This window comes from Clavelina lepadiformis, chromosome 9, assembly GCF_947623445.1.
Source record: "Clavelina lepadiformis chromosome 9, kaClaLepa1.1, whole genome shotgun sequence".
NCBI classification, from domain to species: Eukaryota; Metazoa; Chordata; class Ascidiacea; order Aplousobranchia; family Clavelinidae; genus Clavelina; species Clavelina lepadiformis.
In genome coordinates this window covers 6,277,821-6,421,999 of record NC_135248.1, presented here as the reverse complement: position 1 = coordinate 6,421,999, position 144,179 = coordinate 6,277,821, and the positions used below count along the sequence as shown (strand labels likewise).

Here is a 144,179-nt window from a genome sequence, read left to right as displayed (position 1 = left end):
TAAAAGTATAACAGTTAACCAATAAAAGGTTTGTCTCTTATCGTTAAAAGAACTTAACTATAACATATGCACTATACATTAGTTATATTGGTCCTAAAAAGAGCCTTGTGAACTATACGGTGCAAAATGTTTAATTCATATTCCAAAAAGTTCTAACGCGTCTCAAAATTTTTATTAGAGTCTAATAAGTAAATAATAAAAGTATAACAGTTAACCAATAAAAGGTTTTTCTGTTATCGTTAAAAGAACTTAACTATAACATATGCACTATACATTAGTTATATAGGTCCTAAAAAGTGCCTTGTGAACTATATGGTGCAAAATGTTTAATTCATATTCCAAAAAGTTCTAACGCGTCTCAAAATTTTTATTAGAGTCTAGTAAGTAAATAATAAAAGTATAACAGTTAACCAATAAAAGGTTTGTCTGTTATCGTTAAAAGAACTTAACTACAACATATGCACTATACATTAGTTATATAGGTCCTAAAAGGTGCCTTGTGAACTATATGGTGCAAAATGTTTAATTCACATTCCCAAAAGTTCTAACGCGTCTCAAAATTTTTATTAGAGTCTAATAAGTAAATAATAAAAGTATAACAGTTAACCAATAAACAGTTTTTCTGTTATCGTTAAAAGAACTTAACTATAACATATGCACTATACATTAGTTATATAGGTCCTAAAAAGAGCCTTGTGAACTATATGGTGCAAAATGTTTAATTCATATTCCAAAAAGTTCTAACGAGTCTCAAAATTTTTATTAGAGTCTAGTAAGTAAATAATAAAAGTATAACAGTTAACCAATAAAAGGTTTGTCTGTTATCGTTAAAAGAACTTAACTACAACATATGCACTATACATTAGTTATATAGGTCCTAAAAGGTGCCTTGTGAACTATATGGTGCAAAATGTTTAATTCACATTCCCAAAAGTTCTAACGCGTCTCAAAATTTTTATTAGAGTCTAATAAGTAAATAATAAAAGAATAACAGTTAACCAATAAAAGGTTTGTCTGTTATCGTTAAAAGAACTTAATTATAACATATGCACTATACATTGGTTATATAGGACCTAAAAAGAGCCTTGTGAACTATACGGTGAAAAATGTTTAATTCACATTCCCAAAAGTTCTAACGAGACTCAAAATTTTTATTAGAGTCTAATAAGTAAATAATAAAAGTATAACAGTTAACCAATAAAAGGTTTGTTTGTTCTCGTTAAAAGAACTTAACTATAACATATGTATTATACATTAGTTACATATTTCCTAAAAGGTCCCTTGTGAACTATATGGTGCAAAATGTTTAATTCACATTCCTAAACGTTCTAACGCGTCTCAAAATGTTTATTAGAGTCTAATAAGTAAATAATAAAAGTATAACAGTTAACCAATAAAAGGTTTGTCTCTTATCTTAAAAAGAACTTAACTACAAAATTTGCACTATACATTAGTTATATAGGTTCCATAAAGTGCCTTGTGATCTATATGGTGCAAAATGTTTAATTCACATTCCCAAAAGTTCTAACGAGTCTCAAAATTTTCATTAGAGTATATAAAGTAAATAATAAAAGTTTAACAGTTAACCAATAAAAGGTTTGTCTGTTATCGTTAAAAGAACTTAACTACAACATATGTACTATACATTGGTTATATAGGACCTAAAAAGTGCCTTGTGAACTATATGGTGCAAAATGTTTAATTCAAATTCCTAAAAGTTCTAATGCGTCTCAAAATGTTTATTAGAGTATAATAAGTAAATAATAAAAGTATAACAGTTAACCAATAAAAGGTTTGTCTCTTATCGTTAAAAGAACTTAACTATAACATATGTACTATACATTAGTTATATAGGAACTAAAAAGAGCTTTGTGAAATATAGGGTGCAAAATGTTTAATTCACATTCCCAAAAGTTCTAACGCGTCTCAAAATTTTTATTAGAGTATAATAAGTAAATAATAAAAGTATAACAGTTAACCAATAAAAGGTTTGTCTGTTATCGTTAAAAGAACTTAACTATAACATATGCACTATACATTAGTTATATAGGTCCTAAAAGGTGCCTTGTGAACTATATGGTGCAAAATGTTTAATTCACATTCCCAAAATTTCTAACGAGTCTCAAAATTTTATTAGAGTCTAATAAGTAAATAATAAAATTATAACAGTTAACCAATAAAAGGTTTGTCTCTTATCGTTAAAAGAACTTAACTACAACATATGCACTATACATTGGTTATATAGGACCTAAAAAGAGCCTTGTGAACTATACGGTGCAAAATGTTTAATTCACATTCCAAAAAGTTCTAACGTGTCTCAAAGTTTTATTAGAGTCTAATAAGTAAATAATAAAAGTATAACAGTTAACCAATAAAAGGTTTGTCTTTTATCGTTAAAAGAACTTAACTACAACATATGTACTATACATTGGTTACATAGGACCTAAAAAGTGGCTTGTGAACTATACGGTGCAAAATGTTTAATTCATATTCCTAAAAGTTCTAATGCGTCTCAAAATGTTTATTAGAGTATAATAAGTAAAAAATAAAAGCATAACAGTTAACCATTAAAAGGTTTGTCTGTTATCGTTAAAAGAACTTAACTATAACATATGTACTATACATTGGTTATATAGGACCTAAAAAGAGCCTTGTGAACTATACGGTGCAAAATGTTTAATTCACATTCCCAAAAGTTCTAACGCGTCTCAAAATTTTTATTAGAGTCTAATAAGTAAATAATAAAAGTATAACAGTTAACCAATTAAAGTTTTGTCTGTTATCGTTAAAAGAACTTAACTATAACATATGCACTATACATTAGTTAAATAGGTTCTAAAAAGAGCCTTGTGAACTATATGGTGCAAAATGTTTAATTCACATTCCCAAAAGTTCTAATGCGTCTCAAATATTTTATTAGAGTCTCATAAGTAAATAATAAAAGTATATCGGTTAACCAATAAAAGTTTTGTCTGTTATCGTTAAAAGAACTTAACTACAACATATGTACTATACATTGGTTATATAGGACCTAAAAAGTGCCTTGTGAACTATACGGTGCAAAATGTTTAATTCACATTCCAAAAAGTTCTAACGTGTCTCAAAGTTTTATTAGAGTCTAATAAGTAAATAATAAAAGTATAACAGTTAACCAATAAAAGGTTTGTCTTTTATCGTTAAAAGAACTTAACTACAACATATGTACTATACTTTGGTTATATAGGACCTAAAAAGTGCTTTGTGAACTATATGGTGCAAAATGTTTAATTCATATTCCTAAAAGTTCTTATGCGTCTCAAAATGTTTATTAGAGTCTAATAAGTAAATAATAAAAGCATAACAGTTAACCAATAAAGGGTTTGTCTGTTATCGTTAAAAGAACTTAACTATAACATATGCACTATACATTAGTTATATAGGACCTAAAAAGAGCATTGTGAACTATATGGTGCAAAATGTTTAATTCACATTCCCAAAAGTTCTAACGCGTCTCAAAATTTTTATTAGAGTATAATAAGTAAATAATAAAAGTATAACAGTTAACCAATAAAGGGTTTGTCTGTTATCGTTAAAACAACTTAACTATAACATATGCACTATACATTAGTTATATAGGACCTAAAAAGAGCCTTGTGAACTATATGGTGCAAAATGTTTAATTCACATTCCTAAACGTTCTAACGCGTCTCAAAATGTTTATTAGAGTACAATAAGTAAATAATAAAATTATAACAGTTAACCAATAAAAGGTTTGTCTGTTATCGTTAAAACAACTTAACTATAACATATGCACTATACATTGGTTATATAGGACCTAAAAAGAGCCTTGTGAACTATATGGTGCAAAATGTTTAATTCACATTCCTAAACGTTCTAACGCGTCTCAAAATGTTTATAAGAGTATAATAAGTAAATAATAAAAGCATAACAGTTAACCATTAAAAGGTTTGTCTGTTATCGTTAAAAGAACTTAACTATAACATATGCACTATACATTGGTTATATAGGACCTAAAAAGAGCCTTGTGAACTATATGGTGCAAAATGTTTAATTCATATTCTAAAAAGTTCTAACGCGTCTCAAAATGTTTATTAGAGTCTAATAAGTAAATATTAAAGTATAACAGTTAACCAATAAAAGGTTTGTCTGTTATCGTTAAAAGAACTTAACTATAACATATGCACTATACATTAGTTATATAGGTCCTAAAAAGAACATTGTGAACTATACGGTGCAAAATGTTTAATTCACATTCCAAAAAGTTCTAACGCGTCTCAAAATTTTTATTAGAGTATAATAAGTAAATAATAAAAGTATAACAGTTAACCAATAAAAGGTTTGTCTGTTATCGTTAAAAGAACTTAATTATAACATATGCACTATACATTAGTTATATAGGACCTAAAAAGAGCCTTGTGAACTATACGGTGCAAAATGTTTAATTCACATTCCTAAAAGTTCTAACGAGTCTCAAAATTTTTATTAGAGTCTAATAAGTAAATAATAAAAGTATAACAGTTAACCAATAAAAGGTTTGTCTTTTATCGTTAAAAGAACTTAACTACAACATATGTACTATACATTGGTTATATAGGACCTAAAAAAAGCCTTGTGAACTATATGGTGCAAAATGTTTAATTCAAATTCCAAAAAGTTCTAATGCGTCTCAAAATGTTTATTAGAGTATAATAAGTAAATAATAAAAGCATAACAGTTAACCATTAAAAGGTTTGTCAGTTATCGTTAAAAGAACTTAACTATAACATATGCACTATACATTAGTTATATAGGACCTAAAAAGAGCTTTGTGAACTATACGGTGCAAAATGTTTAATTCACATTCCTAAAAGTTCTAACGAGTCTCAAAATGTTTATTAGAGTCTCATAAGTAAATAATAAAAGTATAACGGTTAACCAATTAAAGGTTTGTCTGTTATCGTTAAAAGAACTTAACTGTAACATATGCACTATACATTAGTTATATAGGACCTAAAAAGAGCCTTGTGAACTATATGGTGCAAAATGTTTAATTCACATTCCAAAAAGTTCTAACGAGTCTCAAAATTTTTATTAGAGTATAATAAGTAAATAATAAAAGTATAACAGTTAACCAATAAAAGGTTTGTCTGTTATCGTTAAAAGAACTTAACTACAACAAATGTACTATACATTGGTTATATAGGACCTAAAAAGTGCCTTGTGAACTATATGGTGCAAAATGTTTAATTCATATTCCTAAACGTTCTAACGCGTCTCAAAATGTTTATTAGAGTATAATAAGTAAATAATAAAAGTATAACAGTTAACCAATAAAAGGTTTGTCTGTTATCGTTAAAAGAACTTAACTATAACATATGCACTATACATTGATTATATGGGACCTAAAAAATGCCTTGTGAACTATATGGTGCAAAATGTTTAATTCACATTCCCAAAAGTTCTAACGCGTCTCATAATGTTTATTAGAGTCTAATAAGTAAATAATAAAAGTATAACAGTTAACCAATAAAAGGTTTGTCTGGTATCGTTAAAAGAACTTAACTACAAGATATGTACTATACATTGGTTATATAGGACCTAAAAAGAGCCTTGTGAACTATACGGTGCAAAATGTTTAATTCACATTTCCAAAAGTTCTAACGAGACTCAAAATTTTTATAAGAGTCTAATAAGTAAATAATAAAAGCATAACAGTTAACCAATAAAAGGTTTGTCTGTTATCGTTAAAAGAACTTAACTATAACATATGCACTATACATTAGTTATATAGGACCTAAAAAGTGCCTTGTGATGTATATGGTGCAAAATGTTTAATTCACATTCCTAAACGTTCTAACGCGTCTCAAAATTTTTATTAGAGTCTAATAAGTAAATAATAAAAGCATAACAGTTAACCATTAAAAGATTTGTCTCTTATCGTTAAAAGAACTTAACTATAACATATGCACTATACATTAGTTATATAGGACCTAAAAAGAGCCTTGTGAACTATACGGTGCAAAATGTTTAATTCACATTCCAAAAAGTTCTAACGCGTCTCAAAATTTTTATTATAGTCTCATAAGTAAATAATAAAAGTACAACAGTTAACCAATACAAGGTTTGTCTGTTATCGTTAAAAGAACTTAACTATAACATATGCAGTATACATTGGTTATATAGGACCTAAAAGATGCCTTGTGAACTATATGGTGCAAAATGTTTAATTCACATTCCCAAAAGTTCTAACGCGTCTCAAAATTTTTATTAGAGTCTAATAAGTAAATAATAAAAGTATAACAGTTAACCAATAAAAGGTTTGTCTCTTATCTTTAAAAGAACTTAACTATAACATATGCACTATACATTAGTTATATAAGTCCTAAAAGGTGCCTTGTGAACTATACGGTGCGAAATGTTTAATTCACATTCCCAAAAGTTCTAACGCGTCTCAAAATTTTTATTAGAGTCTAATAAGTAAATAATAAAAGTATAACAGTTAACCAATAAAAGGTTTGTCTCTTATCGTTAAAAGAACTTAACTATAACATATGCACTATACATTAGTTATATTGGTCCTAAAAAGAGCCTTGTGAACTATACGGTGCAAAATGTTTAATTCATATTCCAAAAAGTTCTAACGCGTCTCAAAATTTTTATTAGAGTCTAATAAGTAAATAATAAAAGTATAACAGTTAACCAATAAAAGGTTTTTCTGTTATCGTTAAAAGAACTTAACTATAACATATGCACTATACATTAGTTATATAGGTCCTAAAAAGTGCCTTGTGAACTATATGGTGCAAAATGTTTAATTCATATTCCAAAAAGTTCTAACGCGTCTCAAAATTTTTATTAGAGTCTAGTAAGTAAATAATAAAAGTATAACAGTTAACCAATAAAAGGTTTGTCTGTTATCGTTAAAAGAACTTAACTACAACATATGCACTATACATTAGTTATATAGGTCCTAAAAGGTGCCTTGTGAACTATATGGTGCAAAATGTTTAATTCACATTCCCAAAAGTTCTAACGCGTCTCAAAATTTTTATTAGAGTCTAATAAGTAAATAATAAAAGTATAACAGTTAACCAATAAACAGTTTTTCTGTTATCGTTAAAAGAACTTAACTATAACATATGCACTATACATTAGTTATATAGGTCCTAAAAAGAGCCTTGTGAACTATATGGTGCAAAATGTTTAATTCACATTCCTAAAAGTTCTAACGAGTCTCAAAATATTTATTAGAGTCTAGTAAGTAAATAATAAAAGTATAACAGTTAACCAATAAAAGGTTTGTCTGTTATCGTTAAAAGAACTTAACTACAACATATGCACTATACATTAGTTATATAGGTCCTAAAAGGTGCCTTGTGAACTATATGGTGCAAAATGTTTAATTCACATTCCCAAAAGTTCTAACGCGTCTCAAAATTTTTATTAGAGTCTAATAAGTAAATAATAAAAGAATAACAGTTAACCAATAAAAGGTTTGTCTGTTATCGTTAAAAGAACTTAATTATAACATATGCACTATACATTGGTTATATAGGACCTAAAAAGAGCCTTGTGAACTATACGGTGAAAAATGTTTAATTCACATTCCCAAAAGTTCTAACGAGACTCAAAATTTTTATTAGAGTCTAATAAGTAAATAATAAAAGTATAACAGTTAACCAATAAAAGGTTTGTTTGTTCTCGTTAAAAGAACTTAACTATAACATATGTATTATACATTAGTTACATATTTCCTAAAAGGTCCCTTGTGAACTATATGGTGCAAAATGTTTAATTCACATTCCTAAACGTTCTAACGCGTCTCAAAATGTTTATTAGAGTCTAATAAGTAAATAATAAAAGTATAACAGTTAACCAATAAAAGGTTTGTCTGTTATCTTAAAAAGAACTTAACTACAAAATTTGCACTATACATTAGTTATATAGGTTCCATAAAGTGCCTTGTGATCTATATGGTGCAAAATGTTTAATTCACATTCCCAAAAGTTCTAACGAGTCTCAAAATTTTCATTAGAGTATATAAAGTAAATAATAAAAGTTTAACAGTTAACCAATAAAAGGTTTGTCTGTTATCGTTAAAAGAACTTAACTACAACATATGTACTATACATTGGTTATATAGGACCTAAAAAGTGCCTTGTGAACTATATGGTGCAAAATGTTTAATTCAAATTCCTAAAAGTTCTAATGCGTCTCAAAATGTTTATTAGAGTATAATAAGTAAATAATAAAAGCATAACAGTTAACCAATAAAAGGTTTGTCTGTTATCGTTAAAAGAACTTAACTATAACATATGCACTATACATTAGTTATATAGGACCTAAAAAGAGCCTTGTGAACTATACGGTGCAAAATGTTTAATTCACATTCCCAAAAGTTCTAACGCGTCTCAAAATGTTTATTAGAGTATAATAAGTAAATAATAAAAGTATAACAGTTAACCAATAAAAGGTTTGTCTGTTATTGTTAAAAGAACTTAACTACAACATATGTACTATACATTGGTTATATAGGACCTAAAAAGTGCCTTGTGAACTATATAGTGCAAAATGTTTAATTCATATTCCAAAAAGTTCTAACGCGTCTCAAAATGTTTATTAGAGTATAATAAGTAAATAATAAAAGTATAACAGTTAACCAATAAAAGGTTTGTCTGTTATCGTTAAAAGAACTTAACTATAACATATGCACTATACATTAGTTAAATAGGTCCTAAAAAGAGCCTTGTGAACTATATGGTGCGAAATGTTTAATTCATATTCCAAAAAGTTCTAACGCGTCTCAAAATGTTTATTAGAGTATAATAAGTAAATAATAAAAGTATAACGGTTAACCAATAAAAGGTTTGTCTCTTATCGTTAAAAGAACTTAACTACAACATATGTACTATACATTGATTATATAGGACCTAAAAAGTGCCTTGTGATGTATATGGTGCAAAATGTTTAATTCATATTTCTAAACGTTCTAACGCGTCTCAAAATTTTTATTAGAGTCTAATAAGTAAATAACAAAAGTATAACAGTTAACCAATAAAAGGTTTGTCTGTTATCGTTAAAAGAACTTAACTATAACATATGTACTATACATTGGTTATATAGGACCTAAAAAGTGCCTTGTGAACTGTATGGTGCAAAATGTTTAATTCATATTCCTAAACGTTCTAATGAGTCTCAAAATTTTTATTAGAGTCTAATAAGTAAATAATAAAAGTATAACAGTTAACCAATAAAAGGTTTGTCTGTTATCGTTAAAAGAACTTAACTATAACATATGCACTATACATTAGTTATATAGGACCTAAAAAGAGCCTTGTGAACTATACGGTGCAAAATGTTTAATTCACATTCCAAAAAGTTCTAATGTGTCTCAAAATTTTTATTAGAGTATAATAAGTAAATAATAAAAATATAACGGTTAACCAATAAAAGGTTTGTCTGTTGTCGCTAAAAGAACTTAACTACAACATATGCACTATACATTGGTTATATAGGACCTAAAAAGTGCCTTGTGAACTATATGGTGCAAAATGTTTAATTCAAATTCCTAAAAGTTCTAATGCGTCTCAAAATGTTTATTAGAGTATAATAAGTAAATAATGAAAGCATAACAGTTAACCAATAAAAGGTTTGTCTGTTATCGTTAAAAGAACTTAACTATAACATATGCACTATACATTAGTTATATAGGACCTAAAAAGAGCCTTGTGAAATATACGGTGCAAAATGTTTAATTCACATTCCAAAAAGTTCTAACGAATCTCAAAATTTTTATTAGAGTATAATAAGTAAATAATAAAAGTATAACAGTTAACCAATAAAAGGTTTGTCTGTTATTGTTAAAAGAACTTAACTACAACATATGTACTATACATTGGTTATATAGGACCTAAAAAGTGCCTTGTGAACTATATAGTGCAAAATGTTTAATTCATATTCCTAAAAGTTCTAACGCGTCTCAAAATGTTTATTAGAGTCTAATAAGTAAATAATAAAAGTATAACAGTTAACCAATAAAAGGTTTGTCTGTTATCGTTAAAAGAACTTAACTATAACATATGCACTATACATTAGTTATATAGTTACTAAAAGGTCCCTTGTGAACTATATGGTGCAAAATGTTTAATTCACATTCTTAAACGTTCTAACGCGTCTCAAAATTTTTATTAGAGTCTAATAAGTAAATAATAAAACTATAACAGTTAACCAATAAAAGGTTTGTCTGTTATCGTTAAAAGAACTTAATTATAACATATGCACTATACATTAGTTATATAGGACCTAAAAAGAGCCTTGTGAACTATACGGTGCAAAATGTTTAATTCACATTCCTAAAAGTTCTAACGAGTCTCAAAATTTTTATTAGAGTCTAATAAGTAAATAATAAAAGTATAACAGTTAACCAATAAAAGGTTTGTCTTTTATCGTTAAAAGAACTTAACTACAACATATGTACTATACATTGGTTATATAGGACCTAAAAAGTGCCTTGTGAACTATATGGTGCAAAATGTTTAATTCAAATTCCAAAAAGTTCTAATGCGTCTCAAAATGTTTATTAGAGTATAATAAGTAAATAATAAAAGCATAACAGTTAACCAATAAAAGGTTTGTCAGTTATCGTTAAAAGAACTTAACTATAACATATGCACTATACATTAGTTATATAGGACCTAAAAAGAGCCTTGTGAACTATACGGTGCAAAATGTTTAATTCACATTCCAAAAAGTTCTAACGAGTCTCAAAATGTTTATTAGAGTCTCATAAGTAAATAATAAAAGTATAACGGTTAACCAATTAAAGGTTTGTCTGTTATCGTTAAAAGAACTTAACTATAACATATGCACTATACATTAGTTATATAGGACCTAAAAAGAGCCTTGTGAACTATACGGTGCAAAATGTTTAATTCACATTCCAAAAAGTTCTAACGAGTCTCAAAATTTTTATTAGAGTATAATAAGTAAATAATAAAAGTATAACAGTTAACCAATAAAAGGTTTGTCTGTTATCGTTAAAAGAACTTAACTACAACATATGCACCATACATTAGTTATATAGGTCCTAAAAGGTGCCTTGTGAACTATACGGTGCAAAATGTTTAATTCACATTCCCAAAAGTTCTAACGCGTCTCAAAATGTTTATTAGAGTATAATAAGTAAATAATAAAAGTATAACAGTTAACCAATAAAAGGTTTCTCTCTTATCGTTAAAAGAACTTAACTACAACATATGCACTATACATTAGTTATATAGGACCTAAAAAGTGCCTTGTGAACTATATGGTGCAAAATGTTTAATTCATATTCCTAAAAGTTCTAACGCGTCTCAAAATGTTTATTAGAGTATAATAAGTAAATAATAAAAGTATAACAGTTAACCAATAAAAGGTTTGTCTCTTATCGTTAAAAGAACTTAACTACAACATATGTACTATACATTGGTTATATAGGACCTAAAAAGTGCCTTGTGATGTATATGGTGCAAAATGTTTAATTCACATTCCCAAAAGTTCTAACGAGTTTCAAAATTTTTATTAGAGTATAATAAGTAAATAATAAAAGTATAACAGTTAACCAATAAAAGGTTTGTCTGTTATCGTTAAAAGAACTTAACTATAACATATGCACTATACATTAGTTAAATAGGTCCTAAAAAGAGCCTTGTGAACTATATGGTGCAAAATGTTTAATTCATATTCCAAAAAGTTCTAACGCGTCTCAAAATGTTTATTAGAGTCTAATAAGTAAATAATAAAAGTATAACGGTTAACCAATAAAAGGTTTGTCTGTTATCGTTAAAAGAACTTTACTATAACATATGTACTATACATTAGTTACATAGTTACTAAAAGGTCCCTTGTGAACTATATGGTGCAAAATGTTTAATTCACATTCTTAAACGTTCTAACGCGTCTCAAAATGTTTATTAGAGTCTAATACGTAAATACTAAAATTATAACAGTTAACCAATAAAAGGTTTGTCTCTTATCTTAAAAAGAACTTAACTACAAAATTTGCACTATACATTAGTTATATAGGTTCCATAAAGTGCCTTGTGATCTATATGGTGCAAAATGTTTAATTCACATTCCCAAAAGTTCTAACGAGTCTCAAAATTTTCATTAGAGTATATAAAGTAAATAATAAAAGTTTAACAGTTAACCAATAAAAGGTTTGTCTGTTATCGTTAAAAGAACTTAACTACAACATATGTACTATACATTGGTTATATAGGACCTAAAAAGTGCCTTGTGAACTATATGGTGCAAAATGTTTAATTCAAATTCCTAAAAGTTCTAATGCGTCTCAAAATGTTTATTAGAGTATAATAAGTAAATAATAAAAGTATAACAGTTAACCAATAAAAGGTTTGTCTCTTATCGTTAAAAGAACTTAACTATAACATATGTACTATACATTAGTTATATAGGAACTAAAAAGAGCTTTGTGAAATATAGGGTGCAAAATGTTTAATTCACATTCCCAAAAGTTCTAACGCGTCTCAAAATTTTTATTAGAGTATAATAAGTAAATAATAAAAGTATAACAGTTAACCAATAAAAGGTTTGTCTGTTATCGTTAAAAGAACTTAACTATAACATATGCACTATACATTAGTTATATAGGTCCTAAAAGGTGCCTTGTGAACTATATGGTGCAAAATGTTTAATTCACATTCCCAAAATTTCTAACGAGTCTCAAAATTTTATTAGAGTCTAATAAGTAAATAATAAAAGTATAACAGTTAACCAATAAAAGGTTTGTCTCTTATCGTTAAAAGAACTTAACTACAACATATGCACTATACATTGGTTATATAGGACCTAAAAAGAGCCTTGTGAACTATACGGTGCAAAATGTTTAATTCACATTCCAAAAAGTTCTAACGTGTCTCAAAGTTTTATTAGAGTCTAATAAGTAAATAATAAAAGTATAACAGTTAACCAATAAAAGGTTTGTCTGTTATCGTTAAAAGAACTTAACTACAACAAATGTACTATACATTGGTTATATAGGACCTAAAAAGTGCCTTGTGAACTATATGGTGCAAAATGTTTAATTCATATTCCTAAACGTTCTAACGCGTCTCAAAATGTTTATTAGAGTATAATAAGTAAATAATAAAAGTATAACAGTTAACCAATAAAAGGTTTGTCTGTTATCGTTAAAAGAACTTAACTATAACATATGCACTATACATTGATTATATGGGACCTAAAAAATGCCTTGTGAACTATATGGTGCAAAATGTTTAATTCACATTCCCAAAAGTTCTAACGCGTCTCATAATGTTTATTAGAGTCTAATAAGTAAATAATAAAAGTATAACAGTTAACCAATAAAAGGTTTGTCTGGTATCGTTAAAAGAACTTAACTACAAGATATGTACTATACATTGGTTATATAGGACCTAAAAAGAGCCTTGTGAACTATACGGTGCAAAATGTTTAATTCACATTTCCAAAAGTTCTAACGAGACTCAAAATTTTTATAAGAGTCTAATAAGTAAATAATAAAAGCATAACAGTTAACCAATAAAAGGTTTGTCTGTTATCGTTAAAAGAACTTAACTATAACATATGCACTATACATTAGTTATATAGGACCTAAAAAGTGCCTTGTGATGTATATGGTGCAAAATGTTTAATTCACATTCCTAAACGTTCTAACGCGTCTCAAAATTTTTATTAGAGTCTAATAAGTAAATAATAAAAGCATAACAGTTAACCATTAAAAGATTTGTCTCTTATCGTTAAAAGAACTTAACTATAACATATGCACTATACATTAGTTATATAGGACCTAAAAAGAGCCTTGTGAACTATACGGTGCAAAATGTTTAATTCACATTCCAAAAAGTTCTAACGCGTCTCAAAATTTTTATTATAGTCTCATAAGTAAATAATAAAAGTACAACAGTTAACCAATACAAGGTTTGTCTGTTATCGTTAAAAGAACTTAACTATAACATATGCAGTATACATTGGTTATATAGGACCTAAAAGATGCCTTGTGAACTATATGGTGCAAAATGTTTAATTCACATTCCCAAAAGTTCTAACGCGTCTCAAAATTTTTATTAGAGTCTAATAAGTAAATAATAAAAGTATAACAGTTAACCAATAAAAGGTTTGTCTCTTATCTTTAAAAGAACTTAACTATAACATATGCACTATACATTAGTTATATAAGTCCTAAAAGGTGCCTTGTGAACTATACGGTGCGAAATGTTTAATTCACATTCCCAAAAGTTCTAACGCGTCTCAAAATTTTTATTAGAGTCTAATAAGTAAATAATAAAAGTATAACAGTTAACCAATAAAAGGTTTGTCTCTTATCGTTAAAAGAACTTAACTATAACATATGCACTATACATTAGTTATATTGGTCCTAAAAAGAGCCTTGTGAACTATACGGTGCAAAATGTTTAATTCATATTCCAAAAAGTTCTAACGCGTCTCAAAATTTTTATTAGAGTCTAATAAGTAAATAATAAAAGTATAACAGTTAACCAATAAAAGGTTTTTCTGTTATCGTTAAAAGAACTTAACTATAACATATGCACTATACATTAGTTATATAGGTCCTAAAAAGTGCCTTGTGAACTATATGGTGCAAAATGTTTAATTCATATTCCAAAAAGTTCTAACGCGTCTCAAAATTTTTATTAGAGTCTAGTAAGTAAATAATAAAAGTATAACAGTTAACCAATAAAAGGTTTGTCTGTTATCGTTAAAAGAACTTAACTACAACATATGCACTATACATTAGTTATATAGGTCCTAAAAGGTGCCTTGTGAACTATATGGTGCAAAATGTTTAATTCACATTCCCAAAAGTTCTAACGCGTCTCAAAATTTTTATTAGAGTCTAATAAGTAAATAATAAAAGTATAACAGTTAACCAATAAACAGTTTTTCTGTTATCGTTAAAAGAACTTAACTATAACATATGCACTATACATTAGTTATATAGGTCCTAAAAAGAGCCTTGTGAACTATATGGTGCAAAATGTTTAATTCACATTCCTAAAAGTTCTAACGAGTCTCAAAATGTTTATTAGAGTCTAGTAAGTAAATAATAAAAGTATAACAGTTAACCAATAAAAGGTTTGTCTGTTATCGTTAAAAGAACTTAACTACAACATATGCACTATACATTAGTTATATAGGTCCTAAAAGGTGCCTTGTGAACTATATGGTGCAAAATGTTTAATTCACATTCCCAAAAGTTCTAACGCGTCTCAAAATTTTTATTAGAGTCTAATAAGTAAATAATAAAAGAATAACAGTTAACCAATAAAAGGTTTGTCTGTTATCGTTAAAAGAACTTAATTATAACATATGCACTATACATTGGTTATATAGGACCTAAAAAGAGCCTTGTGAACTATACGGTGAAAAATGTTTAATTCACATTCCCAAAAGTTCTAACGAGACTCAAAATTTTTATTAGAGTCTAATAAGTAAATAATAAAAGTATAACAGTTAACCAATAAAAGGTTTGTTTGTTCTCGTTAAAAGAACTTAACTATAACATATGTATTATACATTAGTTACATATTTCCTAAAAGGTCCCTTGTGAACTATATGGTGCAAAATGTTTAATTCACATTCCTAAACGTTCTAACGCGTCTCAAAATGTTTATTAGAGTCTAATAAGTAAATAATAAAAGTATAACAGTTAACCAATAAAAGGTTTGTCTCTTATCTTAAAAAGAACTTAACTACAAAATTTGCACTATACATTAGTTATATAGGTTCCATAAAGTGCCTTGTGATCTATATGGTGCAAAATGTTTAATTCACATTCCCAAAAGTTCTAACGAGTCTCAAAATTTTCATTAGAGTATATAAAGTAAATAATAAAAGTTTAACAGTTAACCAATAAAAGGTTTGTCTGTTATCGTTAAAAGAACTTAACTACAACATATGTACTATACATTGGTTATATAGGACCTAAAAAGTGCCTTGTGAACTATATGGTGCAAAATGTTTAATTCAAATTCCTAAAAGTTCTAATGCGTCTCAAAATGTTTATTAGAGTATAATAAGTAAATAATAAAAGCATAACAGTTAACCAATAAAAGGTTTGTCTGTTATCGTTAAAAGAACTTAACTATAACATATGCACTATACATTAGTTATATAGGACCTAAAAAGAGCCTTGTGAACTATACGGTGCAAAATGTTTAATTCACATTCCCAAAAGTTCTAACGAATCTCAAAATGTTTATTAGAGTATAATAAGTAAATAATAAAAGTATAACAGTTAACCAATAAAAGGTTTGTCTGTTATTGTTAAAAGAACTTAACTACAACATATGTACTATACATTGGTTATATAGGACCTAAAAAGTGCCTTGTGAACTATATAGTGCAAAATGTTTAATTCATATTCCAAAAAGTTCTAACGCGTCTCAAAATGTTTATTAGAGTATAATAAGTAAATAATAAAAGTATAACAGTTAACCAATAAAAGGTTTGTCTGTTATCGTTAAAAGAACTTAACTATAACATATGCACTATACATTAGTTAAATAGGTCCTAAAAAGAGCCTTGTGAACTATATGGTGCGAAATGTTTAATTCATATTCCAAAAAGTTCTAACGCGTCTCAAAATGTTTATTAGAGTATAATAAGTAAATAATAAAAGTATAACGGTTAACCAATAAAAGGTTTGTCTCTTATCGTTAAAAGAACTTAACTACAACATATGTACTATACATTGATTATATAGGACCTAAAAAGTGCCTTGTGATGTATATGGTGCAAAATGTTTAATTCATATTCCTAAACGTTCTAACGCGTCTCAAAATTTTTATTAGAGTCTAATAAGTAAATAACAAAAGTATAACAGTTAACCAATAAAAGGTTTGTCTGTTATCGTTAAAAGAACTTAACTATAACATATGTACTATACATTGGTTATATAGGACCTAAAAAGTGCCTTGTGAACTGTATGGTGCAAAATGTTTAATTCATATTCCTAAACGTTCTAATGAGTCTCAAAATTTTTATTAGAGTCTAATAAGTAAATAATAAAAGTATAACAGTTAACCAATAAAAGGTTTGTCTGTTATCGTTAAAAGAACTTAACTATAACATATGCACTATACATTAGTTATATAGGACCTAAAAAGAGCCTTGTGAACTATACGGTGCAAAATGTTTAATTCACATTCCAAAAAGTTCTAATGTGTCTCAAAATTTTTATTAGAGTATAATAAGTAAATAATAAAAATATAACGGTTAACCAATAAAAGGTTTGTCTGTTGTCGCTAAAAGAACTTAACTACAACATATGCACTATACATTGGTTATATAGGACCTAAAAAGTGCCTTGTGAACTATATGGTGCAAAATGTTTAATTCAAATTCCTAAAAGTTCTAATGCGTCTCAAAATGTTTATTAGAGTATAATAAGTAAATAATGAAAGCATAACAGTTAACCAATAAAAGGTTTGTCTGTTATCGTTAAAAGAACTTAACTATAACATATGCACTATACATTAGTTATATAGGACCTAAAAAGAGCCTTGTGAAATATACGGTGCAAAATGTTTAATTCACATTCCAAAAAGTTCTAACGAATCTCAAAATTTTTATTAGAGTATAATAAGTAAATAATAAAAGTATAACAGTTAACCAATAAAAGGTTTGTCTGTTATTGTTAAAAGAACTTAACTACAACATATGTACTATACATTGGTTATATAGGACCTAAAAAGTGCCTTGTGAACTATATAGTGCAAAATGTTTAATTCATATTCCTAAAAGTTCTAACGCGTCTCAAAATGTTTATTAGAGTCTAATAAGTAAATAATAAAAGTATAACAGTTAACCAATAAAAGGTTTGTCTGTTATCGTTAAAAGAACTTAACTATAACATATGCACTATACATTAGTTATATAGTTACTAAAAGGTCCCTTGTGAACTATATGGTGCAAAATGTTTAATTCACATTCTTAAACGTTCTAACGCGTCTCAAAATTTTTATTAGAGTCTAATAAGTAAATAATAAAACTATAACAGTTAACCAATAAAAGGTTTGTCTGTTATCGTTAAAAGAACTTAATTATAACATATGCACTATACATTAGTTATATAGGACCTAAAAAGAGCCTTGTGAACTATACGGTGCAAAATGTTTAATTCACATTCCTAAAAGTTCTAACGAGTCTCAAAATTTTTATTAGAGTCTAATAAGTAAATAATAAAAGTATAACAGTTAACCAATAAAAGGTTTGTCTTTTATCGTTAAAAGAACTTAACTACAACATATGTACTATACATTGGTTATATAGGACCTAAAAAGTGCCTTGTGAACTATATGGTGCAAAATGTTTAATTCAAATTCCAAAAAGTTCTAATGCGTCTCAAAATGTTTATTAGAGTATAATAAGTAAATAATAAAAGCATAACAGTTAACCAATAAAAGGTTTGTCAGTTATCGTTAAAAGAACTTAACTATAACATATGCACTATACATTAGTTATATAGGACCTAAAAAGAGCCTTGTGAACTATACGGTGCAAAATGTTTAATTCACATTCCAAAAAGTTCTAACGAGTCTCAAAATGTTTATTAGAGTCTCATAAGTAAATAATAAAAGTATAACGGTTAACCAATTAAAGGTTTGTCTGTTATCGTTAAAAGAACTTAACTATAACATATGCACTATACATTAGTTATATAGGACCTAAAAAGAGCCTTGTGAACTATACGGTGCAAAATGTTTAATTCACATTCCAAAAAGTTCTAACGAGTCTCAAAATTTTTATTAGAGTATAATAAGTAAATAATAAAAGTATAACAGTTAACCAATAAAAGGTTTGTCTGTTATCGTTAAAAGAACTTAACTACAACAAATGTACTATACATTGGTTATATAGGACCTAAAAAGTGCCTTGTGAACTATATGGTGCAAAATGTTTAATTCATATTCCTAAAAGTTCTAACGCGTCTCAAAATGTTTATTAGAGTATAATAAGTAAATAATAAAAGTATAACAGTTAACCAATAAAAGGTTTGTCTGTTATCGTTAAAAGAACTTAACTATAACATATGCACTATACATTGATTATATAGGGCCTAAAAAGTGCCTTGTGAACTATATGGTGCAAAATGTTTAATTCACATTCCCAAAAGTTCTAACGCGTCTCATAATGTTTATTAGAGTCTAATAAGTAAATAATAAAACTATAACAGTTAACCAATAAAAGGTTTGTCTGTTATCGTTAAAAGAACTTAACTATAACATATGCACTATACATTAGTTATATAGGTCCTAAAAAGTGCCTTGTGAACTATATGGTGCAAAATGTTTAATTCACATTCCAAAAAGTTCTAACGCGTCTCAAAATGTTTATTAGAGTATAATAAGTAAATAATAAAAGTATAACAGTTAACCAATAAAAGGTTTCTCTCTTATCGTTAAAAGAACTTAACTACAACATATGCACTATACATTAGTTATATAGGTCCTAAAAGGTGCCTTGTGAACTATACGGTGCAAAATGTTTAATTCACATTCCCAAAAGTTCTAACGAGACTCAAAATTTTTATAAGAGTCTAATAAGTAAATAATAAAAGTATAACAGTTAACCAATAAAATGTTTGTCTGTTATCGTTAAAAGAACTTAACTACAACAAATGTACTATACATTGGTTATATAGGACCTAAAAAGTGCCTTGTGAACTATATGGTGCAAAATGTTTAATTCATATTCCTAAAAGTTCTAACGCGTCTCAAAATGTTTATTAGAGTATAATAAGTAAATAATAAAAGTATAACAGTTAACCAATAAAAGGTTTGTCTCTTATCGTTAAAAGAACTTAACTACAACATATGTACTATACATTGGTTATATAGGACCTAAAAAGTGCCTTGTGATGTATATGGTGCAAAATGTTTAATTCACATTCCCAAAAGTTCTAACGAGTTTCAAAATTTTTATTAGAGTATAATAAGTAAATAATAAAAGTATAACAGTTAACCAATAAAAGGTTTGTCTGTTATCGTTAAAAGAACTTAACTATAACATATGCACTATACATTAGTTAAATAGGTCCTAAAAAGAGCCTTGTGAACTATATGGTGCAAAATGTTTAATTCATATTACAAAAAGTTCTAACGCGTCTCAAAATGTTTATTAGAGTCTAATAAGTAAATAATAAAAGTATAACGGTTAACCAATAAAAGGTTTGTCTGTTATCGTTAAAAGAACTTTACTATAACATATGTACTATACATTAGTTACATAGTTACTAAAAGGTCCCTTGTGAACTATATGGTGCAAAATGTTTAATTCACATTCTTAAACGTTCTAACGCGTCTCAAAATGTTTATTAGAGTCTAATACGTAAATACTAAAATTATAACAGTTAACCAATAAAAGGTTTGTCTCTTATCGTTAAAAGAACTTAACTACAACATATGTACTATACATTAGTTATATAGGACCTAAAAAATGCCTTGTGAACTATACGGTGCAAAATGTTTAATTCACATTCCAAAAAGTTCTAACGTGTCTCAAAGTTTTATTAGAGTCTAATAAGTAAATAATAAAAGTATAACAGTTAACCAATAAAAGGTTTGTCTTTTATCGTTAAAAGAACTTAACTACAACATATGTACTATACATTGGTTATATAGGACCTAAAAAGTGCCTTGTGAACTATATGGTGCAAAATGTTTAATTCATATTCCTAAAAGTTCTAATGCGTCTCAAAATGTTTATTAGAGTCTAATAAGTAAATAATAAAAGCATAACAGTTAACCATTAAAAGGTTTGTCTGTTATCGTTAAAAGAACTTAACTATAACATATGCACTATACATTAGTTATATAGGACCTAAAAAGAGCCTTGTGAACTATAAGGTGCAAAATGTTTAATTCACATTCCAAAAAGTTCTAACGTGTCTCAAAATTTTATTAGAGTCTCATAAGTAAATAATAAAAGCATAACAGTTAACCATTAAAAGGTTTGTCTGTTATATTTAAAAGAACTTAACTATAACATATGCACTATACATTGGTTATATAGGACCTAAAAAGAGCCTTGTGAACTATACGGTGCAAAATGTTTAATTCACATTCCAAAAAGTTCTAACGAGTCTCAAAATTTTTATTAGAGTATAATAAGTAAATAATAAAAGTATAACAGTTAACCAATAAAAGGTTTGTCTCTTATCGTTAAAAGAACTTAACTATAACATATGTACTATACATTAGTTATATAGGAACTAAAAAGAGCTTTGTGAAATATACGGTGCAAAATGTTTAATTCACATTCCCAAAAGTTCTAACGCGTCTCAAAATTTTTATTAGAGTATAATAAGTAAATAATAAAAGTATAACAGTTAACCAATAAAAGGTTTGTCTGTTATCGTTAAAAGAACTTAACTATAACATATGCACTATACATTAGTTATATAGGTCCTAAAAGGTGCCTTGTGAACTATATGGTGCAAAATGTTTAATTCACATTCCCAAAATTTCTAACGAGTCTCAAAATTTTATTAGAGTCTAATAAGTAAATAATAAAATTATAACAGTTAACCAATAAAAGGTTTGTCTCTTATCGTTAAAAGAACTTAACTACAACATATGCACTATACATTGGTTATATAGGACCTAAAAAGAGCCTTGTGAACTATACGGTGCAAAATGTTTAATTCACATTCCAAAAAGTTCTAACGTGTCTCAAAGTTTTATTAGAGTCTAATAAGTAAATAATAAAAGTATAACAGTTAACCAATAAAAGGTTTGTCTTTTATCGTTAAAAGAACTTAACTACAACATATGTACTATACATTGGTTACATAGGACCTAAAAAGTGCCTTGTGAACTATACGGTGCAAAATGTTTAATTCATATTCCTAAAAGTTCTAATGCGTCTCAAAATGTTTATTAGAGTATAATAAGTAAAAAATAAAAGCATAACAGTTAACCATTAAAAGGTTTGTCTGTTATCGTTAAAAGAACTTAACTATAACATATGTACTATACATTGGTTATATAGGACCTAAAAAGAGCCTTGTGAACTATACGGTGCAAAATGTTTAATTCACATTCCCAAAAGTTCTAACGCGTCTCAAAATTTTTATTAGAGTCTAATAAGTAAATAATAAAAGTATAACAGTTAACCAATTAAAGTTTTGTCTGTTATCGTTAAAAGAACTTAACTATAACATATGCACTATACATTAGTTAAATAGGTTCTAAAAAGAGCCTTGTGAACTATATGGTGCAAAATGTTTAATTCACATTCCCAAAAGTTCTAATGCGTCTCAAATATTTTATTAGAGTCTCATAAGTAAATAATAAAAGTATATCGGTTAACCAATAAAAGTTTTGTCTGTTATCGTTAAAAGAACTTAACTACAACATATGTACTATACATTGGTTATATAGGACCTAAAAAGTGCCTTGTGAACTATACGGTGCAAAATGTTTAATTCACATTCCAAAAAGTTCTAACGTGTCTCAAAGTTTTATTAGAGTCTAATAAGTAAATAATAAAATTATAACATTTAACCAATAAAAGGTTTGTCTTTTATCGTTAAAAGAACTTAACTACAACATATGTACTATACTTTGGTTATATAGGACCTAAAAAGTGCTTTGTGAACTATATGGTGCAAAATGTTTAATTCATATTCCTAAAAGTTCTTATGCGTCTCAAAATGTTTATTAGAGTCTAATAAGTAAATAATAAAAGCATAACAGTTAACCATTAAAACGTTTGTCTGTTATCGTTAAAAGAACTTAACTATAACATATGCACTATACATTAGTTATATAGGACCTAAAAAGAGCATTGTGAACTATACGGTGCAAAATGTTTAATTCACATTCCCAAAAGTTCTAACGCGTCTCAAAATTTTTATTAGAGTATAATAAGTAAATAATAAAAGTATAACAGTTAACCAATAAAGGGTTTGTCTGTTATCGTTAAAACAACTTAACTATAACATATGCACTATACATTAGTTATATAGGACCTAAAAAGAGCCTTGTGAACTATATGGTGCAAAATGTTTAATTCACATTCCTAAACGTTCTAACGCGTCTCAAAATGTTTATTAGAGTATAATAAGTAAATAATAAAATTATAACAGTTAACCAATAAAAGGTTTGTCTGTTATCGTTAAAAGAACTTAACTATAACATATGCACTATACATTGGTTATATAGGACCTAAAAAGAGCCTTGTGAACTATATGGTGCAAAATGTTTAATTCACATTCCTAAACGTTCTAACGCGTCTCAAAATGTTTATTAGAGTATAATAAGTAAATAATAAAAGCATAACAGTTAACCATTAAAAGGTTTGTCTGTTATCGTTAAAAGAACTTAACTATAACATATGCACTATACATTGGTTATATAGGACCTAAAAAGAGCCTTGTGAACTATATGGTGCAAAATGTTTAATTCATATTCTAAAAAGTTCTAACGCGTCTCAAAATGTTTATTAGAGTCTAATAAGTAAATATTAAAGTATAACAGTTAACCAATAAAAGGTTTGTCTGTTATCGTTAAAAGAACTTAACTATAACATATGCACTATACATTAGTTATATAGGTCCTAAAAAGAACATTGTGAACTATACGGTGCAAAATGTTTAATTCACATTCCAAAAAGTTCTAACGCGTCTCAAAATTTTTATTAGAGTATAATAAGTAAATAATAAAAGTATAACAGTTAACCAATAAAAGGTTTGTCTGTTATCGTTAAAAGAACTTAATTATAACATATGCACTATACATTAGTTATATAGGACCTAAAAAGAGCCTTGTGAACTATACGGTGCAAAATGTTTAATTCACATTCCTAAAAGTTCTAACGAGTCTCAAAATTTTTATTAGAGTCTAATAAGTAAATAATAAAAGTATAACAGTTAACCAATAAAAGGTTTGTCTTTTATCGTTAAAAGAACTTAACTACAACATATGTACTATACATTGGTTATATAGGACCTAAAAAAAGCCTTGTGAACTATATGGTGCAAAATGTTTAATTCAAATTCCAAAAAGTTCTAATGCGTCTCAAAATGTTTATTAGAGTATAATAAGTAAATAATAAAAGCATAACAGTTAACCATTAAAAGGTTTGTCAGTTATCGTTAAAAGAACTTAACTATAACATATGCACTATACATTAGTTATATAGGACCTAAAAAGAGCTTTGTGAACTATACGGTGCAAAATGTTTAATTCACATTCCTAAAAGTTCTAACGAGTCTCAAAATGTTTATTAGAGTCTCATAAGTAAATAATAAAAGTATAACGGTTAACCAATTAAAGGTTTGTCTGTTATCGTTAAAAGAACTTAACTATAACATATGCACTATACATTAGTTATATAGGACCTAAAAAGAGCCTTGTGAACTATATGGTGCAAAATGTTTAATTCACATTCCAAAAAGTTCTAACGAGTCTCAAAATTTTTATTAGAGTATAATAAGTAAATAATAAAAGTATAACAGTTAACCAATAAAAGGTTTGTCTGTTATCGTTAAAAGAACTTAACTACAACAAATGTACTATACATTGGTTATATAGGACCTAAAAAGTGCCTTGTGAACTATATGGTGCAAAATGTTTAATTCATATTCCTAAACGTTCTAACGCGTCTCAAAATGTTTATTAGAGTATAATAAGTAAATAATAAAAGTATAACAGTTAACCAATAAAAGGTTTGTCTGTTATCGTTAAAAGAACTTAACTATAACATATGCACTATACATTGATTATTTAGGACCTAAAAAATGCCTTGTGAACTATATGGTGCAAAATGTTTAATTCACATTCCCAAAAGTTCTAACGCGTCTCATAATGTTTATTAGAGTCTAATAAGTAAATAATAAAAGTATAACAGTTAACCAATAAAAGGTTTGTCTGGTATCGTTAAAAGAACTTAACTACAAGATATGTACTATACATTGGTTATATAGGACCTAAAAAGAGCCTTGTGAACTATACGGTGCAAAATGTTTAATTCACATTTCCAAAAGTTCTAACGAGACTCAAAATTTTTATAAGAGTCTAATAAGTAAATAATAAAAGCATAACAGTTAACCAATAAAAGGTTTGTATTTTATCGTTAAAAGAACTTAACTATAACATATGCACTATACATTAGTTATATAGGACCTAAAAAGTGCCTTGTGATGTATATGGTGCAAAATGTTTAATTCACATTCCTAAACGTTCTAACGCGTCTCAAAATTTTTATTAGAGTCTAATAAGTAAATAATAAAAGCATAACAGTTAACCATTAAAAGATTTGTCTCTTATCGTTAAAAGAACTTAACTATAACATATGCACTATACATTAGTTATATAGGACCTAAAAAGAGCCTTGTGAACTATACGGTGCAAAATGTTTAATTCACATTCCAAAAAGTTCTAACGCGTCTCAAAATTTTTATTATAGTCTCATAAGTAAATAATAAAAGTACAACAGTTAACCAATACAAGGTTTGTCTGTTATCGTTAAAAGAACTTAACTATAACATATGCAGTATACATTGGTTATATAGGACCTAAAAGATGCCTTGTGAACTATATGGTGCAAAATGTTTAATTCACATTCCCAAAAGTTCTAACGCGTCTCAAAATTTTTATTAGAGTCTAATAAGTAAATAATAAAAGCATAACAGTTAACCATTAAAACGTTTGTCTGTTATCGTTAAAAGAACTTAACTATAACATATGCACTATACATTAGTTATATAGGACCTAAAAAGAGCATTGTGAACTATACGGTGCAAAATGTTTAATTCACATTCCCAAAAGTTCTAACGCGTCTCAAAATTTTTATTAGAGTATAATAAGTAAATAATAAAAGTATAACAGTTAACCAATAAAGGGTTTGTCTGTTATCGTTAAAACAACTTAACTATAACATATGCACTATACATTAGTTATATAGGACCTAAAAAGAGCCTTGTGAACTATATGGTGCAAAATGTTTAATTCACATTCCTAAACGTTCTAACGCGTCTCAAAATGTTTATTAGAGTATAATAAGTAAATAATAAAATTATAACAGTTAACCAATAAAAGGTTTGTCTGTTATCGTTAAAAGAACTTAACTATAACATATGCACTATACATTGGTTATATAGGACCTAAAAAGAGCCTTGTGAACTATATGGTGCAAAATGTTTAATTCACATTCCTAAACGTTCTAACGCGTCTCAAAATGTTTATTAGAGTATAATAAGTAAATAATAAAAGCATAACAGTTAACCATTAAAAGGTTTGTCTGTTATCGTTAAAAGAACTTAACTATAACATATGCACTATACATTGGTTATATAGGACCTAAAAAGAGCCTTGTGAACTATATGGTGCAAAATGTTTAATTCATATTCTAAAAAGTTCTAACGCGTCTCAAAATGTTTATTAGAGTCTAATAAGTAAATATTAAAGTATAACAGTTAACCAATAAAAGGTTTGTCTGTTATCGTTAAAAGAACTTAACTATAACATATGCACTATACATTAGTTATATAGGTCCTAAAAAGAACATTGTGAACTATACGGTGCAAAATGTTTAATTCACATTCCAAAAAGTTCTAACGCGTCTCAAAATTTTTATTAGAGTATAATAAGTAAATAATAAAAGTATAACAGTTAACCAATAAAAGGTTTGTCTGTTATCGTTAAAAGAACTTAATTATAACATATGCACTATACATTAGTTATATAGGACCTAAAAAGAGCCTTGTGAACTATACGGTGCAAAATGTTTAATTCACATTCCTAAAAGTTCTAACGAGTCTCAAAATTTTTATTAGAGTCTAATAAGTAAATAATAAAAGTATAACAGTTAACCAATAAAAGGTTTGTCTTTTATCGTTAAAAGAACTTAACTACAACATATGTACTATACATTGGTTATATAGGACCTAAAAAAAGCCTTGTGAACTATATGGTGCAAAATGTTTAATTCAAATTCCAAAAAGTTCTAATGCGTCTCAAAATGTTTATTAGAGTATAATAAGTAAATAATAAAAGCATAACAGTTAACCATTAAAAGGTTTGTCAGTTATCGTTAAAAGAACTTAACTATAACATATGCACTATACATTAGTTATATAGGACCTAAAAAGAGCTTTGTGAACTATACGGTGCAAAATGTTTAATTCACATTCCTAAAAGTTCTAACGAGTCTCAAAATGTTTATTAGAGTCTCATAAGTAAATAATAAAAGTATAACGGTTAACCAATTAAAGGTTTGTCTGTTATCGTTAAAAGAACTTAACTATAACATATGCACTATACATTAGTTATATAGGACCTAAAAAGAGCCTTGTGAACTATATGGTGCAAAATGTTTAATTCACATTCCAAAAAGTTCTAACGAGTCTCAAAATTTTTATTAGAGTATAATAAGTAAATAATAAAAGTATAACAGTTAACCAATAAAAGGTTTGTCTGTTATCGTTAAAAGAACTTAACTACAACAAATGTACTATACATTGGTTATATAGGACCTAAAAAGTGCCTTGTGAACTATATGGTGCAAAATGTTTAATTCATATTCCTAAACGTTCTAACGCGTCTCAAAATGTTTATTAGAGTATAATAAGTAAATAATAAAAGTATAACAGTTAACCAATAAAAGGTTTGTCTGTTATCGTTAAAAGAACTTAACTATAACATATGCACTATACATTGATTATTTAGGACCTAAAAAATGCCTTGTGAACTATATGGTGCAAAATGTTTAATTCACATTCCCAAAAGTTCTAACGCGTCTCATAATGTTTATTAGAGTCTAATAAGTAAATAATAAAAGTATAACAGTTAACCAATAAAAGGTTTGTCTGGTATCGTTAAAAGAACTTAACTACAAGATATGTACTATACATTGGTTATATAGGACCTAAAAAGAGCCTTGTGAACTATACGGTGCAAAATGTTTAATTCACATTTCCAAAAGTTCTAACGAGACTCAAAATTTTTATAAGAGTCTAATAAGTAAATAATAAAAGCATAACAGTTAACCAATAAAAGGTTTGTATTTTATCGTTAAAAGAACTTAACTATAACATATGCACTATACATTAGTTATATAGGACCTAAAAAGTGCCTTGTGATGTATATGGTGCAAAATGTTTAATTCACATTCCTAAACGTTCTAACGCGTCTCAAAATTTTTATTAGAGTCTAATAAGTAAATAATAAAAGCATAACAGTTAACCATTAAAAGATTTGTCTCTTATCGTTAAAAGAACTTAACTATAACATATGCACTATACATTAGTTATATAGGACCTAAAAAGAGCCTTGTGAACTATACGGTGCAAAATGTTTAATTCACATTCCAAAAAGTTCTAACGCGTCTCAAAATTTTTATTATAGTCTCATAAGTAAATAATAAAAGTACAACAGTTAACCAATACAAGGTTTGTCTGTTATCGTTAAAAGAACTTAACTATAACATATGCAGTATACATTGGTTATATAGGACCTAAAAGATGCCTTGTGAACTATATGGTGCAAAATGTTTAATTCACATTCCCAAAAGTTCTAACGCGTCTCAAAATTTTTATTAGAGTCTAATAAGTAAATAATAAAAGTATAACAGTTAACCAATAAAAGGTTTGTCTCTTATCGTTAAAAGAACTTAACTATAACATATGCACTATACATTAGTTATATAGGACCTAAAAAGAGCCTTGTGAACTATACGGTGCAAAATGTTTAATTCACATTCCAAAAAGTTCTAACGCGTCTCAAAATTTTTATTATAGTCTCATAAGTAAATAATAAAAGTACAACAGTTAACCAATACAAGGTTTGTCTGTTATCGTTAAAAGAACTTAACTATAACATATGCAGTATACATTGGTTATATAGGACCTAAAAGATGCCTTGTGAACTATATGGTGCAAAATGTTTAATTCACATTCCCAAAAGTTCTAACGCGTCTCAAAATTTTTATTAGAGTCTAATAAGTAAATAATAAAAGTATAACAGTTAACCAATAAAAGGTTTGTCTCTTATCGTTAAAAGAACTTAACTATAACATATGCACTATACATTAGTTATATAAGTCCTAAAAGGTGCCTTGTGAACTATACCGTGCGAAATGTTTAATTCACATTCCCAAAAGTTCTAACGCGTCTCAAAATTTTTATTAGAGTCTAATAAGTAAATAATAAAAGTATAACAGTTAACCAATAAAAGGTTTGTCTCTTATCGTTAAAAGAACTTAACTATAACATATGCACTATACATTAGTTATATTGGTCCTAAAAAGAGCCTTGTGAACTATACGGTGCAAAATGTTTAATTCACATTCCAAAAAGTTCTAACGCGTCTCAAAATTTTTATTAGAGTCTAATAAGTAAATAATAAAAGTATAACAGTTAACCAATAAAAGGTTTTTCTGTTATCGTTAAAAGAACTTAACTATAACATATGCACTATACATTAGTTATATAGGTCCTAAAAAGTGCCTTGTGAACTATATGGTGCAAAATGTTTAATTCATATTCCAAAAAGTTCTAACGCGTCTCAAAATTTTTATTAGAGTCTAATAAGTAAATAATAAAAGTATAACAGTTAACCAATAAAAGGTTTGTCTCTTATCGTTAAAAGAACTTAACTATAACATATGCACTATACATTAGTTATATAAGTCCTAAAAGGTGCCTTGTGAACTATACGGTGCGAAATGTTTAATTCACATTCCCAAAAGTTCTAACGCGTCTCAAAATTTTTATTAGAGTCTAATAAGTAAATAATAAAAGTATAACAGTTAACCAATAAAAGGTTTGTCTCTTATCGTTAAAAGAACTTAACTATAACATATGCACTATACATTAGTTATATTGGTCCTAAAAAGAGCCTTGTGAACTATACGGTGCAAAATGTTTAATTCACATTCCAAAAAGTTCTAACGCGTCTCAAAATTTTTATTAGAGTCTAATAAGTAAATAATAAAAGTATAACAGTTAACCAATAAAAGGTTTTTCTGTTATCGTTAAAAGAACTTAACTATAACATATGCACTATACATTAGTTATATAGGTCCTAAAAAGTGCCTTGTGAACTATATGGTGCAAAATGTTTAATTCATATTCCAAAAAGTTCTAACGCGTCTCAAAATTTTTATTAGAGTCTAGTAAGTAAATAATAAAAGTATAACAGTTAACCAATAAAAGGTTTGTCTGTTATCGTTAAAAGAACTTAACTACAACATATGCACTATACATTAGTTATATAGGTCCTAAAAGGTGCCTTGTGAACTATATGGTGCAAAATGTTTAATTCACATTCCCAAAAGTTCTAACGCGTCTCAAAATTTTTATTAGAGTCTAATAAGTAAATAATAAAAGTATAACAGTTAACCAATAAAAGGTTTTTCTGTTATCGTTAAAAGAACTTAACTATAACATATGCACTATACATTAGTTATATAGGTCCTAAAAAGAGCCTTGTGAACTATATGGTGCAAAATGTTTAATTCATATTCCAAAAAGTTCTAACGAGTCTCAAAATTTTTATTAGAGTCTAGTAAGTAAATAATAAAAGTATAACAGTTAACCAATAAAAGGTTTGTCTGTTATCGTTAAAAGAACTTAACTACAACATATGCACTATACATTAGTTATATAGGTCCTAAAAGGTGCCTTGTGAACTATATGGTGCAAAATGTTTAATTCACATTCCCAAAAGTTCTAACGCGTCTCAAAACTTTTATTAGAGTCTAATAAGTAAATAATAAAAGAATAACAGTTAACCAATAAAAGGTTTGTCTGTTATCGTTAAAAGAACTTAATTATAACATATGCACTATACATTGGTTATATAGGACCTAAAAAGAGCCTTGTGAACTATACGGTGAAAAATGTTTAATTCACATTCCCAAAAGTTCTAACGAGACTCAAAATTTTTATTAGAGTCTAATAAGTAAATAATAAAAGTATAACAGTTAACCAATAAAAGGTTTGTTTGTTCTCGTTAAAAGAACTTAACTATAACATATGTATTATACATTAGTTACATATTTCCTAAAAGGTCCCTTGTGAACTATATGGTGCAAAATGTTTAATTCACATTCCTAAACGTTCTAACGCGTCTCAAAATGTTTATTAGAGTCTAATAAGTAAATAATAAAAGTATAACAGTTAACCAATAAAAGGTTTGTCTCTTATCTTAAAAAGAACTTAACTACAAAATTTGCACTATACATTAGTTATATAGGTTCCATAAAGTGCCTTGTGATCTATATGGTGCAAAATGTTTAATTCACATTCCCAAAAGTTCTAACGAGTCTCAAAATTTTCATTAGAGTATATAAAGTAAATAATAAAAGTTTAACAGTTAACCAATAAAAGGTTTGTCTGTTATCGTTAAAAGAACTTAACTACAACATATGTACTATACATTGGTTATATAGGACCTAAAAAGTGCCTTGTGAACTATATGGTGCAAAATGTTTAATTCAAATTCCTAAAAGTTCTAATGCGTCTCAAAATGTTTATTAGAGTATAATAAGTAAATAATAAAAGCATAACAGTTAACCAATAAAAGGTTTGTCTGTTATCGTTAAAAGAACTTAACTATAACATATGCACTATACATTAGTTATATAGGACCTAAAAAGAGCCTTGTGAACTATACGGTGCAAAATGTTTAATTCACATTCCCAAAAGTTCTAACGAATCTCAAAATGTTTATTAGAGTATAATAAGTAAATAATAAAAGTATAACAGTTAACCAATAAAAGGTTTGTCTGTTATTGTTAAAAGAACTTAACTACAACATATGTACTATACATTGGTTATATAGGACCTAAAAAGAGCCTTGTGATGTATATGGTGCAAAATGTTTAATTCATATTCCTAAACGTTCTAACGCGTCTCAAAATTTTTATTAGAGTCTAATAAGTAAATAACAAAAGTATAACAGTTAACCAATAAAAGGTTTGTCTGTTATCGTTAAAAGAACTTAACTATAACATATGCACTATACATTAGTTAAATAGGTCCTAAAAAGAGCCTTGTGAACTATATGGTGCGAAATGTTTAATTCATATTCCAAAAAGTTCTAACGCGTCTCAAAATGTTTATTAGAGTATAATAAGTAAATAATAAAAGTATAACAGTTAACCAATAAAAGGTTTGTCTGTTATTGTTAAAAGAACTTAACTATAACATATGTACTATACATTGGTTATATAGGACCTAAAAAGTGCCTTGTGAACTATATAGTGCAAAATGTTTAATTCATATTCCAAAAAGTTCTAACGCGTCTCAAAATGTTTATTAGAGTATAATAAGTAAATAATAAAAGTATAACAGTTAACCAATAAAAGGTTTGTCTGTTATCGTTAAAAGAACTTAACTACAACATATGCACTATACATTAGTTAAATAGGTCCTAAAAAGAGCCTTGTGAACTATATGGTGCGAAATGTTTAATTCATATTCCAAAAAGTTCTAACGAGTCTCAAAATTTTTATTAGAGTCTAATAAGTAAATAATAAAAGTATAACGGTTAACCAATAAAAGGTTTGTCTGTTATCGTTAAAAGAACTTAACTATAACATATGCACTATACATTAGTTATATAGGACCTAAAAAGAGCCTTGTGAACTATATGGTGCAAAATGTTTAATTCACATTCCTAAACGTTCTAACGCGTCTCAAAATTTTTATTAGAGTCTAATAAGTAAATAACAAAAGTATAACAGTTAACCAATAAAAGGTTTGTCTGTTATCGTTAAAAGAACTTAACTATAACATATGTACTATACATTGGTTATATAGGACCTAAAAAGTGCCTTGTGAACTGTATGGTGCAAAATGTTTAATTCATATTCCTAAACGTTCTAATGAGTCTCAAAATTTTTATTAGAGTCTAATAAGTAAATAATAAAAGTATAACAGTTAACCAATAAAAGGTTTGTCTGTTATCGTTAAAAGAACTTAACTATAACATATGCACTATACATTAGTTATATAGGACCTAAAAAGAGCCTTGTGAACTATATGGTGCAAAATGTTTAATTCACATTCCAAAAAGTTCTAATGTGTCTCAAAATTTTTATTAGAGTATAATAAGTAAATAATAAAAATATAACGGTTAACCAATAAAAGGTTTGTCTGTTGTCGCTAAAAGAACTTAACTACAACATATGCACTATACATTGGTTATATAGGACCTAAAAAGTGCCTTGTGAACTATATGGTGCAAAATGTTTAATTCAAATTCCTAAAAGTTCTAATGCGTCTCAAAATGTTTATTAGAGTATAATAAGTAAATAATGAAAGCATAACAGTTAACCAATAAAAGGTTTGTCTGTTATCGTTAAAAGAACTTAACTATAACATATGCACTATACATTAGTTATATAGGACCTAAAAAGAGCCTTGTGAAATATACGGTGCAAAATGTTTAATTCACATTCCAAAAAGTTCTAACGAATCTCAAAATTTTTATTAGAGTATAATAAGTAAATAATAAAAGTATAACAGTTAACCAATAAAAGGTTTGTCTGTTATTGTTAAAAGAACTTAACTACAACATATGTACTATACATTGGTTATATAGGACCTAAAAAGTGCCTTGTGAACTATATAGTGCAAAATGTTTAATTCATATTCCTAAAAGTTCTAACGCGTCTCAAAATGTTTATTAGAGTCTAATAAGTAAATAATAAAAGTATAACAGTTAACCAATAAAAGGTTTGTCTGTTATCGTTAAAAGAACTTAACTATAACATATGCACTATACATTAGTTATATAGGACCTAAAAAGAGCCTTGTGAACTATACGGTGCAAAATGTTTAATTCACATTCCAAAAAGTTCTAATGTGTCTCAAAATTTTTATTAGAGTATAATAAGTAAATAATAAAAATATAACGGTTAACCAATAAAAGGTTTGTCTGTTGTCGCTAAAAGAACTTAACTACAACATACGCACTATACATTGGTTATATAGGACCTAAAAAGTGCCTTGTGAACTATATGGTGCAAAATGTTTAATTCAAATTCCTAAAAGTTCTAATGCGTCTCAAAATGTTTATTAGAGTATAATAAGTAAATAATGAAAGCATAACAGTTAACCAATAAAAGGTTTGTCTGTTATCGTTAAAAGAACTTAACTATAACATATGCACTATACATTAGTTATATAGGACCTAAAAAGAGCCTTGTGAAATATACGGTGCAAAATGTTTAATTCACATTCCAAAAAGTTCTAACGAATCTCAAAATTTTTATTAGAGTATAATAAGTAAATAATAAAAGTATAACAGTTAACCAATATAAGGTTTGTCTGTTATTGTTAAAAGAACTTAACTACAACATATGTACTATACATTGGTTATATAGGACCTAAAAAGTGCCTTGTGAACTATATAGTGCAAAATGTTTAATTCATATTCCTAAAAGTTCTAACGCGTCTCAAAATGTTTATTAGAGTATAATAAGTAAATAATAAAAGTATAACAGTTAACCAATAAAAGGTTTGTCTGTTATCGTTAAAAGAACTTAACTATAACATATGCACTATACATTAGTTAAATAGGTCCTAGAAAGAGCCTTGTGAACTATATGGTGCGAAATGTTTAATTCATATTCCAAAACGTTCTAACGCGTCTCAAAATTTTTATTAGAGTATAGTAAGTAAATAATAAAAGTATAACAGTTAACCAATAAAAGGTTTGTCTCTTATCGTTAAAAGAACTTAACTACAACATATGTACTATACATTGGTTATATAGGACCTAAAAAGTGCCTTGTGAACTATATGGTGCAAAATGTTTAATTCATATTCCTAAACGTTCTAACGTGTCTCAAAATGTTTATTAGAGTATAATAAGTAAATAATAAAAGTATAACAGTTAACCAATAAAATGTTTGTCTGTTATCGTTAAAAGAACTTAACTATAACATATGCACTATACATTAGTTAAATAGGTCCTAAAAAGAGCCTTGTGAACTATATGGTGCGAAATGTTTAATTCATATTCCAAAAAGTTCTAACGCGTCTCAAAATGTTTATTAGAGTATAATAAGTAAATAATAAAAGTATAACAGTTAACCAATAAAAGGTTTGTCTCTTATCGTTAAAAGAACTTAACTACAACATATGTACTATACATTGATTATATAGGACCTAAAAAGTGCCTTGTGATGTATATGGTGCAAAATGTTTAATTCATATTCCAAAAAGTTCTAACGCGTCTCAAAATGTTTATTAGAGTCTAATAAGTAAATAACAAAAGTATAACAGTTAACCAATAAAAGGTTTGTCTGTTATCGTTAAAAGAACTTAACTATAACATATGTACTATACATTGGTTATATAGGACCTAAAAAGTGCCTTGTGAACTGTATGGTGCAAAATGTTTAATTCACATTCCTAAACGTTCTAATGAGTCTCAAAATTTTTATTAGAGTCTAATAAGTAAATAATAAAAGTATAACAGTTAACCAATAAAAGGTTTGTCTGTTATCGTTAAAAGAACTTAACTATAACATATGCACTATACATTAGTTATATAGGACCTAAAAAGAGCCTTGTGAACTATACGGTGCAAAATGTTTAATTCACATTCCAAAACGTTCTAACGTGTCTCAAAATTTTTATTAGAGTATAATAAGTAAATAATAAAAGCATAACAGTTAACCAATAAAAGGTTTGTCTGTTATCGTTAAAAGAACTTAACTATAACATATGCACTATACATTAGTTATATAGGACCTAAAAAGAGCCTTGTGAACTATACGGTGCAAAATGTTTAATTCACATTCCAAAAAGTTCTAACGAATCTCAAAATTTTTATTAGAGTATAATAAGTAAATAATAAAAGTATAACAGTTAACCAATAAAAGGTTTGTCTGTTATTGTTAAAAGAACTTAACTACAACATATGTACTATACATTGGTTATATAGGACCTAAAAAGTGCCTTGTGAACTATATAGTGCAAAATGTTTAATTCATATTCCTAAAAGTTCTAACGCGTCTCAAAATGTTTATTAGAGTATAATAAGTAAATAATAAAAGTATAACAGTTAACCAATAAAAGGTTTGTCTGTTATCGTTAAAAGAACTTAACTATAACATATGCACTATACATTAGTTAAATAGGTCCTAAAAAGAGCCTTGTGAACTATATGGTGCGAAATGTTTAATTCATATTCCAAAACGTTCTAACGCGTCTCAAAATTTTTATTAGAGTATAGTAAGTAAATAATAAAAGTATAACAGTTAACCAATAAAAGGTTTGTCTCTTATCGTTAAAAGAACTTAACTACAACATATGTACTATACATTGGTTATATAGGATCTAAAAAGTGCCTTGTGAACTATATGGTGCAAAATGTTTAATTCATATTCCTAAACGTTCTAACGTGTCTCAAAATTTGTATTAGAGTCTAATAAGTAAATAATAAAAGTATAACAGTTAACCAATAAAAGGTTTGTCTGTTATCGTTAAAAGAACTTAACTATAACATATGCACTATACATTAGTTATATAGGACCTAAAAAGAGCCTTGTGAACTATACGGTGCAAAATGTTTAATTCACATTCCAAAAAGTTCTAACGTGTCTCAAAATTTTTATTAGAGTATAATAAGTAAATAATAAAAATATAACGGTTAACCAATTAAAGGTTTGTCTGTTGTCGCTAAAAGAACTTAACTACAACATATGCACTATACATTAGTTATATAGGTCCTAAAAAGAGCCTTGCCGAAGTGGTTGGTGGCGTAGGAAATGCAAGGACCGGCACCAAAGTGTTTTTCCAAAAAGCAGAAATTGTTTTTGTACCGGACCAAAAACCGTTCATCGTCAATAAACCCGATCGATGCGCCGGGCCATGAATTAACGAAGAGCCTTGTTGACCTAGTATGATAAGCGGTAGTTGTGGTTGGAGAGACAACTTTGGAAACGGCGAATCGGGTCGCGGGAGATCAACAAAGGTATTTGACGTCGATACGACAGCCAGAGTATCAGAAGTAGTATCGTCAATTTGAACGCCAAGAGAATATTCAGGAAATATCGACATGCTGAAGCTGTGTTGGCAGCAACTGTAGTGACGACAAAATCCGTGGAGAAACTAGAACGGTTGAAGGTGGTTTAAGCGAACTGCATCTTCTAATGAGATGAGTTGGAACGGCGAAAATCATACAACTTAATAATGGACAAGCAATAAATCGGGAAGATTAAAAACGATGCAAACAGAAAAGCTATGCAGCTAGGGAAATGGAAATAAGCATGCAATTATATAAGTAAGAAAGGATTTTATAAAATTTAAGAAGACAATGAAAAATAGAGGAAAACAGCAAGATGGTACATGCACAATACATTAACGGTACATAAAAAATGATACAAATAGTGAAACTTAAACTGTGTGGGTGTCTGGGAAATCAACACGAGAAGATGAAGCAGGTGGCGCGTCATCAGAAGATCTAGAAGAAGACAGTTAGTCACGAGAACGTCGAAGCAAAGGCGACGGTTGAGTTTGCTGTGGATGTGCAACTGCTGCTTGATGTTGGTGTCGCAAAGCGCGAATACGGCAACTGGCATACTGAAAATTGTTCGGAGATGATCGGATAAACCCGATAGTGTGGAAGAGAGCCTACATCATTGCAAGGAGTTGCAGGATGATTATAAGGGCTGAGAGGAATGGATTCGTAATCTGCGACAGTGCGAGGAGTAACGTTTCTTTCGCGGCGTGCGCGAATGTGTCTGCGACGTAGGGGCAGTTTACCATAGTTTCATCGGCCGTAGTAAGGTTTGTTAAGACATGTCCCATTTGCTCCTTAAGATGGTTGACTTCAGACATAGAGCTGAGCAGTGATTGAAAATCAGTAAACGAGTCAGAGTCAGGGAGCTGGTTGAGAATTTTCTCGTAGGTAGGTGCACTGTAGTTGATGTGTATAGGCGACAAAGGTAAGTTCAGTTGATTCATCTGCACATGCTCGTGCGATAAAATATAGTTGTGATAAAGGACGGTGTGTCCCAGAACTCGGAAGACAAATCTTCTTGTTGGTCGATAAGATTCCAGTAGATGTACTCCCGATAAGACAATGTTGTCTGAAATAAGCTGGCCGTATTGACTGTGGCCGTTCTTATCGCTATACTTAATGAGAGGACGTTGGGTAAATGCGTTTTTGTACGCTAATGACGGTAAGACGGTACTGTTGATAGAATGGCATGCTGCTCTGGACATAAAATCTCCAAGCCTAAAATCTGTGGTTTAATGTCCAAGTTTGGTGGTGAGTATCTCAGTAGGGAAGATGTTTGCAACTGCTTTGTAGAGTGTGCCAATCAGCTTTGTGAGCGTTGCGCGTCAATCAATCCTGTTGCGTGTCAAAGGTTGTAAGAAGTTGCGAGAATTAAGAGTGTGGCGTTTGAGAAGATACCACACGCTACCACACGCCTTGGCAGGTTAGGACAGAAACGAGCGAGTTTGTCGAGCTCTGTACATTGGTGGTAGCGAAAGATAAAGTTGTTGTTGTCGCAGTGAATATGATTGTCATAGCAGTTTGTCGTACTTGTGGAGCATTTCCTCCAGTGATGCACCGAAATGCCGAGATCAGGTAAGGAAACTCTATATAAAGACGTAGAGTTATAATGGAATAACATCTTATGCGACCCAAGAGGCTTGGTTGGAGGGCAGTTGATATGTGAAGGTACTCGCCATATAAACATAAGATTGCCCGTTAAACAGTATCCACGCTTGATTGAGCACGATGCAAGAGATCCAAAAGAAGACGAACGTTGACGTTGTGGAGATGGCGATGTGGATTGTTTTTAGGTTGGCCTAAAGCCAAAGACTGTTAGTCTTTCTTTTAGAACTCCTAGACAATTGTGTCTTTGACTCCGTTGCGCCTGCTTTCTCTATAATGTTTCTTTAAAATCAACACCAGATTCATAAAGTCTAATTGTTATATTGTCCGAAATATAGTCACATCAGAAACATTTTCATCATCCTTCCACATTCAAATAAGCTATAACTTCAATTCAGTAATGACTTCAACTCCGAATCTCTCAGTAATAACTTCGATTCAGCAGAAAAGAAGAAGAAGAGAGAAGAAGAGAGAAGAAGAGAACGATTTTGACCAAACTTAGTTTTTATATCCGCCGTATTCAACCAATGAGCGAACGCCATGCTAGATTTTACTATGACACGTATAACACGTGTCCATGTTGTACAAGCTTTTTCACAGAGAACTATCGATTTGCACCGGGAAACACAAAAAACCACTTAACACACTTCACTACGTCACACGTCGATTTGGAAGTATTTTTGAATAACGGCTTACTACGAAAAATACACTTCAAATATCAAATTGAATTGAATCTGGCTAGAGAAACACAAATCGCTTAACAAATTCCAATTATAGAACTTCTTTAAATTGATTATCACGACCGCCACAATAATTCCCCCAACTCATAAAAGCTTCGAGGTAGGAATGTTGGCGTTGGCAGCTTGCAAGTCTTGCTTGTTGGCAGCTTGCAAGTCTGAGAATACAGAATTTGTGTTCTCTCCAGCCCGATTCATGCAGTCATCGAACGGTAAACGAATTGAAACATGCAAAGAAAAAATAGCAGTAAACATTCTTCGCTAATACTATGTTGTATAGAAGGGTTTTTAAATATTTTGATATTTTTTTATAGCTTTTACTTATACCACAACCAAAGTAAAATAAAAGTACGTTATACCATAAATGCACACAAAACATAATACAAATAAATTGAATGAGATTATAGCCATTATAACTAAATGCATTTCAATATTTTGACACAAACTGATATCGGACAACGCGTTTGTTTTGCCGAATGTTTATCGCAAGATAATGTAAGTATAAGGGTGGGTTAGGGTAAAAGGATTTGCATAATGCAAAAGAAGAAAATAAAAGTTCGATCAGTCTGAATAAAAAGTTTAAATCGCGATTCGCCTCCATTCGTTTTCTCCTTGCATTTGTTGTATGCAAGTTTATGCGGTACCCTATTTGTAAATCGAGGCTATCGGACAGTCATAAATTAACAGATTCTGACTTATACAGGATGGCAGCTTGCAACCTGGTATATTATGACAAACAAGGCAAAATAATCGTACGGCGTGTGATAACGCTTGTACTTAATGTAAGTCATTTATGAAAGCAATAAAGGTGGGTTAATATAAAACGTAGCTAAAAGTGCTTAGCGTAAGAAAAGACTAAAAGAATGCTTTGTAGGTAGATAATGGGGAGTAAGTGACCGATGAGATAAGTATTTGGCTTTGTTAGCCTGTGTCCATGTAAAATAAAATAAAAAATCATCTACCTCAAAACATAATATTGAAATATAAGTATAGATAGAAGTCGATAGGGGGATAAGGAATACATTAACTTTTAGTTCAAATTTAAGTTCTCGTTTATGATGGTATGATGCGTGGATTACGCATAGCCTAACAAATATAAGGTATAACTACAGCATGAATTTACGTGCGCGTTGTCCTTGGGGACATAAAACTTATAAGTTAAAATCAGCTTAAGAAACGTATTTAATATTTTTGTGATTATATTATCATGAAACATGTGCGCTGATACATAGGCCTACTAACACCAAGAATTAAGCTACGATTTATTCAGAAATGAGTAATGCTGATAGATTCCCTCCTCCAGTCTTTAGTGGTTTTACATTTTCTGAAGATGAGGAAAATGAATCGGAAAGGGAAGAGGTTATGGAAATGGAGTATAAATGAACAGATACAGCATCTGAACACTCTTCTTGTGAAACCAGAGTAGCTGTTCAGCAGTTTAATCAATCAGAACTGAATGACTTAGTACGTGATTTAGATTTTCCCAAGCAAGCAGCTGACTTCTTAGCCCCCAGACTTAAGGAAAAACAGGTTCTAGATCAATCTGTAAAGGTATCCTTTTTTCGAAAAAGAGAAGAACTCTTTCTTCCCTATTTTTCAGAGGAAAATAAGCTGGTATATTGCAACGATATACCTGGTCTTCTCGGACAATTGGGTATCTCCTCGTATGATCCAGGAGAATGTCGATTGTTTTTGGACAGTTCCAAGCGCAGCCTCAAGTGTGTCCTTTTACACAATGGAAATATTTATGGAGCTGTTCCAGTTGGTCACTCCACTGCCTTGAAGGAACGGCATGATGACATTAAAATTGTTATAGATTTGCTCAGATATCATGAGCACAACTGGATCATTTGTGTTGACCTCAAAATGGTTAGTTTTCTGCTAGGTCAGCAAAGAGGATACACTAAATTTCCATGTTATCTATGCATGTGGGACAGCAGAACACGTGAAAGACATTGGACACAGACGGAGTGGCCCCTACGTGAAACATTTCAAGCTGGCATGCCTAATGTAACACACAACCCAATCGTAAGCAGAGACAAAATTGTTTTTCCGCCCCTGCACATCAAACTAGGTCTCATGACACAGTTTGTTAAAGCTCTAAATCCTGACAATGAATCCTTTCATCATCATCTTTATACTTTCCCTGCTTTGTCATATGATAAAATTAAAGCAGGAGTGTTTGATGGACCACAGATACGTACACTTATTCGTGACAAAAAATTCATTCAGAAAATGACTGTCAAGGAGAAAGCTGCATGGCTATCTTTTGTAGATGTTATAAAGAACTTCCTTGGTACCAGAAAGGCTCCAAACTATGAAACACTTATATCCAAGATGCTCTCAGGGTTTCGTGATTTAGGATTCAATATGAGCATAAAAGTACATTTCCTGTACAGCCACCTGGACAAATTCCCTGAAAACCTTGGGGCTGTCAGTGATGAACAGGGAGAGCATTTCCACCAGGATCTCATGACAGTGGAAGAACGCTACCAAGGTAGGTGGGATCGACATAAGATGGTGGATTATTGTTGGGGCATCAAACGTGACTGTCCTCAAAAAGCGTACAAACGCAGAAGTTATAAGAAGAATTTTTTGCATCTTTTCATCGATAGCTTTAAGTTAATACTGTGGATTGCCATCATTCTTTTCAATGTCATTTTTCAAAAAAAAACTCGCTTATTACATGTATTTTACCAGCAAAAATGTTCTTTGTTACATTTTTTCAAACATTTGGTGCCTAATTGTCTGTAAATACAATTGCTAGTGGTAACACAATAATTTCTGGGAACCTATTTTTGTTTTGAGGTTGGTTATTCGACTATAAGCAAGAACGTCATTTGACAAATCATGTAATTTTTCAGAAAATTTGAATTTAGTAAAGATAAAATAAAAAATCTCAATTTTCAAAAAATCTAGACCTTGCAGAAAAAAACTAAGGTCAGATTCGGATTCAGCGCCCCCAAATTAGGTGAGAACAAGTGTTGGTATAAATGCAACAAAAATTTTGTTGACCAGTGATAGAACTTCTTTAAATTGATTATCACGACCGCCACAACGTAATAGAAACTGTTGTGCGTCCAGATGAAGATTCACCTGATCGGTTAATGCAAACACAACAAAACACGTAAGCAGCAAACAACAGCACATTTTGTGTTTGTAATCAGAGAAACGTTTCGGTGAAGTGATTTTGAAACCAGTACAGGAACTCCTGAATGTGGCAGAAGAGGTTGTGTCGTCGTCATCATCGTCGTCTTCGTCATCTCCATCGGAAACTGAACTACTCTGAGCTGGAGCCAATCCAGTCGTTGATGTTAAGTCAACTATTTTACAATAATAGAGTTAACAGTACCGGCCACATTGAAACACGTCGGGTGTTTTCACCAGAATGAAGAACTGGCAGTAAATGCCACAAGGAGTGAATCACGTCGGGTTTGTCACCAAAATACTGAGACTTCACTTATGTTATGTTAACTTCATTTCTTAACTGTTGAATTATCTGACTCCATTGTTGCGTGCGGTTAGAATACTCTAGCTTCTTGTCAGCCGAAAAGTTTTAATACTTCACAAATAATAGTGTACAAGAAAAGGTTTTTTATTGTAGGTGCTGTACAATTTGTCAATATTACGCATAATCAAGAACATAGTAATGTCACTGCTTATAAGATGTCTATTGAGTTGCAATCACTATGACTAGCGTAGAAAGCTCATCTGCTCGTTTCGGTGATTTTCTTTATCTGCCCCTCTGCTCGCTGGTAGAAGTGCGAACTTGTAAAACGTGAAGCGATGGGAGCGAAAATGTTCGAAAAAAAAAAACGAAAAATTTCACAACATGTGCAGCGAGGAAAACAATGTGTTGGCAATGGGAGATACGTGTAGTTAAAGTTGACACGAAGATTAATCAGTAGCCTATAAAGTTAAGAAGCGGCATAACTAGAAAACACTTTTCCAAGGAATGATGAAATGGTATTAAAGACGCCACCCAGGCCGCTACACCTATATAACTGTTGTATAGTGCATATGTTGTACACGTCTCTCTTTGACATAGTATGTGTGACTTAATAATGCAGGCAAATTGTTAATGGCTACAAAGGAAATATATTGTGACACATCGATATGTAACGTAGAACTGGTGGATTTAGCTGATTGGCTATGGCAAAATCGATAAATAGAAATGACTTTGGGCTAATTGCTTTTCTAAAATCTCTCTTTGAAAAGTATGTTTTGAAATGGTCATGCATTCTTTCTGGTGTAATTAAAGACGGCTACATTTTAGAATATAAGAGTTTGGACTTTATGACTGTCGTTCTGACTAAGAAACAATAAAAGATAGCATAAGCAACGGAATCAAAATTTAAATAGGCAAAAGGAGTTTTAAATGAACAATTATAGCCTTAGGCTGTGTGATTTATGCTTTATAGCCACACGCCATCGCTAAACCCATATTCCGTGACGCGACACCTGATCGAAAGACACTTTATCGAACGACACTTAATCGAACGACAGTTTATCGGACGACACTTAATCGAACGACAGCTGATCGAAACGACAGCTGATCGAAACGACAGCTGATCGAAACGACAGTTTATCGAACGACACTTTATCGAACCGACAGTTGATCAAACGACACTTTATCGAACCGACAGCTGATCAAAGCGACAGTTGATCGAATCGACTGTTGCTTCTCCCGCACACAGTCATAGCAAAACGTGGCGTACAGTTGCATTGTTTGCTGTAGAAAATTAAAATTTGGTGACTTTTCATAAAAAATGTTCAGCTATCTGTCCATGTTTGTTTGATAAAGTTGGATTTTGTAATTTTTGAGATATTGTGATATTTATATAATTTTGCTCTCTCCGCATTGAAGCGTAACGTTTTCGTTTACTCATTTACGCACCAATAACTTGACTAACTATTCTCTTTCGTTCTCTTCTCATAACGGGGGCGCGGCGTAACAAGAAGAATTTCTAGAAATGTGTCACTTTTAGAAATACCTAATTTACACTAAATTCACTTTCTTTAGTTTTACAATTATGATGTATACAGGAAGCCAGATGATGTTTCTACTAACCTGTAAAAATCTCATCAGTCTACGACGCATAGTTTTCTAGTAATTAACGATTGCAAATGTGTGTGCGGGGTTGGCCACACCTAGTTTTTTTAGTAAACTCGCGAGCCTGGTTAGGATAGGGTTAAAAGATCCACAATTTATCGAAACAACTGACGATGTGCACTGTTAAAAGCACGACAACTGACGAAGTGCACATTTCAATCGTATTCATTTAATTACAAGTTGTGTGCAATTGCTCGAAGATAACTTTTTATGTCAATATTCGTTGAGTCATAATTTTCGACTATGCTCTTCAGCCGTTGGTTGACAGCGTCGTAGCGCTTCTTCCGAGGTGGGCCATCAATTCCAGCACTCAATTGCTCAATTAACATTTCGTTGGAACCTTGTTCCCGCTTAATTTTTTTGACGAGTCTGCGAAGCGTCGGATGGGATATTGAGACACGCTTGCTGAACGCATTGTGCCATCCTTCAATACTATTATTCGTTCGTGGAAGGTCATCTTGAAACCGGTGGAAGACATTCCAACACCGGATAGGAAATAAAGGTTGACGACGATTCCTGCGACACAATCGTCCAATCCAAGTAGTTTCGAAATAGTCAATGTATTCAGACTAGGGTTGGATTATCCGGATAACGGTTAACCGGTTAACCGATTAACCGCAGTTTTTTTTTCTATCTGATATCCGGATATAATTCTGTCGGTTAACCGGCTAAAAGAGTATCGTTGCTAATGCGTTTTACACTTTTTAGTAAGTTTGAACATTCTTTGTTACGTAGAGGCTGACTCCCGCTAAGCGCAATTAAACCTTTGTTCACACTTCTATTGTCTTATAGACTTATACTTTCAACTACGGTACTCGTAAAATTTACTACGGTACTCGTGAAATTTACACGTCACAAAGAAAGCATAATGAATGATTCTTTTAATAGAAGACTGCATTCTCATGGCAAGGTAAAGTCTGTGAAGTGTCAGTTGAAAAGCTTTGGCTACAACCTAGTTTGAACTGATTAAATTTAAGAGATGGCATTTAAACGTTTCAAAAGTGATAATCCAGTTTGGGGCTACTTTCTACGATCAAGAAATGGTGAGAGGGCAAAATGTGAAACCTGTGAAAACACGATTTCTTATAAAGGTGGATCTACAGGAGCAATGAGAAACCACCTTGGTTTAAAACATAAGGTCCCGTCTACAGGATTCCACAATTGATGCATTGTGCTTTATAAGGAGGGCGTTGCAGAAGCAGTGAACATTAAATTTGTGTGATTTTTCTCGTATTCGCTCGTACTGCGCGTGTACGTAGATCTACAATAAAACTGTGTAATGATTTTACAATCCATTTTTCATGCAAACCTCGTGAAATCGATTGTCTCACTTAGCAGTTATTATCCGGTTAACCGGTTAGATCAGGGGTGGGCAAACTTTTTGTACTGAGGGCCGCATTAGAAAAAATGTTGCAGCCGGCGGGCCGCACACTCTCATTACAAAGTAGGAAAATTTACCCGGTGTGTAAATAAACGCATATTCATATTAAACACAATTTTTGCATTTCACACTCAGTTACGTTTAAAGCTACGCAATCTTCATCACAAAGGCCTACGGTAGCCGCTACCGTATTTGTATTTTATGATCAAACAATTGAATCAAACAATGCGTGAGAAGTGTACGGCTAGTTGCTGAAAGCATGTTGCAATACATGCGCGACTGACGTGTGTGTGTTTACGCACTGAAAGTGAAGAGAAAAACACACTCGTAAAGGGAATAATATTTTGTCATGTAACCTGTTTAATTAAAACAATAAGTGATGAGTAGGAGTTTCTGCAAGTGCCGGCGGGCCGCATAAAATGGGACCCGCATGCGGCCCGCGGGCCGTAGTTTGCCCACCCCTGGGTTAGATAAATTCCAAATATACGGATATATCCGTTATCCGGATAGTAAAAATTATTGATATCCGAACTAACCCTAATTCAGACAAGTGCTGCTCATCGTCGTCACTGAACGTGGCCAGGAAGTCCTCGAACCGTTGTACAACGTCTTCAGGCGGAACGAATGCCAGTGCCTGGAAGCATTTTATGCGAAGTTCTCGGTAACGGTGTATACGAGTGGCACCGTGCGATTTTCATCGACCAGCGCGTGTATCGTGTACAGCTGGTATCCAAGGGGGGACAACATCAAATGTACCGTCACAAAACCAATTAGCGCAGTTGTTCAGTATATCCAGATTCTTTTGAGACGCAAACATATAGAATTCGTTCTCATCGTCTTCCTCGACAACGAAGGCTTCTCCCCTCGGTGTCACGCGGAGTTCATCCATCAAGCCGTTTCCTTCTGGACATACGCGCTTTCGCTGTATCATCCGCTTTAATGATGTTGCTTTAGGGAGAGCACCAGCGGTATATACATCACAATTCATTAATGTACACCATTACAAAGACCGCACATCACAATGGCTAATTATTGTCTCAATGTTTGAGAAACACGCAAAAATCTTGCTTGAACTGTCGGTTCGATAAAGTGTCGTTCGATCAGCTGTCGTTCGATCAACTGTCGGTTTGATCAACTGTCGGTTCGATAAAGTGTCGTTCGATCAGCTGTCGGTTCGATAAAGTGTCGTTCGATCAACTGTCGTTTCGATCAGCTGTCGTTCGATAAAGTGTCGTTCGATAAAGTGTCTTTCGATAAAGTGTCATAGTACCCCCATATTCAGACCTACTCCGTTCCGGTTTAGGTTCAGAAAATTTGCTCACTTACGATTCGAATGACATTTTACCCAGCTAAGTATTTTTTAATTCTATCAGCTATACAATGCCCAAGTAGCACTTTCTTAGATCAAGAAGTTTCATCAGAAGTGGTTATTTCTTAGTTTAAGACTTTTACATTTAAAAATATGCATAACTAAAGGCCTACTACCAATACGTTTACATATGCACCGGCCTGGGTGGTATTTTTTAATACCATTACATCATTTTGTGGGGATGGCGATGTGGATTGTTTTAGGTTGGCTTCAAGCCAAAAGCTTTTGTCTTTCTTTTAGAACTCCTGGACTATTTTATCTTTGACTCCGTTGCCTAAGTCTAAAGTCTAAGTTGTTATATTTTCCAAAATACAGTCGTAGTGACATCAGAAACAATTTCATATCCATTTTCTAATCCGAATAGAGCTATCACTTCAATTGAATAATGAATAAGCCAGAAAGGCAAAAGAGGAAAGACTCCTGTTTGAACCAAGCCTAAGTTTTTATATCGCTATATCTGAGCCAATCAGCGACAGACATGTTGCTTGTTTGGGCGATGGTGAGGTGGAGAGGTTTTAAGGTTGGCCTAAAGCCAAGACTATTAGTCTTACTGCTAGACTCCTATAGACAATTGTCTTTGACTCCGTTGCGTTTGCTGTATCTATAATGTTTCTTCAAATCAACACCAACTTCATAAAGTTTAAATGTTATATTGTCCGAATAGGTTGTTTCAAATTAGAAACATTTACACTATCTTTCCACATTTAAACCAAGCTATAACTCAAATTCAGTAATGATTCCAATTCCGAATAATTCAGCAATAACTTCAATTCAGCAAAACAGAAGTATAGCTAAGAGCGACAAAAGAGAAGAGAGAGATTTAGATCACACATTAGGTTTTATACTCCCATATTTTGATCAATGGGCGAGTGCCAAACTAGCCATACAATGACACGTATCTACGTGTCCATGTTACATTCTAAGCTTTTATCACAAAGAATTAAAATCGATTTTGCACAGGGTACAGAAAACCACTTGACACACTTAACTACGTCACATGTCGATTTGGAACTTCGATTGAATACGGATTACTAGGAACAATACATTCAAATTTGTATAGAATTTAACCGGAGACACAAAAATTGCTTAACAAATGCCAATTATAGAACTTGTTTAATTTGCTTATATCCAAACGCCACACTTGCATCATGCATCACTACAACATAGCCTATGTAATGTGTCACATATTCTCCGTCACCGAAGTTTTTTCACCATAAGCACTATCAAACTTCATACGCTCTAAAATGGAACGCTACTTGAAAACACTCATCTCTAGGTCAGTATGTCGGTTTAGCCATTCAATGTTTGCATAACAGGTTTAACCAACTATAACACAGCTGTCTAAATATTACATTACATCTAACTGGAGAACACACAATCGCTTAATAAATGCCAATTATATAACTTATTACAATTCACTGTTACAATCGCCATAATTTCTTGCTGGAGAGTTTTCTGGTTATTGGTTGAAGTTTAAATTTTTTTTAAATAAACACTTCAACTTTCGATTGAGATTTGGAATCTTGCACTGAATAACTTTGTGTGAACATTCCTTTTAGTACGTTTCTATAATGTTTTCCAGAATCTATTGTAATAAGAAATCTTTATTGGAAATGCCTGCTTCCTAACTTTAACACTGATTACTATATTTATCTATGTCTCAATGTGTCAGTTTTAGCTATATGTATCTCACGTTTTCTAAACATTGTTTCGATCGTTGCACCTGTTACGACTTGCTGCGTTTTTCATGTGGAAAATTTTAACACTCATCGCTTTCACGTTTCTCGCATCTCACCCCATTCGTCTACTTTCCGCCCATTAAAATGGTCCAGAGTTCGGGGATTTTTTCCCAGTGTAATGGTTGAAAGTATGCTTTTCTTACCCTAGAGTAAGACATATGCCTTTTGAATGGGGAGAATTTTACTTCGGCACAAGTATGGTTTGTGAACCCCATTCGTCTATTTTTCCGCCCATTAAAATGGACCTGCTTTCAGCAATGGGGTTTCCCACAAACCATATTTCTGCCGAAGTAAACATCTCTCCATTCCAAATGCATATTTCTTACTCTAGGGCAGTGGTTCCCAAAGTGGGCGCCAGCGCCCCCTTGTGGGCGTTGGCGCCTCTTAAGGGGGCGCTGGCTACTAAATGGGCGATTGGGGGGCGCTGATAATGAAGTGGGCAGTAACAAGAACAGTGCCAAAGTAAACATTTGTGCTGTTTGTGTAATAGTTTTATGCTTCGATTTACTTGTTTTACTTTCCTGTATTCGGTTGCATAGTATTAGATTTTTCGGTTAATCCTAAAATGAAATACATTTATTAGGCTCACTATTCTTATTTTTATGTTAATAGACGAATTTCAACAGTATTGTGTCATAATAATCTTGCATTTTTTCTCACATGTAGCATATGCCAAAAGGTATTTAAGCCACGAGGAAGTTAGTGTGATTGTGAATAGCAATATTCTTAGATTTTAGTTAGTGAGCCGGTACCTAGTTATATTTATGTTATTCAGTCATTAGAGTTCTAAATAACGATTTCAGCCAAATGAAAATGCAGGCAATACAGTTCAAGTTATTCCCAGTATGGATTTATTCCAGCCCCAAATTCCGAATCACAGCCGATGTGTTTGCTGTGCTCTAAAGTGTTTTCTAATGAATCGATGAAGCTGTCCTGACTTTTCTAGCATTTAACGAAAATTCACCCAGATAAAGTAGGCAAGAGTGCATCATTTTTTTTGAAACGCTCTGGGATAATTTCAAAACACGCAAAACTGTTGGTACGATGTATTCAAACCTTTCCCATACAAGTAATGATGGATTACGTGCGTCTTACAATTTGTCTTTGATGATTGCAAGAAAAGGCAAGCCGCATACGATCGGTGAAGAATTGATCTTGCCATCAGTGAAGGAAGTTTTGGACACCGTTTTGCATCACAAGGCCTCTTCTACAGTTATTAAATCTATTCCTCTGAGTAACAGTACTGTACAGAGACGGGTGGAGGAGATGGCTACCGATATAGAAGATAGTTTATGCAGCATCATCAGAAATACAGAATTCAGTTTACAACTGGATGAGTCAACTTTGCCAGTAAATGAGTTTCTATTACTTGGGTATGTTCGTTTTGTGAATGATGAATTTTACATGAAGAGTTGGCAATCGCTTTAACACTGGATTCAGATCCCCGGGGTGAGACAGTATTCCAAGAAGATAAACATATTTCGAAAAAAAAAAAACAAATTCCACTTGCCAATGTCACAGCGTGTGCAACTGACGGTGTCCCATCTATACGATGGGCCGTTACCGTGGCTTCATGGCATTCCTAAAAGCAGGGAATCCAAACGTGCTTACAATTCATTGTGTGATTCATCGGCAGCATTTGGTGGCCAAGAATATCAGTGGTCGTCTTAACCTCTCATTGAAGACTGTCATCAAGGCAGTAAATAAGATTAAAGCTCATGCACTTAACACACGCTTGTTAAAGCAATTGTGTAAAGAGAACGACGAGGCCTTTGAGCGCTTACTTCTACACACGGAAGTAAGATGGCTCTCCAAGGGAAACGGCCTTGTACGATTTTAAACACTGATAGATACTGTTGTGGAATTCTTGGAAAGCTGTTACCCTGGCCTTGCCAAAGAAATTATTGCTATAAAATGATATCGCATAATTGTCAGATATATTTTCCAAATTTAACGAATTGAACCTATCCCTTCAGGGCAACGAGGAAAATCTAATCAAGGTAAAATCAGCGCTGTGTGAATTCAAATATAAGTTTGCGTTGTATGGACGAAATTTAGCTAGACGCAATTCTTCCAGTTTTCCAGCCTGCAACAACTTGCTATCAGCAACAAAGGTTTTTCTAATGTTGATGTTGAGACATACAGCAATCATATTCAGGAATTGAATGAAGATATGGAAGTTCGGTTTCAGGATGTAATACAATTGGAGATTCTTGACTGGATAATCGACCCATTCATTGATATTTCCGAGCAAGGCATTCTTGCAAAATTATTTTGAACGCAAACCAAAATTCCGTATCTCGTATCAAACATTTTGGCTACAACGCGAAATTAAAGTGAAATATCCTCACGTGTGGAAACGGGTAAAAGAATTTTTCATTGCATTTCCCGGCTCATACTTAGTAAAGCGTGCGTTCAGTGTCGTCACAATGCTTCTGGACAACAAAAGAAACAGCCTGGATATAGTGAGACGGGGAGATTTACAAGTGTTATGTAACAACATGTTTATGATGTAACAAAAGCTTTGTTTGACTTGAATGCTGGATGATGTAATTATCCCTGCTATCTAGTTTTGATGACAGGAGCCAGGCTTGTAAGCGTTCAATTTAGTTGCTTATCGATGTAATTAAAAGAAAAGCGATTACACGGTTTGAAAGAGGAATGTCCTGCTGTGTCAGAAATGTTTTAGTTGTCAAAATTGACCCATCGTACATCGAGTAATTGTAAAACATTTCAGGCTCATTTTAGAGCTGATTTTGCAAGCGTGCAGGTGCATGGTTAATCGCTTCCCGAATGAATAGTAAATTCGTTGTTACTTTTTTGTTGAATGGGCGTTTGATAGTCAGTAACATGTCCAGGGGGGCGTTATCGGAAAAAAGTTTGGGAAACACTGCTCTAGGGTAAGAAAGGCATACTTCCTGCCATTCGAATGGGAAAATATTACCGCATTTCCACCCATTTTAATGGGCGGAAAGCAGACGTATCGGGTGCTAATCTAGCCATGGTGATTGTAACTCAATAGACATCTTATAAGCAGTAGTATTACTAGTCTTCTTAGTTACTGTATTTGTAATATTGAGAAACTGTACAGAACTTATAATAAAAAATTTTTTTGTAAACTATTTGTGTTGTAATATAAAAACTTTTCGGCCGACAAAAGGTCAGAGTATTCTAACCGCACGCAACAACAGCGTCAGATAATTCAACAGGTAAATTACGTGAAGATACCCTCATAAGTCAAAAGCTGTTCAACAAATACAGCCCCACTTATCGCCACACATGTATAAACGCACCTTTACTTTTAAATGAAGTAAGTTACTGCGTTAAAAACGTTGTCTCTTTGTTTTCACTGGTTCAGATACGGTTTGGGTTCATAAAAAAGTTTTGCATTGAGTTTTGATTCCAGTTCTGTTTTTCAAAATTAACCGCTCAAACCGATTCAGTTTCTGCTCAAAACCCTATGGACAGGAAAACAAATAATAAACATACGCTCTGTAGAAAACGTTTTAATTTAAAAAACGGTAGAAACCTTGCTGAAGACGATTCCGATTACGCAACAATCCCTGTATCACGACCACTTAAGCCTTTCGCATGAAACTTCATTGCACATGAAAGCTGAATGAAAATGTTAACAAACGTCTATATACACTATACAGACTACGGGAAAAGTTTAACCATCTACAAATGAACAGGAAATAAAGTGAACAACAATTGATAGTTTAGAGAACACGAGTGAAGTAGGGTGTGTTAGCAAGAGGAAAAATAGTCCTTTAAGGGAATAAACAAATGCTTGATCACAGGAACACTCCAAGCCTTTCCAAGTAAGCGAAGTCGACCGAGTCTTGTCATATTACAGGCATCCGTGTAATGATCAGGAAATCCAAATACCCTTTAAAAACAAACTTAGTAAATTGTGAGCAGCAGCAAAGTCCACATGCATTTTTGGTTTCCACATGAACAATGAGAACCTCTCTATTTCTGTAATCCATAAAGAATCCAACCGGTTTCTTTGAGCGGCGGTGTTGAAAACGTCATCTGTTAGTCCTAGACTTCGAGTATCATGAATGCACTTCGATTGTATGGAATTAAGATTCGTTGTGATTGTCCTCAACTTTGTGATAGTTGCAGTGCGACCAGGCTCTAAGCACTCTTGAAGAGTGAGTACTGTGTCTTCTCTCAACCCAAACATTGGTCTAAGATGAATAAATTTGACTTAGCTTGACTCGTATCAGCTTGACTCGTATTTAGCTAGAATTGCTATAATTTATATATAATATCATAGGCATTAAATTAAATTAGCTAAAACAATCAATAACTTTTACCTCAAAAGTTCTGCAGTGGCGTTTGCAATTCTAGCTAAATACTGTAATAACAAATATATCACGGTCGTGGTAAAGCTCAGTCACCGTAAAAGTAACTTATAACGTTTTCTTCTTAACGAATAGTAATTTTCGACTAAAAGCATTTGTACCAGGCCTGTATACGTATAAACCACTTCAATCAATACAAAATAATCCAAATTGGAGCTACAATACCAAAAACAATTGATCAATATTAAAACAATCATTTAAATAGAAAGTAAGATATATCAAGTGTAAGCTTTCAGTACCGGTACATAATTTCAGTTTCAATAATCTGTCTTGCTTTTTCCCAGTGAGCTTTTCCTGTGTAGCTTTAGGAGGCATCAAACACTTAATACTTAGATCTCTATGGCTTTGTTGGACGTCTTACGTAAAGCTTTAAAATACTATTTAGACCTATCACAAGGCAGCATGGTTGGCATTGTTCTCTAGCCTGGAAATTACCCTAGCAATTAGCGTGCTTCAATGTCCCAGGTCGCTTGCAGAATTAGGCTAAAAGTGACATGAAAGTAGCTATAATTGGGTTTTTAGGTCAAAAATTCTAGTGTTGATTTTGCGCCTCTGTTAAAAAGTTTGAATCATGGTTTTTTGATGGTATTTTATCGAATAGTAATTAATTCAAAGCATACTAAATTGACATGCAAAATTTCAGAGAACCCCATGCAGGATTTTTCGAGTAATGGGTCTTTTAGTAAATTCACTGTATAATAAAACAAAGATTTCATGGCATTTTTTGGTGTTTCACGCGTTCTTTAGTAACTTATTGCTGTATTTTACGTAAAGTTTATATGGCAGTATATCTGTAAATTTGTTGTTATGGAAAACAACTTCAGCAGTAAATTTTATCTTCATAAACATGGTTTTTTAATAACAGTGCAACATTCGCAAAATTGCCAGAAAGATAATAACACTTAAGTAAATGTTAATGAAGTTTGGAAATATTCACTGACAGACAAAACATGTATATCGCTATGAACATCTCAAATTAAATTACATCATTTGACAAAGGATTTAAATACCATAATATTTCAAAAGACCAAGATATTGCGTTGGACTTCTATGTCATGGTTAACAAAAGTCTGTTAGTACACTCAGAGCCCAGGATAGCCAATGTTGCTTTTAAATCAGGGAATCACCCTGGCAAAAGGCGTGTTAAAAACTTCATGTCGCAATCGCATGCATAAAGGTAATGTGATAGCTTTGCATTAATTCGACAAACATGATTCCGAGTCTTGTGACTTCTCGGCAAACAAAGTCAGTTATGGCTTCAAGCTCAGACAACATCTGCGACACCACAAAATTCATAAGGCCTGGAAGAGGCTTTGTATTTGTGGTCCAAAAGCCTTAGAAACCACGGGGGGACACCAAAAGAAGAGAGGGAGTTGAGACTGAAAAATAGGCTTGAGCCAATCCCATTTTACTTTTAAGGCCATCTCACTTTATAATTTCAAGGCTAGGCTATTTCCATTTTTAACTCTGTACGTCATATGGAGTCGTACTGTATTTTTTATTACAGAATTAAAAATTTTACACTCTTTATTTATTCAACTATTTTCTTTATACTGAATATAGAGTATAAGAAGTGTGGTACTGGTGAGAGACAATAAATATTTTGCATTTTTCTTACATAATTTCTTTCCTTTCTTTGGCAAGTAATGAAAACAACTTAAGCGTTTAACTAACTTAATATACCTCCGACATTAATAATGTTATAAACAAATCTTGTATTAAAAGTAACCCCAGGATAGCTTAATAATGGCTCAGATTTTCATAATGGAAATGGGTTACGCTATAGAGTGTACAGACATCGAAATGGTCAAAATTAAAATGGCTGGGCTGGGTTTGAGCCCATCTTCAGATCAATACCATTGTTGCTAAAGAATCACTGCTCAATATCTCTTCTGTGTGTCCCTTTCGAAATCTTCAAATGCTTGATAAAAGCCCCACCTACACTACACATAAATAAACACCTTTGCCTTGGTGAGTAGGCTTACATTGTATAAGGTCAGAAATTAACTGTGGACCAGTTCATTTTCTGTCAGCCCGCAGGCAAGCATATGGTCCACATGATCATAAAACGTTACCCTGTCACTTAAGAATCGTTACCCTGCTGGTCACAACAAAGGAAGCATGATATCATACCTGAAAACTTTAATGCCAAGTTACCAGAAGCTCTAAAACATAACTCGTGTAACTTTTTATAAAAACATTACAGCAACGTTGGATTTTGCCTAAATGCTATTTTCACTTGGTACAGGTTACCGCAATTGCATTAGATCAGAACTGTGGTTCATGGGGGTTCATTGCCCTCATGTTTTTCATGAGGTCAATGAACAGCCTCACAATGTACTAAAGGGGTAACAGAACAAAAACATTTGACAAATACTGATGAAAGTGCTTGCCTGAGAAACTATGATGATATCACATATAACGATTCAAGTAACAAGCAAAAGTATTGAGTAATCGCATTCTTTCTATTACAGACTACTTCTACTTTTCTAAGCAACAAACATACCGCTTCATTCCAGGCAAGTTACCCCAAAAATATCTCGGTCGGTGTGCTGGTGATATCTGCTTAGCATCAAGACAAACTGGATCTTTCTGTAATTTAAAACTGTCTATTAAACAAACTCTGAAAGTGAGCGACAAGTCCAAAAACATGTCAGCCTTAGAGTAATTGTCAGTAAAGATACGGGTGAAAGGAATTTTTGTAATATGTAGTGGTAGGGTTCTTCATAATCAGGTCATGTTTAAAAAGTTCAAGTTAAATAGAATAATCCCATTTTGTACCAAACAAAGGTAAATTTACGAAAAATCATTTTTGAAAATTTTAATTTTTTGAGCCCACTCCTGAGCCCAAAGTTTTCACTTAAAAATTGCTAAATTTGGAAATTCCCCCAAAACCGAAAATGTTGAAAAACTTAGATTTCTGGTACCACCAAATCTAAAAAAATTTTGTTTAATATTCTTGTAATGTGACAACTTTAAAAGCATTTTTCTGTTGTTTTTAGTTATAAAAGCAGGACTGTCATTCAAAAAATGCACATTTTATATCGAGTATACCACATTTTCGATTTTGCCAAATACTAGTGTATAGCTCTGAAGCCCAATTTGCTGTTTTTATGATACTGAAAAAATCTATATTTAGCACATGTTGAACGCAAAAACACAGGGTTAAAAAAAATGATTACAAAGCTTGACAACTCAACCACAAACTCAACATGACAACACAATATAGTACAATAATACAATTTTAGGGGAAAGTGATTTCAATTCTGTTTTTGAAAACTGTGTAACTACCTTCTCTGTTGCTCTACTGTTTGTAGAAGATTCTTCTTTGTAGAGAATTTTTAGTTAACTCAATAAACACAACTAGAGCCCATGAGAAAAATATGTAAGTTGTTTTCAAATCTCAGTAACATTTCTACCGATGGCATAGAACAAAAAAATAGATGGACAGATCTTTTCATTGCAAAAGCTGAATGAGTTCAGTGGATGGATATCTGTCACAACAAAAAGAATAAGGGCGTCCACAACATGTGCAGAATTTATTGAGCTATAATTCTGGTATAGTTTTTATTGACCACGTTTGATTTATGAATGGCTGGGTAAAGTAGTGGCAGAAAGAGGTTCTTCTTCTATCAGTCCTTCTAGTCTAGGTAGGCTTCTGCTTGCTTGGTGAAAGTTGTGATCAGCGCTGCCGAAAGAGAAGTGAAGTTAATGACATTCTAACCCACCCAAGTATATTACAGTAACTAAAAATCTGTGACAAAGAAAGAATTTTCTACAAGCAGTAAACGGAAGTTGCAAAGTTTTCGAATACAGAATTGAGGTCACCATTTCAACACTAAACTACTAGAAATGGGCCAATACAAACACAAGCCAAAATAGATTCGCCTAATACGCCTCTACATTTCTTACTGAAGGTCATTTACTAAAAGATTTTGCTTTAGAATTTCAGCTTTCGATCATTCATTTTTTACAATTATGTCCCATGATGTGCAAGATCTGACTACTTTTAGATGAAATTTTGGCGGGATTCCCAAATTTAGCAATTTTTTTAAGTGAGAGGTTTTGGGCTCGTGAGCAAGTTCAGAAAGTTAAAATTTTTCTTTTCAAGATTTGGTTTTAGTTGATATAATATGAAATCAGTCTATTTAACTTGAACTTTTAAATGAAACCTAAATATGAAGAGACCTAATGTAGTGGAGCAGTAATTGGTTTTGGTCATTATGAATTCACAATGTAATAAAATGGCTGATGCTGTTAGATATGGTAGGTTACCTGATGCGTTATGTACAGAATATGTTTCCATTGTTAGGGGATTGGAAGCAGGCAGTGTTTATTTCCAGCATAGGAATGTCACAGATGACAGTATATTAAACCATTTGTGTTTTTACCGCAGTTGACAGTACCAGACTAGGCTAGAACCAAGACTGTACTGCACAGTAGGTTAGCATCTACATTAACCAGTACAAATACACCAACCGTATGCTAAGCTAGTTTAGGGTTATATAACGCAAATTTTTTCTTTATACATTTAACCGAGGTAGTAAACTATAATTATATTTAGTAGTCTTTACTTGTCTGTCACAACAAACTTTCTATTCATACTTGATCATCCCTTTGGTTTCTTTTATAGTGACGTAATAAAAAACCCAATCCTCATCATAATTAAGCGATGAATATGCATTTTCCACTTATTCATGGCCAGAACTGCTCAACCACTACATGTTAGTATAATTCCTTTCACCAGTACATTTACTGACAACTACTCTTTGATTTTAAGCCAATTGTTTTTGGACTTGCCCCTCACTTTAAGATTTAAGTATGTATGTATAAATGTATATGCTAAACATTAGCACTTGGTCACAAAAGCAACCCCTGACTTATGAACAGCAAGCCCTGTACCTTGTTAACAGTTGCATTTTGTAAGTGTGCTGCTTGTCTTAAAATGATTTTCTTGTAAAACAAAGTATCATATGCACATAGCAACGAAACATTGTCTACTACTAAAAATAACTTTCCCCTTGGTTATGTATTGTTGTCTACGGGTAGCCCATTGTTCAATAGAGTGCAATTAGTCACTTCCAATTGATTAAAAATTAAATGTGAATATTCAACTTTATTATATTGCTTCTATACACAAGATTATTGACACAAGATTATATTGCTTCTACACACAAGATTATTCTATTGCATGGTATCGCAATATTTATACTTGGACTGGAAGAACTTGCACAGCCGAAATTTAGCAATGGTTGTTTTATATTTTTATTTTTTCTTGGTGTAGCCGCAAAAAACGTTAGTATATTATGACCATACGGTTGTGCAGTCAAGCATTCCCAGTAAATCTGGATGACGTAATTGATGGTCACAAGCCACTACACAAACCATTTCAGGAATGTTCAATATTGATGTACTGTATCGCATATTGACCAAAACGATTAACAAAGAACTTCGAAATAAGAACAATATTATACAAAAACATACATAACTTGTTCATAAGTCAGGGTGTACCTTCCTTTTAATCGTTGGTGTGTTTTAATTACTTGTAGGAAGTGAGTAATGGTAGCCTTTGATGCACGATCCATAGAAACCACATTTTCAAAAATCCAGTACAGGAATTGATTGTTGCATGATGCAATTAACTGGCAAGAACGCAAAACTCTTACAAATTCAAAAAATAAAACTCCTGAACCATCACCTGTAGAAATAACAATGAAGTCCTTTAATATTTAAAATTTATTTTGCAACAACAAATCAATCAGTTTCTAATGACAAAAATGCAAACGTTGGGTAAAATGAAATTAAAATGGTGCCATTCTAAATGTGACTGACGGATCAGTTTGCCTACTTTTTGACGTTGAGCAAAAATAGAAGTTGTGGGATTAGTTATTAAGACCTAATGTTTGCATGCAAAAATTTGTGTTTATGGGTTAATTATCAAGGACACCACAGTTTAGTTTTAAAATAGCTTAAGTAGTATGTCAGTGGACAGTAGTTGCTTCATAGCATGTTATATTATTATCGTGACTAACCAGATATTCGCAGTGTTTTCATTATAATTTGATATTTTCTGATATTAACTAGTGAAATAAGTAAAAATTTTACAAAACATGAAGGAAATGAGATTTAATAAAAACAAAACCTTTTATTTAAATAGATTACATAACTAAAATCTATTTGCTTTAAATAAGAAAAACTCTACGTTAGAGATGTGGATTATACTAACCTGATCACTATTCTAACAATTTTCGCAAAATTTTCTTTTATCCAATTTTACCTCACTTGTAATTTGAAACTATGCAATTATCACCGGTTGTTTCTGTACCTTGAACTGTTATATGCAGCTTAAAACTAAAAATCTGTAGAAGACTTTCAGTGAATCTAACTAATCTCTCAGTTTTTGATCATCCCTTGTTAGTAAAACCATAGAAAACATCAATAAATTGGTCTTTTGTCTAAGTGTACTATCCAACACATTCTATGGACAATAAAGGCATAGCTTCATAAAAACAGTTAAACATCAATCAACAAATAGAGCAATACATATTAGAAATTGCTCATAGATATAGAGAAACATATTGAAATTGAGATCAGTAAGTGTGTTTACCACTGTGTTCAATCATTCCAGTAACTTGCTTGAGTCCATTTATCAGTCTTGAATCAAAATTATGCTCATTAACAAAACTTTTCAAAGTTTTTTTTTCAAAGAAATGAATTTAAACATTCTCACACGAACATACTAAAAGAAGTGAGGGTATTTTTCTATTAAAGCCATTTCTTCAACATTGTTAAATAGTCAGAAAGCAGAGTGCGTTCAATAGCCTTTCATATTCGTTTTGCTTTGCTCTATACTTTTGGTTAATTTCCTTTGTTCCATAAAACACCTCATCTCTTTATTTTTTGAAGTTTTTCATTTTCTTTCAGCTACAGACTATCCCATATAAGCTACAGAAGGTTTAAAGTATTTGAAACCTTTGTTAGAATAAATGAAAACACAAAACATATCTATGCTTTTATACCTTAACTACACAAACTATAACGACTATAATCAATAAGCCTTGTCCTGACTGCCTTACAGTCCAACAGAACTGTCACACACTCATAAATGTGCATATATTTGTGGACATCAATGTCATATGCTCGGTAAACTAAAGAAACAAGATTTTGGAGCCAAGGATTAAGTATCTTTTGTGTGGTTTTATTTGAACATTCATTTGATGTGCACCTGAAGGTTTTTCTTGCTGCTGTAATCAAATTATTTTGCTTCTTATAATCTATTTTGGTTGTTAATAACAATGCTTCTAAGGTTAGTGAGCATGCTTTTTTCATTTCCTTAACCATTTTTTCTTCAGTTGTTTGTAATATTCTTGTGCATATTTTCTTAAATTTTTTAGGATTGGTGGTCATGCTAACTTACTATTTTATAGCACAATCGTATTACTGTATAGCCACCTTGCATGTTTTAAACCCTTGGAACTTGGTCACTTTTCTCTGTTCATTTTTATAATCAAGCTTGTGCAATTGACGGAGTCTAATGGAGTTCTGAGCAGTATGTACCTTCCCATACTTGTAATAGTTTGACACATTCAAATTGACCTTGCTGTCTGCACTGTCACAGAGATCATTATCTCAGTTGCAAAAAAGTCTCTAAACAGAAGAAGAAATGCCACAAGAAGTTTTTCCTCAAATATTATCCAGTCAAAGAATACACTGCAACTACGGAAAGACCACCTTTGTAAAGGACTCATTTAGATGCAAAACCTAAGTTTACAATCATAGCTGTGTAAGGTAAATTTTATACAGATTGGTTCAATTTCTTGAAAGCTTATTATTAATATCAACTAATGATGTTGGGAAAATGGGATTGTTGTGTGCTTAAGTGAGGCTTGGTATCCAAAATCCAAAGGTTGTTTAACTGAATAACACAACCCAAGCATTTGAATGTAGACCTTAAGAGATAAGTGTCAAACTCTTTTAGCAACAGGTACTTACCTTATGTCATCACCAAATAACAAAACCAGTACAATAGACTATACAGAGTAATACAAACTCTAAATTTATTTCATTTTAAAGGATTCAGTTGGATAATGAACATCCTTTTTCAAACAAAACTCACCTACATGTGACCTGTCTTGCACTCCCTAATTACTGTAACTCGTTGTACTCACTTTGTATGTACACAAAAAACACATGATAAAGATTTTCTGTTTTTAGATGAAGGTTAATGTGATTTAAGTTTCGTTGGCTTTAATTTTTTGTGCTTTCTGTGAAGAACACGTAGCCTTTATCGGTTATAAAATATTGTAAGTGGTCGAGCTTGAGCCAGAGTTCACAACACTTTTTCTTTCAACTTGGTTATGTGTCACAAACACATAGAAGCAGGTCTACAGTTGCATCAATCTTCATGCCTGGTCCGGCAGCCACTACACAAACAAAGTCTGTAAAATACCATGTACAAATTGTAGGAAGAATGATTGTCACCCTATTGTACATTAGAAGGTTTCGCTGACCTTACAGAGAACTGTAATCGTAACTTGAAGCTTATGAACGTTTATATATGCTCTGTCACTCCAGGTAGGATATTGTGATTATTGCACATACTGTGTAAATTACATGTACAGAGTCACAAAGAGAAATCAATTCCGTTCTGTAATTCTGTTTACCATTCAGATGTATTAACACATATGAGTTCACTAAAATGAAAAGGCATAGCGCTCACAACCAAAAATAGCCTACCAATGTTAACACCTCTGGAGTCTGTGTCAAGGCTGGGCAATATTTTTGAACGGGAGGGTTGCATTGGATATAACTTTTTATAGGAGGGGATCAGCAGACAATGAAGTTTTGTTTTCCACCGATTGTGAAGCATAGTATGAAGCACTAATACATCAAATACCATCAGAAAAGGTTTGTTTATAAAATAATAATTTGGGTGACTTTGCATCGTTATTAAGATTTAACTTTGGTTAATTATGCATTTTGCACAGCTTTTAGTGAAATAGCTTGCAATTAACAAATGAAAATACACCAACGTAACTAATGTTAAGCTGTATAGAAAAATCAAAACATGCATTGGTTGGTGAAAGCGTGGGTTTGAATCCCGCCAGCTGACTAGCAGACAGTTTTACTAACTACCCAAAGCTTTCAAAATTTATTTGAAATTATGATTGTTGATAAAATAAGCTTGAATCTCATCTGTTTATATACATATATATATCTGTTCGCTGACTAGTTTGACTTAGATTTCCTTTGTGAACTCGCTGTGACCGATTGAATTATTGTTCCAGTCACATATGGTAAAAACAAAGAGTACTGATTGACAAGCATCGTAAATATGATGTAGGAATCAATGCTAAGTTAGTGAGAGGTTGCTGGTATTCTTAATAATTAATCCAGATGTTTGCTATTATGGTTGTTGGCGTTAACCACATAAATTGAAATGAAAAAAACATTAAGAAGTATACATAAAATCATACTTGACCATATTCCTTTTCTAGCAGGATTAACAATAGACAAGTCGTTACAAGGACTTCCACCAATCACAAGGTCAAAAGGACCCCATTCAAGTAACTGCAAATTGTGATGTAAATTATGTTAATTTTGTTTGATTAAATGATTAAAATATACTTTACCTGTAAGAGTATCAAAACACAAGCACAAAAATATTGACGGTAGCTAGATCCAACGGAACATTAATATCCCTTTAGATGTAAAGTACCTGTTTTTTTTCTTACTAGCAATAAAAAGCAATAAAGTATAAATACTATTTTGACGTCAGTATGAATACGTACTGATAGGATGATATCCATTTTTTGAAAAAAAAAAGATCTGTGGTGGAAAAATAAATACATAGTAACAATTTAAAAAGAAACTTATACAAACAGGCTATCTGAGGTTTCCCACTCTAAGAATGGTACAATGTTCTTGGTGTTGTGCAATTATGTAACACATTATCAAATTTATCAAAATGTGTTGCGCAAGTTTTGCATAAAGACTGTTCTTCCAACTTGTCCTAAAAATATATTGTGTTTTTTTTTAAACGGTAAATATATGACAAATTTAGTAGCATAGTTTAAGCAAGTACAATCACTAGCTTAGTGTTATTAAAAAAAGTTAATAGCAAATCATTCTTTTCTTTCTCATCAAACTGATCATGGCTTATATAAAAATTATATTAGCGGTACATTTTGGTTTGCTGGGATTTAGTTAGGCCGCAACAACCAAAAGTATTGCAAGGCTTGTTTATTGATAGCAGTCAATGATTAAAATAAGAATGTTTATCGTGGCCAAATATTCAAGCAATATTTCAGAATAGATTAATAGGTACTCCAGGTTAACATTCGTAAAAATTAGCCAGTAAAACATAATATTTGTCGGAAAACAAATGCTTAAAAGGCTGCGCCTTGATAAACTCCTTGATTTTCCGACATCTGGCCTAAAAGTAATACTTTCCTTATCTCAGGTCTATATCAAATAAGTTGTATGTTTGCATAGTTCAGAATATTGGAGCAACTTTTAAAAGTTTAAATTGTCAATTTACAGACTTGTTAATTTAACAACACTGAGCAGAGATTCTGCATTGTTCAACTTCCAATCTGATTGCCAATTGTTAGCAATTAGATATGTGACCTTTCTTTGGCATATGAGACACTTTTAAAGCTTTTCTATTGATGTTGTTTAAACGCTTGTGTCACGAGATTATTTTTATACACCGTTTTTATATCCATCACGTTATACACCGTTTTTATATCCATCACGTTATACACCGTTTTTATTCGCATTGTATTGTTTTTGTGTATGTCCATTGTCCACGTGCTGCCGTGTTTTACTTGTTCATGGGTCCACATGTTTTTATTCTATCTCTTGTGACGTTACCCCAAAGGCCCACTTAATACTGTAATTAGCGTCCCGCACGGACTCCTTCGCGGCGTGGAAATTTTTTTGTTGGTAATGTTGCGCCCGGCTGAGAAGTGGTAGACGAGTGTTAAGTCAGTCTACGTTTGGGTTTGATAGCAAGAGGATGATTGTTTTTACTTAAGAAAATGCTATTAAAAGTTATTAAAGCAAAGAGAGCTATTTGACTAGCTGTCGAGCGGGAAGTTCCTGGCTGATAAAAAGTTTGGTTACACTTGTACCTTGACAAGACACCCATTTTTGCCGGCCACACTTCAATTACTAGAACAAGCTGAGAACTCAGGTTTCAGTGTGGCTCGCTGGGCGTGCCATAAATGGAACACTAAGAGGCAGAAAAGACCTGTCATATTTCCAAAAAGTCATAAATGACTTCTATCCTAACTGAATTTTGCTTTCCCGGCTGGCCAACTGTTGTGAGTTGTGATAAATAACAATGGGTGGCATTAATCGTGTTTGGAGCATAATTGTTGTTTGTCAGAATTTACAATTGACTATACGGTAAAATTCTAAGTTTATAACGAAACTACGCTGGTACCAGCATATTGTTGGAAGGTACCTACCAAGTTACTGGGAAAAAGCAAAGAGAAAGACCAACTAACTTAAACAGTAATGATGTAAATGGAGTAATGCCTTTGACAATTCTGTACAAATAGGAAGTGGAAAGCTTGGTGCCTTTGAGTGTGGGGTGAAGGAACAAACAGTAGACCATGCTTTATCCGATTGTTGGATATACATTTGAGGCTGTGGCGTGGCTGCTTCACATGTGCGCCGACATCTAGCTTACATGTCGATGATAAGCATGCCTTTGTAGTTGGTAGCTTCGGCCAAACCTAGGGATATTTCCTACCCACAAATGCTTGATGCTATCCTACAAAACACAATGTACTTTTTGGATCTTCAATGCACTTGTTAAATCTCATGAAATCGCTGTATTGCGACAAAGAAGCCACAATATGAAGACACAACATGTTTCAAGCCAGGAAACGAAACATGTCAAGGTTGCATCCTGTCACTAAATTTTTGATTTTTGAGATGAGCCCCTCTTTGTGATACCAAAAACTTGCCTATTGTAAAATCAAAAACATTAAACAGAACACCAATTTATTTGCATACAACTTTCATCAATGGGAAGCATGTAGCAGCTTTTTGGAAGCCAAATATTTGACAACAGACAGAAATTGATTGTCTAGCTTGGTTGTGAAAGCATGTTTAGTCGTAACTCATAAAAAGTTTGCCATTTCTTGCGCCTACCGGTTTAAGAGCCACTGTATGTGAAGTTAATATTGGAGCAAAAATAGTTAGTAAAAACAACACCCTATGCTTAGCCGACAATACAATATCATTAACTGTAATACATGATCTTAAATGTTTTGGGGAAGCCCAGGAGAAATGTTACAGGGGCGGGTTGTTACAACCCTTACAAAAAATAAAATAAAACGTTTATTATGTGATTATTGATATCTTGAAGAAATCTGGATTGTTTCCTTCTTTCTTAAGGTTGTGAGAGGTACAGTTTCAAAAATTCTATGCCTCCACTAAAAATTGACTGTTAGGGTTACATGCAAGCTATTTTTAACAGCGTGGGTGTTTTCAGTATATTTAATGATGCAAGTTTTTGTATCAAACAGCCTTTTAAATATGACTAGTTTTGTTTAATCTTCAGCATGTAACTGTAGCTACCAGTCAAGATCTATGTGGGGTAAAATGATAGAACATGTAACAAATCATGATGTATCTGTTTGCTTTTTAATGTTGTTTACTTATATACTGTGTAGAAATTGCTTGAACATAATGACTTAATAATAAAAATGAAAAGGGTGTTAAACCCTTAACAGCTTATCAGGAAGCTGCAAAGAGTGTCAAAAATTACCGGGAATCACTTCGTGAAGTTGGCTGCAGTAATATGAGAGCATTTTTCATTGGTGCTTATAGAGACACCCTTACATTAGTCTAGTAACCTCGGTTATTCCGTGTTTCTTTAGAAAAGCTTCATGACACGTTAACGATTTGGCAATGAACTGAAAAAACATGAAGTTGGATAGAAAGCTACTGGTCTCATTTTCATATTGGTGCACGAGAAACTATTTGTGAACTATTTTTTTAAAGCATCGAAGATATATTTTGGGCTGTCACCACTAACATTTCAAAATTTGGCTTATGAATTTTCAGTTGCAAACACTATCAGACACCCACTTTAATGGGATTCAAACAAGACTGCTGGGCCAGATTGGTTTAGTGGTTTATTAAAAGAAATAAAAACCTACCAAATCAAAAACCAGAGGCAACCAGCTGTAGTTACCTATACCTCTGAAAAGAAGAAGCAGGAAGAGGCACAAAGGTGAAAAGCAAAACCTGTCAACAAAAAAGGTCAAGAAAAATTTTAAAAATAATAGTGGTTTTGCATAATTTGCAGTGACAATTATTCTAATTCTGCTCCAGTGGGAGGTTGAGCTCAATATGGCACATGAAGCTTGCTTTCCTAGCTATTGCAACAACTTTATCTGTGATCATTGCAGTTAATGCAATTTTGTAGAAAACTTCTCAGTTGTGTGTAAGTATTTGTTATGTTTTGTTCTGTTCGTCTGACAGCATTGTTTTTCCATCATTACAAAAAACAAACAATTATCATCAAAATCACATGCCTGTATGGCTTAGGTAGAAAAACAACTGATTTAGTGAAAAATGTAATAGTCATGTTTCTTCATGTCTCAGCAAATATTTTGAAAGAGCAATGTCATTATCTTTATATCAGCATATCCTGAAATATTTTATCATTCGATATGAGCGAGCAGGGTTTAATGCAAATTTTTTTGTTACATTACATATGCTTCAAGTCCAACGGAACTTTTCATTGTGAAAAAATACAACGTATTTTTAGCAGTATCGCGTTTTACCAGTATAATTGTCAGAAAATTTCTTTTAAATTTTTAGGTAAGAAATGATAAATTGGCTTCATGATAACGTCGTTACATTTTCGAGTACTATATTTTAGTTCTTAATTAAGAACTTTAAGAACACTTGATGACGTTCCAAACACAGCCAGACCATATGAACAACCTCAGACATCCTTTGGTATTAAAAAGTGTAAAGTAAAATAAAAAGTGCTATTTACCGATTCTACGACAATTAACCGTGTGAAATTGACCGCGAACAAACTAACCGGGGACAACTGACCGTGACGTAAATTGACCTAGAACCAACTGACCGGAATCAAAATTGACTGGGAGGTAAATTGATCGTGCAAGTGCTGAATTATTGCGTTTAAGTTAATGGTAGTATATTATATGTACGGTTAAAATGCATAGCGGTTGACTTGTGTCGCCGGCCAATTTGTTGATGGTCAGTTGATCAAGACCAATTGTCGCCGGTTAGTTTGTTCACGGTTAATTGACGTGATCCCTTATTTACCAAGCAACGTTCTCACATGAGAACAATTCTACATCTCAAGAACTACAAATGATACGGATTTTGAACTCAAAATATTTCTTAATCAGGCACATCACAGCACAACATTTTAAATTTTTTTGAAAACTTTTTACGGATTCATGTAGTTGCATAAGCACAAAACTGGATGGTTATTTGCCAGTGGAAAAGGGTTTTGTCAAGTGCCCTGGATATGCTGAGGTTAGCACAACTTCAAAAAAGATGGAAAATTTAATTTAAAAGCGAGTTCAACAAAACACACTATGAACAATCACGTGACCCGACACCTAATCGAAAGATACTTTATCGAACGACACTTAATCGAACGACACTTAATCGAACGACAGTTTATCGAACGACACTTAATCGAAACGACAGCTGATCGAACCGACAGTTGATCGAACGACACTTTATCGAACCGACAGTTGATCGAACGACACTTTATCGAACCGACAGTTGATCAAAGCGACAGTTGATCGAATCGACTGTTGCTTCTCCCGCACACAGTTATAGCAAAACGTGGTGTACAGTTGCATTGTTTGCTGTAGAAAATTGAAATTTGGTGACTTTTCATAAAAAATGTTCAGCTATCTGTCCATGTTTGTTTGATAAAGTTGGATTTTGTAATTTTTGAGATATTGTGATATTTATATAATTTTGCTCTTTCCGCATTGAAGCGTAACGACTGAATTGACTGCTCGATCTCGCATGCTGGCTTTTGCTCTCGCAACTATAACACGTGCAGGGTTTGGTGGATGACTGTGCTCACATGGTGCTCTCATGAGGCTGTCGTCCTCGGCTGTGGATAGACGGCTTTTACATTTGAGGTAGTCCTCACATCTCCAGTAAGTTACAGCATTAAAGCATTGAGTTACAGCATTAAAGTGACACTTGATGCTGCTTGCTTTGTGAAAGTTTTTCAACATCTGGTGACAAGTCAGATGAAGCAAGAACCAGAACATTTTCTAAATAGGCGTCGGAAATGCGTGATCTTAGCTTGCTCTTCGTGAATTTCATTGTTGAAAACATTTGTTCACATGTGTACGTGCTACCAAGCATCGAAGCCATTTCTTTTGCGCTGTCGGTCAAGCTGGGATAAAGACCACTTTCAAGAAGCTACTTTGTGTAAAAGTCAGGCAGCGATATGCCCCTTGCTATGAAATTTTGCCTTCAATTCCTTACTCTTTGTATCTATAATGACTAGTCTAGTCTACTGTACAGACAATCTCGTACTTAGTGATTCTCGTGCGTATTCTTGTGATATCTTATTAATATGTGGGCGGGCCGGCCGCCATGCGAAATCGTACACTTTATGATACAAATATAAAATATAGATATAAAATATAAATCGTCAACTTTACGATGGAAATATAAAATATAGATATAAAATATAAATCGTCAACTTTATGATATATACATCACAATTCATTAATGTACACCATACGTGTCAAACTCCCGGCCCGCTTTACATTAAAACTTGGCCCGCAATGTTATTTTATACATTGAACTATTTCTGGCCCGCGAGATCATTGTATAGTAAAACTTACTTTTTTCAAGCAAGAAACAAGATTATAACAAATCGTAAAATAGGCCTACAGCAGCACAGCAGTTGCCCCACAATACGACAGAATAAATCGATTTATTCCAACGCTGGTAATCTGGGCTGCTTTTTTCTTTATTGTTTGTTAATTCTTTAATGCTTTTGCAAAGAGAAAAATGAAACATACCGATGTAATAGAAGAATAATCAAAAATAGCCCAGTCAAAAATTGTCAAAAACATCAAAATTTGGTGTTGTTTCGCTGCCTGTTCCAACTCATGTTTCTTGTCACGAAATGTTCAATCAAGTTTTATCCTTGACCGGCCCGCGGCGTTAAATAAGTTTTGAGTTTAGGCCCCTGGTGCGATTGAGTTTGACACCCCTGATGTACACCATTACAAAGACCGCACATCACAATGGCTTATTGTCTCAATGTTTGAGAAACACGCAAAAATCTTGCTTGAACTGTCGGTTCGATAAAGTGTCGTTCGATCAACTGTCGGTTTGATCAACTGTCGGTTCGATAAAGTGTCGTTCGATCGGCTGTCGGTTCGATAAAGTGTCATTCGATTTACCGTCGGTTCGATTAACTGTGGTTCGATAAAGAGTCGTTCGATCATCTGTCGCTTCGATTAACTGTCGTTCGATAAAGTGTCGTTCGATAAAGTGTCTTTCGATAAAGTGTCATAGTACCGAACAAACAATGCCACTTAAGTTCAATTTAGATGCATTAAAGGCACTTGCCTTAATCCCAAAACCAAAATAATCTAAACTCCACAACAAGAGTCCAAAGCATACTTTTTGGCAATTTATTTTATAGCTATGATTTAACTAACAAACTCTAAAAGCTATCCAAACACCTTACCAATATAGAAAAATCTCTATTTTGAATATCTTGTTCGAAAGGATTATTCTGGTTTAGGTATCACAATATGTTCTACGCAGCACACATCACGCTTGTTTACAGAAATACAAAATATTTAGTCAGTACCATAATAGAAACATAACCCACTAACCTGTTTATCATAAATTTTTCGAATATCACCAATATGAACAACCTGATGACTATGTTGCACTTGAGCCACACAAATAGCTTCCAGGTCAATTTCTGATGCATAATAACATTCTACCATAATATTAAGTTTTTTCAGTGCAAGTAACCCTGCAATAAAAATATTTCGATAAACTTTCATGTAGTACTAAGAAACCTAAAAAACGTCATTTCAAATACTGCCTAACAGGGTCTAACTGCTGATTGACTACTCAAGACAATTGTGGTTATCCAATAACAATTGAATAACATTATTAATGCGTTTTTATATTTTTATTTCGCCTTTTCACAAACTTTGGACACTCTTGCTTTCAGATTCAGGCAACCTACAGCCCGGCAGTTAGTTCACATTACCAAAAGTGATGATTGACTTCCAATTGAAATAAACTAAAATTTTTATTCACAGCTCTTTGTCCTGTTTCCTTTTCAAGACACAAAGAATATACAAAGTGATTGAAATACAATGGTAACTATAAGAAGTTAACCTCAAGGCCTTAGGATTTTTGTAGGTACATTGCAAGTTGAAGACTATGCAGGAAATTATTTATTTGAAGATTTTTCTAGGGATTTAGCCCAAAACTTTGATACCGATTGTATGATTTTAAATTTACGACATAAAAAACAATAAAATAAATAAACATTAAGAATTTGTGAATTTTTTGTATATAAATGTGATCTTTCTAAACTTGCATCATACTTAAAGAATTTTAGTCATAGAGACACTACAATCCATTTTGTTTCTCTGAAATTTATGAAAATGGTTGCTTCATGCGTACCATTTATTATCCGGTTAATCAGTTGGTTAAAATACAAAAACTATTTGTTCGAGTGGGATAACACTAATACAAATTGTTGTGTTTGCTTCCGAACAGTGCGGAGCATAGAGCATTGGAACAGCGTTTTTTCTTTCCTCAATCTAATGACCTTGGTCACAGGGAATTATTTTCGTGTTGCAAATGTTTTTCAGATGATTTATGTTAGAAATGAACAATTATATGTGACGGCAAGAATGATCATTCAATAGTGACACGAGTTTGCCACATAGCTAATTTTAATGAAGTTCTATTCGCATTGTGCATTTTCCATGTTTCATGTGATGACCTTTTTAGAATAACCTGGATTTTGAAAAGTGTGGTATTTGTGACTTTCATAGTACTCACAGCAGAAGTCGCTATCATGTCATGGCTACACTGTTCTACCAGCAGTGAAAACCTTAACTTGTCAATGTTAATGAGTGCAAAACCTCATCAATGTTCTACAGGCAAACATGTTACAGCACAAACAAGCTTACATTAAGGGGCAAATCCTCGATTCTTAATGATATGCAATGGTTAAGCAGTTATGCCAAAATTGTGTCGCAAATTTGGCATCTTTTATTACTAGAGGTTTGGATTAGATATAGTAGTAGGCATAGGCAGGTGATTAGTAGCAAGTAATACATATCTTCAGCATAGGAATGTCACCGATGGCAGCACTGTAAATCATTCGTGTTTTTATGGCAGTTGTAAGCACAGGACTATGCTAGCGCCTACAGCCTAGACTGAACTGCAGCTTAGAATTTACATTCACGGGTACAAACACACCAATGGTAAGCTGGTTTAGGGTAATTCAATGCAAATGATTCCTGGCAGCCTTATCACTTCACTTGGCAGCCACGCGAAACATTCTACTCATAATGGATCAAACTACTTGAGTCATACTTATTGTGTTTTTTATTGTAACGTAATAAGAGCAGCCGTTTAAGTGACAATGCGATTAATTTGCATTTTTGTCACTTATTTATGATATTACTGCTTAACCACTTAAATAAAACATGTATACCGATAATACTTATTTTTTGACAATAAAAGGAATTGTGTTAAAACTGCAGATTGGTCCTTTTGAAGTCATAATTAAAGAATAGAAACATATTTTCATTAACAGAGAACCAAAGACACGTTAGCATTGGTCTTACATGGAAAAACTATATTCATGATAAAATTGTTTGTAGATTACCATAATCATCTTTAAATCTTTAAGGTAAATTCTACTAAAGTTAACATATAATAGGGATGGCAAATGTTCATGTTTCTCTGTTACTAGCACTCTAGCAGTATACAAAATGTACAAATGGATTATACCTATTGATGTAAAATGACTAAAATAGTGATAAAAATGTATTTCATAAGGCAAGTATCAATACTAACCAGTACATATTCCATCAAATAATGATAGAACACGAATTGGTCTTCGTTCATTAAGTGGAACAACCGCTGGCAATTCCATTATCTTAGACAATATAAAAAAATTTTACTTTTAATGAAATTTTCATATTGTGAGAAATAAAATTTGACAGACTTACTTCTGCATCCTTTGTCGAAAAATCTTTATACACAAATGAGTTCAAAGATTCGAACCAACCATCACGTCTAATCAGAAAACCATGTCTACTTTTTTCAATACAAAGAAAACACAACCATGGGCTAATGGAGAGATGCTAAAGATAAAGCAAACAATTAAAACTAATCTAAATTCACTTCATACACTATTAGACAAGTCAACAAAGAAATACAGAACAAACAGAGACGTGACACTAAACATATATCTACAGAAGCTGCATCAAAGCAAATGTGGCACTCCTGTTTACATTAAGCAAAATGGGCCCAACATTAATACTTGACAGACAAACAAGAAAATGCAAAAGAGTATGCTTTTTACTGTTTTTGTGGTATTCTTATTACCTGACACTGTCATAAACACAATCTATTTATATCTACTGAACAAGTGACAAATAGTTAAAACAGTAGGTAGAACAGTGGTTCTTTTACATTTACAAAAAATTTAGGGGGTTGTGGTAAGCTGTTTCTGTGCTGTATGTGTTCTTGTTATCTGTAATTGAACTAAACTGCTTTGAAGGTATATATTGGTGATTATTAAGTCCAACCTCAGAATATTTAGGTTTTCTTATATCTGGAGCACACTAATTTTGTAACACCGTTGCTAAGCCAAATCCTTAAGAAGAAAACATATAGTCATATATTTTATTCAATCCATTCTAGATAGTAAGAACATCTATCTCAAAACTTTAAATGTAAGTCAAATACAAAGTCACAATTCAAAAATGCAAAACATTGATCTGCATGGATTAAACAACAAATTACAGTGCAGGGCAATAAAGGTAGAATTGTATAATTTACAATTCGAAAAAATTCAATATTCAAAATTATTAAACTCTTACAGTCAAGTTTATTCCTTCAATAATTGTATCATTTAGCTGAACTGAATTCCCACAATACATCGAGTTCCAATCATTCTCAAATCTAAGGGTTTTTATTTCTGATGAGTGGAGTCAAAAAACTGGTATACAATCGAAAACTACAGCTAGGCAACCACTCTTAAAAACAGCATTATTCACGTTCTCGATTTTTAGTGAAAAAATCATCGCGCTGGTGTTCTCGCTATTCTATAAAAGAACGAACACAATTTCAAACTCACAATCCTGGTTCTCAACAATTAGAAAATTTCATTCCAGGTCATTTTTCAAAAACGAATCGCATTCGTATTGAGTTCAGAACTGTTGTACCGAAATCCAAAGGAAAGGTGTAAAGCTCTGTAGAGCTTTTGAAATATAGCATGGCAGTGTATGGGATAAGATTATGCAAAACGGTGGCAGGTTCCCTAGAAATACAGACTTGGGCGATGAGAAGAATGGTTTTACACTAGCTGTCTTTATTGGCCCTTATTCCAACCAAATTGATTTCTTTATTGACTATGAAAGGCAGTGTTATATTTTTTACCCTTGTTTAGTACGTGTCCTATTTTTCTATTACTTCCGGATTGCGTAAACAGTTCCCACAATGTGTTCTCTCGACGTGCAGCCTAGTTTCGCAGTGATATTAAAAGCATAAATGTGTTCGGAAAAGAGCAATCGTTGCAATATAAACTAATATTACAATTCTATAACAATAACACTGTCAGCTTGGTTAACATAATATTACGCTCAACTAATCAGCAAGCGGCTAACAAATTTGCACATTATTGGAGTCAGATTAATAAACAATCGATTACCAATGATGACTGAAACACTAGTTGACACAGTTCGTTAATGCAGTGATGGTTATGAATGAAAAACCTCGAATTGTAATAAAACAGAGCCAGTGAACTCAAACGAGTTTGAAGTAAAGGTTAGGGTGCACCAAGGTTCAGTTTTTGAATCCATTCTTATTTGTGACTATTTTGGAAGCATTGAAGAATAGAATAAAGTCAGGACTGCCTTGGGAGATTCTGTACACTACTGCAATCTTATATAACTGCGTTCTAAGGTAAGTTAATTTCAGTAAAGCCTTTGGTTGATAACTCATAAATTGACAACTTATTACATACATACAGTCAGACAATATTGCATGGTCTTTTTGCTGCACAGTAGTAGCCGGTTCAAGAATAAAATCTACTAGATTGTGGCAATACTTTCAGATTTTACCTATAACGAAATTTAATCTTGGTGAATTATTCAGAATAATTCAGAAATTTATAACATAATTTTCACAAATTTGCCACAAAAGCGAGAGTTTGATCCCTAGGATGGTATTTATTTTGGTGAAGTCTATTTTTACTGTCTATGTTCAAAATAACAGCTCCTAAGCATTCCCTGAATGTCGTTTTTGGGCAAACAATGATGAAGCTTTCAGTGTTCTGGTTTCGTCAGTTTCGGTTTATTTAGCTTTAGTTTTGTTTAGTTTTAACAGAAGCGTATTGTGGGCTTGGTGGCCATGCTAACCATCATTGTTGTAATTCCATGCTATGTACACCTTGCACAGCAGCATTATTTTTTGGCCCGTACTGAGGCCAAGCAACATTGGAGACAGGCTAAAGAATCTTACAATTATTCGTCCCAAAGTAACCTCATGAAGCAGCAACCAATGATAATTACACATAATACTTGCACTGAGGACAGTTTACATGCAACATTTGTTTAGAAGAAACTTTTTCACACATAGTATTGTATTTGATATATTGCATACATTAAAAAACAAAGAGTGAAAAAAGAGTAGCAAATCATACAGAATTTTTAGCTATACCGGTAGTTACTTGCGACTTAACTGAAAAAAAGGAAAACAAAAATCCTACCTGACAAGAAACATTTTCTTTGATGAGGACATCTAAGCAAAATGTACAAAAGCATCTACAGAAAAAGTACACTCAATAGCAGCGTTTAGATATCAATAGATTAACCTGTTATTTTCAAAAAGTGAACAATAACTCTATAAAATAAAAACTTTGCTTATAGAACTGTAAATTATACAGATTATACTGAAATAAACTACAAACATTTTTCAAAAAAATTCTTATATAATTATGCAAAAACATTCTGTTATATATTAAGTATATACAACACTCTATATCCGAGTAGTTAGATAATAATAATCAATCACATAGTAAGAAAAAGAGTTAAAGTAGCTTTTGTTTTGCAAATTGACCAAACCGACCAGGTAGATTATATTATTCAAATTTTTACAGACAAAATGAAAAAAAAATGAATAAACTAGTTAATTTTAGTGCTGGAACTTTTTCCTTCATTGCATACCGCATATACCGGTGTATAAACCCTTTTTAAAGTATTGGTCCAAAAAACAAGATGGGGCTTACAAACCCGACTAAAATCAGTAAAAAAATTTATTTTTCATTGGCTAAATTATGTTCATGCGATAAACAGACCGCTTGTGATCATCTTTAAATAACAAAATTTTACAAGACTTTTACAAGCGAAGGTATAGTTCAAGTCTATTGACGTCTTGTTGAAAATTATGTGTGTCGACAAAAAAGTAATTGCAATGCTTTTTGGCTGACATTTAACTTCCGTTATTAATACCTTTGCATTCGGAGCATACTATTATGTTAGGTTTTTCGTTGGACAAAAACGCGACAGAAGCTTATACACCAAGTATATGTTAAAAACATATTCTTGGCTTGAAAAACTAGGGGGGGGGGGGGTTCTTAAGCTTCAATGCTGCTCAGTACATTCATTTCATATTATTCACAAAATACCCAAGAAAAGCTATTTCCAATCAATAGTCTTAAAATAACAGAAAAATCATCCATCACCTCATTACTATCAAGTAATGTTTTAGTAAACATTAAAAAACATACACACCTGCTGAAGCATGGCATGAATTAAAACGTATAAACTATGCCGCTGTCGCTGACTTGGAAACAACAACAATCTAACTTAAAAGAACAAACAGCTGAATCTTTGGCTTTCTCACATGTTGAAATATGAATTAAAAACACAAACTTTGGATCACTTTTTTTTGTAAATCTCACACAGCGGTATTACTAAAAATTTATTTCAAAGCCTCATGAATAAAAGTCGACTAATTAATTAACCGCGAGCTTAATAAAGCATTGCAAATTTGTTCCGCCTCAACCTAAGCCCAGTGTAAAGTGGATAAACTCATAAGCTTGTTTTAAAAATAATTTCAATTAATTACCCCATGATGCTATTTGACAAAATATGATAATACCTCCAATTCAAAATGCAACAACAGTGAAAACACTGTTTAAAGCAAATTTTAGGACACGGAAATTTTAGATCCAGTTTTTGAAACTCTTTTGCGACACACCTCAGCCCAATCCTAAATATGCCACCGTGCCACAGGTTCAATAATTTTAGGCTTGTTTTGCACCAGCATATGATTTTTGTGCTTGTTAAGGTTTCTAGCTCATTGCTTGATCGTTAAATAAGAGTCCTTGTTTCACATAACTGTTGTTGACTTTCTTACACTATTTTTGAGGGATGCAATAATAACAACTTTATTATTTGCGACACACTACAAAGATATTGCATAGTTACCTTTATTGAAATCTTTTTAACCTAGTCAGGGAAGGATTTAAAAATACTTTTGCATGTCAAGAGAGCAAAATGAAAAAAGTTAAGAACCAGCATCTAGATCAGAGGAGGGCAAACTACGGCCCGCGGGCCAAATCCGGCTCGTTGGGTTATTTAATCCGGCCCGTACAAACTTTGTCACAACTAAGCATTGTTAATTTGGTTCATTGTTCCGTCACAATAAAACAGTGGTTCCCAAACTATGGTACGCGTACCACTAGTGGTACACGAAGGTGACTTCCAGGTGGTGCGCGAGCAACTTATCAATTTCAAACCAAACGATCGCAAATGATCTTTTATTGTCGTCGGCATTATTTTAATTCACATAAATTCGGTAAAGCGTGAAATTTTATGCTATATTCCCTACTAAATACTAATTCTTTAGGGTATTCACGCATTGGATTGTAAAACAGGGTTTCTTTGTGACGAAATAGAACATCATTTATTACTACGTAATAAATCCTTGAAGTCAGTTTTTGTAGTCCTACAATTTAGGTGGTACGAGAACGCTGCATGAACCAAAAAAATGGTACTCGAGTAGATAAAATTTGGGAACCACTGCAAAACAATTGTTGAAAATTTGTTTGCGACTTTTCAATCACACGATTGTTGTTGATCTGTACTACGTAGAACAAGCTGCAGGCTAAGCTAGCAAGGTTGCAAATACTTACAGATTTGTATAGAACAGCTCTTTTAGTAATGTTTTTGAGGCTTTGTGAATGTCAAAGTTTAACAAGTGATTCTTAAGTGTAGGTAGCAATTTCAGTGTGGAATGCTCAATAAGGTTTTGTGGTTACTAGCTAGCTAAATTATTACTAAATAGTTTTTATCGAAATGAGTGCTTCAAAGAAACGAAAAATCGATAGCGAGCGCAGAGCATTCAAAAAAGAGTGGACAACCAAATATTTTGTTACTGAGGTCGGATCAACCGTATGCCTGATATGCCAAAAAACTGTTGCTGTATTAAAAGAATACAACATTCGCCGCCATTTTAACACTAACCACCCTAACTACTTTAGCAGCCAGTCAACTCAACAACGAGAAGCTGCAGCGCAGAGATTAACAACCAACTTTCGGATTCAACAAAATACTCTTTTTCAGCAAAGTGCCGTTCATCAGTCAATCACCCAGGCAAGCTTTTTACTGGCTTTTAAAATAGCAAAAGCAAGCAAGCCATTTTCCGATGGAGAGTTTATCAAGCAGTGCATGGTAGAGACAGCAGGTCTCTTGTGTCCAGATACAAAAAGTAAATATGAGCAAATTACTTTATCACGCAAAACAGTAACTCGCCAAGTAGAACGAATTGATGAGCACTAAGCCAGTGAGCTGAAAGGAAAAGCAGATTCATTTGTATTTTATTCGCTGCCGTTGGACGAAAGTAACGACGTAAAAGACACCGCCCAGCTTTTGATTTTTATCAGAGGGATTAATGACAGTTTTGAGATAACAGAAGAACTAGCTGTTGGCAATGGAATCGCTAAAGGGGAAAATACGAGGAGAGGACCTTTTTATCAAAGGGTCTGGTGTGATTGAGCGGCTGAAACTACCTTGGAACAAACTTGTGAATGTCACCACGGATGGATCGCCAAACCTGACGGGAAAAAACAGTGGGCTTCTAAAAAGGCTTCAAGATAAAGTGAAAGAGGAAAACTCTGAGATGCATATAACTTTTTTGCACTGCATCATCCATCAGGAAGTATTCTATAAGTGTGTATTGCAGCTTAATCATGTAGTGAAGCCAGTGGTAAAACTGATCAACTTCATAAAAGGGAGAGGAATTCACCACCGACAGTTTATAAAGTTTCTTGAGGAAATTGATACTGATCACCAGGACTTACTTTACCATTCTCACGTGCGCTGGTTAAGTTTAGGGAAAGCATGTAAACGCGTATGGGAACTTAAGGAGGCCATTAGCTTATTTTTGAAGGCAATCGATAAAGCTGATGATTTTCCTGAGCTGGAAGACGAAAATTGGTTTTGCGATTTTGTGTTTGCTGTGGACATACTAACGCACATGAATGAGTTAAATGCGAAACTTCAAGGGAAAAACCTTTTCGTTCACGAAATGTATACAAATGTAAAAGCTTTCAAATGTAAATTGAATTTATTTTCAGAGCAAATGCTTAACAATTTTTTTGTCCATTTTCCCACTCTATTGACGATAAAAGAAGCCCGTAAACATGCGAATAAACACAGCAAATTACTAGTTGATCTGCATCATGAATTCTGTCGTAGATTTCTTGATTTCTAAAAACTCGAAAAATCGTTTCAAATCATCTCATCTCCCTTGTCTCAAGTTGCTGTGACAGCACCGAAGGAGTTACAATTGGAGTTAATCGATCTTCAGACTGACTACCTTTTAAAAGAGAAATTCGAAGCCTTGAAGCTGAATGACTTTTACGCTTCATTATGTAATGCCAGATTTCCAAAAATTCGAAAGGTGGCACAGAGTATGTTGGTGCTGTTTGGCTCCACTTATATTTGTGAACAGACTTTCAGCTTGATGAATTTCAACAAATCGAAGCACAGATCTCAATTGACTGATGCTCACCTAAAATCTGTTCTGACAATCGCCACAACTAAAATAACTCCAAAATTTGTTACTTTGGCAAAAAATGTAGCTTAAGGACCTTGTTCAGACAGTAAATAAATGTAAATAATTTTCGTGCAAGTTTTGTTTATCAGTTCATCTTTAACAAGCTTATTATTGCAAACAATGTTGTTAATAAACTGTAGTTTTATCACTCTTGTCCGTTTCATGCACTCGCATGGCCCGTTTGTCTAAGTTTAAATATTTTTTGGCCCCCGATCTAAAAAGCTTGCCCATCCCTGATCTAGATGAATATGGGTTCAGCAAGGCCTCAAATTAAGCTTAAGAAAATTTTGAAGAAAACACAAAAAAGACATGTAAGTCGATAGCTTTTTGGGTCCCTTCATTTTTCTGATGACTTAGGAATTGGCATCTTATTGAATTGGCAACTACAGTCCAACAAAAACATCATAACTTTGTTTCATAATGTAGGTTGTTGCATGTGATAGTCTAGTCATGTAAGCCCAATAGTCGGGTCAATATATGAAATTTTTGGCTTGAACCCCAAAAAAATTCCTACAAAAGGTTTTTCAACGGTTTTTTGTAGTATTTATCATCAAGAATAACATATTAAAAATCTAGGAGAAATAAAAATATTTTTGACATTTTTTATTAAAAAATTTTTTAAAAAATTTAATTTAAAAAATTAAAAAAAATTTTTTGACATTTTTTATCAAAACAGTTACCTGAAATCAATTGTTGTAATGCTTGGTTGTTTCCAAACATTCATGAACGTACTTGGAGCAATAGGCACACTTATGGCAGGAACGGGGCTGAAGAGGATTCTTGAAGAAATCTATGGAGAAAACGCTCTTGTCCATATGATGACTGGGAAATCCGTCCAACGGGCATTCCGTGGTCATCTTCTCGTCACCAAGTGTCTGAACCAAATGATTTTGTCTGAAGTATTAGATGATCATCTGAACTTGGGGTCATTTGTAGATAAGGCTGAAGACATGTATGAATCGTCAGTAAATGGCGAGTCAAATTTGGATAGTGCTGTAGCATCTCATATTCTTGTCAGTTTGAGGGAGGCGTTGAGCAATAAGAAAACTGAGTTGCGTGGAAGATCTAAGACCAGTCAACTATGGTTTTGCTATCAGTGTATGGTTCGGGTAGCGCGAGTACTAATCGAAGCGGACAGGACAGGCAATTGGCAGATGCACCTTCGTGCAGTTTCTAACCGTTTACCAATATTCGCGGCTGCAGGGCACTTCAATTACCAGAAATCTGCTCACTATTACATCCAAGAAATGAACCAACTCCCGAACCGACACCCAGAATTATCTCAAAGGTTTCAACAAGGATACCATGTTATCCGTCGTTCGAATCAGTTTTGGGCAGGTCTCAGCACAGACTTAGTTATTGAACAGAGCATGATGAGATCGCTGAAGGCGTCGGGAGGTTTAACGCGTGGAACCGGCATGACAGAAGAACAACGATCCTTGTGGACAATGTCGACTCCAATCACGTCTGAGTACAACTATGCCATGCAGGAATTCAATACACTCTCTTACACAACAAGCAAACAACACAATGAAGCAACACAGACTAGGGTTCAGAGAGACAGTTCTGATCTTGCAAAGCTGAAGACATCACTGGCTGGTTATGTACCTTTTTCTCAGGATCAAACCCTGAGGAATATTGTGAATGGTGTTGTAGCCGAGGATGACGTTAATGTACATGAATTCGAATCAGTCGGAAGAAACATTATGGACAAAATGATTGGACAGTCTGTTTTCTCAATATGTTTTAAGCGGAAGGATAAAGCCAAGACATTTGGAAATGTCTCATTAGTGAATTAGTGAACCTGAAAGAACGATTGACCCAGGATTGCTTTTTCAACGTTTCCTAGTTGTTTCACAACTAGGGGTCTTATCTCTCGAAGATATCTTGAAGTATGAACTGAGCCCGTTCCCTCCAGCACTTTTTAAAGCAAGGAAAGTGCTCCGGAAGCCTGATAAGCCTCAACTTGCGAATGCTATCACAGACTATGGAACCAAGGCAGTTAGGGAAATTCGTGAATCCATAGGAGACACTCCACCAAAAACTCAACACTACGTCATAGATGGAGGTTCACTACTACAGCGGCTACCATGGAAGAGGGGAGAAACCTACGGCTCCATTGCACAATCATATGTTGAATTCACAACTCGGCGTTATCAAAGGGCAACGGTTGTTTTTGACGGGTACCTACAGGAGGACCGGCAATCAAGGACAACACACACCAGAGGCGTGGGAAGAATGTGCATGCAGTCATAAGGTTTACGGAAGAGACAGTGTTTGATGGAAAGAAGGATGAGTTTCTCTCAAGGGACGTGAACAAACTAAAAATGATCGACCTGATCAGTGAAACACTTCGAGGTAAAGGCTGCAAGGTGATCAATGCCCCAGGGGATGCTGATGTTCCGATTGTGAAGGCTGCTATTCTTAGTGCAGTGTCACACTCGACAACGTTGATTGGAGAAGACACAGATCTGTTGGTCCTGCTCCTTCATTATGCGCAACAAGCAAACAAAGATCTATATTTCCGTTCCGACAAGGCAAATGCTGACAAAGTGTATCATATAAATGAACTGAAAATGGTGATGGGTGAAGAATTATGTTTCCAGTTACTTTTTCTACATGCCTACACTGGATGTGACACAACATCAAGAATCTTTGGTGTGGGTAAGAAATCTGTCTTTCACAAGCTGGTGAAGGGTGATGCTACTCTGAAAGACTGTGCCAATTACTTCCTTCTTCCAAAGCAGACAGCAGCATCCATTGTGAACAAAGGTTGTCAAGCGATGGCTGTGATTTTTGGGGTTACGCGGACGGATTCCCTCCCGTCACTGCGCTACAGAGTACTAAGAAAAAAAGTAGTCTCTTCCCAATCATTTGTGACACCAGAACGCCTACCACCTCCTGAGTCATCAACAAAATTTCACTGTCTAAGGGTTTACTACCAAATAATGGTCTGGCTAGGACAGGAGAGTGATATGGAAACTTGCGGGTGGGGTTGGAAACTGGAAGACAGTCAGTTTGTGCCAACAGAGTCAGACATGAATGCGGCCCCAGATTCCCTCTTGAACATTATCCACTGCAACTGCACAACTGCCTGTAGCACTGCCAGGTGTAGCTGTAGGCAGAATAATCTACCCTGTTCCTCAGCATGTGGACAGTGCCAACTTGATGCCTATGACAATACGTACAATCAGTCATTACTGGATGAACATGATGACCAGGACTTATTAAGTAACTGAATGTAAATAACTTAATAAGTGATGTGTGATTCTTATACTGCCAGTGTTTCACTATTGTTTTTGTTTCATATAAGTCTTTCCATTAAACTAATGAGTTAATTTTAGTTTGAATTGTTTTAATGAATTCCTTACCACCTAAAACCTAGGAATAGACGCAAGAATTAGAGCTCTAGAATGAATATTAAGTGAACTATTGTCATTATGCTGTTTTGGCGGCCATCTTGAGAATGAAAACTTTCCCGTGCTCTGATTCTCCTAGATTTTAAATATATTATTCTTGATGATAAATACTACAAAAAACCGTTGAAAAACCTTTTGTAGGAATTTTTTTGGGGTCAAACCATATATTGACCCGACTACAAGGCAGTGATAACTAACACAACAACCAGTTTATTTCAATCAACATCAAAGGTAGTGAAATAGGTCAAAAACATTCTGTAAGCCAACAATTTTTTAGAAAATCTAAAACTGTTATTTGCTTTGGTTTTCGTAAGCATTTTTCTACCAATTTTAACTTATGAGTGTCCTTATATAAAAATTTTTAAGCTCATGACACTGCATTTCGGTGTCACTGTAATCAAAGTATTCTTATAAAAAAAGTCACTACAGAAGAAGCCATTTCTATATAAAACATAAAATGGTATGCAAAAGAATTGTCAAATACACAAACTGTCACTAAAGCCACAGTCATGACGCAATTTCTATTGTATTCATATCATATAATTTAATGTTTGCCGTTAACAGTGCGGAGCGAAAACGATACTAACCATTATAGTTGCAGCACAATAATGAACATGCTCGCTAACAATTAATGAGCAGGAAAAAAGTGGAAAACCTAGGATCAAGTGGCAAAATACAAGACAAAAGTGGTAAGTATTAATACCTTTATCTTTACACTTTGAAATTAAATAATTCTACGATTACGGTAATGGTTTCTGCTTTGCTCTGGATTGGTTTTTCTGATAACACGTTGTCAGAGACCCCAGTTGACCTCTAAGCACAAACTTATACAATCATATTACATTCAGAATAAAAAGATTAAAAACAAGAGCAAATCAGCAGTCACTGCTCATACAGGTATCTGGAATGACCAGCATCCGAAAAAGAAAAACAAACTAAACCTAGATTTAATGGGGTGGTAGTGGGGTAGTTTCTAAATTACTATGATATTCTACTCTATGAAAATACATAATACTTAATTCTACCATTAATTTTGCAGAAAAAAACTACGATGCTAACCATGTAGCACAATAAAGAACGTGCTCATAAAAAATTCAATTATTGAGCAGGAAAAAGTGGCAAAATCCAGGACAAAATATATAAAACTATACAAAGTATATAAAAACACTATAAAATTATACTTGTAGAATAAAATATTTTAACATGCAGTATTACCTGCAGCAATTTTGATTATCACACAATAAAAGCTTTGTGCCACCACCACACACACAGCAGTACATATAATAACCATCATCATCCATTACATGAAGACTTTCCCAGTAACCTACCTGCAAATTATTAAATAATTAAATTTTATAGATCACATTTCTACATATCCAGATTTGAAACTTACCTTGAGCCTACACAAAACTAAAATGAAAAAAATAGTACTAAGGTCATTCCATACGCATTCAATCTAAAGAACCTTTTGGGAGGGTAGCATATTATACAGACTTGGTATATAAATATGGAGTAAGTATTATTTTTAGTAAGTATAATAGTATTACGGTTATTGTTTTATTACTGATTTGACAAAGTCCATTAATCCCAGAAACTAACCATATCAAAAAAGTCAATCATTAAGTAGACTGTATTCTTCATAAATCGCCCAAAACAAAATCCTTATCTTAAAGATATCCTAAGCCATTATCTTAAAATTTACAGTTTACATTCTTGTTTTACTTCAAAAAATAAAAAATGATAACATTAACCAATGGTTATAGAAATCTGGAGTTCCTGAAACTGCTGGACATCTGCATGAGACATGCTAAGAAAGAACATAATCTAACTCATTAGTTAATAATTTTGCTTCACTTCTGTTCATAAGCTGCCTTACAATATACGCTGCACACAATATACCGAAAATAAAGGCAGCTGCATGTATTCTAAGAAATACCATATGGAGAGTATGTCAATTGGTAAAATTTAAATTTGCACTCCCATCATTCGAGCTACTTTGATATAATCTTGTTCCGTAAAAATTGAGTTGTAGTCTATTAAGTCTGATAAATTGCTACTCGTAGCCTGCATGCTATAATGAAGTAGGTTTTCCATTGAAGTTAATATGCATTGCATTGTGTTTGTCCTTTTTTCTAAAGTGTTTACCAAAACGATAATACAATGTTTAATACCAATGCAAGCAACAGGGATGCATCAACAGTATTCCTACCAAGGCATAACAAGGTGAAAAAATCAAATAAGCAAGACATTTTAAATTGTCATAAGTAAATCATCACCCTTTATCCTAACCTTTTTTGTAAAGGAAGGTAGTGAAATAGTGTAGTTGCAATGACCTTCATCGGTATTCAAAACCTACCAAACCCAAAGGTTAATAAGCTAGCAATGCTATGACGTAATCAACGAAAATTGAATGTTGACCAAACAGGCATTTCAGTTACATTGATGGTCACTGATTTTAAAAAAATCAAACAGACCTTGATTAATTCGCTTGAGAATTTCTTTGATTTTGTTGTTTTACCCATAATGGCATGTGCATCGAGCGACGTGTATCACACATGCAGTATTTTGACTAATGAGACATAAAATGTTTTCATCAGAAATAAGGACCAGCGTATATGCCCTCGCCTGTTTTTGGACCTGATTTGTTCTGAAAGGCTTATGTGCCTGTGTATACGAAACATGTCAGTTCATCTGGCCGTGAAGCTTGTTAGAGTGTAGCTATATAATATACACAGTCGCCTGTTCATAGTAAACCTCTTTTCTAGAGCAGGTCGTTTAAATGCATATATCAAATAATTGCATAAAAATGTCGAACGAAATGAATATGCGATTAACCGATTTAATCTGTACATAATATGCTAGGCATATTGTACACATTTAAGATGTTTGGAAGGGTTAAGTGCATAACAAAGGCAGTTTGCCTAAGTAAGCCTAACCTAAGTTAATATTGTTGAATTAAAATACTGCTGAATGTAGATGCTAAGCTCATTGAATTCAGTGTTGGCTGTTGGAGTTAACTTAGTCAGATCCCATTGATAGTCGAAAAGATATAAATGTTTCATCATGTACAATTAGCTGTGATATTGATGTGTTGAAAATAGACATCAACTGCAACTAAATGTCTACCTACAGTGTCATGTTCTACCCAAAAATGTAGCCATAATACCATACCTGATTCAAACTTCAGACAACGAATCCGTTGTTTAAACAACATGACATCATAATTTCTGCCTCTTTTATCATAAGTAACAGTACTTGCCACTCACTTCTAAAAAAACCTTTCCTGAAATGGTTACAAACAAGTAATAGCTAAATCCTATAATGTATGTATGTGATTTGAAGTTAGGATACAACACGATGACAAAGTTTGGACATAATACCACATGCCTAGCTTTTTGCCAACATATCTATGTTCATCTGCATCTGTCACACACAGAAACTTTTTCTTAAGTGGCTAAGTATTGATTGTTGAACTGAAGTGATTTATTTTTGGCATTTGAACAGTTTTTATTCTCGTTTTGATTTTTTTATATAGTATTGCCCACAAGAAGAACAAGCATTTTTGTTGCCTTGCCCAAGAGCATTACAGCAGAATGACGCCACTGGGTATCAAACACAAAACACAAGGAACATTTGTTGCGAGCCCAGTGCTTGAACCACTCAGTTGCAAGTATTTAATAGTTTACAGCTAATTTTCTAGTCAAGCATATTGGTAAAACTGCACACCTAAACTTTTCATATAACCTAATAGCAAAAAAAGTTTACACATGCTGTTACCTGACAGTTGTTGCAGAGGCCACCAACAAATAGTGGGTGTAAACAAGAAATGTCTGATTTGCCACATACAAGGCAAACCTTTTCTAGATCTAAACATTTTTCTTGAACCTGTCAATCACATGTAATAAAATTATCACACGCACTTTATTCTGTATTATAAATGCTGATACTTATGAATGAATAATATTATAAATGCTTATAGTATTATAATACACATACGCACCAAATTCCTGAGAGACAACATGCCCTGAACATTCTGACTTTGCACAACATTTAAAAGTAAAAGTGAAACCCAAGTTAATTGCTCTCAAATATATATTCAAAATTTTATTTTACAGCAATTTATAATCCTGCATGCAAAGTAAAAGTTTGCGTGGTATGAGCTACGCATAATGTAAGCTTATTTTTCCTTTTATAAAGAGTAAAGTTAAAAACTAGGACAAGTAGCAAATACAAGCTTAATTACTTTATTTTCAAACACAGAAAAAGGGACACAAACTCTTAAGCATCTTACACTTCTATGGGGGTGGCGATGTTGATCGTTTTAGGTTGGCAAAAAGCCAAAGGCTTTAGTCTTTCTTTTAGAACTCTTTGACTATTTTGTCTTTGACTTCATTGCATATGCAATCTCTGATTGTTTCTTTACTTCAGCACAACATTCATAAGGTCTAAATTGTTATATTTATCCATTTTCTATCCGAATAGAGCTATCACTTGAATTGAATGATGAATAAGCGAGAAGGGAAAAAGAGAGCGGTTTGAATCAATTTGTTTTGCAATTTGAGTTTGGTGGCCTTGCTGATGCAAAAACTCCTATTCCTTCAAATTATAATAACATAATGCACATTTTAGCCTTTGCGGCCTTGCCGCATTTGTCTGGTGTATTTGCGGTAAATATTATGGTCATTGGCTCATTGCTAATATGTTTGGAACCGCTTGAATCAGCACAATTTTTTGTCCCCCGCATTCACGGCAAAAAATAAAATATTGTATAAAGACAGAAACTAAGTTTTGCGAGAACCATCATTTTGCAATGACATAGAATTGACTAGTCCAAAGGAAAATAAAATTTAGACAGACATACCTTTTTAAGTGACATGTTAAGCTGGCATGATATTTCCTTGTCCTTAACTGAGTAAGACAACAGCTCCTGATTAAAGCTTGATTTGGCGTTTACAGTTATCTCAGAAGCTGCAAATGAATAAATGTCAATTGGAAAGTTGAGCTGATAAAAACAGGCACATAACTTCAGATAATACTATACTACTTTACAATAGAAGAAAGTAGTACATGCTTTACTTCTATCCACTTTCACACAACTGGAATTACAAAATTTTTGGTTTCTTTTCGATTGCATTGTCAACTACAAATGAATTTAGTATTGCATCTGTTACTTTTTTGTACTATTTCATTTTAATTTCTAGTTGTTGACATCATGCAAATCAGAGGAGAAAGTGCTCACCAAAACTCCCAGATGGTGAAGTTTGTTAAAACTAAGAACTTGCATAAAAATAAAAATACAATTCGATCACCTCAATATGGTATGATTAGATATTGCTAACATTTATAAGTAAAAAATAACACTAGTTAAATTAGCAAGCAGAGTAATAAATTTAATAACACAAACAATAAAAAGGTACACAGTTATTATAACAAACACTAATCAATTGGAAAGTTTATTTCTTTTTACCATGTCACTATAAACTAGTTAATCTATAATATAAATTATATTCTGCAACATCTTGGTCAACATTAATTGTCCACCGAGACAAGATCTAAGGGAATAACTTGCAATGTCCTTCAAAATTCTCAGGCTATGTATTCCATGGATGAGATGGAACACAGAGCAGTAAGACATGACATGATTTGGGTTAGTTTCACAGTGTTCACATGTAAGCATGTATACATGGAGCACGTAAATGACCGGGTGTTACACTGGCAACGAAAAAAATAAAGTAAAACAGACCAAAAGAAAAAACTAGCTTACACAAAGAGATAAATGATTGAGTTAAATAAGTTTGATCCAACCTAACCATGTTTGATTACATAAGTCCATGTTCAAGTTCTGGCTCGGCTAAGTGGAAAAAGCAATTTGAAATATATGCAGAAGCCTGAAATGTAACCCAGCCAAAACAAAACCACAGTCTTTTGTAACACTATGGAGGAACTATGTTACAAGATATTTTCTTTAACCTGGGAGATGATGACCTGACAAAAAATGACAAAACCGAAGAAGTATTAAGTAGTTACTTTAAGTATTTCACACATATACCCTATAAAGATCATCTACTAAGATGTACAATAAAAAGAAAGTCAAAGATGGTTGAAGACTTCATTACGAGCCTGTAAACAAACAGCAAAAATGTGTAACTTTGGTAATTAATATAAACAAATCAGAGATCAAGTAGTTGAAAAATGCTTTTCAAACCGGTTATAACAAAATTTCCTAGAAATGGATAAACAGCTTTCTCTAAAAGTCCTCAGGAAAATATCAATTGCCTACGATACACAAGCTGAAACACAAGTTTCGTAATTACATTGTCAGCAGAAGAAGTCAATAAAACAGAACATTAGAAACGAAGTAATTGTAACCGCAAAAGAGCAAAACCAATGTTAATGCCCAACAATTTATATTTTACTAAAAGATGAGAAATACAATGCTACAGTTGCGGTTGAGAAGGCTAAATAATAAATAAGAAAGGCTAAATAAGAAAGCTAAATAATTCATCTGTTCGCGAAGAACATCAGCTGAAAGAGTACCTGTCTAACCATCATGTTTAAACGACCTCTTCTGCCCTGAAAATCAAATCTTTGGGTTTCAGTTTAGCAAATATGAAAATTAAGGGTAACACTTATCATTCAGTGAGACTGAATGTCCTTGAAAAGCTGTGCTGCAATATTACACTGAGGATGGATGTCCAAAGTCAACATTAGTGGTTGTTTTTTGAGATTCTCGGGAGATAGTCGTCTCTAATTGTGAATCCTGTGCTGTGGCATCAGTCAAAACATAAGGGCATCATTGTTTTCTAACTTCTCCCTACATGTGAAACTTATCACCACAAAATCATATCGTATGCTATCGTTTCATTCAAGAAGATCGCATGTTTCTTCAAAAAAGTGTCAAAAAACTACAAAAAAATAGATAAATCAACCAAGGTCTTCGCCTTGGTGTTGTGGCCAGTGCCAATTCATTGCTCATAGAATGCTATTTCAACCCAAATGGTTGTCATCAAGCATGAATCGAACTGTCATAGGGAACAATTTTGTGTAGACTATTCCCAAACGATTAATACCTAAACAAAGTTGAACTTTTTTTGTTACCACGTATCAAAGATAATTAATGGTCAACAGACTTCCAAACTAATAAAATGTTTTCCATTTTCGATTTAGGCAGTGCTAATCAGAAATAGAGATCAATCGAACTGAATGTGAATATACAACCTTTGAAGCCAATCGCAAGGTCTAGGAATTTAACCGCATACCATTTGGTGTCAAAAATCAAGTAGCTCCTATTCAGAGGAAAACGATCCAGTTTATCGAGGAAGAGAAACTCAAGGACACTTTTACTTACTTGGATAATGTAACAGTTCCTGGTCGCACTAAAGAAGAACATGACAGAATAGTCAAGTTACATTAAGAGGCCATACGCCACAAGCTTTATACTTTAAATGAAAGTAAAACTATGTGCCAACTAGGATTCTTGGTTGCAGTTAATTATGAATTTTTTGATTGTTAGTTTATCTGAAGCTGTTATAATGTGTGTTCATTAATCACTGATAGACTAGTATAATAACCAACTCACAGTGTTCTTCAATAGAGTTTTATTTTTTATTCACAACGAAATGTTTAGCACTTCAAGAGGGCATAACAGAAATGTATTTGATATGTCTGCAAAAACTAGACTAAACATTGAGAGACGTGTCTTGTGCGCACTGTACATTTGATGTAATCTGGAAGTAATAGAAATGGGAAGTGTACACTAGGGATGTACCAATGTCGAATCTGAGGCCAAGTAGTTCTAGGTCGATTCAACCCACGGACGATTCAACCCAAGGGCGATTCGACTCACGGACGATTCAACCCGTGGACAATTCAACCCGCGGATCATTCAACCTAGGACGATTCAATCCATTTACAAAAACGTCTACGTAGTTCGTTATCAGGCACGGATGCCACTTTTACCACTATACCAATACATATCTTGTGTTGAAATAAAAACAAAATTATGTACCGTGTTTTAACTAGTAGGCCTGGTAAGCGAAAAATAAATAAAGCCTACATGTCGATTAAAAGTCAAACCTTAGAAACAATTGTTTGTTGATGGGAATGAAGATTTCCTGCAAAAAAGTTTGAATCGGGAGATCGAACATTTTGAGAGTAGTATAACTCGCTTGTCTCCAGTCAATTTAATATTTTGAAAATAAAGGAATAACCTTTCCTATAACAGAGAGAGGGATTCTGTGTGCTATAATTCTGCTTATTTCGTTGTGGTGTGGAAGTTTGTACCTGAAGAAAATACGTTACGATTGCAATGGTACCATAACCAATGACCACAGCGTACAGGCCTTCTCAGAATGGCCTAACTCTACAGTCTAGACCAGGGGCGGGCAACATACAACCCGCAGACAGTTTCTGGTCTTACATGATAATGTGGACTTCGGCCACAGTCTGCCGCAATCCTTCACTACTTGCTTACTAGGTTAAATATAGTGATTGTTAGTTATTCTTGAAGAAGAAGTGTAACAATCTGAATGGTGATGTCACATAAAGATAAAATAGGAATTGATGATATATAATTATCGGCTGAGCAGGCATGTGTTATGCGAGTTGTGAGTGGAGTTATGGCAAAGCTGTGGGACAGGTTGAGCGGTATTTATAGAAAGCCTTGGTTAAAGGAATAAGATTGTGTGAGTGTATCTTAAACTGTTGTTGAGCGGCATGTGATAGGAGAGAAAGCCTACAGGACCTACTGTTTCAAACTCTGCTTTAAAAGCTTAGGTTTCATCAGTGTTAACTTAATTAATTAATTTAAAACTCACTAGCGGTCGTGCTTTATAGAATTAATCTGAATGCGGAACAGATGTCTCATTGACTTCAGTAGCTATTGAAGTACATTATTTGTTAATAAATTCATTAAATACTGTTTTTGGTCTATATGCTTAAAACTTAAAGTTTACATTAAATACGATTTATTCCTTGCATAGGTGGATAAATACACGATTAATGTATCGATTCAGGAATCCTGCCCGCCAAGTACTTCATTTTCTCATATCAGGCCCGCCGACGGAAGAAGTTGCCCGCCCCTGGTCTAGACTGTCCAATATTAAGCTTACAATGGGCTACAAAGTAACTTGGTGATAACCTAAGCCATAAGTACGTGAAAGGTCAGTGGGTTGAATCGTCCGTGGGTTGAATCGTCCGCGGGTTGAATTGTCCGACCACCGAGGCCAAGTACACGCTCGGGTGTTGGGATGATTTCTAATGCTCGTATTTGGCAGGTATTTCAGTGTTCACACCGAGTCTCTTACTTACCAACATTTCATTCTACTTGTTTTCAATTTATTAACTTGTGGACAACTCGAGTTTTAACCAAACTTTAAGCATAAGCTTATTTATAGTGTACATAACATTTCGCTTACGCAATGAGCAGTTACAAACTCCTTCAAAAGTTATAATTGAAGAAAACAAGAAACCTTTGACACGTGCTCGCTCATACAATAAAAAGTTACTTGAGCCGGAATTTTCGTTTTCAGGTTAACGCGTTGGCAGCGTATGAAACACTTCTTGTCTTTCCGTTCCTATGGTAAATTCCTGGCTTGCTTGTGAAGCTATGGCAAGCTCAAAATACGGTTTCAGTCGGTCTATTGAGTCCTATTTCAATGATCCATTATTTATCCTATTTAATCCTATTTAATGATCCTATTCAATGATCCAATTTATTTAAAAATCTTGGTTCCTCATCGTCTTCTTTAGGATCTAAATTACTTTGAGCTGTAACCATACTAAACAGTGTGAACTTGAGTAAACATTTCTCCGGTCGGTTCAACATGAAGAACTAACAAACTGCTTTACATGAAATCACCAGTGTGCCAACTCGACTGCGCGTATACTGATAGAGAGAACTCATACAGAGAGATTCTTTGGCAAAGCTGTCATAAACTAAAGTGCACATTGAGAGAGACGCATTGTGCACTTTAAGAATGGTTGACATAATTCGGAAGTAATAGAAATGGGACGCTTATACAGTACGAAAAATAAACACAGTAAAAAATATAACATAGCGTTTGTTGTTAAGCACACAAAATGGAACACTAATAACATTATAACATCATCAGAGCTACAAAAGACTTCCGTAGGAATAAGTACTAATTATGACGATTAGCACACTATATCATCTGTACCCGAAATTCAAATTCTTGGCTACGTTGTTGGAAACAATCACATCAAGCCTGATCCATGAGACGCATGCGACCGTTAAAAGATTTTCCAGTTCCTAAAGATGTACGATCACTAAGCCAAACTCTGGGAATATTTGCGTACTATGCAAAACGGAAAATGTAATCTTTGACTGATGTAAAACTGTCCCCCATAACAGAGGATGCTTCGAAGGAGTTTGAACAAGAAATTTGAGAATTTGAAAATATGAATGCTTTGCGTACTATGCTTTGCCGACAAAATGTAATCTTTGGCTGATGTAAAACTGTCCCCCGTAACAGAGGATGCTTCGAAGGAGTTTGAACAAGAAATTTGAGAATTTGAGAATGTAGCTTTGCACTGAGTAGCGTTATGATTATATTTATATACGTTCACAATTATAACCGATAAACGGTAGCCTTTATGTTCGAAAATCGTCGCTCAAAAATAAAGAACACCAAGATGCAGTAATGGTAAATGAAATTGGCTCATTTCTCCTATTTAACCAAATACAGACCAGGACTACAAAATATTGGGTCTGATACATTTACGGGACCATTTTCTTTGGTGATGACTTCAGGATATGCCTTAGAAGGCTTACACAGAAATTTATGTCAAGCTGGAGTAAGCAGGCATTTGCAATTCGTTCAAATAATAAGTTCACCCTTCTCTACAACTGATGTGATACAGAGTTATATCAGCATGGAAAACTTGCACCGAAATTAACACTAGAAGGACGGGGCGCGTCAATTGACGCATTTTCAACCTAAGTGCATCTATAACTTTTAAGTGGTGCATCGCAAAACCGTGATATTTCCTGACTTTTCCTACATTAGTGTTAGGTAACTAACCCATGAATATGAAGTTTTTATTTTACCGGTAGAGATAATTAACGTGGTCAGTACCTAGAAGGACGGGGTGCGTCAATTGACGCATTGTTACTTCACAGTACAAAAACCAGTTCTCGCGATAGAGAGCATTGTTTTCTTTCTGCTGATAATTACAGGTTTATCGAATTAGGTCACAGCTGCCAACACAGAGGTGTGACAAACGTGTCGACAAACTATGCAAGTCGACTTTTCCGCAAAACAGAGTAGTTTCGTCACAAGCGCAGCCTAATTTCGGAATTTTTGAAGTTTATCGAAGCGTAAGTGTAGTAAGAGTTTCTTAGTTAGATAAATTAGATGAATTAGATAAATTCGTCGGCTTGGTGGTTGCTCGTGGCGTGATAGGAGGGCGCAACTTCCCTGTGAAGAGTTTGTGGGGGAGGTCGTGGGGATGTCCAATGTTTTCCCAAACCATGGCAAGAGACAGGTTTCTGGAGCTCATACGATTCCTTCGCTTCGATCTGAAGACGGAAAGGCGTAGGAATCTATTGCATGATAAATTTGCACTCGCTTCACAACCTTGGAACAGTTTTATATCAAACTGCCAAAAAGCATTCATTCCACAGTGGAAGATAACTGTGGATGAGCAACTATTGCAGTGTAAGGCACGCTGCAAGTTCATCCAATATATGGCCAATAAACCAGACAAGTTTGGTCTAAAGTTCTGGCTGGCAGTTGACGTTGAAAACAAATATTTATTCAACGGTTTTCCTTACGTTGGAAAAGATGACGCAAGGAGCCCCCACGTGAGTGTGCCCACCGACGTTGTACTGAAACTCATGGCTCCGCTTTTTCAAGGAGGTTACAACGTCACTTGCGATAATTTTTTCACCTCACTTGACCTGGCGTTGCGACTTGCGGAAAAGAAGTGCAGCCTCGTAGGGACAATGCGCCAGAACAGGAGAGAAGTCCCGGAAGAGTGCAAGAAGAAAAAGGAGTTGCCTGAAACAGAAGTGTTTAGGCACGAGTGCTTGTATTTTCAATGCGATTGCTTTTGTTAATTAAAATGCACAAAGCGGACATGCGATAGAAGTAGTTTTTTCGGAGCAACAGCACAGTTTTCTCAACAAAAAACGTTAGATTTGCGCCGTTTTGACCTTTTGCGTCAATTGACGCACTCCGTCCTTCTAGGTATACGAAAATTGCCGTCCTTCTAGTGTTAAGTCACAATTTTAACGCAAGCAAGATGACAAGTTTATCAAAGTTAGACAACCGATGGAACGAATAAAGTTAGACTTCAAGGGTCCAGTCCTTTCTACTAGTCGTAACAAGTATTTATTGATCGTTGTCGATAAGTTTTCATTTTTCTCATTTTTTGTCCCTTGCAAAGACATGACAACTTCAACTGTAATTAAATGCCTTGACAAACTCTTTTCGTTGTGCGGCACACCAGGTTTTTTTTACTCAGACAATGGTCCCGTATTTACATTAATCGAGTTAAAAACCTTCAGCTGCAGAGTCATATTGCTTCCAGGAAATGAAGTATACATCCTCCAGTTGGGAATGGGTAAGCAGAAAAATCGTTGAGACTATGTGGAAATCAGTTCATTTGGCCTTAAACATATCATACAAAATGGGAAATAGTTCTAGAGGACCCTTGCACTCGATTCGATTGTTGATATGAACAGAGACTAATGTGTCTTCTCATGAACAGTTCTTAAACTTTCAACGTTGTTCTTATGAACATTTTAGAATATCAAATCTTTCAGAACCGAATCCAAAATTACTTGGTTCCTAAAATAGGAACTGATATTATTTTAATATTAATTATTATTATGAACCTTTCGATTAACCGCCAACTTCGTGTATAAAAGTTGGCTAGCAGCTGTTACATGCTTTCAGGAATCACAGATGGTCCTTGATCAGCGCAAATAAATCATGAAAACGATAATTTAAACGCTCAGCAGTTGAACAAATGCACGTTACTGTGTGTGTACACGCAGGTGCATCTGCATAGTTAAGTGAGACAAGATTCCACTTATTTAGCATTTTGAGAAAATGGGGAAGTCCTTGCAGTAGAGAAGTACAGTAATTAACTTGCAGCATGTACAATCCTGCGTTTAGAGATAGACCCGTAAAAGAGAGTTGAGTCGTTTGTCATAATAATGGTATTTTTTCAATTAAAGGGTATTTACAAATTTGGCGCAAATAGTTGAATGGATTTGTTAGACTAGCAAGTTTAAGTTTAGCCAAAAATGAGAACGATTTTGTTTGACATGTGATTGCTGTCTAAGTGCTACTTTTAAGTTGTTTGTTGGTTAACAGATTATATTTTTAGGGGTTTAAATCGTCTAATAACTCAATAGCTCCTGGTAGAAATAAGTAATATGACGTTTGGGAAGATTATTTGTCCCCAATCGAAGGAAAAAGCAAGGTTACAAGCAACTATTGAAATGCAACACTGACATACTGCAACATCACTGGTAGTTTAAGAAACCATCTCCAATTACAGTACAAGTTCAACCAGTTGGGCAAACGGTCATCAGCTTCCGCATCGACAGCATTGTGTAAAACTGCACAATGAAGCATCTACTTTCAGGTAATAAAGTTGAAGTAATTACTACCTGGCACGTACTTGTAGTGTCCGTATTAGCGCCACCATGTGTTTACTATTTGTGTTATGTTGGAAACACTGCGTTCTATGTTGCGACCTTGTGAGTTGTGAATAAAGTCGTTCTTTTTGGAGCGTGCTACACGAACGAGTGTTACACTGGCGACGAGGATAATATCCTAAGATAGGCTAAAAGGAAAAGTAGCCTAACCAAAGACATGAAGTTAAGTAAGTTCGATCTGACTACATTCGATTGTGAGAGTCCTGGTGCTAGTTCTCGCTGGACTAAATGGAAAAGGTCGTTTGGAGTGTACGCGGAAGCCAGAAATGTTACCAAACAAAATCAGAAACGCAGTCTTTTATTACATTGTGGAGGAGTTGCATTACAGGATATTTTTTTTACCTTGAAAGGGGATGACCTGTCAAAATATGATGAAGCTGTGGGTGCTTTAACCAACTATTTTCAGCCGTTGACGAACGTACCCTATAAAAGACATCTATTCAGAGGTACGGTGCAAGGAAAGTCGGAAACAGTTGAACAGTTTATTACCAGGCTGAAACAAAGAGCGGAAACCTGCGACTTTGCGGATGAAGATGACCAAATCAGGGACCAAGTGGTAGACAAATGCTTATCGAACCGGCTACGACAAAAGTTCCTAGAAAGGGGAAAACATCTTTCTCTGAAGGTTCTCAGGGAAATAGCTATGGCCTATGAGACAGCCGAAACGCAAGTATCGTCATTTTCATCGCCAGTAGGAGAAGTATACAGAATTAAAGACTACGGAAGGGGTACTGGGAAGCCGTACAGGAGCTCAATCTACGTGGAAGAATTGTATTCTAATAGGCCTAGAAGACCAGGAAAATGCTACAGGTGTGGACGAGAAGGTCACATAGGAAAAGACCCAAGATGTCCAGCCAAACAAAGGGAGTGCTGCAGATGTGGGAACATGGGTCACTTTGCTGTTTGCTGCAAAATGGACCGGAATCCAAGACGAAAAACCAGTGCCAGCTTACGTCAAATCCAAGACGCAGATGCTGAAGGACCAGAATATCTGTTCAAGTTAAACATGAATAACCGTGGTAGTAAAGCCAAATTTGAAGTTGTCGGGGTGAAAATAGAACTGATCATTGACTCAGGAGCATCTTGCAATGTGATAAATCATAAGTTGTGGGAACATTTGAAATCAAGATCTATAAAATGTAAGTGTTATTTTACTGATAGAAAAATTTACGCTTATGGTAGCGATAAACCCTTAAAGGTTGTTGGTGCTTTCCAAAGTGGTGTGAACATTCCTGGGAAAACTCTACCTGCTGTAGAATTCCTGGTGATTGAAGGAGATGGAGAAGCTCTTCTTGGAAAGCAGACTGCAACAGATCTTGGCATTCTCTCAATTAAAGCAGATATTAACTGTATCTCGACTGAGAAGTTATTTGGGAAGTATGATTCCTGTTTTGAAGGGATTGGAAAGCTGAGAGATTTCCAGTTAAAGATTCCCATTGACAAAAATGTCACTCCTGTGTGTCAACCTCTTCGTCGTGTCCCTTATCACATTCGTGACCGGTTAACCAAGAAGCTGAAGGAACTGGAATCCCTTGATATTATTGAAAAGGTCAGTGGATATACACCTTGGGTGTCACCAGTAATTGTTGTGCCAAAAACAGATGAGGACATTCGCCTTTGTGTGGATATGCTGCAGTCTAATAAAGCTGTAAAACGGGAAAGGCACCCAATACCAACCATTGATGAAGTCCTACAAGACATGAACCAATGTCAAATGTTTAGTAAGTTGGATATCAAATGGGCTTATCATCAAATTGAATTAGAACCTCAGTCTAGGGAAATAACAACATTTGTCACTCATGAAGGCTTATTTCGCTATAAAAGGCTCATGTTTGGTGTGAGTTGTGCACCCGAAATGTATCAACGTGTGATGCAACAGACTCTGCAAGGATGCAAAGGAGTGCAAAATATCCTGGATGACATCATTGTGTACGGAAGTTGTACAGAGGAGCATGATCAAAGACTGAAGGTCGTCCTGGCACGGATACTAGAAAGTGGACTTACCCTGAATCGAAAGAAGTGCCAGTTCAACATGTCAGAACTTACATTTATGGGACATGTGCTGCCAACCCGAGGAATTGGACCAGAGAACGTCAAGGTAAAAGCTGTGGCTGATGCGAGACCACCAAAGAATGCAAGCGAGGTGAGGAGTTTCCTGGGTCTTGTAAATTACAACGGACAATTTATACCAAATTTAGCCACTACAGCAGAACCATTACGCAGGCTAACTCGAAAAGGAGCTAGATTTGAGTGGGGAGATGTACAAGACAAATCATTTAATGAGCTAAAAAATGAACTGTGTAATGCAAAGGTCTTGGCTTATTTTGACAAAAACTGTGAAACACAAGTAATGGCAGTTTGCCAGCCCTTTTGGACTCGGTGGAGTGCTTATACAAGAGCAACAGGGTCAAAAGCGTATCATAAGTTATGCTAGTCGAACACTGTCTCAAATAGAGCGGAAATATTCGCAAACTGAGAAGGAAGCTTTGGCTTTGGTATGGGCATGTGAAAGGTTCCATGCGTACCTATACGGTTCGGATTTTCAATTGGTAACGGATCATAAACCGCTTGAATTTTTATTTTCTCCACGTTCTAAACCCAGTGCAAGAATAGAACGATGGGTTCTCAGACTGCAATCTTATAGATACCACGTACGACACATACCCGGTGTGAAGAATATTGCTGATTCACTATCTCGATTGCTAGACGAGAGCAATAGTAGCAACGGAGGACGAAAGATCAATGAATATCTCAAGTTTATTGCCGTCGAATCAACTCCTATCGCATTCAGGACAAGGGAGATTGAACAAGCCTCAGGAACTGACCCAGAAATGCAGTCACTGACGGAAGCAGTTCTTGGAAATGATTGGACCAGGGAGGAATGCAAGCTGTACCTACCGGTTCGGAATGAGCTGACGAATATTGGACATGTCATTCTTCGTGGAACAAGAATTGTTATACCAAAAGGTTTCATGTGCTGGAACTTGCACATGAAGGACACCCAGGCATAGTCGTTATGAAACGTCGACTACGAGAGAAGGTATGGTGGCCTGGTATTGATAAAGACAGTGAACGGTTCTGTCAATCGTGTTACGGTTGCCAACTTGTTTCAAAACCAGCTAGTGCTGAACCAATAAGTTGTACGGAATTGCCATCAGGCCCCTGGCAACACTTAGCAGTTGATTTAATGGGACCTTTACCTTCTGGAGATAGTATTTTTGTAGTTGTTGATTAATTATTATAGTAGGTATTTCGAAGTGGATGTTATGAAATCGACTGTGTCGGAAAAAATAATTGCTAGTCTCGAACGAATGTTTACTACCCATGATTTACCCCTGTCTATTACGTCCGATAATGGCCCTCAATTTATAAGTGGTGAATTTAGAAGTTATCTTGATGAGCAGGGTATTCATCATCGTAAAGTCACACCAATATGGCCCTAAGCAAATGGGGAAGTTGAACGCCATAAAAGATCATTACTTAAACGCCTAAAGATGGCCCAAGCCGAGGGTAAGGACTGGAAAAAGGAGATTAATACTTATTTATTGATGTATTGATGTATTTATTCTACAGCTCATAGTACTACTGGAGTAAGTCCAGCTGAATTATTGTTTAAGCATAAAATACGTACCAAGTTACCTGAGTTTTATTTACCGTGTTTTGATGATTTACAATTTGCTCGTGACCATGATGCCGAATTTAAACAAAAGGGGAAAGACTATGCAGATTTAAGACGATTTGCTGGGCATAGTGATGTTAAACCTGGGGACACTGTGTTACTGAAACAAAATGTGCCACGTGATAAATTGTCTACTACATTCCATAAAGAACCTTTTGTTGTGGTAGAGAAACATGGAAACAGTGTTGTAGTTGATAATGCTGGAGTGCAATATAAACGTAATGTGACGCATGTAAAGAAATTTAATGCTTATAATGATGCAATTGATTGTGATATGGGGAAAACACCGGAAACTCAATCCAGTGGTGAAATAACAAGTCGTAAAGTTACTGAACCTTCTTTTAATCTACGGCCTCGTAACAACCTCAAGAAACCAGGGCGTTATGATGATTTTGTGCAATGTGTGTTTTGAGTTTTGAATCTTTAATGATCCTGTTTTGTGCGCAGTGAACTGTGTTCTGTAATGTTAGCAAAACTTAGTTAATAGGGAATTATACATTTGACATGGGAGGAAATGTAGTGTCCGTATTAGCTCCACCATGTGTTTACTATTTGTGTTATGTTGGAAACACTGCATTCTATGTTGCGCCCTTGTGAGTTGTGAATAAAGTCATTCTTTTTGGAGCGTGCTACACGAACGAGTGTTACAGTACTGGTTCAAACTATGCAGTATTTTTGTTTGTTTTTAGCATTGTTATTTGGTTATTTACAGTCCAATTGCAAGATTTGCTTTGACTACTATTAATTATGTTTGTAGGTCGGGTCATAATTTGAACTTAAAACAAACACATCTGGATGCATTCATGCATGAGCTAGTCTCACCTATGTAAGCAGAAAATATTACATTGCTACTAATGTTATGTTACTAATGTTATTGTTTGAGATATGTGTCCCATTAACATTGTGGAAAAGAAAAAATCTCCAAAAGTCAATCAAATATTTAGACCCAGGTCACAAAATACCATGTCAGAAAACTTTTATGCAAAGTATAGGACATCTGGTAAAAAATTCAGATAATTGCATGTAAAATGCAAGCAACAAACTCAGACACTTTTGTCACAGTATGCACACCTGTCCATTACAACTGGTTTATGGAGAAGTCTACACATGCAGTCATACATCGGTGTGACTGTTCATGATATTCAAATTGGCTCAGCTGGAACAAAATTTTCAAGCTATGTTTTTGCCACCAAAGAAGTGAATCTCACACACGATTAAACATATTGAATTTGATCAAAGCTATTCTTGAATATTATTGTGTGTCACCACAAAAAAATTGTTGCCATGATACTAGACTAGATAATGGGACCTATATTAGGGTTGCCATACGTCCGGATTTCCCCGGACATGTCCGGAATTTTAGTGTTCAAACTGCGTCCGGGGGGGAATGCTAAAATATGCTTAAATGTCGGGAATTTTTTTAAATTGTTTGTTGCGTTACAGGTAATAATTTCATTGTTACGTCATAAATGACAATACAGCGCTCTATTTGGGATACAATGATACATGGATGAGTGGAGCTGGGCTAGTAGCTGAAGGCCTTATATCTTGGTCAATATTGCAAAATTTAGAACATGTCTGAAACGATAAAAGCGTATATTCGCTGAAGAAAATTATAAAGCAGTGAAAGCAGTGGAAAAATAACGCAACAAGAAGTCTGTTGCAGACCAAATGAGAATACCAAGGAAATTGTCGTTTGTTTAATGCTTAATGATTTCGAAGTGGGGCACGGGTTTTGTTCGCACCGTCAATGTGGGGCGCCTCTCCATAAGTTTTAGAACCCCTGTTCTAGTTGAAGATGCGAGCCGAATATGTTAAGTGCTAAAATTTAATTTTGTTATTGTTTTACTGTAGAATATGGCTAAGCGAAAATGTAAATTCACGGATGAAATGCAAGCGAAACATCCATGCTTCAGAAAGGGTAGAAATGAATGGGAAGCAGAGTGTTTAGTTTGCAAAACGGGAACATACATCTCAAACAAACACAAACAAGCAAACACAAAGGTAGTGGAGATTTAAAATTACCTCTCAGTTCTGATAAACATGGCAAAGCAGTAAGAGGACCTTCAGGATCAACTCAACTGACAAACTATTTTGCCACAACAGGAAGTAAAGCGGAAGATCAAGTCACTGCTGCCGAGGGTACATATGCTTTTCACACAGTTAAGCATCACAATAGCTTTTTATCAATGGATTGTACGTCTTCTTTGCTGAAAAAAACGTTCCCTGATTCTGACTTGGCAAAAAAGTTTTCCTGTGCCCGAACAAAGACGGAAGCTATTGTTACATCTGTACTTGCACCGTATTCGATAGATTCTGCCTTGAAAAGTTTTGAAGAAAATGATATTGCATATTGTGCAGTTGCTACAGACGGCAGCAATCACGATGGATCAAAGTTGTTTCCAGTACTTGTGCAGTACTTTGACTGGAAGAATGGTGGTATACAATCTAAACTGATCGAATTTAAGAACAGGCATAATGAGACCGCTGATACAATTGCTGGATATGTAAAAGAAACTTTGGAAAAAAGTGGACTCTCTGAAAAGTGTGTGGCGTTCACAGGGGACAATTGCAATACAATGTTTGGAGGATTGAGGCGTAATGAGCTTGGTAACAATGTGTTTGCGAACTTAAAGAAAACATTAAGCGCATCGTTAATTGGAGTAGGCTGTCCAGCGCATGTTTTGAACAACTGTATCCATTATGGTGCTGAACGAATGAGCATCGATATTGAAAATATAATCAACAAAATATATCAATATTTTTCCATTTACACAGTCAGAGCTGAGAAGCTGAAAGGATACTGTGTATTTGCAAAAGTCGAATACAGAAAACTTCTTTCTCATAGCAAGACTCGCTGGCTCTCTTTATTTCCTGGAATCACAAGATTGATAGAAATGTTTTTACCGTTAAGATCCCTCATTTTGTCACAAGAACATCCACCTACAATCATCAAACAATTCTTTGAGAATGAAATGAGTGAGATATACATGTGGCATCTGCACACTAATGTCTGTTTTTCACACACATATTCAAACCGTGGAAAGGGCAAGCAACTCTGTTGTAGAAGTGTTGACAAGTTTGGAATCAATTCAAAAACTACTTGAAGAAAGGAAAAATCAAAACTTTATGTCCCTTAAAGTTAAAGAGCTTCTTTCTCAAAAACGCACAGAGGGATACGAAATTAAAGGTAAAAATTTCCTTTCCGAAGTTGCAAATCTTTATGAAAGATGCTTGGAATATTTGAACAAGTGGACGAAACCATTAGAAGAGTTTACTTGTTTCAAGTGGATGTCCTTGAGGGAGACACCAAGTTGGGATGCCGTTGAAGTTTGTTTAAAATATCTGATAAGCAAAGGCATACTTGTGGATGATGCAAAATTTTTTGACCAAGTTTGCAATTTGAAGTCGTTTATGGAATGTTGCATCAGTGATGAAGAATTTACTGCACTGCCAGCACATAAAAAATGGTGCAGGTATTTTCAAAAGTCAAAAAACGCTGAATGTCACTCAGAATTACTAAGGGTTGCCCAGTTTTTCTTTGCTATAGCGCCACACAACGCAAATGTTGAGCGGGTGTTTTCACTGATGCAGAGTCAGTGGGCAAAAGATAGAAATAAGATGACCGTGGAGACAATGAAAGGAATTTTAACACTTCAGTACAACTTCAAAAGCATGTCTTGTGGGGAATTTTGTGTCTTTTTGAAGTCCAACAAGACCTTGTTGAAAAAAATCAGATCTTCGGAAAAGTACAATTGGTATGAAGGAGAGTAGAGTATTGTTTATACGTTCATTACTTGTAATTACCTTGGAGCGTATTTTGTAAAAAATTCTATGCTAATTTTCGAATTTCATAAATGTTACTGTTTAGAAGAGAACTTGCATTCGTGTATTGCAATACAGCATTTCTTTGCTGTTTGTGTATAGTTACGTGTTTATCCTTCTTTCACAAAAAAGCAATGGCGGCAATGTACTTTGATAATATTCTAAAGTTGGTCAATGCAACTGAGGTAAATTTGTTATGGATTGCGCATTATCAAATATAGTAACCCTAGCCTAGAGATCACCAGAGGTCAAATCAGAGATGGCCCAATAGCCTAGTGAATTCACGACACTATGTTCAAATATCCATTCCGGTATACAATGGATAGGCAAAGCATTGCTAGTGTGACGTCATATTGACAGACAATGTGTTCATACCTCATTTTAAAAACCGCTAGTGGGCACTGAAGAGTGTCTGGATTTTAGGCCACGAAAATACGGTAACCCTAACCTATATGGTTCGTGCTGATGATATTTTTCAAGAAAATCACAAAACTAAACACATTAAGTGTGCTGCACACAGTCTTCAATTGTGCATATAGGATGGCTTGAGAACTACTACGATCAAAGTTGCAGTAGCTGCTGCTCGACATCTTGTGCTACTTTTCAGACAGTCTGAAAAAGCAATTGCAGCTCTTTGTGATGCACATCAGGTTCCGGAGATTGCACAGATTTGCTACTAGATGTTCCAACAAAGTAGAATTTTACATATGCGATGATACAACATGTTTGCAAAATGTTGTTGTTATGTGAAAAGTAGCAAACAGCTCACTTGGTGCAGGTCAGCACACTATGATCTGAGGGAAAACCACTGGCTTCTTTTGCAGCGATTAATTTCTCGGATAGCGGTTTTGAATGTAGCCACAAATTTGCTTGAATATGACCTATATGTAACCATTGCCAAAGTTATACCTTTGGTCAAAGGTCTAATCATACAACTTTCCTCCACTGAAGTGGACATCCTTCCTGCAATAGCAATATTTAGGTCTATCATAAAGATTCATCAGAAAATCACTTCCAATTAATTGTTTCTGGTAAAGGCCAGAGAACACCGCCACCTACGTGGCTACACCCCAGTTACAAAATAAGGTATTTTAAAAGAAATTTGTCGTAGAAAAACATGGAAATTGTGTAGTGATTAAAATGCTGATGTGCAGTATATACATAATGTGTCACATGTAAAAAAGTTGATGTTGTCTGAACTGTGTTAATCTGAACGGTCTGCCCAGTGAGCTGCAATGAAACCTTTCGACCTGTTCTAACAGTTGCAAAGCGACCGGTACGGTCATACAGGTGACGTTATTTTAGTCAAGGGCTCGTTTATGTGCACTTAAAGGAGCTAGGTTGCCCAATGTGGGAAGTGTGGCAAGAGTGGCTCCCCGCAAAGATTGGACAATTTTCCAATGGTATGTGACGCGGACATCCAGTAACAGTATCAATGACTCTTGAAACTCTGGATAAGCAACAGCGAAAGAAGAACTATTTATTTTATCTATTAACTATCTATTCGCTTGCAGTGATGATAATAGTGATGACACTATTATATCGCAATGGAGGGATATTATGTGAGGAAGCTAACTGTAAAGTGCTTACTGTACATAGAAAAGTTGATTAATAATTGCTTTGTTCACAATGACACTTACCGGCAATAGTACATTGCATCAGGATGTGAGAGGCATTTTATCAACAGAATTTTCAAAAAAAATTGCAAGTTAGACCCCAATGATGCTTTTCTGCAACGTTAACCGCAATGAGTTTTTAATTGAGCTAAATGTGCACAATTATAACTTCTTTTATTGGCTGAGGATGACACAGCAAGGTCCCAACATATTGGGCAAAGTCATTCTTAACATCAGCCTACCTGATCAAATGTAGTAAATACGAAGTACATACCTTTATCTCCTGCAGTAGTAGTTACACTGTTAGGAGAATATAAGTTATTCTTCACCCATGCTAACAGTGCCCCATTGCTTTCATTTTCAGGAAGTTCTTTCCCTATGCGAAAATAAAACTCTACATAAAATTAAAAATCAAACAGACGTCAACTGGTTTAACATAAAATGGTTTTATATCGTTTGAAAATTAAAATGCCTGAAGTCCAAAAATAAAGTTTTTCAGTGAAACAGCTTTTAAAATTTTTTAAAAAACATATTCATGGACACATAGTTTTTGAGACGAAGAGACAACGCACATATTTTTCACTCAGGTGTATCAATAGGTTATGTCAAAATATGTACAAAAGTAGGGCGATAATTGGTTGTTTGAAATTTTTCTTATACTGTAATAGCAGATAATGTAAATAAACGCAGATATGTCTTTATTTAGAGTTAGTCTCACAGCCGAACACTTTGCCATTAACTGCAAGCTTCTGGAGGACTCTTGACTGGCACATGGTACAATCTTCCTTTTTCATAAACTGAAGTCGTTGTCTGTTGTGATGTAATTTACTTGGAAACCTTCTGCAGCCGGCCACCAACCCCTAGCCCACGTTTTTAAATGATCTCTTGCCACAAATCAATAATAATAGTTTTAGAATAAATACTCAATGCCAATCTCTTTCTGCCTTTTTGTAGAAATAAAATAAACCAACATTGCATAAAATACTTTGGTGCAAAATTATGGAATGTATTACCTTTCTCAATGAAACAAATTAAGCAACAAATTAAGTTTATCCGTCTTGTGAAACATCATTTAAACATGAAAAGTGATTGTGTCACTGAATATTCAAAACAATATTGTTGATTTAAATTGTTCCATATTTAAATAATGATTCAACAGTGGTGTTAATATTTAATTAAATTTTTTTTCCTAGCCAAGTATCTTTTGTTTGAAGGTTACCTACCTAGACTTCATCTACATCAATCACCATGGCAAAATCCAATCAATGATTTGTAAATCAAAGGCAAAAGGGTTCTTCAAGAGGGTCATTGGTCTGGTCTGGTTATTTGAGTTCTCCTTCAATGGTCATCCTCAGTTTTAAACAAATTTGCTTCCCGCATATCTTGACATAAGCTCAGTGTGTGTTTTTTTCAGTTATTATGTTAATGTAACATAACACGTCATGATTCCGTGGAGGAGAGCTGAGGGGGGTGAACTTTCAATATGTTATTAATGCCATGTATCATGCAATGTTGTGAAGTTATCAATCACATCAAGTGCACAAGACGGCCTTGTCTTCGTGCCTTATTCAAATCTTTGGGATACGGTTTCTTTTCACAATTGCACTAATCTCAATCAATCTAGTCTTGTGTTAGACGTTTTTACTACGTCACATATCAGATTATTTGCAGCATACTTACCACATTGCCTCAGTATCCAACTTACATAACTTTTTTTAACTTATTTATTGTATGTTGGATTTAGTGGCTATGCTAACCATTACAGTAAATCCTCAACTTACGAACGAATTATGATCCGAACGGCCGTATAAACGTTGAATTGTTCGTAAGTTTGCACTGTACTGTTAATTGGTTTACAGAGTTATATATGTGCATCAAACATTTGAGCATCACATACGTAACCTATTACTTCAGCTATTTTTTTATTTTAAAGACACAAAAAATAAGATAAAAACACGAAACGCAATTGTCCACTCTCGCATCTCTCACTCCACAATTCCGCTTTTGCATTATTGTTTTCTTTGTCTAACCTATGGGGTCATGCCAGGACGGGAGTATCGAACATGCAACAATAAGCATTATGAATGAGCTTCATCTTGATGATTGGACGTCTAATACTGTATGCAGTGCCCGCCATTAATATCGTAGTGGGTAGGCCTAAACACGAAACCGAATGTTCGTTAATTGGATGTTAATAAGTTGATGAGTTACTGTACTCATGTTTATGATTTGGTTACATTATTCTAGCATGCTTTAACGTTTTGGGTTTTTCTACTTTTTCCCTCTCTTTGTTTGATGGTGGAATTGGTATGTTATCATGTTATTATGGTTAGCATTTTATTTATCGTTGCACATTAGACAATGATAAAATCTAAATACAATGTCTTCTTCTTGGTTTCCTATAGGCGCAAATTCCGAGATGTACACTTTTACTGAGTTCATGCTTTCAATGACTATCTTAAGTCACTTGCTGTTGAATCAACACCTAATGCATTGAAAACATTGGAGATTGAACGAACCTCAATTGTTGTACAGAAAAGTTTGCGTGGACGTATGTTGGAACTTGCATATGAAGGACATCCAGGCATATTCCTAATGAAATATTGACTACATGCCAAAGTATGGTGGCCTGCAATCCATAAAGGAAGTGAAAATTTTTGCAAATCAAGTTCTGATTGCAAACTTGTTTCACAACCAGCTGGTCTTAGACCAATACGTAGCACTGATTACTGAATTAAAATCATGATCTCGGCTACATTTAGGAACTAATTTGATTGGGCTATTACCTTCATGACATTAAATTTTTGTTGTTGATGATTACACAATGTAACCAAAAAAAAAAATTTTTTGTTCCCAGGTTCTAATCGATTTTTCCCTATTGCTTAGGACCAGTAAGTGTCGAAAATCAACTTTATTTCATATAAACTTTGTTTTTGTGGTTTAGAGACTGAAATTCTAAAATCGCAATATTTTTGAGAAAAGATATCAAAGATATGGCTAAAGAGCATCCAAGATGGATGTTAATCACTTTTAAATGTTAATATACTCTGCAATATTTGCCATTTTATAGATACTTCTGTTTGCAGGGTTGATTTTTGAGGTGTTGTATAGAATATTTTATGATTTGCAATTGATAATTTTTTAACGTTTTCTTTAATTGGACAACATTTTGAGCGCTTTCAAAATGACTAGAATCTGCAAACATTCTGCTGATGCGTTTTGTTTCATTTGTGGACAATTTATCAAGACCAAGTATCCTTGCCACCTTTGCCTTTGGGATAGTAGGGCTACCACAGAACACTACAAAAAGCAAATATGGCCAAAACGAAACGAATTTGTTGTTGGAGAGAAAAACGTAAAGCAAACTCGGTTGATTAACCCAAACAAAGTGCTTATGCCTCCCCTTCACATAAAACTTGGGCTTATAAAGCAATTTGTGAAAGCATTAGATAAAGGTGGTGACGCATTCCAGTTTCTCAAGAACTTGTTTCCTGAACTATCAGAAGCTAAAGTAAAAGCTGGTGTATTTATTGGCCCACAAATTAAAAAGATTCTCAAGTCGAATGATTTTATCCAAATGCTTAATGATGTTGAAAAGAAGGCTTGGGATAGTTTTGCAGATGTGGTGAATGGGTTCTTGGGCAAAAACAAGGAAGATAACTATGCCGAACTCGTTGCCAATTTGGTAAAGTCGTATGGAAACATGGGGTGCAGAATGTCCATGAAAGTACATATGCTTGATGCTCACTTGGACGAGTTTAAAGACAATATGGGAGCTTATTCAGAAGAACAAGGGGAGCGATTCCATCAATACATAAAAGATTTTGAAAGGAGATACCAAGGGCAATATAATGAAAGCATGATGGGAGATTATGTCTGGGAAAAATAGCCAAAAGTTGGCTGTAATTTGCTTTGCGAAAAAGCAATCGATAGCCTACGACTAACGCATCAGAATATTTAGTAAATACATTGATAGAATATAACTTCTTAGTCGATGCCAAGCGATTAAAAATGGACTTACAGCGATCAAAGACAGTTTGGTAAATATCCATTTCCTATAGGGTAAATCAGTATAACCATGCACAATATTGCACATACCAGCAAATTCAAAAAATTACTCTCCTAACCACAAAATCAATGTTTGGAATGAACTATATTGATTTTTGGAAGTTTCTAGGTAAGAGAGATCAGGAAATATCAATTAGAACCCGGGAACAAAAATCGTGTTACACAGTGTTATATTATAGTAATCATTTTGAAGTTGATGTCATAAAATTAATTACGTAGACAAAAATCTACTCAAATCTTAACTCACAAAGGGTCGATTTTGATTAGGGTTTAAGCTTTCATTATACGACCGGAAGAAAATTGCATGTATCAAGCTATTTTTTATGTGTCTTGTTAGCCTGTAATAACCTATATAGTTAACTTAAATCTACATTCTTATCTAAGTATAATTTCAATTAAACTCCAAACAGCTAAAATCAAAATTTCATATCCAATCTCTTGACCTAACCCAACCACCTTACTATATCACATGGCTTTGTGACTAACTTACAAAAATAGTTACATAAAATAGAAATTTTCTTTTGCTTAAATGGGGCATCCAGAAGTCTCCAATTGGTTTTAAAAGTTAGAACAAAGATCAATTGAAGACACACCAAACGCCCTCTTTTACAATTTTTTTAAACACATGGATGTTAACACCAAACTATATTCTTTATTTCAGAGAAAACAAGACATTTATCTTTCCCAAAGGTCTCAACTAATTACCAATTTCTTTAAGCAGCTGTAAAAGGCCCTGATACAAATACTAAAATCTTATGATGAAGGTTGCGAGCAACAAAAGACCTCACAACATTGGAAAGAATGTAATCAAAACCTTCGTGCATAGATATGGTGAGATTATTGTGCAGTAGAAAAGCATCTAGTAAAATTCAGTCTGTACCGTCGTCTGATGATACAGTAAAACGTTAAATTGTTAATATGTTCATAATTTGTAAACAACAGCTTCTGGTAGAGATTATAAACTTAAAATTTGCTGTGGAACTCAACGAAAGTACTTCCATATGGATAAAAATACTACAATACGGATGAACATAATAAAAGCATCACATAAAATTCAGTCTGCACCGTTGTTTATGATACAGTAAAACGTCGAATTGATAATATGGTCATAGGTTGTGAACAACAGTTTCTGGAGGAAATTGCAAGCTCAAAATTTGCTGTCCAACTGGACATTTAGCAGGCTCTTTAATTTCGCTCGTCCCTTAATCTCGCAAATGAGCTTTTGTGCCCATCTCTACATGTATGCTACTTCAACAGGAATATTTGTATCTGAAAAACAAGTTTTTTCAATTACCATATATACTGGCTTTAAGGCCTTCCCTCTCATATAAGCCCTCTCCCATTTTTAAGCCAAAAATATGTTTTTCACGTTTACCTAGCACATAAGTCCCCCTCACGTTTTTCCCCGCAACATACGTTATGCGTCATAGAGAAGACAACAGTTTACCACTGCTTCAATTTCATCGAAATTGTGTGCATTGAAGTTCTCATTTGTTACGCTACAAAAGGGTTCCATGCACTCGCATACACTAGCGTTCGAGAATAATCGCAAAAAAAAGTTCAAGACATGTCTCTCTTCACTCATCTTTCTTCTTTGGTAGTAGGTAATGTAAACAAAGAAAACAAACAAACAAAATACTATTTTAAATTGCAAGTGCTTAATTATGCTAACACCATAGCACAAAGTTTGCGATTGATGAAGACAATTGAGCTTTTGCACGTGAATTCACTACCTGCCAATCAAATGTAGGCAGAGGGTCAAATTCGCAAGCTAATTAAATTGTGCAGGCATCTGCAACTATGGCAGGAGAAATTGCAGTAAAGTGAAACCGATATGTTTCCCAAGTACACGAAATTGTAGAATAAGGCATAACTCAGCACATCTGCATAGAGTTTGTGAATCATTTGGACGAATTGGAGGGAGAGATCCAAAGCATATTCATGGAAGTTCTATATGTTCGTCAAATGAATTTTTTCATGGAACCATTCAGTGCTGAAACGGATGATGCTGAAGAACTGCTTGATCTGCAACATACACTTGAAGCAGAAACTTTCTTATGAAAGCATGGTTATGTTAAATTCTGGATAGTAAAAGGCTAGTAATTGTTCCCACACTTTGAACTATTGCACTCAATGATGCAATTTTGCTTATTGCAACAACATATATGGCTAAAAATGCGTACAATGCAGTGACACAGATAAAGACAAAAGAAAACAATTGTCTGGCAATTTATAACGATTCGCAGTTAACACTTACTGAACCCGATCTGGGCATTAAAACACTGTGCAAAGATTGGCAGAGTCAAGGTAGCCATTGATATTTACTTCCTATGCTTGAAAGAAAAATTTTTGTGATGTATGCGTGGGGGTCTGCATACATTTTTTTACCAAATTTAGAGGTTCTCAACTTAAAAGTTCTACGAGAAAAAATAGTGCTGCAAAGGTATTTCAATACACACTGTCATAAATAATATCTATTCTATGTAAATAGTGGGTAATGCCCTATGGATATTTCATATTATAACCATGCCCCAATACTAAAGACAAAGTAAAACAACTACAAAATACATACCCAAACGTTTTGCAGCTTCTTTGATTGCATCATTTACAGCTTTTCTATATAATTTCTTGTGGTTGTAAACATTTTCTTTAAATACTTGCCAAAAGTTATAAAAATATGTCATCTCACTCACTTTGGTCTAAAAAAACATAAAAACATCCTAAATACAATTTTGAATAGAGAATAGTAGTAAAATGACAGACAGAGACTTTTGCACCTATTTTATTGCATGATAAAATATTATGAGATATCAGATTCCGCCTACTACTTTGTTAGTTTACTGCTGGAAGTAAATGGAAAACTAGAACAGAAACTGCAATTTTCCTGTCTTTGAGCTGCATAAGTTGTTGCTTACAAACTGATCAAAATTTTAGATTAAACTTGTTATAGTCATAAAGAGGTAGTTAATAAAGTTCATACTTTTGTTAGTCCTTGAGTTTTAAAAATCAACTCAATTCTGAAAATCCAGGCTCGTAGTAAATAAGTAGTGTGGATCGCGACAGGTCACAAATTAGGCCACTGGGATGTGTGACTTCTGACTTAGTATAACCTGAACCGATAAATATATTTTCCTGATATGCTGCATTGGCAGTAGATCACTACGTTCTTTCATTCTTTTTTATATTTAAACAGCAGGTTCTTTCTTTAATTACCCAATCGTCATATACGGTTTCGTGTGTAATGAAAATTTAAAAAACAACGATTAAACTAGTCTATAGCAAAACTTTTTTTCAAAGTAAGATGAAAACTTTTTTTCAAAGATGCTGAAAGTAAAATTGATAGTGATTTACTTTTATACATCACTGCTACAGATTTTTCACCCAGTCTTTAATGGATATGTCAAAGTACATATACCCAACAATGCCTTATGGCCCCTTTGTCAGCATGGTCAATACCTTTGAATGCCATGTAACTACATACATAGGTTCCCTTATCAAACCAACACATTTAATAAGAGAATGATTAATTCAACAAATAAACTTTTGGATAGGCTTAACTATCTTTTATTTCAAATGACACATTGGTCAGTTACATTGTCAAGTCATTATTGACTAACATAACACTTAAAGGTACCATTAACATTATACTTGACCATTCAAACACTGATGAAACCGTGATTATGCTTCCCTCTGACAAAAACTATTTTAAAATTAGTTACATAGAGCTATAGTTTAATGCAGAAAGAGTAGAAGTTAATTTAAATACCATAAAGTTGTTTTAAAGTTGCAAACAATGCAACTTTATGGTATTTAAAAATCACGAACAGCTTTACTTTTCATTTGATTTACAATGGAATCTGTGACAGCAGACTTCAATGACCACCCGGTCTTTTACAGCTCCACGCCAAGAAACTTTTAATTTTTATCTCTAAAATTTTATCTCTAGCAATTTTGCTGCATACTTCACCAGCATCTTGGCAAAATTCAAATTCTGACATTATCATTCTATCTTTCAACGCTTGATATTCATTTTGTACGTTCAAGATTTGGTCAGCAGAAGTAACTCTAAACCAGATTGATCAGCAGCTATGGTCATGATTCCCACAAAGTTGGCATCAATTGGTGAGCATATAAGGGAATCTCTTTATTATAACAAAGATTCAAAGAGTATCTCAGGTTGAGAAAACCGGTTATCAAGATTTTGGATAAATGCTCCATAGTATTTTTTGTAGTAACTCGGATCTGCTCAATATCATCTTCAAGCAATTCATTTTCAGAGCTCGGTAAAATATTTGAAATCTTCTTCCAGTAAAGTTTCAAACTATTTACAACCTGATCCGACTCAGCAGGGTTTGTAATTTCTTTTTGGCAGATTGACTACTGATCGTATGTGAGAGAAGTTCAATCTACCTTTTTGAAACAGCACTGATAGTTTGTTAAGATGCTCCAAAGCAGCATGCAGTACATAAAGAGATTTAAGAAAGCGTTTTGAACAAAGTAATTGAAGAACACCAATGTGTGCTATGTGCAAGGCTGTGCAATCCTTTTCAGTAGCAAAGAAATGAAGTGTAGCGTACACAGCAGAGAGTTCTGTCCTCAACGTAATCACAGCTTCACCATGAGATAAATTTTAACTAACTTTCTCCTAGGATTACGAGGAGATTCAACATCAGCAGCTTGCATTTCTTTCAATTTGGCCGTTTTTAGAGGTGAAATAGAAAAATATCTCCACGTTTGAACTAAGCCACGTTCGCAATCCTGGACGTGTTGCAGCTTTTTCACTGTGTCTGTGCAAGCCAGCGCTAAGCGGTATGCATAGCAATGCACTGCGAAAGTAAACGGATTTTGTGCAGTCACTTTTTGTGACAGGAAATTTCGGCAGACTGTCATTGCAGCAGCTCCATCTCGTGCTATAGCAACATGTTTACTGACGTTATTGCTAAATTAAGTAAATGAACACTAATTAATTTGAAAACACCTCAGTATATTTTCCATCTCCAAACCAATGAATCCATCGTGTTGGATCATCTCGAGCATCAGTAGGTCCATCTAACTCAGATTGGTTAGCAATACGGCCTGGCCATAAACCGAATCCTCGACAATGACCCCAAACAAGCTAAACAATTAAAACAATCAAATAGTTACGTGGTAAATATATGCAATGCTTTAACTTAAACAGCTAGGTATAAGCAAAACAAAAAAAGTTTGGATTTTACATTACATTACAGTAATGCTTAGCATCGTCTGTTGCAGCTTTCAATCAAGGGCGGCTACTTTTTTATTTTCAATCGTTTTGTCCGGCTTCTAATCAAGGGAGACTTATACTCATGGATAGCTTTTAATCAAGAAAATACGGTATTTTACAGTAGTTTTGAACTAGTAACAAATTCACTTATTTTTTAAGTTTTTGTTGATAAGTAGCAGATTGATATAGTAGTAGCTGATGAGCTTGTAGACTTGTAATTATGCGATTCAGGTTTGATATTCAGGAGTATTTTTGGAAAGAACCTATTGTAAAACCTTACATCAGATTGTTATAAACAACAGTATGGCTTTAGAATTTCAATTTTTAGACAAAAGAAAGTTTTCGCACTGCTTAAACCCAATTATAATTCCTCATCTTTATTGTCTCGGTTTTTAGGCTTTTCATCGTGCAGGTTCAGAGAGACATAAATTTTTTCATTTGTACATTGTACTGAAATTTTGGAATTGTTCACTAAGACCACTGAAAAGCAAGCGTCAAGCATGCCTTATTGAAAACCATTACGAAAGTAGCGTCAGTGGGTGTTGAACACAGGCCACATTATCGTGAGCCCAGCACTCTAACACCTTACCCATAGAGCCAAATCTGTTTAGGAAAGTGCGGTCAAACACTGTGTTCCATGCAAAGACCCTCATTATGATAAAAAGGTATTTCCCTAGAAGGTGTTTAAAGCTACGTCCTTCACAGTATATTTCATCCAAATTTCAGAAAATATTTCTTCCATTTAAAATAGTTGCTAATACTCATCATTACTCTTGTTGGGGTAACTAATAACATATATCATGCCATACATATCTAACAGTATATTTATACAGTACAGTTACTGCATTGTCCTAGTTACTTCACATAGTTGTAACTCCGTTGTATTTTGGAGTACCTACATTGATCCTTTCAGCAAAATAATCTTAGTGTCTTCTTGATGTAGAAACACAAGTACTACCAAGCTCATTACAGTCATGTTCATAAAGCGCATTCTCATCAAACTGAAGGCAAGGGCTCAACGTGAACTTATGTTGACACAGTCGCCTTGCTGCATTTGAATACCAACACTACTATACAATGCTTGCTAACTACTGTACGCCTGGTCAAGATCAGCTCAGTGGTGGAACGTGGTAATGGAACATAGAAACCATTGTAACACCATAGAGCAGGCTTGGGCAAGCTAATGCCCGCGGGCCAGATCCAGCTCGTTTTACCCATTAAATCTAGCCCACCCAACCATTCTGCTTTTCTGCCAAACCTGTAAAGCATTGAGTTGTTTTTTTATTCAGATCCTTCTGCTGAGTGCATCCATCCATGCGCAGTAGTTGATACGTTGAACTGTCTCTTGCTGAAGTTAAATGAATTGCTTCAGCACTTTTGATAGTAAAAAGTCAAAAGTTGACAGTAAATGTCGAGTGTTTCAGAAAGAGCGGGCCGCTAAATAATTTTTCACTGAGCTTCGATCCAAAGCTGTATGCCTTATATGCCAACAAAACGTTGCATTCTTAAGAAAAAGTTAGGTGTTATTTCAACAGCAAGCATCTTAACTATGTTAGCAACCAATCAATGGAAAAAGGGACACTACAGCTAAAAGAGTAGCAGCAAATTTTCAAAAGCAGCAAAACTCGTTTTTCAGTCAAACTGCAATTCAAGATTCCAATACGAAAGCAAGTTTTATGATAGTGTTCAAAGTAGCGAAAGCTAGCAAGTCATTCTCAGGAGGATAGTTTTTGAAAAACTGCAAGGTTGAAACAGCCATTTCATTACTGTATAGGCACTACCAGCTTTTGGAACCAAAATATCGCTTTTAGCATATAATCAACGTATAAGCCCATGCCAGTTTTTGGCTTTTGACTTTAATAGAATACTTGCACTTCATAACATAACGTCTTTGTCTTCTCATCACGACAGCTTCATAACAATGTATTGTGCTTCTGAACAAAAACCGTCCTACAACATAATCGTTATCAATCACAACACAACAGGACACTGTACTGCTCCGGAGGCAGTCTTTTATTCATAAAACAAAAATAAATACTTTTCAAGCGTAAGTCGCTCTTAAGAAATCTTCTACTATATCACATTTGGTTGCATTCTCGCCTTTGTTATGCACAATCTGTGTCGCATACCCTGTGGGCTTAATATAATCAACTATTACCATTAAAGTAAAGGGTCAAAACCTGACAGCCACGGGCGCCGAACTTGGGTGGACAGGGTGGATTTTTCCGCCCTGGATTTTTCTAACAAATAATAGCGATTTTATGTTCAAAAGGTTATACAGTCAAATCCGGTTAATTGCATTCTGGATAATCACATAATTTGTTATATCGCATAAAGGGCGCAAGTCCCAAACCGTAGGCGTAGTCTATCATTTGTAAAGACAATACTTCGGTTTATCGCATAACGGTTTATTGCATAATCCGCTTAATTGAATAAAAAGAAGATAATTTATTCGATTATTCAAAAGTTTTTAAAAGATAAAATTGAAAACAACGCGCACTGGGAGCGCACACGCAATGCATAAACTTTGTGACTTGTAATGCGCTTTGTTACGAAACAATGAAACCAACAATGCTCAATTTAAGCATTAACACGTGGCTGTCAATACGCTCACATTAACATTCGCACTGTTTTAGTTTCATTTAAGCGTTGCGTTAAGATGATGCCGTAATATGTGGAGAAGTTTTACGAAACAAACAAGTTGAAAAAAACGACAACCATAAAGAAAGCTCTGCTGACGCAATCGTTGTGACAACACCAAAAAATAAAGAAGTTCTGCATGTACGATGTACTTCATACAATTCGCCAACGACTACAGTTTGAAGGGGCGGACATGGCCACATTTGTTCGCTTAAAAACACAAATGCAAGAAAGCATGTTTTCATCTTTTGCGTGCTTGAATGAATGAATGATCGCTATACACAATAAACGTTAGTGTTTTGCGTGTTGACGTCTTTACACGTGACCAGCGTCGCACGTCAAGTAAGAAAATAAGTGGAATTTGCACTTTCGCATAAATGCATAATTCATTTAATCGCATAAAAAGGCTTGGCAAATTGACTATGCAATTAACCGGATTCGACTGATATGCTTTTGTTGGAAGTGTTTTCCCATTTCTGGTGTTACGTCTGTACAGACAAACATAATGACCAAAAATAACCTTGGGACGACGCATGCGAAGAGTTTAAAGAGAATAGGGAGAGCAAAACAAGAAGAGGTGCAGAAAATCACGGACGATAAATACAATTGAGCTATAAGTGTTAGGTTAGCATAACCAACAAGTCTAGAATTTTTATAAAAAGCAAAAACTTGTAGCATGGCTGTTGTCGCAAATAACGTTGATTAGAAGTATATTTTATGTTGTTTTTTGTTTTTACAACAATCCTTGACACGGGGAATTCCCAAACATATGAACCCATTAACTTTTCCGCCCTACATTTGTAAACTTCGGCGCCTATGCTGACAGCTATCATTTATAATCGATTCTGGACGTACAGAGAGTTACATCAATCCTTCTGTTTGCAAAGGGATCAAGTTGAAAACTTATTCTTCTAGTCATCAAGTTCAATCAATACCATTTGTGCTGAAAGGCAAGTCTTTTAGATTTTGTTTGGCAAATATTTGTAAAGAAAAGCACACTTAGCCATCTGTAAAATGGAACGTTTTTGTGAAGCTATGTTGCAACATTTTACTGGGCTTGGACTTTCGCAGTCAACACAGATGTTTGATATTTAAGTTGGATGGGGAGTTTTCAGACTTTGTACAGTCTAATCAATGACACAGTGCACTAACAGCAGCCAATACACAGGGAGCATCATTTTTCTCAACTCTTTCCCCAGAGCTGAAGCCCTTGTCTGGCAAAGTCTGACCAGTTTAGCCAGAAGAGATTGGATCTTCATTGAAGAAAGCATCGATAAATTAATTATTAAATTGCGTTTTGTTAATTTTTGCAACTCACTAGATGTGAAACGCTTAAGATTCTGAATTCTAGATTTGCTATCTCCATATTAGAGACCATTAGGATTCTACTTTCGCCATCCCTAGTAGTGAGCATTTGTGGTCAAACAAATTACATAGTGACGAGTGGGGCAGGCCATGAAAATACAAACAAGCTGGCAGTTTGCAATTTAGCATTTAACGTTTTGGACCCGAAGTGATATTGCCAGAAAGAATCTGCAGAACACAGAGCGTAGCTGGCGTGTTTTCCTTACACAATTCGTAGTATCCATGAAAACAATTGGATCACTACAGAAATATTTTAGCATTGGTTAGTAAAGTTTACTCATCAGGTAAGCAGAGACCAGTCCTTGTCATTATTGATTGTCTTTTATTACATATTTTGATTGAACGTAATACATGTATATACAGCTGACGTAATACATATATTACAACCCTTAAAGATAGTTTGCTTTGGCCGACTTAAATGAGAGTGGGAGTGGGAAAATCCTTAGAACGAAAGATATACTTGTAAAATTTTTTTTGTAGAGAGAAGATATTTCAAAACATAACATCATAGTTGGTTTAAAGCTGCGCAAATATTTCCCCAAACGTAAATTTCATCCACGTATCTTCAAAAGATACCAGAAATGCAGGAGCGGATCTAGAAAATTTTTAAGAGGGGTGTTCTGCAAATTCCCAAAAAACGAGAATTATGCCAGGCTTGTTTTACTGTGGGTTTATTTGCTGTCATATTCCCATTAATAGCTCATAGGTTATTAATAGTGAGCTTTTCGAATAAAGTGTCCAAACATTGTCAAGGAACGCATTTCATTTCTTCTATCAACTGCCAACAAGCACTCTACTCGACAAAACCCTAATCCTGGTAACCAACAACCCTTATAAATTTGCATGTACAGTAGGCTTATACTTTAACAAGGAAAACTAGCAGTGGAGTAAACTCGGCAATAAATCATTTAGTATTAAACAAATGGGCAAATATTTTAACTCATTAATCAATACATTTGTGATTTCGATATGAAAGCAAGCCAATATACAACGGCATAAATTGGCAGAACTCCCGCTTTGAAGAAATCCCCATTTTTAAAACTTCAAAACAAACTAAACATTGAAAACCTACTTAAAAAATTTCTAGAACCACTCTTGGTAATGACACAAGGTTTCACAGTTAAGTTTTCTGCAGTAGTAACGCTGTGAATACGAAATTAGACATGCAATTTTGATGCCAAGATTAAGCAGTTCAAAAGAGGAATGCCTTTTCGTGTTAGAAATGTTTTATCTGTGTAAATTGACCCAGCAATTGCTCACTATTAATAAAACGTTAAACAAATTTCAAGCAACTTTTAGTGCCTGTGCTGCATTTTTCCCTCAAAAGAAGCTGAAGCATAGCTGGGGCAATTTTTTCACCTTTAATGCGGTCCCCGGGGGTTAATTAATGGGCATTACGGCAAATCCGGTATCAGGCGGTACCATGTGTGAAGATTTGGGATGAGGAAGCTGGAGATTAACCTGAAATCAATTCCAATTCAACTACAAAAACCCAAGTTTTCAGTGAATGCGATTAAAATTTAAACGACAATTAAAATATGCAGATAATTTTACTTTTGCATAATACTGCAAAACAGAAAACAAACAACTTTTTTCACATAAAATGTAGTAAGCCCTAGCAATGAAAGAAACCTCATCCTAAGCACCTAATCTGGAAAAATAACCATTTCTAAGGCCTGTAGCGGTAGCCCGTAGGTACACGCATTCGATCATTATCAAAAATGCATGACTATGCATAAAAAATCAGAAAGACATATATACAATTTTATACTAATAATGCAATCCGGTACAACTATAATCCCAAATAGAAATTAAAAATAATATTGTAATCAAGATTCATAGTCCAGTAAGTTCTGATGTCTGTTTATACAGTCAGTTTAGATTTGACAAACTAAGAAACATACTAAGTCTTCTTCTGGAACCACTTGAGGCAGCTTAAGCAACTGGCGAGTGTTTCTTGATGACATTACAGCAATTCAAATCGTACAGCTAATAGTATTTGACTAAATCCTAGATGCAGTCATTAAAACTAAGTAAAATCTTTAGAAAGATCATAGCACTCAAGTGAAATTGAATTGAAATTCTCTATAAAAAGTATTATTCTCAGTAGTACAGTAGTGTTGTTCAGTTATTTTCAAAAGGTTACAAAAAAACACTGTTCTTCAAGCTGGGAAGCCAACTTTAAAAAGATCAACTGTTTTTCGTTTTGATGCGGTAACCGTTACTGTATAACCACTACTTTTCCTGCCTTGTAGTGTCAGTATATTTGGAGTACTGTAAATCTTGGAAAAATCAACTATGATAGCGATGGTAAAGAGCTTAAAAGATTAGGTCGCAACTCGATGACCTAAAGGAATTAAGGAAACAAGCATTTTAGCCAAGCTAGGTGAAAGTTATACAATCAAGGCATAAAATTTTCAACCCACAGTAAAACAACCAGTAAAGGAAGCAGTAAAACCAACCTCCATTTATTACGAGGGTAAAGGAATACATGAGTAACAAAATTTACGTAAAATCTGCCATAAAAGACCACCTTTACAATTACTCAATGCGATCAGTGCAAACCTAAAAAAATTAACAAACAATTTCAAGATCCTGAAAAAATACTGTAATTACTAAGAATACCCAATTCATGAAGCTTTACTCATACGCAAAAAAAAACAGCCTAAATAAACAAATTTATGATAACGTTTTCTCGTTTTTGTTGAAAATCTTTGATTGACGTATATATTTGTTCTTTGAATTACTATTCACTGTTTCCTATTCCCGTCTTACTTTCATTGACATCCACCTTATCATTGTTCAGGAAAGGCCTTGGTGAATGACAAATAGTTTGATCAGCTGGAACTTTTTCTCGATAGATGTTGGATACTAGTTGGTTGCAATAAAATTAAAACCATGATAATTGATCGTGATTTGTATGTTTCTCTTTTGACTAGACAAGCGCTTCCTAGTGCAAAACTTCAAAACAGCCTACAGGAAGGAGAACGTATCGTAAAATGGGATAAATTTCAAAGTGTCAGTACCTACAAACACATTTCTATGCCTCCGTGTTTCATGTTCCAATTAGGCCAAAGTTCCGAATTTTTTTTCTTGTCAGTATTTCTTACAACTCTGACAAAGTTGTCCACATCGGCAACAAAGCGTGAGGAAACTACACAGTATATATATTATTTTTTATTCTAAAGGAGTTTATTCATTGCAAAAAATAGGCCTATATCCTTACCAAAATACCAAGTCGATAACTCATGGTCGTATTGTTCAATTACATTTTATTGTCATCAATGTGGATTAATATAAGCAAACTTATAAATTTACTTTCTTTCCTGTTTCATCCGACAGTGCACGAATACAATGGTCTGCAGCTACAGGCCTAAAAATTGTTCAAGAAAATATGAAAGTTTTAGTGAGGAAATGCTTCAAAGGGCAATTTATAATGTAGTTTTGCAGAAACAACACGCCATCTGGCTATCTTTAAATCCAGCGTTTTATGTGTGTGCAATATTTGATTAAGATTGAGGTCTCTGTGTTTTGCTCAGTATGTTTTCGCCCCATTCGCTATTAGTTGTGCCATCATGCACAGCATTCTTAATAAAATACCAGAGAAACATGGTGGCAGTGCAGGATTCAATGCCGGTTCCTTGTCAAATTTCAATGCAATGTACCAAAAAATTGGAAAATTTTTAGAGAACATTGAAACAATTACGAAATCGCATCTGGCAAAGCAAAAAAGCAGCCAAGGTAAGAATCGCTACATTGCTGGATGTATTTGGCAGAGTGCTTGCAGTTCTATCAATACCTTCCTTTGGGCAACGAGGATAGATAAGATATTGAGAGAATTTTCAACAACCTTGAAGCACATTTTACGGTGCAAACAAATCTCACATACATGCGTTTTTGTTTTTAAAACCACCGATCAAGGAGCTAATGAAACAATCGGCCAATATCTAACCAAACTGTGCCATTTAAGTGCATCCTGAGAATTTGAAGATTTGCGAGATGATCTAATCAGAGACCTCGTGTTGGAAACAACTGATAATACTCTTCGGGCAAGGTTGCTTCAATAATTAAATTTAACACTATGCAAAGTATCTGATATGTGTCACAGTAACAAACAAATGCATAATCAACTACAACGTATTCAAAACTGTAAAGATTCCGTTGCAAATTAAATTGCATTGAAATACAACAAAAAACAAGACATGCTTCTAAAAGACAAAAACCGCCTTGTAGGTTTTGCGGCCCCCGCCACGTTTACGGTCGCAACAATTGCCCAGCGTTGGGCAACACATGTTTTGTGCAATAAAAGCAACCATTTTGCAAACATTTTCATTGCATCTAACAGTTAAAGCTGCCACAGAACATCCGCAAACATTGACACTGAATGACTCTTTAAATGACTCCGTTCTTTGAACGGAATTTTTTTGAAATCTTCAGTTCAACGGGAAGCAGTGGTTTGTTTCATTACAATTAAGGTACGGAAATAAATCCCCAACGTCTAAGGTACATCAGATATACACTAAATACATAATTGACATACAACACGATAAGCTTTGCAGATTTTTCTCGATTCTCACAAAGAGGCAATGTTTGCAGGAGTAAAAGTAAACTCAATAGTTTAGTATGATGGAAATCTTACATCGCCAAGAGGACGATGTATTCTTGTGTGGTAATTTTAAAGAAAAATTTTACATGATTACTTTTCAGATGGTAAACAGTGTTATCCTTGTATACCCTTGTTATCAGCTGAAACCTGCCAAGTTGATGGTATAATTGATGAATTTGCAGATATTTTTGAAGGTTTCGGAAACCTGCCAGGAAAATATCACATCCAGATCAATGAATCTGTGAGTCAAACACCGCATTATCCACGCACAATTCTAGTGGCATTTAAGAAAAAGCTAAGGCAACATATCCCTGGGTTGGTTAAAAAGAAAGTGCTGACGCCAGCAATAACTCTGACTGACAGGGTAAGTAGTATGGTAGTAGTAAAACGCCCAGGAAAATGTAGAATTTGTTTAAGTCTTTCGGATTCAAATAAAGCGATTTAGCGATGGCATTATCTCATGCCCACTATTGACGATGTTTTGCCATTCCTAACCAAAGCAGAAGTGTTTTTCATCTTGGATGCGAAATATGGGTTTTGCAGGTGATATTGGATGATGAAAGCAGCTTTTTGACAACGTTTTGGACCCCATTTGGGCCTTTCCGTTGGGTTTGTATACCCTTTGGCATCTCTTGCACCCATGAGGAGTATCAGCATAGATAGCATGAAGTACTGCAAGACATAAATGAACCTGGGGGTAATTGCTGATGATATTCTGGTGTATGGTTATGGTGACACTGCAGCAGTCAAGGCCAAAAAAAGAATCCCAAATTTCAGATAAATAATTTAATTATTTTTGTACTATTGTATTGTACTATTTTTGTAATTATTATTATTAATGTACTTTACGTTTATCCTTGCCACATTGTTTGGCTCACTTTGATTTGCACTTGCTAAAGTAAGAACATTCTGTCCTCAATATATTTTTGTTTCGTTTAACCGAAACCAAATGTTGAAAATAAAACTTTTATGGACGTTGTCAAGTGCGTCATGGGAAGAACAGTTGGCCTTATTTAGGAGTCATGTGGAGTCGGAACTTTCAGATATTATATTTTCAGTTTACCTTGATGCACCATAAGACAATCAGCAATGCAACAAAATATCACGGCTAAAATCTTGGACAACCAAGTGCTTTGTGTGAAGCCTGAATCGGTCAAGGTGAGCTGCATTTACCCAGGCAAAAAAGAGATAATCGAATGTTTAAAAAGTTTACGAGGAAGACATATTTATTTCATTTTCTATTTATATAACCTATTATCTCGATTATCAGGTCTTTGCTTAATTGAAGAGTGAAAAAATACAGCCAAAAGCTGCAGTTGAATAAACACACATTAACGTAAACAGGAAGAGCATGCTGCTAACTACAATGCTGATAACGAAGCAACAACCGATAAAGTAAACGCTCATCATGAAAGGCTCTATCAAAAAGGATTAGCGGGAACAGATCTAAGAACAACAGCATGGGTAGGTTGATCTTTCCTTAGCAAAGTAAGTACTTTCAAAGGTTTTTTCTGTTTATGTTTTTTAAAATCGGTTAACAATTTTTCAAAGATCACCAAAACTTATTTTAGAATGTTTTTCTAAAGCCACTCGTTTTTGTGACACTTTGGTTGTTAAATGGTGAAAGAATTGAATGATTAGTGCGCACTCACACATTACAAACTGGCTTGGCTGAACATTTTGAAGTATATTTACATGGTTCGAAGTTGGTTGCAACCGGTTTTTGATTCCATTCTTTAAGAATTTTGCAGTTAAATGAAGGTGTAATGGAAAATGGGTATATGGCACCTGAACTTGAGAGGTTGACCCACTTCACTACAATAAGTATAATACTTGTTGAAATGTTTATTGCGGGTGATGATATATGAATCTCATGAGGTCGTTGTCTGCTTTTCTCACCCACAGATTTAATTGTTCACCTTGATGGCTTATTGTCTGATGACTAGGTTCAATTAGCAGTGATCAATGTTATAATGACTTGTTTTCTACTGTTATATTATAGGGCCAAAGTCCTTGTTACCTTGTGAAGATGACAATAAAATTGTTTGAATTCAACAATGGTTGCATAGGAATGACAACTGTATATACTGATTATATCGAAGTTTCTTTGAACAATTACATTTAGACAAAACATCAGCATAGCAACAGCATAGCAACAGCATAAAGACGTCCATGTTATAGGGTTGATCTTAGTAAAATGAATGCAATGAACAGCTGTGCATAACTCACGCAAGATAGGCAGGTGCGATATTTATGTCACGACTTAAAACAAAAAACAGGACGTTATCGGTACGCAGTGTTATTCATCATTGACATCATGTTTTGTAAAGCAGACGCCTGAAAATAAGAATTCTATATTCTATTCAATTTGTATATTATAATATTTCTTTATTATCACAAAGGTAACTGGTAAAACAGATAACCACATAAAACTTAAAAAATGTATTATAACGTCAAACTTAACGCAATGCAAAAGGCTTTGCAAGAGTTTTGCTCGTTTACCTGGTCTCTTTAACACATATTATCTCGTTTAACACCTTTCGCAATACCAGGTACCTTTTATCTTCCCATGTTGTGCTCTCTACTCTCTAAGCAGTAAACTCCTTACTATTTCGTGACATAGTTTCCCTTTTGTAAATTTTTATCTGTATATTATCTTGCACTTTTCTCTTGGCAGCTCTTAATGTAGGCTGGAGTGTTTGTTTTATGTTCCCTCTTCAGGAAATACCTTCTATTATCATGTCACTTTTAATTTCAATGCACTGCTTATCTTTAACTGTATTTATACCTAGCTTTTTCCATGACATTGCGGATGATTACTGAAGACGTTATCTCAATTTAGGCAAGACATTGACATCTAGAAATAAGAAACTGTCTCACACTTTATTGAGTAGGAAAATCATATCTCAATTACCATTTATAAGTTAATTTAGCTGTCTTAGGTCTGTAAAAATCCGGGATTCCCTATAGGTATACTTAACAACGGAAACTGGCACGCCACTTTGATTCTTTTTTAAATTACAATTGTTCTGGGAAGTGAATTACAAGTAAAGATTTCAATCACGTGTGTTGCATATGAATTCCTTGATATTATAAAGAAAAAATGGAAACTATGTTGCCTAGTTCTTATTTTACAGTAGTTTAAATCCTATGCACTGAACGTGTTTGCTACGACGCCACGTTACGTGGTCAGCGTAGCATTGCAACATTAAATGCATAAAAGTTTGCATGGCAACGGCGGCACGTTTCAACGTAATAATTCAGTTTACTTTCAGTTGATTACTTTAACATGACTTCATATCGAACTAGTCCAGTGCATAGGATTCAAACCACTGTAAAATAAAAACTAGGCAAAATATATTCAATATTTTTTATCGTGTAAACTTGTAAAGGAATTCATATGCTGCTCACCTGAGCGAAAACTTTAAAATCCGAAGCCCAAATCGTTTATCATTTTAAAAAAATCAAAAATCAATCACAATTTCCATTGGTAAGTATACCTATAGATCATACGTGTCAAACTCCCGGCCCGCGGGCCACATCCGGCCCGCTTTACAATAAAACTTGGCCCGCAATGCTATTTTATACATTGAACTATTTCCGGCCCACGAGATCATTGTACAGTATAACTTACTTTTTTCAAGCAAGAAACAAGATTATAACAAATCGCACAATACAGCAGCACAGCAGTTGCCGATACGATAGAATAGCCTAAACCGATTTATTCTAACGCTTGTAATATGGGCTGCTTTTTTCCTTATTGTTTGTTAATTCTTTAATGCTTTTGCAAGGAGATGAATGAAACATAATGATGTAAGAGAAGAACAATCAAAAATAGCCCAGTAAAAAATCATCAAAAACATCAAAAATTTGGTGTTGTTTCGCTACCTGTTCTAATTCATGTAGGCTACTAGTGTCACGAAACGTTCAATCAAGTTTTATCGTTACGGCCCGCGGCGTTAAATAAGTTGTCAGTTTTGGCCCCTGGTGCAATTGAGTTTGACACCCCTGCTATAGATGATCAAAAAAAATTTCAACCAAAAAAAATGGCGGGCATAACTAAGAAAGGGTCTATTACGAACAGAACATCAAGCTACTGTGTCAGCACTGATGAGCTAGTTTACTTATGTATGAACATTGTATAATTTCTAGGCAATCGTTAAAATTCTTTTTTGTTTTCTACAAATGTTTTTTGTAACACTGACTAGGATTAGTTGGCCGGTTTGCAGTCATTTTGAACACCTTTGTTTTCAAACCAAAATAAAAACCGTTTGGTTGGGTCAAAAAGAAAAAAAATTTTCACTGGTTTCATGCAAATTTATTCTTTATAATGCAAATTCCTTTTTAATTTTTTAGCTAATTGCTTTTTTATGCAAGCAACTATTTCAGCCGTTTGTGGTCGTTCGGCTTGTTTGCAGGCTGGTCAAACCTCAAATGCAGCCAACATTTTTGGCAGTTTGCAGAAATGTTTTCTTCGTTTGGCGTAACATGCATAACCTCTTGAAAAGTAAAAATTAATACGAAAAATCATTAATTATGTCGATAAAAAATCATCAATGCAATAAACAACTGAACAAAATTGATTTTTGAAATGCTACTTGTTACTTATCCTCTTAGTGATGGAAATATTTAGACTATTTTGAATTTATTTTACTGATGACTTTTCATTGGAGTTGTACTTAAACGTTTCGATTCTTTATATTTTTTTGTGTTTTGACGCTTTACATTATAAATGCATCTAGACTTAAGTTTAACCTAAGTTTTTTCGGCTAAAAATTGAAAGCATAGTATTAATCACTTTTTGTTTACGGAAAATCAGTAAATAAATGAACCTAGGTTTAGTTCAATTCTAAGAACGTTTTATTCCATAATCGAGTCCATAAACGTTTATGGGCAAAAACAAAACCAATGACAAAGTAAAAATCAAACACTAGAGTAGACATCATGCTTGCTCGAAGCAAATACTTATATTCGCTAATAAATTCAAACTAACAGTTAACTTCTGGCTAGATCTTGGCTAGCTTCTTTTTGTTGTAAATAGGCAAAGAAATAAAAATAATGTACCGACATAAATACAATATGACAAAAATGTTTCCAAAGCATTCATTATTATTGGCACCCTTTTCAATTGCAAAGTTCAGGGGTGTGCAAACATTATAACAGGAGGGCCAGATGAAAATGATCGAGTAAAACCACTGCAACTTTGTTTAACATAGACTTTTCACTAGTAGCTGGTGTAAAAGTAATTTTGATTTTGTTTTTATGGCATAATCAGGAGTTATCTCCTTACAGAAATAATAAATTAAGATGCATAAATTTCTGAAGATTACAAATTTCCAAAGAGAACTGCTATTTATATTTATTGTGACATAGATATTAAACAAATTCAGTGGGAGATTTGCAGCTGACTTCTTTTCTCAATTGCTTTTTCCAAATTTGTTTTAATTGAAGTGCCAGATATCCATAGTCTATTTTCCAGGTGCTCATCTGTCCAATAGAGATTACATCACAACGATCAAAAATAGTTATAACATTACTAGAAAAAAAAACGACACTTTACTCGTAAGTTCTAACATAAACTATCTTTAGCAATCAAATCAAATGATGAGAAACAATTGATAGTTGGGAAATTACCAATGCCACATAAAAGAATTTAAACACAAGCGATTTTGCAAAAAAAGGCGATATCGTGATAATAGCTTCTTTATCTCATAATGGTAAAATTGTTCAAACTGTTCACTACTTTAAACTTGTTCTGTAGGTTGCACACTATGCAAAATCGACATTTCTCTACGTCACCCAAAATTTCTATTTGCGGGTAGCAGGTTGCACACCACTGCCATAGTTGGCTTTCAATTTCAAAAATGTATACTGTCTGTTTAGCACAATTTGAGTGATAACAGAGGCCACACTGCATCCAGCTAGGCTTGATTTTTCCCTTTTTACATTTTTTAAAGCACCTTTGGCGTGTGTTCTTGTGTTTTTTCTGTTTCTTTTGGCTCTTTTTGAATTTGACTACAGTAGTAACTGTTCTCTGATCTTTTTTCTAGTGTCTTAATTCTTCTTAATTTTCTTTCCTTTTCATTAAACTTTAAAGTGAAGGCCTCGTCGTAAGAAAGATTTAAGAGAATTTTTTCTGACTGAACTTTTGTTTTGTTTGCCATTAGTGGGAATTCTTAATAGCTCTCATCTAGCAAATTTTCACAACTTTTGTCTTAAATAGTAATTATTTATAGCGTCTTTTCTGCTTTTCTGGTCTTTTTTTAAACATAGCCATGCCTGAATAAACTTGTCATTGTTTACTTCATTTTCTCAAACTTTTTCAAAAAAGAAGTCTCTCCTGTTTGGGTAAAAACTGCCTCCAATGCTTTCAAAACAAAAATTTTTCTCGATTTTGTTGGTGAGAGATTTCTTAAAACCGTAGTTATTGGTGAAACTGTTTCAATGCCCAACAGTATGGAAATGATGACAAGGTTGTGGACGTGGCAGAAATAACTGTAAAAAGTATGTCGGCACTGTGGGTGTTTTCATCAAAATGCAACAAAGCTGCAAGGTCAGCATTTCAAGAAAGGAATGCAATAACTTGCAGAAAGCCTGATTTTTAGCCTGAAAGCTAGGTGAATATGACTCTAAATTCGTAGACGATTCTTCGAAAATACAACTTTCGTTATAGACTGAAGCATTAATTTCATTACTGATTAAAAGAATTTAATTTGAAGATAGCAGATTAGTAAAGTATTCCACTGTTGTTGTTGACTTTTCTTTGAATGATACAGTAGAGGGTCACCAGAGCCTGAGGAGTGTGGCTTGTTTAACTCCAAAACGATTCAAAGCTCGGTCATGTCTACAATAGCAGAAAAGGGAATCAAATGATATGAAACAGTAAAGGAGGGTCCAGCATTTTGTGAAAAGACATCTTTAGACGGTGGCAAAAACAGATTATATTAGTAAGCGCACAGGTAAAAGCAGGGTTTGATGTTTGTTGTAACAAATTTTGTGTTAGCCTACGTCTATCAAGTCAGAATTCATCTCAACTTGAGAAAAACAATCAAGATTCGATTGATCGTTAGCTAATCGAATATAATTTCACATGCCAGCAGATCTAGGTTCGCTATCCTCTTATGGTGAAGGAAAAATTGTTGCAGGTAGGTTTTTCGTATAACCCAGCATATTTTCGTATAGGCTACAGGCCACAAAGCACACGATTGAAATGATTTTCTAGCTAATCTTGCTGAACATGCCATTTTAAATTCACTTTTCAACACCCTGCAAAATGTAAATTTATCTAAAGGGTTTATCACTAGACCTCCGGGGAAAAAAGTAAACCTAGAATTTCCGTAATGTAGGCTATATTTCGACATTGTCTGATTTCCCGGCTGTTCACATCTATACCTAGAACACTTTTTTTACGACAAGTCTTCATTAAACTTTTTCAAAAAAAAGTTTATAGCATTTGAAACACGACATTTAATGCAATAGTTGTCTGAACTAGGGCTAAAATGCGGGTGCAACAGTAGAACTGGATTTCGCAGTCATACTAATCTCCAACTTTGAACCTAACCAGGCTACAGACCACTATCATTCTGGCAGAATTTTTGCAGAATCATTGTCTCCGAAATGTTAGCAGAGTTTCCGTCTTTTTTATAAACTATGTACATGAGACTAATTAATTAATTGTTATCAAGTGCTCAATAAGTTTACTGTTATTAGTAAGTGTTCTTTTAATACAGGGGTCGGCAACCTACGGCCCGCCATGCGAAATCGTCCGGCCCGAGACATATTAATTAGTTATCACAAAAATACGGTCCGCCGTGTCTTATTGAGTTTCAAACTGCAGTGTTAGCAGTGTTTGAAAAAATTGTGGTATTGTTACGCCATAAGTACGTCGTACTAGTCTATTGTTACGCCATAAATCTGGTGAGAAGGCGGTAGACTAGTATCTCGTAATAAGTACGAGATTGTCTGTAGAGTAGACTAGACTAGTCGTTATAGATACAAAGAGAGACGCACACGAGCTTTAACCTAAAATTTGTTATAATTTAGGAATTTAGGATGTTAGCGAAACGTGGAAAGGTTGATGTTGAGTGCCGAGGTTTTAATGAAGAATGGACGGAAAAGTACTTTTCCATACTACACTTTGGTAAACCCACGTGCTTAATTTGCAATCAGTCTGTTTCTGTAAACAAGGAATTTAATATTAAGCGTCATTATGACACAAAGCATTCGAAGTTTTCGGAGTACAGAGGCCAAACGAGAAAAGACAAAATTAATCGTCTTAAACTCTGCTTAGAAAATCAGTAAAGTATATTTCAAAAGCAAAACACTGAATCAGAAAAAAACACTCAGGCAAGCTATGAGGTCGCCAAAGTAATTGCAAAAAACATGAAACCTTTCACTGATGGTGATTACGTGAAAGACTGTTTGATGGCCGTTGTCAAAGTCATATGCCCGGAGAAAAAAAAATTATTCTCCGATGTTAGCCTTTCTGCAAGAACTGTCACCCGACGAATCGAAGAAATGTCACAGGATGTAAAAACTCGCCAACAAGATTGTCTAAAAAATTTGCAATACTTTTCAATTGCTATTGACGAGAGCACTGATACAACGGACACAGCTCAGCTTGCGGTATTCGTTCGTGGAGTCAGCTCAAATTTTGATATTTTTGAAGATTTCGTTGAGTTAGTTCCTATGAAGGGCACTACAACAGGAGCAGATATTCTGAAGGCACTGTTGCAGTGCACTAACAGTTTGAACCTCGATCTGTCAAAATTGGTGTCGGTAACAACCGACGGAGCTCCTGCAATGATCGGTAAAAATAAAGGTGCCGTTGCTCTGCTTCAAAAACACTTGGAAGATCTCGGACGCAATGACAAAATCTCAAAGGTACATTGTTTAATTCACCAGGAGGCGTTGTGCGCCAAGACAACAAACTTAAAGAGTGTTATGGACACAGTGGTGAAAGCTGTGAATATGATTTTGTCTCACAAACGGAATCACCGACAGTTTCGCCAGATGTTACCAGAAGCAGAGAATCAATATGGTGATGCCCTGTATTTCTGCGAAGTTCGCTGGCTAAGTCGAGGAGCTATGCTTGCACGAGTGTATGAGCTGAGAAATGAAATAGCAACGTTCCTTGAAAATAAAAGCATTAACGCCACAGAATTTCGTAATCCAGAATGGGTATCTAATCTTGCTTTCTTAGTAGATTTAACGTCACATCTGAACAAATTGAATTTGCAACTTCAGGGGAAAAAAACAACTGATACATGAGATGTGGAGGCACATTCTCGCATTTGAAACAAAACTGCGACTCTGGGAATGTCAACTGGACAAAGAAAATTATATTCACTTTCCTATACTGGAGGAAAGCAAACCTAGTAGCAACACTACATTTGTCACTGTGATACGAAATTTAATTACTGAATTTTCCTCACGCTTTGCCGACATTCGTTCTCTACAAAATAAATTCGGGCTATTCAGTACTCCGTTTGATGTGGACGCCAATACCATTCCCGAAAAATTTCAAATGGACCTTATTGAAATGCAATGCAGTGACGAATTTAAGGCAAAATTTCATACAAAGGGCATATCGCTGCTTGACTTTTACAAAAAGTACCTTCTTGAAAGTGGTCTTTATCCCAGCTTGACCAACAATGCAAAAGAAATGGCATCGATGTTTGGTAGCACGTACACATGTGAACAAATGTTTTCAACAATGAAATTCACGAAGAGCAAGCTAAGATCCCGAATTTCCGACGCCCATTTAGAAAATGTTCTGGTTCTTGCTTCATCTGACTTGTCACCAGATGTTGAAACACTTTCACAAAGCAAGCAGCATCAAGTGTCACATTAATGCTGTGTTGTTGAAGTGTGAATACATAAATTTTGTTCTTTTTGTGATTGGCATGATTGAGATTGCAGCAATGTAATGTAATATACTCAAGTGAGTGTGAATTATAGTATTAATGAAAATTCCGGCCCGCCAAAGAGTTGTACACTCGACATTTGGCCCGTGACTAGCAAAAGGTTGCCGACCCCTGTTTTAATAGAACTCAACTAGTCGTGGCATGTCTGTTTTTTAACATCGCCTGTAAGTATTTTTGGTTACGGTACTTCGATGTCAGCAGTCAAACGTTATTGTTAATATTAATGAGAAAGTTCTTTGATTTAGCATTATGAATTGCATAGCCTAGGTATAAGTTAAATTTGCTGAAAGCTGATGGGCAAAAATGTCAGGTTCTTCTAACATTTTAGGCCTATAAGCATAGGTGGGCAGTACCGATACCGGTACCGTCGGTATTTTTGAAAAAGGTATAAAGTATCGAATCTCTGTACCGAATTACTTCTTTCAAGAAATTTCAGTCAGTCCCGGTACTCGGTACTTTTCACGTGATAATATGACAAATTAATTTTCGTTGCTGTATTACTTGTGTGAAGTATTACACAACAATCATAATCTGTCATAATGACCGCGTACACTGGCGGCTATTGTTACTATATGAGCGAGGACGATTGAATATGATAACTTGTTTTGCTTCTGACTCGATGATATGAGTTCTCATTCCTCAAACGGCGTGACTGCTGTTAGTTGCTTAATTCTGTCTATACAAGTTACTAAATTATAAAGTTCCCATTTTTATTTATTATAATTATCAGACACAAAGGCTTTCACCTTCGGGCAAAGCTTACTGAATGTTACATTGCCCAGTAGTAACCAGTGAAATCGATCACGTAAAAGAGGGGCTGATCGCAAACAACACAAGAGTATATATAACTTAGGACACAAGAGCTCAAGCGAGGTAATTGATCTGACGTCATTGCGCAGTCTTAACAAGTGAGTGAGAAAAGTAACAACTCGTGACGTAACCGTCACAATAATTTCAAAATTTTAGCAAGTAAGTTTTCAAAAATACATGTTAATTAATCCTTATTACTAATTTTAGCAACTGTTGATCTTTTTTAATCGAATTTTTTAATTTTTAATTAGAGGCTTCTTACGTGCGGAGCCGTCAAACCCTTAAAACTAGGGCGATTATTTTTTGACCTAAAAAGCGAAAATTTTTGAGCTAAAAATTGAAACTTTTGACCAATTTTGACATTAAAAAACTTTTTTTTGACGTATGCAGAATTTAAGTAGTTAAATTACGCATTATTGTACAAAAATTTAAAATTTATTGTAGTAAAGAAGGGCAAAAATCTGAACACAGACCTCGCATATTCTGAAAAGGGAAATGAGCTAATTACAAATCACTGCCGAAAAACTGCAACTAAGACACAACAAAACTGTTCAATACATTTGTCTAAACTAAAGATACATGAAGTATCTAAAGCAAAACCGAAGTAAGAGCTGCACCTAACCTACAGCTGCCGCAAAATGACTTAGGACCTACCAAAAATTTTACACGTTTTGAGGTGTGTTAAGCATCACACCATATCAACCCAATTATTTCACATAATGATTAATGATTCACAGTAAGTAGACAAGGGTCATTTACAACAGTATAAAGTAGGCTACAAGGTGTAAAATGACAACTTCACTGACAGTGCAAGTTCTACGACAACACAACAATGCAGTTTGTAAACAATTTTGACTTTGTAAACAATTTTTGACCTAACGCTATAAATTTGACCAATTTTTGACAAGTCAAAAAATAATCGCCCTACTTATAACTAAGATCTCTATGATTTTGTTGGACGTCCTACGTAGAGCTTTAAAAAAACTATTTACACCAATCAGAAGGCAACATAGTTTGTGTTGAGAGCCATATGGATTTTAAACATTCCTTTTAGTATATTTACTGTATAATAAAACAAACAAAGATTTTATGGCATTTTTTGGTGTTTGAAGCCTCAAGTGCTTTACTTAATCCAGGGAAAAAATTTTTATCGTTTCTAGATAAAAAAGTCATATTAACTCTCGAGTTTGCAGCAGCTTCTGATGCTATTCAGGGGAAAGTTAATAAAGCTATACGCGAATAAAATTATAATTATGTTTGTTAAACATAATAATAAATGAAAACTCTATCAAATATTAATAATGATAAAATTACGGAAAAAGATTTGCAGTACCGATGAACTTAAAGACATGTTACCTAAAAAATGAATCAATTTACAGGATTATTTTAAAGGAAATGGAATTCATTGGGTTTGTTTTTATAATATTGAATATTTCGATACTTTTGGACTTATTCTTCCAAATGAAATTATAAAATATATGACAACTACACATAAAAGTATTATTTATAATTTTTCACAAATTCAAAATATGAATCCAATTCTTTGTGGATATTATTGTATTTCTTATATTTTTGAAAGAAATAAAGGAAGAAAACCAGATGGAGCTTTATCAGATTTTCACAAAGAACCTACAATCTGTAATGAAATGTTTACGAGAATTTTTACTGACAAAATCCGCCATTCTGGTACAGACTATATACACTACAATAAAGATGAAAATGTATTGCGTAAAAGAGAGAACAAAAACTAAATATGTTCCTGGAACTAAAGTAGTTTACAAAATAAAAGGGAATAGACGGATATTAAAATATAGTTTTATCAGTAATGAGAAACAAGTTGGATTACTGAATATTCATAATTTAATTGGAAAATTACCTAGAGCAAAAGGTGGATTTGCTCTACCACCTCATATATCTGCTGAACCTTATTATCCCTTTTATAAACAACTTGATGCGAATGATTATCCTCTTCCGGGACGAGAAACTTATAATCAGGTTGTTGTAATTGCTTTGAAACATGATATTTGTTATCGTGACCATGAAAATATTAATAAGAAAGGGAAAACTAAATGTGATAAAGCAGTGTTAGATAATAGATTCGAAAATTTACAAATAGAATCAAATTACCATAAAAAAGTCTGAAAATGCATGTGTAAGTTATGTTTGATTTCTTAAATTACTTAAAGAACTTTTTGTGACGTTTCCAAGGTAGAAATACTATCTTCTTAAAAGTTGCGTGACTTATATGTCTCAGGTGTAGCCCCAAAAAATAATGGAATTTTTTCATTTCTAAATGGTCATTTCTAACCTCTAAGGACGTATTTAACCGACGCATATCCGCAGTTGGCACTCGAGGACGACGCAAAAATGTTATGCGTAATTAACACACCTTTTGGTCTTTACCATTATAACGGCATGTTTTTTGGCCTAGCATCCAGTCCAGAACAGTTTCAACGCTGCATGAATAATGTGACCACAGGACTGACTAGAGTATGACTTGATTGTGATCTTGATGACTTGATTGTGACTGGAAGGTCAGCTGCAGAGCATTGAGAAAAATTGGAGAAACTTTTGCACTTATTTTAATATTGACATCAACAGTTCTTTTAGTATTTTTTTATTCTTCTTGTGGTTTTGGCTTTTTAAAATTGATTTTGAGAAAGAATAATGGCTTCACCGTTTCCATTCTTCTTAGGTTTAAACACAATTCATTTCCTACAGCATTCCTGGTAAATTTTATCGGTTTTAATGGATACTCTTTAGTAATGATGCTAATCTCAGCGTTAGTAAGTAAAGTCACTTGTTTTAATACATGAGCTTTGATATCTAGAACAGGTTTATTTAATATATTTGATTGATCCATTCTTTTGGAAGCTTTGCTGATTCTTTTTATGTTATAAGATATTTTTTTAAAGTTATTTTTAGATTTAAAAAATTATAATTCATCAACACTAATATAATTGGTAATATCATCTTTATATCTTATATTATTTCCTGAAAATACTGGAACTTTTTTTATTTTTGAATTTTCAATTTCCGCTTAACAATTATATTTAAAACATTCTGATAAACAACAGATATATATAATTTTATATTTCGAAAATGTTCTACTATGTTGCAAAATTTTTAAATCAGACGTTTGTATTTCTTTCACAAACTGAATCATGTGATTGTTCAAATTTTTTTTTATAAGAAATATAAGTTTTGCATTATCATAAATAAAACAATCATCTGGATTTTTGCATCTACGACATTTTGTTATATTATTATCTATATTTTCATTCATATACTAAAATAATTTTGATTTTTATACATATATGAATGATTGATTTGGATTATTTGATAATAATGCTTTTGAAAAATATACTTTATATGGAAGAACAGAGTTAAATCCAATATATCCAGGTAATCATTAAGGTGATTGATTAATTAAAAATTTTGATGTTACTATACAATATAATCATACAAAACAGGGAGAAAAAAGGATAACTTTTCTTCAATTTAAAATATTTTTTCCAGTTACTTGTAAATTATATGGAAAAGATGACGATTGTGAAACAATAGTACATTTTGAACCAGATTAACCTAGATATAAATTAGACATTTTGGAAAACTTTTTAGAAAATTATAATGATATTATTGACCATGCGGTTGAAAATTGATATATTGATATCCCATTTCAAGAAGATTATGATGAAGAATTTGATTTTAATAGTGATGTTGATTCTGGTTATGAATTTTTAGAAGACGAACCATTATTTTTTGATTAACTGTTAGAAATTTATTGACCTCAAAATTCTAAATTATTTTAGTTGTTAAAGTTTAAAAATTACTTTACAATTTTTATAATAAAGTCACATGCCCTAATTTGAACTCAAGGAGGCGTCAAACACCAAAAAGTGCCATAAAATCTTTGTTTTATTATACAGAAAATTTACTAAACTGATTACTCGAAAAATCTATTATGGGGCTTTCTGAAATTTTGCATGTGAATTTAGTATGCTTTGAACTACCATTCCATAAAATTCCATCAAAAAACTATAATTCAAACTTATTTTTACAGAGACCCAAAATAAACACCAGAATTTTTGGTCTAAAAACCTAATTTTTGCTACTTTCATGCTACTTTTTAGCCTAACTCTGCACGTGATGTGGGACATTGAAGCACGCCAACCGCTAGGGAAATTCCCAGGCTCAAAAACCACTCCAATCATGTTGCATTCTGATTGGTCTAAACAGGTTTTTTAAAGCCCTACGTAGGTGTACAACAAATTCAAAAATATTTTAGTTTTAGGTGTTTGACACCTCCTGAAACGCTTAAGTCATGCGATTCTGTTTGTGTAAGAACCGCAGATCTAATGGACTCGTTTGACCTTTTAAGTCACGTGACTAGACTATCATGGTACCCTCATTTCATATGCTAATGCTTGACTATGAAAAATCGAAAAGAGTTTTAAAGCCAGATCGAGTGAAACCTTTAAAAGATTTTCCAATTCCCAGCAACTCGAAGAAACTTCATCGAATACTGGACATGTTGGTTTACTATGCGCAATGAATATCCTCTTATTAAGAGAAAATCAAGCAAATCATCAAAACGGTCAAGTTTTTAATTAGTGAAAATCCTTAACCACTCTTACAAACGACTTGTCTTGTGCCTCATTAAGAGTGATTGACAAAGAGTTGTCATTCATCGTAGAAATTGATGCATCTGAAAATGCCATATCTGCTCAGTAAATCAGCGAAATCGTCCTGCCACAGTTTTTTCAAGAACGCCAAATCGGAACAAACTTTAAAACTCTAGCGTAGAAAAGAAAGCAACAGCCATGGTGGACGTCATTAGAAAATAGACAGTTATTCAGCGGAAGAGATTTCACGATTATAACGGACCAAAGGACAGTTTCGTTTACGTACACTGTAACTGAAAAAATCTCCCAAATACCAACAACGAAAAAATTATGCGTTGGCAAATGGAGCTAAACTGAATATGATTTTGATATCGTATATCGTCCCGGTCCAGCAAAACTCTGCACCGGACGCATTATCTAGACTTCTAGAGCTTTCTGTGCAAGTATTCATGAGATTACTCTTTATCACATCCATGCTTTCTTTTGTCATCCTGGAGTAAGAAGATTATATCATTTTGTACGTAGCAAGAATTTGCCTTATTCCTTAGATTATGTTCAAAAATAGTTCAACAGTGTAATATTTGTGCTGAATTGAAACCACATTTCCACAAACCCCGAGTTACACATGTTTTTAAAGCTACTTAACCTTTCGAACATTTAAGTAAATATTTTAAAGGACCTCTTCAACTAAACATTGTTATATGTTAAATGTTGTTGATGAATTTTCTCGCTTTCCGTTCGCATTTCCCTATGCAATGACTGATGCTAAAAATGTAATTAATTATCTGAATCGGTTTTTGCCGTACCTATTTGGTATGCCAGCTTTTATTCATTTCAATAGATTTTCTGCTTTCGTGACTCAAGAGCTAACGAATTATTTATTTAAAGGTGGTTCTGCATGCAACAAAACTTCTGTTTACAACCCCTGAGTAAATGCGCAGTGTGAGTGTTGCAGTAATGTGATTTGGTCAGCAGTCAAGCTTTTAGGTAACGTCTCGAAACCTGAAAATTTATGAATGGGAAAGTGTTTTATCTGACGCACTGCATTCCATTCGCTCTTTCCTCTGCACTGCTACCAATGAAATACCTCACGAACGTATGTTTAATTATTATAAAAAGCGGTCTACTGTTGGCGTATCCGTACCTTCATAGTTAAATTCCGCTGGTCCAGTTAATGTTCGTTGTCAAAATTAATCTAGTTAGCATGATTGTTTGGAGGAAGAGGTTCACCTGGTTCACGCAACTCCTAATTTGGGTAGAGAAACCACTTTTCCCCTCAAGAGATCCTGCACCGACTAAGCAAACGGTTTCTTATGTTGGTGATAACGAAAACGTTGTACATCATACGTTACTGCAGCCAAAAAATTATGATGTACTTAGTTATGGTGTTAACAACAGTGATGTTATTAACCGCGATACTATTGTGGATGTTGTTACCAGTGGTAATGAATGAGATGTTGAAGATAATGAAAATGCTGCTGGTTCGAATGAAACGGTATCTATTATAATCAACCGACATCTATATCTTGGATAAAATCGTTACGTTATGTTTCAATCCGATGTGTTTGTTTTGGTGACGTTATCCCCTTCCCTCCCCTGAATTTTGTAATCAGAGGGAGGAGTGTGATAATTTGTGGTCTTCCTTGACCAATTATAGAGTAATTTCTTCTTGTTCGAAACAGGCATTTGAAGTTTCTGTGTACTTTTGGGACGTATAGCACTTCAGTTTTCACTGCAGTTAATTTCCTTGCTCATTATCACAAAGTCTTTCAATTATTTATTTATTATTATTATTTATATTTAGCTTTATAGTATTATTTATAAATTCTTTATTTATATAGATACTTGCATAATAAGTTTAATAAAGCCTATGTTGAAGTTGTTAGTGATTAGGTTCATCACACTACGTTCTTAATTCTGGACACAATTAGGTGTGTTGCAGAATGAACGTGTGAAATGCGGTGTGTTCTATAAGCGCCAAATAAATCAGTACACTTCAGAGGAACGCTATAGATTCAATAAAATATGGATGACATAAAATCAACATATGGATAATTAACTAAGTTTTATTAAAGCTTTCGATTGCACAATAGTGAGCTCGAAAATACGCTGTGTTGTGACGCCACTATCATGCAGGACTCAGCAGAATTACTCGGATCTGTGGAACTCCATTCAGCAGCACTATCTTCAATTTCATCAGGAACATATTCAAGACCTCCATGAAGAGGAAGCGGAACAGGAAGTGAAGCATCATGTGGTACAGGTCCGCAGGTACGGGTATGTAATTTTAGTTTTATATTTTGAAGAAAACTCTTTTACATTGACAAGGCAAAAAAGAAGTCCTGAATGTGGTCGTATGGTTCTCGCCATATCATGGGAATAGCAAAAACCATCGATGACGTTCGTTTGTGTAGCCAATTGTGTAAACCAGTTGAACAAGCTGTAGGAAATGGAGGAAATTATCTGACGTCATTAAGGAAAACTCAAGTCTGGTCAACAACTGAATTGCATGATCCCAAAATAATATTCAAGCATTTCGAAAAACAACTCATGACTCGTGACGTAGCCGTCACAACATGATCATTCGAAGAGTAGATTGTCAATCTGTTTCATAAACGTGTTATCTATCTTACACCTTTGAACTCATTGTACTAAGATAACCTCATTAATTGTCATAAACGTGATCTGCATTGCATTACGTGCTCGCCAAAATCGAAATAACCCCTGTTTAATTGACAACTTATTCGTCAGGCACGTTTTATGCACGATTAATAATCGCACTGTCATTCCAAAACAGACAGGGTTGACTGAATTTTTTCCTTTCACCAATGATTTGTCGTCAGAATTGACACCTAAACTATAGCCTAAATCTTCCAGTCTAAAATTCCCAATCATTTTCCTGTTTTGATAAGCGCATTGCGCCTCAACTTGGATATATATTTCTTTAGTTCACTCACTGTGCTTATATCTGTACCGTTGCATGATATGTTTTTAGAGACACACAACAAGTTGGAAAATGACAATCAGAGTTGGAAATGAAATGAGTACCGTATTTTCTTTAATAGAAACCGCACGATTTGATTAAAAATAAACAATAGAAGCCTCCCTCGAATAGAAGCCGTCCTCGCATAGAAGCCTCATGAAACGTTCAAAAATAAAAAGTAGTAGCAGCGGTTTCCATTCAAGAAAATACGGTATGTATGATCGAGAACGAAGTAGGTCGTTCTCTTTAATTGTTCGTGTAATCGTAATGTATAAGGCAGGGGTGGGCAAACTGCGGCTCGCCGGCATGTTTTTTGTGGCTCTTCTAGTTGAATCGTAAAATTCCAAAAAAAGTTGTAAACGCTACCAAGAGTACCGTTTATGAACGTCTCTGTCTATTTTTTTCTATTTAGGCCAGAATTTCGTTGATGACGTAACACTAGACATTGAATCCGACATTGTTTTCAGGTATAGATTCTATACTTTATGGCAAAGGTGGTCAAAGTGCGCCTCGCCGACATGTTTTTATGGGTCTTCTAGCTGAAAAGTAATATCCCAAAATGACTACTAATAATATAATAACCAAATTGACAATCATTACTGATTTTGCGGCTCGCTGGTGTTTATAGTTTTCCGCAAGTGACTCTTTCATTGAACAAGTTTGCCCACCACTGGTATAAGGAGATGCGCTCGTTGAAAATCAGGTAGCCTACTTACGGTGGCGTCAAACACCGATAAATCCCATAAAATCTTTGTTTGTTTTATTGTACAGTGAATTTACTAAAAGACTGATTACTCGAAAAATCCTGCAAGGGGCTCTCTGAAATTTTGCTTGTCAATTTAGTATGCTTTGGACTACCATTCCATAAAATGCCATCAAAAAACTATAATTCAAACTTTTTTAACAGAGATGCAAAATAAACACTAAAATTTTTGGTCTAAGAAAACAATTTTAGCTACTTTCATGCTAACGTTTAACCAAATTTTTCACGCTACCTGCAACATTGAAGCACGGCAACTGCCCGGGTAATTCCCAGGCTTGAAAACAACATCAACTATGTTGCCTTCTGATTGGTCTAAATAGGTTTTTTAAAGATTTACGTAGGACGTCCAACAAAATCATAGAGATCTTAGCTTTAAGTGTTTGACGACTCCATAAATCCTTTCCTTTGGACAATAATACTGTTGTATGTTCTCGTGTTTGTCTGAAGTAATAACGAAGAGCATTAAAAGTGAAATTAATCAGATTCTCAGTATTATCTATTCGACTGAAGTCTAGGAAAACTCTAAACAGGATTCGCAACTTTCTTATAGTTCTTAAGAGTCAGATTGCGATATAATAAAATATTTATGGTACACTTTAAACAATGTATTCCAAACGTACTAAAAGGAGTGTTTACACGAAGTTATTCAGAGCAGGTTTCCAAATATCAAACGACAGTTGGAGTGTTTATCAAAAAGAATTTTCATAAACTTCAATCAATAACCAGAAAATACTTTTGCAAGAAATGATGTAATGATATTAAAAAATACTACCCAGCCGATATAGATTTACCCTTCCTTGAACTTCAGTACTTATATGTTTTCAACAAAATTATTATCCCATTAAAAATGCTGGGTAAATCCTATGATGTCGTATTAGGCTATATTTGCAACAAGCCTGCCATAATAAGCTTTGGCCTACTATCCGCCCTGTTTAACTGGGTCAGTCGTGTTTTCGGGGCCTGTCCAAGATGGATTGTTTTGTTGTGATTACAATCACTGCATTAAATATGTTTTTTCCGGTAAACGAAGTCTGGAACTTTTGGCCTTTCGCGTTTCCATAAGCAAATCTTCGGTTACCAAACTTCGTAAATTGATCTTGCGTAGCTAACCCAAAAAAGTCTTTAAAACTGCATTTTTCCGGTTACGCAACTTTTAAAACCGATGCTCAATGAAAGTTTTCTTGTGAGATAA

The 144,179-nt window shown here is 33.7% G+C and overlaps 3 protein-coding genes, 1 long non-coding RNA gene and 1 pseudogene across 9 annotated transcripts; 4 read left to right on the top strand and 1 right to left on the bottom strand.

The window, feature by feature from the left end:
- Positions 1-50,013: 50,013 nt before the first annotated feature.
- On the top strand, positions 50,014-50,397 carry LOC143471365 (SCAN domain-containing protein 3-like). Its single transcript, XM_076969826.1, has one exon. The coding sequence runs from the start codon at positions 50,014-50,016 to the stop codon at positions 50,395-50,397; it is 384 nt and encodes a 127-aa protein (XP_076825941.1).
- Positions 50,398-52,459: 2,062 nt separating this feature from the next.
- Positions 52,460-123,251, bottom strand: LOC143470195 (DNA (cytosine-5)-methyltransferase 3A-like). Of its 6 annotated transcripts, none has more exons than XM_076968153.1 (16): positions 122,301-123,043; positions 115,003-115,140; positions 112,597-112,723; positions 106,231-106,332; positions 88,008-88,114; positions 86,924-87,031; positions 84,362-84,474; positions 75,373-75,427; positions 72,608-72,742; positions 72,453-72,534; positions 70,232-70,377; positions 62,816-62,909; positions 58,883-59,037; positions 55,846-55,931; positions 52,938-53,162; positions 52,460-52,858 (listed from the first exon to the last, which is right to left on the bottom strand). In XM_076968153.1, the coding sequence occupies exons 3-16, from the start codon at positions 112,706-112,708 to the stop codon at positions 52,717-52,719; spliced, it is 1,662 nt and encodes a 553-aa protein (XP_076824268.1). In that variant the 5' UTR covers positions 112,709-112,723; positions 115,003-115,140; positions 122,301-123,043; the 3' UTR covers positions 52,460-52,716. The 6 variants fall into 6 exon arrangements, with proteins under 6 accessions (XP_076824268.1, XP_076824269.1, XP_076824272.1 ...); XM_076968159.1 differs by lacking the exon at positions 52,460-52,858 and adding an exon at positions 53,292-53,332 and having other exon boundaries at positions 53,065-53,162; positions 58,824-59,037; positions 122,301-123,250; XM_076968157.1 differs by lacking the exon at positions 52,460-52,858 and having other exon boundaries at positions 53,024-53,162; positions 58,824-59,037; positions 122,301-123,248.
- LOC143470197 (uncharacterized) lies at positions 61,565-63,988 on the top strand. Its single transcript, XR_013119316.1, has 3 exons — positions 61,565-62,246; positions 62,840-62,905; positions 63,882-63,988. It is a non-coding gene; the product is annotated as an uncharacterized LOC143470197 (long non-coding RNA).
- On the top strand, positions 102,447-103,622 carry LOC143470630 (uncharacterized). Its single transcript, XM_076968882.1, has one exon. It carries the CDS (start codon positions 102,447-102,449, stop codon positions 103,620-103,622), a length of 1,176 nt encoding a protein of 391 aa, XP_076824997.1.
- A 9,011-nt stretch (positions 123,252-132,262) lies between the features above and the next one.
- Positions 132,263-133,150, top strand: LOC143471364 (general transcription factor II-I repeat domain-containing protein 2A pseudogene; annotated as a pseudogene).
- Positions 133,151-144,179: the final 11,029 nt, after the last annotated feature.

Bases quoted from the DNA above. Each gene is read 5' to 3' on its own strand.
- LOC143470630 (XM_076968882.1), top strand. From the start codon at position 102,447: ATGGGAAGCAGAGTGTTTAGTTTGCAAAACGGGAACATACATCTCAAA.
- LOC143470195 (XM_076968153.1), bottom strand. From the start codon at position 112,708: ATGACATATTTTTATAACTTTTGGCAAGTATTTAAAGAAAATGTTTAC. The intron at 84,475-86,923 runs GTAACAGCATGT...AATAATTTGCAG, and splicing joins GCCTCTGCAACAACTGTCAG to GTAGGTTACTGGGAAAGTCT. The intron at 62,910-70,231 runs GTTAGTGGGTTA...CACAATTTGCAG, and splicing joins GAAAAATTTATGATAAACAG to TTACTTGAATGGGGTCCTTT.
- LOC143471365 (XM_076969826.1), top strand. From the start codon at position 50,014: ATGTATTCAAACCTTTCCCATACAAGTAATGATGGATTACGTGCGTCT.